This window comes from Vulpes vulpes, chromosome 7 (genome assembly GCF_048418805.1).
Source record: "Vulpes vulpes isolate BD-2025 chromosome 7, VulVul3, whole genome shotgun sequence".
NCBI lineage: Eukaryota > Metazoa > Chordata > Mammalia > Carnivora > Canidae > Vulpes > Vulpes vulpes.
The window spans coordinates 104597035-104725028 of NC_132786.1; the positions used below are offsets into that span (position 1 = coordinate 104597035).

The 127994-nt window shown below is 41.9% G+C and overlaps 2 protein-coding genes across 13 annotated transcripts; one reads left to right on the plus strand and one right to left on the minus strand.

The window, feature by feature from the left end:
* Window positions 1–30611: 30611 nt before the first annotated feature.
* Window positions 30612–105739, plus strand: SNX10 (sorting nexin 10). 12 transcript variants are annotated; one of them, XM_072764593.1, is made up of 9 exons: window positions 31221–31516; window positions 31984–32149; window positions 52487–52550; window positions 74666–74712; window positions 91500–91586; window positions 95580–95680; window positions 96086–96184; window positions 103264–103476; window positions 103932–105739. In XM_072764593.1, exons 4-9 carry the CDS (start codon window positions 74689–74691, stop codon window positions 104011–104013), a joined length of 606 nt encoding a protein of 201 aa, XP_072620694.1. In that variant the 5' UTR covers window positions 31221–31516; window positions 31984–32149; window positions 52487–52550; window positions 74666–74688; the 3' UTR covers window positions 104014–105739. The 12 variants fall into 12 exon arrangements, with proteins under 12 accessions (XP_025848887.1, XP_072620692.1, XP_072620694.1 ...); XM_072764595.1 differs by having other exon boundaries at window positions 31393–31516; window positions 31984–32102; XM_072764591.1 differs by lacking the exons at window positions 31221–31516; window positions 31984–32149 and adding an exon at window positions 30666–30802.
* On the minus strand, window positions 102816–108588 carry LOC140599738 (uncharacterized). The gene is made up of 2 exons (XM_072764588.1): window positions 107934–108588; window positions 102816–107812 (listed from the first exon to the last, which is right to left on the minus strand). The coding sequence occupies exons 1-2, from the start codon at window positions 108387–108389 to the stop codon at window positions 107561–107563; spliced, it is 708 nt and encodes a 235-aa protein (XP_072620689.1). The 5' UTR covers window positions 108390–108588; the 3' UTR covers window positions 102816–107560.
* Window positions 108589–127994: the final 19406 nt, after the last annotated feature.

Genomic DNA, 127994 nt, shown 5'->3' on the forward strand with positions numbered 1-127994 from the left:
GGAAGCTGATGATCCTCCTTCTGATGTATATGGTAGCCTGATGCTACGTCACAGTGCCTGGTCATTCACCTCACTTCACCTCATCACGGAGGCATTTTATCATTTCACATCATCACAAGAAGAGTACGGCCTAATGTTCTGTGAGAAAAACCATATTCACATAACTTAGACCATAGTATTTTACTTGTTCTATTTTATTACTGTGGTTATTAAGCTCTTACTGTGCCTAATTTATAAATTAAACTGTGTCATAGATGTGTATACATAGGAGAAACATAATATATTTAGGGTGCAGGACTACCCATGGTTTCAGGCATCTACTAGGAGTCTTAGAATGTATCTTCCACAGATAAGTGAGGGGGTGTGTGCAGACTACCATATAAATAAACTATCAGCAAATACATAACACCTACTACACTCCCAGTCTAGACTGCATTTTGAAAACTTTTAAATGATTTTTATCTTTTTTTGCAAAGTAGGGGCCAGAGAGGCAAGATGTGAGTTCATGACTATTTTTGAGTTTGGGATTGGATTTGTGATAAGAATAAGAGTAGGAATGCAGCCCCGGTGGCTTAGCGGTTTAGCACCACCGTCAGCCCAGGGTGTGATCCTGGAGTCCCAGGATTGAGTCCTATGTCGGGCTCCCTGCATGGAGCCTGCTTCTCCCTCTGCCTGTGTCTCTGCCTCTCTCTCTCTGTGTGTGTCTCTCTCTGTGACTCTGATGAATAAATAAATACAATCTTTAAAAAAAATTTACACATCATCTTAAAAAAAAAAAAAGAATAGGGGTAGGATACCATAATATGGCACCACCAAGGGTGGCAGAGAAGAATCCTTACCACAAAGCATGTCAGTGAAAAGACGGCCAGGTAGGGTATGGGGTTAGCGCTGTTGGTATTTTGGAAAGTGGGCTCATTTCTTTGGATTATTTAGTAGAATGCATTATGATCTAAAAATAATGTCACTGAACCCAGTAAGATCACTTTGGAGAAATTACTCATAAGGAAATAACTCTCAAAAAGAAAAAGCTTAATGCACCAGATATTTTTTTATACCATAAGATTGAAGAATTGAAAACGATCTGAGTGCCCAACAATAAGGAATTGTTAAATAGTGTTTAAGGGTGATAAACTAGCATACAATTATGAAATATGAAAATTATAAAAAGTAGATGCTAATAAGTTATAATAAACTTATAACAGGAGAGCACCATGTTCAGTAGAACATGAGAGTCTTTATCTCAGGGTGATGAGTTTGAGCCTCATGTTGAGTATTAGAGATTACTTAAAAAACAAATTTATAATAAAAAAGGCAAAACAGTAAGCATGTTGTAACTACATAAGTCATTTATGTTTATAGAAAAGACTTAAAAAGAAAAAATCAGAAAATTTTGTTACAGTGGTGGAATTAAATGACTTGATTTCATGAATTGTCTTTATTGATATAATATGCTTAGTGTAATTTTAAAATGTTAAAAAAATTTAAACTAGAACTTTCTTTTTTAAAGATCTTATTTATTTATTCGCAAGAGACACACAGAGAAGCAGAGACACAGGCAGAGGCAGAAGCAGGCTCCCTGCAGGGAGCCCGACATGGGACTCGATCCCCAGTCTCCAGGATCACACCCTGAACCGAAGGCAGGCTCTAAACCGCTGAGCCACCCGGGCATCCCAAAACTAGAACTTTGATTCAGGCTATTCTATTTCTAGAAATGCCTTCTAAGAATATAATCGAACAGGAAAAATATGTACATATAAGATTATTAAAAAGAAGCATTATTTGTAATAGAGAAAAATTAGAAACAATCTATACTGCTCAAAATAGAGGGCCAGTTACATCATGAGAAATATGTAGTCACATCATGAGAACTGTGTAGTCATTGAAAGGGTGATACAGATTGATGTTTATAAATACAGATCAATGTTGCTGATAGGCTGCTAAGCTAAAGAAAATAAAACAGTATATACAACAACAAAGAGAAAAGTCTGAAAGGATGCATGCCAAAATATTAACCGTAGTCTGAGCAGTGCTGTTTTTTTTTTAAAGGCTTTTTTTTTTTTAAGATTTTATTTATTTATTTATTCATGAGAGACACAGAGACACAGGCAAAGGGGGAAGCAGAAAAAAAAAAAAAAGGGAGAAGCAGACTTCTCTTAGAGAGCCTGATGCGGGACTCGATCCTGGACCTGGGATCACGCCCTGAGCCAAAGGCAGAGGCTCAACCGCTGAGCCACCCAGGCATCCCTGAGCAATGCTGTTTTTATGATTATTTGAATTTTTGGCTAATCTCTATTCCTGATTCTTCTACAATTAAAATGTATAGCTTATGTAATTTTGAAAAGGTGGACGGAATCTTAGACATGCAACTGTGTTGCATATTCTTTTCTTATCTTCTCTCCTTAAATTTAGAATCAGAAGCTAGTTTGATGTCCGGGTGGCATGCAGACAGTTGAACTGAGCCCCCAGTACAAACCCCTGTCAGATGCACAGATGGAAGGTAGCTATGGGAGCCTGTGGCCCAGAGGAATGAGTACCAAAGCCAAAGCTCATCTTAGTTCTGTCCCTACTACTTCATGGCTTTGGACAAACCCCTTAACTGCCACCTAATATTTTTTTGGAAACTGATTGAAAACAAATCACAAGTTAAGTAAAATTAGTTAATTTCTGGGGCACCTGAGTGGCTCAGTCAGTTTAGCATCTGCCTTTGGTTCAGATCATGATCCCAGGGTCCTGGGATCGAGCCCTGTGTTGGACTTCCTGCTCTATGGGGAGCCTACTTATCCCCTCCCTCTGCCCCTCCCCTCAGCCCTCAGCTCATGCTCTTGTGTGCACTAATAAATAAATAAATTTTTAAAAAAAGCTCCTTTTAAAAATAAAAAAATAAATAAAATAAAATTAGTCAATTTCTTAGTCTTATTTCCCTTTATTTACTAAATGAGGAAAACAATGCTGGGCCTCCTACCTTGCAGAAGGGCTCTAAGAATCAAAGTGGAAAAAAAAAAAAGAAGAATCAAAGTGAAAGTAAAAAGAAAATATTTCTACGTCAACATCATCATTTTAAAGTGACAAACATGCACATTATGAAACAACATGGAAAAGTGTTTTCAAAACAGGCAGAAAAGAACCCATCACATAGTTGCATCTGGGTAGGACAATGAGTGGTATTTTTTTACAGTACCTTATTGAGATATACTTTACAGATGAGAAAATGAATAAATCTTAAGCATACAATTCAATGACTTTTTACATACGTATATACCTATAGGACTAGCATCCAGATCCAGATAGAGAACACTTCCTTCTTAAAGAGTTCATCATGCCCATTTCCAGTCAATCCTCACTCCCACCCCAGAGGGAACTGCCATTCTGACTTTCAGTTGATATCATTTTAAGAATAATGTTAATGTTCAGAGGTTTTCCAAAATCCGTTCAAAAACATTTGACATAAAACCCGAAGTCCTAGGTACATACCTGAGATTTGCCCTTCACCAACTATGGCCTATGAGGAAGTCACCAATGGTGACTTTTGGTGCCTTGCATTTATCATCCATTTAATGGCAATAATAATTCTCCCTCAGACTTTCATGGTTGTGGGGAAATTAAGAACCTCATAAAACAAGCACCTGTCAAGATGTCTCGTCACCGGAGGCACTCCACAAACTACTGTGGCTTGTGTATTTGTCCTGTAGTGATGAGTGTCCCAGGGCCTGGAAATTCCGGATTTGGATCTCTATTGTCTCACAACTCACCTGAGTGACTTTGGTCAACTTTTAATCTATCCCCTTGATGTCATCGTCTGTAAATTAAATACTTTACTGTTTTCAGAATATATAATACTCTGAGAAAGACACGAGAAACTGCATGCAAAAGATTTTGAAAGCTGGATTTAGGGCACTATTCTGAACACTGGGAGGCCTTACCAGGTCATTGTTGTAAATCATTCTGGAAGTGGCTCCAAGGGACACAGTAAAAGGGTGACGAGTGACGAAAGTCAGATCAGAATTTACTCTAGGGCTCTGAGTCACCTCCAGGTTTGGCCTTCATCCACCCGACATCTCTCCTCATCGCCATGTGACTGAATAAAGAACAATGAAAGCATAACACATTCTATGGAAATCATTGTCAATTTTTTTTCACTGACGTAATTACAGTATGTTATTAAAAGCAAAACAGGAAAAGTCATGCTCAGAAGCACTTCTAACAGAATTATTTTTTTTTCAAGTCCAAAGATAATTCTTATTCATTCTAGAAAAGAAATAAAATAAAATGGATAATTTTTAAAATTCACTATGTGAATATTTTGATACATATTCTTCAATCTTTTTCATGAATTCTTTTTAAAATCTTAGAATCAGTCATATTAAATACAAACTCAGTTATGCAAGAATTATAACTTTTTAAATTCTTCTATATAATTAAACTTACTATTTTTTTCGAGGCCCTTCCATCTAGGAGTAGAAGTTAAATCTCTCTCTCCTTTCTCTGCAGAGACTCTACACTGCCTCTTTTGTTTTTTGAATCTTTTTGTTTGTTTGTTTGTTTTTTGAATCTTAAAAGTATTTTCCTCTTCTGTTGAAAGAAGTATTTTTCTTGTCTTGTGGTACGTACGTTTTTAAGAATTTTGAAACACAATGTCAACTTAATCTGTGTACAGATAATAGGAATTTATGCTTCTGTCATCTAAATGAAGTCCTATTTATTCATAAATTCCACAAACTATGGTTTTGTTCTTTCACCCCTGAAATAAGTTAAAAATTAATGTACAGTTACTTAAAAGCCATAAGCCGTATCAAAGTCCAATCAGTAGAAAGGGAAAACCTTGTTCTCAGGGCAACAGGCTGGCTCAGCTGGTAGAGCACACAACTCTTGATCTTGGCATCGTGGGTTTGAGCTCAATGTTGGGTATAGAGATTACTTAAAAATAAAATCTTTAGGGACACCTAGGTGGCTCAGTCGGTTAAGTGTCTGCCGTTAGTGCAGGTCATGATCCTGGGGTCCTGGGATTGAGTCCTGCATCAGGCTCCCTGCTCAGTGGGGAGCTTGCTTCTCTCTCTCCCTCTGCCTCTCATCCCCCCATCTCTGCTCATGCTTGTGCTCTATCTCAAATAAATAAAATCTTAAAAAAATAAGAATAAAAAAATAAAATCTTTAAAAACAACAACAACCAAAATCTTTCTCCCGACAATATTCTCCACTGATTTGTCAATATATTTCCAGGGTATTTTCAGTAGTAAGGCCAAGATAGACAGAGATAATAGATGGATAGAAAAGAGAGGCAGATTAATGTATATGTTTAATATAACATAGAGATACACATATTTTTTTAAAAACAAAAAATAGCATGTATATATTTTTTAACCTTTTTTACTTATTATAAACAATCATTCATTCAATAAATATTTGTCAACTATTTACCGTGTGCCACACGTTGTTTTATACACTAGATATTTTTCCAAGTCAAAAAATGTCTGTATAATCATTTTAATGGGTGCATAGTATTCTGTTACATAATACATCATAAATAAGTCACCAATCCTCCTTCATTACCATTTAAAACTACATTCAAGCCTCATACAACTGTCTTTGTGTACTTAAATTATTTTGAGTTATATTCCCAGAAGGGGAGATGCTGAGGCAAAGGACATGCATGTTAAAATGCTGATCCTTATTCCCCAATTTATCCCCAGAAGCGATGGTTAATCTCACTAACAGTGTCCAAGAATTTTTGTTTCTCAATATCAATACCCAAATGGGCACTTTTTTCCTTTTTTAATTCTTACCAGTGCAACAAACAAAAACCCAATTTATTTTATTTTGCTTTTAATTAGTACTTAATTCTATATGCAGTTGAGAAAGCCAATGAAACTTTTGAGTGGAAAGGATTTTGCTCATCAGTGTGAGGGATGGAGTTGAGGAAAGAGGCCTAGAGACAGGGAGACCAGGTGAGAAGTGCTGAGGTCTGAAGCGGGCTGTGAAGATGGGATTGCAGTGTGCAGGGCAGTCAAAATCCAATTAAGATCATCCGGATGAAATCTCCAAACCCTGTGGCCAGATGTAGTTATAACTAAGGTCAAATTTAATCACTTACATTGCACTTTCACACAGAATTTAAAAAAGGAGGTGACACGCAAGATAAATTTGGGTGCGTTTAACCAGTTCTATGGAGGGGAGGGGGAACTTGACCCTAATGCTCAGGAGTGAATGATTTGCCACAGTGAACCTTAGGGTGGAGCTGGGGAGCTAATCTGGATCTACCAGAACTGGATTTTTTCTTTTTTCTTTCTTTCTTTCTTTCTTTCTTTCTTTCTTTCTTTCTTTCTTTCTTTCTTTCTTCTTTCTCTTTCTTTCTTCTTTCTTTCTTTCTTTCTTTCTTTCTTTCTTTCTTTCTTTCTTTCTTTCTTTCTTTCTTTCTTCTTTCTTTCTTTTCTTTCTTTCATCTTAGCAGAACAATTCTTTTTCCCCTGGAGGAAATCATGCTCATGATATATTAACAACAACCATAATAATAAATTACTAGTGTGTATACAGTGAAAAGTAAGTGTCCTTGTCTTAAGATCTTCAGAGTTAAAGAGTGCTTTCCTTTCCTCGCTGGGCCTAACCATACTAGGACAATAGCTCACTTTTTTTTAGTGATTACTGTGTTCCAGAAACTAGATTTCCTAGGTAGATTTACTCACTCAAATCTCCTACAACCCTCTGAATATGTTCTGTTTACAATTTCTAGACAACATTGTATCACAGAGAAGTTCAATAACTTGCCCAAGGTTGCCCAATTTATGAGCAGTGGAGCTGGCATTCAGACCCAGTTTAGCTTCCCACCCTGTTTACTTAATCTAATCATACTGTTCTAAATTCTTTTCATGGTAGTAGGGTGTAATTTTCTGGACACAGAGATATGGGCCAAAGGGCTGTGCATTATTTCTTATCACAGGTGATGCTAAGCAGATTTCATCTACTGGACTCCTGAGCTGGTGTGGTGTATCAGCAGTAAGGGCTGCCCAAGTGGTTTACCCACAGCTGCCCACTATTACCATTTCTTGTATGTCCTTCCTGGGATATACAAGTATAGGGATAGTTTTTCTGTATAACTTTTGAACGAGTGGTTAAAAAATTCACCTTAGAAGTCATTATTTTTTGGTTTATAATGAACTCATTCTTTTTTATCTGCCAATACTCCACTTCTTTCTCTACCAATACCCTGGTAATGGACATCTAGACTCTTTCTAAACAATGCTACAATGAATATCTTTGGATGTAAGTCCTTTGCATAAGTGGAAGCCACATTATATTCCTAGTTGTGAAATTATTATACCAAAGGACATGTGCATCTCAATGTTTAATAGATTTAAAGTTTATTTACCTCCAAGGCATGCCATTCTGCATTCCCACCAAATGTGTGCCTCTACTTCATGTATTAAACAAATACATTTTCAGTCTGACACCCTTCACCCTCACAATCCATCCCGTGATTCCATGTTTCAAGGAATTGAAATTGGCCAGTAATTCTGTTCTCTGGGAAGAAAAGGAACACCGTGCACAGAGGACATGCCTATCATCCCTGAAAAGTTCTGTCCTCTCCATTCTCTGTGAGAAATGACTGATTCCAGGGTTGGGGTAGAGAAACTAGAAATGGGTCAGGAACATGCTATTGCACCAAAAAGCAATGAAGTGCTCAAAGAATTATAGGGGCATGTCAACAGACCATAGAAGCCAGTATTAATAGGCTCCCTAATAGCAAATACGGAATAATTTGTGCTCTAAATTAACTTTGATTTATGTAAGCCATTGCATCAGATGATAACTTATTGAGTAAAATAAAAATCCACGAGTTTACTGTGATACAAATAAATGAACAAACAAATGGGAGAGAAAGTAAAGCTCTGCCTTTTAGCAGTATGCCAACAAATAAATGTGGAAAGAATGCCAGAATTAGAAAATCACCAACTGACAACCACCATAAAAGTAACAAATGATTCAGACAAGAATCATCAATAAATTCTAAAACAGATGGGTCAAAGTGGAATGGAGAACAAGATATTTATATAAAGTATCTCTTCACCGAAATAGGCATTGATTACTCATTACCTGATAGTACAAAATACTTACTAGTTAACTTAACAGTGGGAAAACATGGGAGACATTAGCTTAATAAATGATAAAAGTTAATGTCACCAGTAATGGAACAAATCGACATTATGTTATTTGTTCCGATATGTTATATTGAGAAAAACACAGCATCTGCTTGTGGATGTTTTTCTGCCAACAACACACAGTTTGAATCTAATTATGAAGGATCATCAGGCAAATCCAAATTTCAGCGCAATCTACAAAGTAACTGGACTGTTCTTTTAAAAAGTGTCAAGGTCACGAAAGACAGACAAATTGTTCCAGATTGAAAAAAAATTAAGACATATAACAACTAGGTACAATTCTGAGCTTGGATTGGATTCTGGAGCAATAAAGGACATCATTGGGACTGCCGGTGAAACCTGAATGTGGTCTGTGGATAGATGAAAACACAGCATCTGTTCATTTATGTTGTTGGTTGTATACGATCCTGCAGGAGAATGCTTTTGTTTTTAGGAAATACACGCTCAAATACTAAGAAGTAATAGAACTTCACATCTACAACATATTTTCAAGTTGTCAGAAAAATATGTTTGTACAATAATGAGAATAACAAGGTGAATATGATAGAAAGCTGGGTAGAGAATATATGGGAGCTCTTTGTAGCGTACTTACAACTTTTTTATAACCTGAAATTATTTACAAACAAGAAGTATAGACAATGTTTAAAATATAAAGCAAAGCACCATACCTACACAAAAATTTTACTAAGCTTTCAAGGAATAGAGAATTCAAGTTTAATACAAGACTTCCAAGGAATACAAAAGGTAGAAACACTCCTCAATTCATTCAGCCGTGGTAAATAAACTAGATAGACAGTTCGAGAAGAAAAAAGGCAGCCTTATGCCTGAGCAGAGGTGCAAAATCCCAAACACAAGTAAAGTGAATCCAGCAATGTGTAGAAAAGAGAATACACTGTAAGTTAAGTTCAGTTTCTCCTTGAAATACAAGTTTCATCTAACATTGTTTTATAAATGCAATTCATTACATGAATAGATTCAAAAAGAAAAATCATATATTCTCAAGAATCGTACAAAAAGCATTCGTGAAAAAACCCTTGGCAAACCAGGAATGGAGAGGATTTCTTTAACCAGACAAACAGTATCCACAAAAAAAGAAGCTCTCTTATTGCCTCTGTGCTTAGGGCTTGTAGCCAGCACAGTAAGAGAAGGACGAAGGGAAGGAAGAAGGCAGGGAGAGTAAGGAAGGAGAGAGGACAGTCAGACATTCAGAAAGAAAAGGTAGAAACAAAACTGGTGTTACTCAGAGGATACAAACATGTACTAGAAAACTCAAGATTCTTCAGACAAGTTATAATTAATATATTTAGTAAGACGGCTGGACAACAAGTCAATATGCAAAAGAGTGAATTTGGGACACTTGGGTGGCTCAGCGGTTAAGCATCTGCCTTCAGCTCAGGGTGTGATCTTGGAGTCCTGGGATCGAGTCCCCCACAGGTTTCCTGCATGGAGCCTGCTTCTCCCTCTGCCTGTGTCTCTGCCCCTCTCTCTGTGTATCTCATGAGTAAATAAATTTTTTTTTAAAATTAAATAAATAGAAATGAATTTGAGTTAGATACTCCAGCCACCAAGAAAACTTCATTTCCAAAATGATGCCATTAACCTCAGCAAAATAGATAGCCCAGTAATAGGTTTAATAAAAGACATACAAGGAATTAAAGAAGACTTAAATAAATGCAGAGATAAGCATGTTCCTGGGTAGGAAGATGTTATCTTAAAAATATGGCTTCAAAGCATAAACTTTGGATACAGAATGCCAGCTCGTAGCAGGCAAGTAACTTAACCTCTCCCTATCTCCACGTCCTCCCCTGTAAAACAGAGGGAAAAACAGCTCTTACCTCACAGGATTAAGAGGATTACAGGAAAGAATGCCTCTGAGAGGACAGTGCCTCCGGCAGAAAACCACATGGTGATGTTGAGATTGGAAGCCACGCCTGGTGGAGCAACAAGTAAATCGGGCCCCTTAACCAATACGCAGCCACCGCCTCTCTGTTTTTATGTGTGTGAGAGAGAAATACATTTCTACCTTGTTTAAACCACTGTTGTGGGGGTGCCTGGGTGACTCAGTAGTTGATTGTCTGCCTTTGACTTAGGTCCTGATCCTGGGGTCCTGGGATCAAGTCCCAGACTGCTTCTCCCTCTGCCTATGTCCCTGCCTCTCCCTCTGTGTCTCTCATGAATAAATAAATAAAATCTTAAAAAAGAATAAAAGTAAAAAATAAACCACTGTTGTTTGGAATTTCCAGTTTCTTGTCATTGAGCTGAATCCAAACAGATATATTGGTTAAAGCAACAGCCAAGGCCCAGCCCTGCTGTAATCCCTCATCCACCTTCTACTAGGTGCGGGCTCTGGGACCTCCCAGACAGGGGAGCCCAGGTGACCTACTTGGGGCCAATAGGCATAAGGGGTGTCTGCAGAGGGCTTGGTAGGGGAGGGAGGAATCCCACCTCCCCAGTACCAGGCCAGGGCAGCAGGAAGAGAGAGCTTCAGGTGCTGTCCTCACTCACCTCTTATTCTAGTTTGAACTCCCTCAGAAGCCGACTCCTAAACAAGCATCAGGAGTTTGGGAGACATTCCTAGGAAACATTGGTAGGGGAGTGGGGAAGGGACACTAGGAAAGGCGAGAAACCAATAAAAAATGAAGTTATCAAAGCAAGTTCCCATATGGGTAACTGAGGCATAATCCCACTGGGAAGCAATGTAGAACATGTCTTCAAAGTAAGCCCCCCTTCCCAAGGGCAAAGAGCAGGAATTACTCAGCCGTTCCCATGAGCTATGGCTTGAGAGCCATTCCCAGAGGTTCCAGGGACCAGAGAACCCTCAGCAAGGGGTGTGTAGAGGGTAGGTCGCTAGCAGTTTGAAGCTGGGCCAGCATCCATGAACATAGTACATGCCAAGGGGGTAAGGGCGTGGCACTGACAGAATTTGTTGCACCCAACTTGCTTACCCTGTTGAAATGGTTGTAGGAGGATGGGACATTAGGGGGCCTACTGCTACCACACGGGAAGGCAGAGAAAACTCAGAGCTGAGGAACTCAAAGAGCCACTGAACCCAAAGAACAAACCCCTACCTCGGGACTTCCTGCTGTGTGAGAAAAAAAGAAACTCCACTTTATGAAACCACTGGTTGTTGAGGCAAATGCACTTTTAATAGCCATGCACCTTTTTTTTTTTTGATGTTTCACTCAGGAGTATTTCAATTAATCTTACTGGGGTTAGAGTTTTGGAAACCAAAGCTGGGAGACTTAATGATATTTCTGATTTTTGTTTGAGGGAGAGAGAGAGAGAGAAAGGAAAACATTGGATGGAGAAGGGTGAAGAGAGAGAAAGGAAGAACACAAGTTAATAGCTTTAAAATATTATCTTGTCACCATGGTTCATCATGGCTGGAGCTTAGACCCAGGAAGCCAGCCTGGCATCTAGGTTCATTCCCCAGACCCAGTCCTCACCTAGTGTGTAGTCCTCTTGCCTATTGCAGTTCTTGCTCCCTGACCCTTTCCCCCTTCCCCCACCCCCATCTGGTAGAGGGTAGGCGGTGTGGAGGGGGAGGACCTGACAACCTACCAGAATATCCAGATTTCAAAACAAGTCTGAAAATAATCTTCCTCCCTAACTATACCTTTTGGGTATAAACTGCTGTGGAGCAAACAAATGGCCTAGATGTTGGAGTGTAGGAGGAGACACTTTGGGACACAAGGGAAGAGTGATACACTGGAAGGAAAATACCGGATGTGCCTGTCTTTCTGTCTTTCTTCCTTACCCAACCTTGGCTTCGTGTGTTTCCCTGTTGGGATTAACGCCATGTTGGCCTTGCTGAACTTCCTCTTTCAACAGCTGCTACCTGACCAACTGGTAGACATCAGCCTCAGCCCTAACAAGATCCTGTTCACTTGGTTCTGGTGCTTCTCTCCCACAATACTAGGTCCATGTGGCCATTGTGTTCAGCTGAGGCTGGCAGAGTTAGAATGTCCCCCTGCCCTTCTAGATACTATCTGGAGTGCATTGTTCTGTCTTGAACATGTTGTTGCTGTTTGAAACTGAGCTCCTTTCCAGAATCTTAAGAGAAGGGGAATGACAATGTGGCAGATTTTTAGCTGGATCTGCTCATGTTACCCCAAGAAGGTGTCCTCATTGCGAGATCACATATGGAGACCCTTTGCAGTGTCCCAGAGGGATTGAAAGAAGGAGGTACCTTTGAGATGCCATGTGATGGACAGGAAAGGTTGCCCAGATGACAGGTACGTGGGTCCTCCAAGAAGGACCATCAAAAGTATGTTCTGACTTGTAGAAATAAATGGGGTTTCCCTGAAAGGGTGCATCAGCATAAAATCTTTACAGGACTTCATATTTGGCTCCCAGGCCCTCTTCCAGACTGCAGTCTAGGCAGTTTGTCCTGGTTGCCCACCACCCCTTATCCTGAGCCCTGTCTGAAAGGACTGAGTAGCTGCATTTCATTTTCTGGCTGGCTCAGGGACCCAGGAGGGCTTGGATTAGAGGTACCCTTAGGAAGCTGACCCTTGGAAAATGACCTCTGGACTCTAGCAAAGATACCCTCTCTCCCTACAAGGTATGAAAGTGGCAGATTCCAGACTCTGAAACAATGGATGCCTTGGTGGTAACTAGGATATACTGTCATCTGATGACCTAAGGCCTCCCTGGTGCCTTGATCCTATGTAGCACTCCGAGATTTTGCCCAACCGCAGCAGAGGTAGTCGCAAGAGTAACTAAGATTGAATTTCCACAAGTCGAATGGAATGGGGAACCAGAGCTAGTTGGTTGATTTGAAGAAAGTCAACATATTTCTCACGCACTTTGGTTTTGTAGAGTGACATGAACATGGGTTACTTGTAAACAAATTCAAGAGAGGTTAAATAACAAGTCCAAGCCCACACAGCTAATAAGCAGCAAAGCTAAAAACTGAATATACTTTTCCTTCCACAACCCAGACTTTTCCCATTTTAACTTGCTGCCTCTTGGGCATAATGAGAATGATATTTTTCTTTTCTGAAATTACTGCCAGGCAATCCATGTATAGTTAACCAAGACTGCCAGTGTTGCTTTCTAAATCCTTCTCAAAACTTTCTGTGTTCTCCACACTTACTGCCAACAAGCTAGGCCATTAACTCCTACTTAAACATTTGTAATCCTTTCTTAACTAGTCTCCTTGCATTCACTCTTCTTCCCATTCCAATCCCCATTCTAAATACAATCCAAAGTGATCTCAAAATAGAAAGCTGATCAAGGAGCATCTGGGTGGCTGCCTTCAGCTCAGGTTACCCATCTCAGGGTCCTGGAATCCAGCCCCACATCCAGTTCCCTGCTCAGTGGGGAGTCTGCTTCTCCCTCTGCCCCTACCCCCACTCACATGCTCTCTCTCAAATAAATAAATAAAATCTTTGCAAAAAAAAAAAAAAAAAAAAAAAAAGCTGATCGTATTTACATCCTATCTAAAACCCCTCACTGGTTTTATGATGTTTTAGGATTTGACTCCAGATCCCTAGCCTGGCTACATACCTCTGCAGCTTTGCAGCTTCATCTCCTGTTGTCATTCCCAGCCCTGTGCTTCAGCCACAGGGCCTTTGCATATGCTGTTCCAAACACTTGGAACAATCTCCTGCATTCTTTCCCTTTCCTTCCAGATCTTGTGTCAAATTCCATTTTCTCAGTGAAAGCTTCTGTGATTCCTACAGGTCAGTTCTCTTGGTTTCTGATATTATAATATTTAGTAATTTAGCTTCCCAGCACTTAACACAGGTTATACTTAATTACTAGTTTTTGTTTTTGCTAGATTAACATCTATCACTCTTATTAGATTATTGTTCCATGAGAAAAGGGACAATATCTAGTGAACAAACTAGCTTGTGGACTGACACATAATAAGTGCTCAATAAATACCTGTTCAGTGAATGAACAAACTTTAAGAAGATAAGTAGAAACCAAAGCAGGGGCAAAGGAGAGAGTTATGATCATCTATGGTTCTGAGTTTCTTCTTCTTTTTTTTTTTTGAGATTTTATTTATTTATTCATGACAGACACAGAGAGAAAGGCAGAGACATAGGCAGAGGGAGAAGTAGACTCCCCGCTGAGCAGCGAGCCTGATGTGGGACTCGATCCTAGGACCTTGGGATCACGACCTGAGCCAAAGGCAGACAGACGCTCAACCACTGAGCCACCCAGGTGCCTGGTTCTGGGTTTATTCTGATGGCCCTTCTTACACAGAGGGAATTGTGGAAAATAGAGAAAGGCATTTCAATATTGTTTTAAAAATAAGTGAGTGGGGAGGTGATATTTTATAACTAGGGCATTGATATATAGCTCAAGTATATTAATGTCTGTATTGGAAAAATACTCTAGGACAGCCTGTGACTGGCTTCATCTGGTCCACGCTCACTTCCAGGAAAACTGAATCACAAACTGTGAGACAGAAGAAGGAGAAATATTCCAAATGAGCTACTGGAACAGTACAAACTGTGATTAACTTTGTCTCATTGCTACCTCACACAATTAAATGCTACTTGTACTGATTACAAAAGGAATGAACATTTCTATTGCTAATTTCATTTTCTCCCAACTGGAAACTAAAACAGGCTTGCTGGATAGTAAAGTGGGTTTTTTTTTTTAATTCTAGAAGATAAAATAAAATAAAATTCCAGAATCAAGTTATAACTTCTTTAGGGCCTGACCAAAGTATACCTGAGGAAGAAGAGAAGAGATGCTCTCTTTGAAAGACTCATATCTTTGGCTGGATGCAAAAGATATGGGCTGTTTGTTCTTGTCTCATAAAATTTGTGGGTGTTTTTCTTTCAAGGTTCCCTTTGCTCTATGGAATAGATAATAGAGGAAAAATCTATATATCTTGCCTGTCTTCTCCACACAATTCTGTTATTTAGCTGGAGATATATTTCTATGAAAAAAAAAGGTTACCCTGATGTGTTAAAAATATAGCCAGATTTGTTTTGTTTTAAGATTTTATTTATTTATTCATGAGAGACACACAGAGAGTGGCAGAGATATAGGCAGAGGGAGAAGCAGCCTCCTCACAGGGAGCCTGATGTGGGACTCGATCCCAGGACCCCAGGATCACGACCTGAGCCAAAGGAAGACGCTCAACCGCTGAGCCACCCGGGTGTCCCCAGCCGGATTTGTTTTAATCAGTAGGTCAGCAGGCATGGACATGGCTGTCATGAAGGAAGAAGTTTATACTCACACATCCCTAGAAATAGGAGGCACACCACACCACACAGGACCACATGGGGAAGGGTCAGGGGTGGTCAGGAGTGGGAGAGGGAAGAGCATGGCCCTGAACCTTTATTGGAATTCTCTTAGGAAGGAACCAGCAAAGAAGGGTAAGTACACTGAGGATTGGATGGTCTGAATAATTTGGGTGGACTCTGGGCTATAGGGGTGGTCTCTAGTTGTCCAGTAAGGGGAACTGGGGTGGTTTAAGGCAAGAGGAATACAACTAGGTATGGGAGAGTTTGATAAAGGAGATGGTTGAGGGTGTGGCCTCTGGATTGGTTGATTTATATATCAAGGGCACATTTGCAAGGGAGTCATTCGCTATCTCTAGGATTTGGCTAACCCCAGGAGGAACCGTCTCTCTGGCATCAAGAATACAGAAAATAAGAAAATATTTTATATAGTCAACACACTTTAGGGTCAGCCAACTGGGGCTTTCTTAGGTTTCCTCAGTGTTTCTTCAGCTTGCTTCTTCTTCTCTCTCTTTTCCTCCCTGTCCCCTTGCCCTTTTATCCTAATGACTATTTATTGAGGACCTACTGCTTGTGTGTCAGGCACTGTGTCTGGAACTCCAGAAGCCAACTGTGTACAAGCACAGTTTCTGTCCTCAGCAAGCTCACGGTCTGGTGGCAAAGGTGGACCTCAGACCCGTGGAATTTTAGGGATCTTTTCTGACTCGTTTTTAAAATGTTTTTCTCTCTCCTTTCTGGTATTGTCGTGTCTACTTCTGACTTTCCCTTCTCTTCTGTTTTCTGGGTTACCTTTTACTCGAGAACTGCAGTAAATAAAAGGAAGGGGGGTCCGACTGAGTCTTGCGGGTCTCCTACCTATGAAGTGGTGGGCTTTAGTAATAAGACTTGTACTTCCTTACAATAACCGTGGAGCTTTGTTGCAGATGACCATGCTGGCCACAATCCGCTGGGTGAGAGGGCCCTTACTCTTCCTTATTCCATCTCATCTGGAAAATGTGTAACGCTTTATTCTCCAAGGATGTCAAGCAAAGGAGTTATTACAGAGGGAAAGTAACATATCACAGGGAATACCTATATCTCCCCCTCTTTGACACTCATGTACTTTGGCCACTTGCAAGGCAAGGTTGTTAAAGGATGAAGGAAGATGGTGTACAAGATTGACTGGCACATGGGGACACTGATTAGTGGCAACTGTTTTCAGAACCAGTGCGCTTTCTCAGCAACACCTGATCTATCTTGCTGTGAACCAGAGCCGGTTTGACTCAAGAGCCCTAATATTTTTGTTTGGGGGTAATAAATTCTCTTAGTCTTCGTGTGCCTCAAAGTTTGACCTCACTCTTGAATGACAGTTTAGCTGAATAAAAAATTTTAGGTTGTCATCTGTTTTCCCTAAGCATTTCCAGTGGCCACTGCAGAGAAGCCTATGATCTTCATTGATCATTCCTACAATCTGCATCTTCTCTCTGGTAGCTTAATAGACTTTCTTTTATCCCTGATGTTCTGCAGTATCATTTTTATAAGTTGAAGTGTAGGCTTAGTTTTATTTTTCCTTCTTGTATTATAAAGTACAAAATCTATCTGAATTACCCAACAATGCTGGGTAATTTCCAATTGTCATCACCTTAAACATTGCCTCACTACCATTCCCAATCCAGTGTCTTCTTCTGGAGCAGAACTTGTATGTATTTGGGGGTCTTTTGATCTATTATCCACATCTCTTAACTGTCTCTGGGATGCATCCTGGGCAAAAGATGCAATGATGTTTTCCAGTTTAGGAATCCTCTCTTCACCTGTGTCCAGCCTAGAGTTTATCTTGTATGTTGAGTTTCAAACTTCATTGACTACAGTTTTCCTTCCAAGAGTTTCATTTTTTTTAATTTTATTTTTTTAAAAAAGATTATATTCATTCATGAAAGACACAGAGAGAGAAGCAGAGACACAGGCAGAAGGAGAAGCAGGCCCCATGCAGGGAGCCCGATGTGGGACTTGATCCCAGGACTCCGGGATCACACCCTGGGCCAAAAGCAGGCGCTAAATAAATCACTGAGCCACTCAGGGATCCCCCTTCCAAGAGTTTCAATTGGCAACTTTGTGTGCCTAATTATTCTTGCTTTTCTTCTGCCTGTTTTGGATTTATAATTTTTCCCTTTAATGGATATTTTTCATTTATTTGCTTCTTTTAAAACATCCTAAGTACATACAATATCTTTTCCATAGAGCTTCATCAAATTCCCATGGCACAGAGGTAACACTGAAAGACAACAAGAGTCCAGACAATGGGCGTCTCCGTGGGAACCAGTGGAGACTTTTGAAGACCTGAAGCTTCTTTATTATTTTTTTAAAGATTTTATTTATTTATTCATGATAGACAGAGAAAGAGAGAGAGAGAGAGATAGAGAGAGAGAGAGAGAGAGAGGCAGAGACACAGGAGGAGGGAGAAGCAGGCTCCATGCACCGGGAGCCCGACGTGGGATTCGATCCCAGGTCTCCAGGATCGCGCCCTGGGCCAAAGGCAGGCGCTAAACTGCTGAGCCACCCAGGGATCCCCGTTGAAGCTTCTTTAAGTATTTAGCTCTGAGGAAGACCTCTAGTTCCCTTTTAGCCTGTCATGGAGGCAGGTCTTGGATTGTGAGGAAGGGCATTAAGTGACCTAATGCCTAAAATAGACTTTCTCACTGATCCAGTGCAGTGGAATTTAGAGTCTAATTTATTTTCATAGACAAAATATAGAAGTGGGTCATTTCTTGAAAAAAAGAAAAAACAAGGTTACGGTTGCCACGTTAGACCTACCTACATGTGCCTCCTTTAAGAAAACAAATATGAAAGTATAATTTATGTACATTTTATCACCTGCCTTTTTTTCACTAGACGTTATATTGCGAGCTTCTTTCCACCCTTACATATTGTCTTTTACTTGTGTTAACTTCATCTTGGCTATTCCTCAGATTAATTGCTCCTTCATTTATCCCCCTTTTTTTTATCTGATTGTCTTTGTTTCTTTAGCGAACTTACATATGAGCACCCTAACTTTGTCCTCTGGAGGGAAGCTGGAGCGTGTGCTCCTTCAGGCCTGCCTGTTGCCATAGAGACAGAGCCCAGGTGCTGCTGGGGAAGAGGAAGGTGTAAGACTTAAAAGTCTGTAAGTAAGGAGAGTGCCAGCCAGGGTATGGAGAGGAAACCACGTGTGGGTCAGGAGCTCACAGGAAACCATCCAGAAGCTGTCAAGATGTCTGAGTCCTTGAAATGCTCCTCCAGGCTGGCTTGTATTAAGGAAAGGGCCTTATCCTGTGCGGTGACATAGCAGCAGATGGATTTGATCAGTCTGTCTCATGCAGTGGAAAGCAATGAACATCTGGGCTGGGTCAGGGCTGATGCTCACATGAGAAGAAAGAGACAAGGCTTCTCTTCCAATTTGCCTCCACCACAGCAACGAAGGGGGAACTTCTGAGAAGTGACCTTGTGGCCAGTGGACAGCAGCTCGTGATTGTTGGAGGAGAGAAAGAATTGGTGATTCCAGGTGGACACTAAGGCTGGCAGGTTTACAGTTGCACATAAGGACCCGTTGGGGGCTTCCAGAGACAATCAGGGGACGGATTTGGGAAGAGAGACACTGAAGCTCTGCTCGTGAGTAGGTGACACCTCAAAGTGTTATGATTTGGGCATTAATACAGGTGTACCATTTTTTAGACTTTAGACTATTAGATGGAGCTCATTTGGGGGTTTTCATCAGTGGTTATTTTGAACCCTAGGGCATCTGTAGCACATCTGTACAAAGTAATTATCTCAGCCTTTGGTTGGGATGTTGAGCCTGATTGTGGTACACATACCCCAAAAGGGTATGAAAAGGTTTACTACTCACTGAGGAGAATAGGGTGTCTCCCAAGCAGGTCTCAAAATGGTTTGAGAGAGCAGGGAAAAGAGACTGGCTTGAGGGTATTTTTATTATGTTTGTGGTAAGGCCAGGTAGGGATTCCATGTGTGTGTGTTTGAACTTCCTGCTGGTGCCAAAGTGGGGAGCACCACACTTTCTTATCAGTTTGCCATGATGTGGGATGCAAGGGGAAGAGGAAGATGTAAGACTTAAAAGCTATCAGAATATATATTTTAAAAAAAGAATCAGGCTCTTATTATATAGCATATGACCTTGTTGACATATTTATCTCGACGCAAACTAGTTGAAGCGGATGTTGATGTTTTGACAGAACATACTTTCATGCAGACAAAAGGCAAGCCATTAAAGTTGAGCTTTCTTTTTAAAACAGGATTGAGCCATATGCACAAAATACACTACACTCTAACCCACCCCATCCCTGAGCCTTGCTCCGTCCTACATTCTTTTCTTTTTGATCTGCTCCCAGGATGGGGCTCTTGCTTCTGCTTTCAGTAACAATGATAGTGTTGCCTCCATGGTCTGTAGTACGTTCTCGTTTATGTCCCCCGGTCAGGAGGGCAGGCTGGCTGGGCAGCAGGAAGTTGCATAGAGGGTATATTAAATGAGAAAAAAAATGTATCACTGTGCAGGAATTAATGCAATAGTCACATCTGGTTCGGATCGCAGAACATTTGCTCACAAAAGTCATTTGTTCCGCTTTGATGGATTCAACCAAATAAAATCATGCATTATTGGCTCCAGCATGCTGCACAGGGCTGTAAAGCCAGGCTATGTTAGCCTAGGGAAAATTCTACCTGTGGTAAATGAAGACCTTCACAGAAGTTCTATTGCTCAAGTTCTTATTGTTGCAATTCATGCTTATGTAAACGCTGAGTAGCAAGATTCTTGAAGCTCTATCTGTATCTTCCAATGATGCTTATCAGCACACCTGAGAGGCAGTGAAAAGAAAATTGCCAAACACGGAAGTAATGCAAACAGACTCTCATGAAAGGGAATCCGGGACCTCTGTCAGGTTCAGCAAAACCACAGACTCAACTTCAGTGGTGTTTCTGGGTTTTGATAGGACGTAAGGAAGAGACATCTCACACAGTGGAGCCCTGTTTGGCGTGTGATCCTCTCTGGGGACCCAATCCTGGGGAATTACCAAACTGCTTCACTAGGAGCCAGCTGTCTCCTACTCCCTAGAGGGAATCCTAGGAAGAAACTTTATAAGGAGTATCAAGAGGAGGGAGATTATATAAAACAGTCTCTTGGCTGGGCAGGCACTAAACCTTGATATAGGCAAGGAGAATCATATTAGACCCTTTGTCTCCCTGTATATGGCCATTCTGCATATGCACCTGTGTCAACACTAGCCAGATCAAGAAATAGAATATTATGTCCCTTCCAGTCACAGCTTCCCACTGCTACGACTAATAATGCTGTAGATGACTTCTGACTGATTTTTATACACTCTTTTGTATTTGGCTTCTTTCACAGAACATTATGCTGTAAGAGTCATCCATGCTGTTGGGCATAGCAAGAGTGCATTCGCTCTCAGTATTGTATGGCTACATTGCCATTTACCTCTCCTGATGTGGATGATCATTCGGCTGTTGACAGTTTGGGGATATTATAAATAGTGTTGCTATGAATGTTCCTATACATATGTAGTGAACACATATGTGCGTTTATGTTGGGCAATGTATCAGGAGTGCATTTACTAGGCCATATGGTATGCGTATGTTAGGTTTTACTACGTTATACCAAAGGATTTTCCAAAATGGATCATGAGAGTTGTAGTTGCTTTTCATCCTCAGCAAAATTTAGTATTGTTAGTCTCATTCTAGTTGGTACTTCTAGGGTATATTCCTCTGAAAATTTATGAGGCTGAACACCACATTATATGTATATATGTTCATTGTTTATTTGACTATCTTCTGGGAAGTTCAAGACTTTGCCCATTTTTCTGTTGGGCTGTCTGGCTTTTAAAAAATTGATTTCAAGGGTTATTTATATACTCTTGGATACAAATCCTTTGTCAGATTTCATATATTCAAATAGCTTCTACTCTGGTTAATTTTTCCACTCTTTTAGTGGTATCCTTTGATGAATAGAATTTCTTAATTTTAAGGAAGTCCAATTTATCAAATTGTTCTTGATGATTAATGCTTGTTATGTCCTGTTTTAAGTCCAAAAAATAGTATCCTTAATGTTCAACTAGAAGCTTAGTAGTTTTACCTTTCACATTTAGGTTTATGATGCATCTTGAAATATTTCTGTGTGGTGTGATGTTAATTTTATTATACATTACATATATGTATAATGTAAATATATATATATATCTTATAAATGTGCCTCCAACATTTATGGGTCCCAGGCCAAGCATATAATGGATATATACATATGTCTAAATATTTGTAATTTATAAATTAAGCTGACAAACTGTTACATGAAATATAATTCTTCTACCTCAACAGATCTACTTTTATAATGTCAAACTTGAAAAATATGTTCATAATCATGTTTTTATGTGATTGATATTTGTTAAAATGTCCAAGATGACTAAATTTAATTATTATTGGGCATGTCTGGGGTTCTGTTGATGGACTGGTGATGTTTATATGAGGGATAAAATAAACACAATTCATAAATTATTACATATTTATCCCATAAGGTTATTTTTCTTAACTTTATTTCAACTAAATCATTAATTTTACTACTATAATGAAGATTTTTGACATAATTTGTCTTCTATTGACAGCAACAATCTAAAGAATTAAACATATATTGTAATTGTGGTCAAAAAATAAATAAAAAAGAATAAAAAGAAAAAGAAAGCAAAACAGCAACAAACAAACAAATGTAATTATAGTCAAAATGACCAAAATTAGAACTGAAAGTTTCGGCTGTTTTCCAAAAGTTCTTTTTCTTCTAAAACATTCGCTATCACCTGTTAAAAAGCAAAAAAATAGACCTCGAGAGGCTGGTGGAATCAGTGGCAGGAGTGGCCAGAAATTCCCACCACAGGTTGTGAAGCTGAGCTCCCTGTAATGGGCAGATGGGTCCTGGAGGCAGAGATGCTCACTGACTGCCTTAAGCCCTGCCATTCGCACAACAAGGACAACTTCTCTCTGGGAGACTACATGGTTTCTCCTGGAAATGAGTCCAAGGAGACTCCCTGGGTCCCACATGTACTGTTGGCAACAGAGAGCATCCAAGATGGGAAGAAAGGGAACTAACCTAGAGAGGTCAGTGACTTGAGATCTATACATCAGAGAGGCCAGCCAAGTCACTAGCCAAATACAACCAAGTGAATGGTCCCAGACAACACACATAGAAGAAGAACCACCTAGCTGAGTCCTACTTGAATTTCTGATCCACAAAATCATGGGGAAAAAAACAAAAAACAAGCCCCAAAAACCCAAAAGCAAAAAACACACATGAAAAACCAAAAAAGCCGAAAAAAAGGGGAAAGAAACGAAAAAAGCAAAAATAAAGTGTAGATATTAAACAAAATTTATTAAATTATTTAAGTAAAGGGACACCTTTTGATTTTTTTGAAAATTAATGAAATAGGGATCCCTGGGTGGCGCAGCGGTTTGGCGCCTGCCTTTGGCCCAGGGCGCGATCCTGGAGACCCGGGATCGAATCCCACATCAGGCTCCCGGTGCATGGAGCCTGCTTCTCCCTCTGCCTGTGTCTCTGCCTCTCTCTCTCTCTGTGACTATCATAAATAAATAAAAAATTAAAAAAAAAAGAAAATTAATGAAATATTTAATATTTTCATACAAAGAAAATTCTTCACAATTTCAGTGTTCAATGCCAATTTAACTGCCACTATAAATAATCAGTATCATATTTTTCTCTGGTATATCTAAACCCACATAGAAATTTAACAGCAATTCAAATTGCTTAATACTGCAAAAATATCTAAGCTGCCATGAGCAATTGCTGCAAATACTGCTCCTTCCCGGGGCCTCCAAAACATGGTCTGAAACACAAAGAGAAGCAAGAAAATGGATACCTGGTGCTACTGAGAAGTGATACTTTGTTATGCAGGATTTATTGTGCTCCTATCAACTAAAGGGACAGATTTGAGAGGTTATTAATTTATCTTGTCTGCTACCTAAGGTTGCTGCTGCTCAAATTCTTCCTGCACTTAGAAGCAGTAAGTCTCTCTCTCTTTTAAAGATTTTATTTATTTATTTATTTGAGAGAGAGAGGGAGAGAGTGAGCAAGCAAGGGGGAGAGTCAGAAGATGAGGGAGAAACAGACTCCCCTCTGAGCAGGGAGCCCCATGTGCGAGCTCCATCCCAGGACCCTGGGATTGTGGCCTGAGCTGAAGGCAGACACTTAATTGACTGAGCCACCCAGGTGCTCCAAGCAGTAGGTCTCGGATGTCGGCAATGACATCACCTGCAGACCTCACTGCACTGACACTTAGCTGCCTTCACGCTGAAATGTGTTACATGCTGAATACTAATACATTGAAAACTACCTGATGTTTATCCGTGTGGCCAGGTTAACTGTTAACTTATTTTCTATAGAACTCAGGTTTAAACCTGATCTCAGTCTCACTGCAAAAAGGTTCCATTGTTCCCCGTAAAGGGCTTGTCCTCCAGGGCCACAGAGCAGGATTATGCAGATCGTACCTTTGAGCAACTCTAGGGGGCACACTTCACAGGGTAGTAAGTTTTCACATATTTTAAATGATAGTTTTGCCGCAGATGGCAGTAAAGTGTCTCGATGAAAGAGAGCTCTTAAGAAATCCTCACAAAGGGTTTGCAGTAGGGTTGGGTCATTCTTTTCCCCAGAGGAAAACTTCTATAAATGTTTAAAGCTCTCCTAGACCAACTATTCTCTCTCTCTCTCTCTCTCTCTCTCTCTCTCACACACACACACACACACACACACCAACCAAACAAGTTTTATAAACTTACAACTTCTTTTATGTAAATAGTAGCATACTATATACTATTTTCCACTTTTCTTTTTTCACGTAATATGTCTTAAAGATCTTTCGATGTCAATGCATACAGACATTGCTGTGCATGTACCGTAGATTATTTAAACATTCCCTGATTGGTGGACATCGAATGTGCTTCCAGTCTTTTACTGTTACCAACAATGCTGCGATTCCCATCCTTGTACGTACATATTCTCAGCCACGTGCATAAGGGTTTCTGTAGAAGAGATGCTGAGAAGCGGTACTGCTGGCCTACAGGGTATGTACAACTTGATAGGACACTGCCAAATCACTCTCCAGAACTGTTTTTCCAATTTACACTCTCATGAGTAGAGCATGAGAATATCTATGGTCAACATGTGATACCCTCAATTACAATTTTTAAACTAAGCTGAGTGTTGAAAAATGGATTCTCCTTTTATGGTTTATCAGCTTTTGCTACTTTTGTGGAATTTTCTGTTCATGCCTTTAGAGCTTGCCTCTTACTTTGTCTACATGTTTTTGAATGTGCTCTTTAATATTTAAAAGGTTCAGAAGACTATAGAGGGAGAAGTAATCTTCCTCCCACCTTTGCTCCTCCCATCAACTCCCTATTTCTCCTCACCAAAGTGTATCCTTCTAGAGGTATTTTATACATATACAGTGACTGGTTATTTATTATTTTTTGACTGGTTATTTTTTAAAATGTAGGTGCGTGTATGTCCCTTTACAGAAAACTGTATACATGAATATAAGAGTATCCTCTTCTGCAAGAGTTATCACAATGAGATTTAGATATTAGGCAACCAGTTATTCAGGAAAGTTGAGGTGTGCATTAGAAGCAATAATATGGGGACGCCTGAATGGCTCAACAGTTGAGCATCTGCCTTTGGCTCAGGGCGTGACCCCAGGGTCCAGGGATTGAGTCCCACAACGGGCTCCCTATGAGGAGCCTGCTTCTCTCTCTGTCTATGTCTCTGCCTCTCTCTCTATGTCTCTCATGAATAAAGAAATAAAATCTTAAAAAAAAAAGCAAAAATATGTAAGTAATGCTTATGAAGCTCCATTTTACTCTGTTGCAGTGCCAGGCTAAGTACTTTTAATTTCAACCCTTGGGTAGATACTACTTTATATATAGATAAGAAAATTGAGACTTGGAGAGACGAAGTGATTTGCCAGGTCACATGGCTACTGAGTAAAAGCTTTGGGATAAAAGCAGAGCTTTTGGCTCTGGAACCACTGCACTCTACTACCTCCACATGGCGATTGGCTGTAATGCACCCATAATCTAGAACTAGTACCACGTGGATAAAGTAGAGGCTACCCATTTTGCAGAGCAGGAACCTCTACTAGCTCCTCCATCCAAGAGGGGGGCTTCTCTATTGTCCTCTTGCTCTTTGGTTGACTGTTGGTGCTAATTATACCATGTGACAATTTGTATCAAAGGCCTAGAAATTAGATGTTTTGGGACTGGATTCATGATAAAGATATGCCCTGTCACCCTAAGTTTTGTTGTTTATTTTTGGTCAGTTTTAGCCAACCAATTTATTATTTTTAGTTTGTAATAATAAAGTCTGTTAGTAAAACCAATGGTTTTAAAATGGAGTTCTTGGGGCGTCTGGGTGGCTCAGTCAGTTAAGCATCTGCCTTGGGCTGGGGTCATGATCTCTAGGGGGATCTCTTGGTTGTGAAATAATACAAAAAAGTTTTACACACACACACACACACACACATCTCTGCCTCAGCTTTCTGGCATAGGATTCCTAAGATCTTTGTAATTTCCTAAGTGATAAGAACATTTGGAAATCTGTTCTAATATTTGGTTTCGACCCTGGTTCATGACACAGAGCTCCTAAATCCCTTGGAATTTCCAAGATCCTTTGGAGTGCCTTTTGTTTTAATGAGGCAACTCTGGGTGGGTTCATGGATAGCTTCAAGATGGAGGCTGATCACCAGAAAGACCAGACCATGGTGAGAAGCTTGGAACTTTCCACTCCATCCTTTAGGAAGGGGAAAGGGACTGGTGTTGCAAGAGAAGATCATACCACATACCACTAGCCTGGGAGAAGATAAAAATTCAAAATCTGAAGTACAGTTTCTTCTGGTGAAGATATATCACTTTTGTACCACTGTTAAGTAAAAAAATCCTAAATTGAACCATCATTAGTCAGGAACCATCTGTACAGGTGATAACTTGGAACTTGCACTTGGCACCTGAAGTGCAGGCAGTCTCTCAAGGGACTGAACACTTAACCTATGGCATCTGACACTCCGTGGAAATAGTGTCAGGGCTGAATTGAATTGTAGGACACCCATCTGGTGTTGCAGAATTGCTTGGAAAACCCACACATCTGGTGTCAGAAGTGCTGTGGATGCGGTAGTCACGTGAGAGTAAAGGAGAAACATGGGACAGTTTTTTTTATATGGTTGTGTAAAGACAAGTGACCACATAGCATGTGGTATGGTGATAATTCCCATTATATACGTGTTAGTACCTACTGTAAATACTGGTTTTCTGACCTGCATTTTCTTTTCTTTTCTTTTCTTTTCTTTTTTTTCTTAAAGTTTATTTATTTATTTTTAGTAATCTCTATACCCAATGTGAGGCTTGAACTCACAACCTAGAGATCAAGAGTAACATGCTCTTCTGACCCAGCCAGCCAGGCGCCCCCTGACCTGTGTTTTCTATTCGCAATAAAACACGAGGATGTGTTCTATATTCTTAGTGCTTCATCTTTGAAACAAAAATTTCGATTAGCCCCGTTCAAACTTCTAAATAGATTGAAGAAAATCTTAAATTGTTTACAAACTGACTAAACAGCTAAGTAGATTATGATATTTTCAATATTGAGCCATCAAATACAGAAATAAATTGGATGTTGATCCTGATAGGACATTCCAAAAATCATTCACAAGTCCCTGATTTCAAATGCTGGTGTTCAACAAAGCAGCTTCCAGTGGTCTTGGATTTCTTTGTGATATACAAATGTTACAAAATCAAAATTTTCAAATAAATGTATAGTAATGCAATACTGTTTACACTGGTTTTATAAAGGGGGTTCATTTTTATTTTATTTTTAAGATTAAAAAAAGATTTTATTTGAAAGAGAGTGAGGGACAGAGAGAGCATGAGGTGGGGGAGCGGGAGGGCCAGAGGGAGAAGCAGACTCCCCACTGAGCGGGGATCCCAATGTGGGGCTCCATCTCAGGACCCTGGGATCATGACTTAAGCCAAAGGCAGATGCTTAAAACCACTGAGCCACTCAGGTGCCCCAAGGGGGCTCTATTTTAAAAAGGATCTCTTGCTAAAAACATTTGAGAACCACTAACATGGACCATAGTAAAGAAGATGTTGTAGGATTCTGAGAGAGTAGAGCTGGATAGGAGAATGGAGAGCAGAAGGTGAGGGAACAGCAAGCTCTGACCACAGTGAAATGCATGGGACTTGGGTCTGTGTGGATCGGGGAAGGGAGCAGGTCAAAGGCAGTGCCGATGTTGGTAGGATTGAGGCCTTTAACTGAGAGAAAGGTAGTTCTCTAACAAAAATAAGGAAGATGGAGTGGATGGGTTGATGGGTGAGAAGTCGAAACCCCTTTATCTTACAAATAGGTAATCAGGCTCAAAAGTTTTCTTTAGTCATTGTTTGGCAGGGGTGCATAAGACAGGTATTTGGAAAAAACATGTTAGATTAATGGTCAGAGTCGTTATTTTTATTCATGTTAATCTGTCTTTATACTATTCCAAAAAGATTATGATTGTAAGATCAGAAATAAAAATCCAAATGATTTGCAATTTGTTTACTCTGTTTGCTCACATCCCTTATTGTTTGATGAATGATAAAAACTGTTTTCTGCACATCATATCTACCGTGACAATGTTTTTCAAGAAGGCAGGCAGGACCGTTCATGTCAATTTAAAGATAAAGAGTTTTTAACGTTTATGTATAGTATCAATTAATTAAAATTTCTGAACACTGAGTCCAGGCAACTTCCATTTTTACTGTCTGTGGATTTTGTAATTTTCCCAGGGGTTGGAGGAAGAATTCAGTGTCTTCTTACTGACTTTTGAGCTAGAGGCAGGGTACTGGAGGTGGCTTTCCTTAATATGTCTACTAAGGGCAGCTTGGAGATGGAAGAGATTAGAGAAAGGATCAAATTATAATAACAATTACAATAAAATCATAATAGTGTCATAGTAATAAATATATTAAGTACTTATTATGTACCCAGAAGAGTTCCAAGAATTTTACTTGGATTATTAAATACAAATTTTTTTGAAGTATTTTACCTTTTTTTTTTAAAGATTTTATTTATTTATTCATGAGAGACAGAGAGAGAGAGGCAGAGATACAAGCAGAGGGAGAAGCAGGCTCCATGCAGGGAGCCCGATGCAGGACTTGATCCCAGGATTCCAGGATCACACCCTGGGCAGAAGGCAGGTGCTAAACGGCTGAGCTACCCAGGCGTCCCAACAAAGTCAGAACCTAAAAAGGTGGTAGTCACTTAGCTCCATCCTCTGGATTCAGGTTGCACATTATAATTTTAAGCCAGTAACACCAGTAATACCATCCAGCTGCTACACCCATGGAATGGATTAAAATACTCCATTATTGCTTCATTCTATTCTGAATTCTTTTTGTTTTCTTCTGTTCTGTTAGGGTCATAATTCTTTTTTTTTTTTAAAAGTATTTATTTACTTACTTAAAATTTAATGTGCCAACATATAGTATAATAGCCAGTGCTAATCACAACACTGGCCCTCCTTAATGCCGGTCACCCAGTTACCCCATTCCCACCTCCCCTCCAGCAACCCTCCCTTTGTTTCCCAGAGTCAAGAGTCTCCCATGGTTTATCTTCATCTCTAATTTTTCCCCACTCAGTTTCTCCTCCTTCCCTTATGATCCCTTTCACTACTTCTTATATTCCACGTATGGGTGAAACCATATGATAATTTTCTTTCTCCTATTGAGGGTCACAATTCTAACAGATATTTAAATGACCTCCTATAGACTCCCCAAAGATTTTTTTTGCTACTCTGTCTACGGTTGTAAAGTTGTGCCTTGGAAATGATAATATCCAGAAAGTTTTTAATTTTCCAGAATCTCTTGGGATCTTAGACATACACTGCATTTTGTTTTCCAGTCAATACTTTTGTGGGGCAGAGGAACAAGAATTTGAAACATACACTTTAATTTGATTTTCAAAAGCGATCATGTTTACACTCACTGTGTATTATGACTTGTGTGCGATTTTTAGAAGTTAAATAGCGATGTTAAAAACAAGACACAGACCCCAGATGGAGTCAGTTATGCTAAGCCCCACACCACCAAACTGAGACTTCCTTACAGTTCTGCTGTCTCCCAGAAATGCAATCTTAAACCAGTCAATCAGGAATAATCTGGTTAGCACCGGCTAGGGACTCTGCTTGAGAGGCCCCTGCTAAGCCCTAAAGGGAAATAACCCGTGCACAACCAACCTGCTTTTTGTTCCCATAACTTGTCCTGCTCCCTTCCTCCTACAAAATCTTTCATAGGGTATAGCTCCTCAGAGCTCCTTTCTAGCTGCTAGCTGGGATGCAGCCCGATTCGTGAATCGGTGAATAAAGCCAAGAAAATCTTTTAAAATTTACTCTGTTAAATTTTGTCAACACCGGTGCATGCATGTTCAGGATCCAGGACGTTAATACGCTAACATTGTAGATTTAGAAGTTTTGTTATGCCGAGTCAGTTTAGGTGTGGAGGACAGATATGCACATTTTTCTAGTGGGCCTGAAATGGCCCTGAATGATAATCTGCAGCCGGCTGTGTCGTTCGGGAAAATTCGTGCTTGTAAAAATGATGTATAAAGCTACGTTAGCATTCTGGCCCGTGGTCATCCAGGTGCTGTTTAAGCGATTCTGGGGGTTTCCCAAGCGAACAGGTGGGCCACACTCAGCCCAGGGTGCCATTTGGGAGATGGTTTCCTGATTCGGGCCCCTTTGGCACATCTCATTTCTTGCCCCTAGAAGTTTTATTAACGAAACATTTCAAACATACAGCAAAGCTGAAAGAATTTTACAGCGAACACCCCCATAGGGGCCACCGCCTAGGGTCCACCTTTCTAGTTGGTCCCAGATCTATCCATCCGTCTCTCTCCCCGGGCATCAGGCCTCCGGGTCACTAAGGGGGCGGGGTTAGGGCTCCCGGCGGCTGGCAGGCGGCGAGGCGGAGGATGCCGCTGGCACCTTCAGCCTCGGCGCCCCGGCGAGCGCGGGCGGGTATCGTGGGCTCCCTCGCGGGCTTTGGGGGACGCGCGGAGCGGGGCGCGGAATCCGGGCCCCGGGGCGCCCCCCGGCGGCCGCAGCGCTCGCGGCAGCCCCTGCGGGCCTTCGGCGGCGGGAGGGCGGGGCTCGCGGGCGGCGCGGGGCTGCACCTGCGCTGCGCGGGGCGGTGCGGCGGCGGCCGGGGCGGCGGAAGCGGGCGGCCGGGCGGCCCCACGAGGTCTGCGGGCGCCGAGCGCGGGCGCGGGGCCGCTACGTGCGCGGGGCGCGCGGGGCTGCGCTCGGGGGCGCTCCTGGGCGCTCGTCGCCGCCGCCGCCGCGCCTTTGAGTCAGCAAAGTCCGCCGGCTCGGCCCTGCGCGGAGGAGCGTAAGTGGCTGGAGCCCTGCGGGGTGGGCACCGCGGCGAGCCCGCCGCCCTCGTCTTTCCAGGGGGCCGCTGCGCCCCCATCACACCCCCCGGAGCCGCTGCCTGCGGGCTGGGAAGAGCTTGGGGCGCCCGGGATCGCAGCGGGGAGCTGCCGCCTTCCCGGCAGGGATGTGGGGGGAGGAAGAAATGGTCGGCTCGTTCGCCGGGCGGCCGGGGCTCGGAGAGCGTTACCGGGGACACCGGGAGAGGGTCCAGGGACACCCGAGGAGGGACACCCGGGGAGGGACACCCGGCGAGGGCGGGGCGGAGGTGGGAGCCGGGGTGCCAGAGAAAGTGCTCGGACTCCTTACACCAGGCCGGGTGGGGCGGGTTTGTTTTTCTCTTTTTTAAAACCCACCAGCGGGGTGGCTTTGAGTTTAGAAATCGGGAAGGGTAGGCGGGGGTTTGGGATTGCGGGATTGAGGGAAGAGGCCCGGCAGAAGACCCAGGTTGACTGATGATGGTGATGATGGTGATGGTGATGATGGTGATGATGGTGATGGTGATGATGAGCAGCTTTGGTGCCGCGGGAAAGCAACAGCCTGTTTTTCAGTTCTGATGCATCGTACTTGTGTGAGGCTCCGCGGGTTGTTGTGGGCAGTGGGCACCGGCACGCGGGGCAACCCGTCCCGCCCGAGAGGAAGGGCGTCTGCTCCTTGCAAGACACGTTTACTTGTAAGAATGATGGAATTGGACATTTGCAGCAGGATCGAGGCTTTCACGTGACCTCCTTCAAATCTTCCGTTTTAAGGACGGGGAAACTAAGGCCCGGGGAGGGGTGGGGGGAGACTTTCAGCCCAGATGGAAGCAGAGACAGGCCTAGATTGCAGGGGGGCATCTGACTGCCACCCTGGGGTGGGGGTGGGGGCGGGGGCGCGGGCGCGGGCAGGGGCGGGTCGGAGTGCAGAGCTCGCTGGCCTCCCCGGGGCTGCGCCCGGCAGGGGTGAGGGGGAGGCCGGGGAGAGCCAGCGGGAGCCGCGGGAGGGAGGCGCTGGGCACGGGAGGTGAGGGCGCCTGCCCTTGTGCCAGTCGCTTCCAGTGCTGGCTCTTCCTCGGGCCTCTTTTGTCCCGAGCAGCGGTAGACTTAAGACGGACGACTGGGGATGCTCCGGGTAAAGGTCCAAAAATGAAATCCCCTTTAGAAGTCAGTGTATGAAGAAGGGAAGCAACGTGATGAGCACCGACTTCTATTGAGCTGATCATCCTGTTTCTTCTGCCGCCCATTTCACAAAGTCCCAGTGCCGACCATCCCGGCTCCCCGGTGAGGAAATTGGTGTGGGAAGCCTGGGGACCTACCCACCTGCTCAGGTGAGGCGGCCCCTCACCAGGGGTCCTTGCTTGACACTGCACTTCTCTCCGGGCCACTCTTGGCTGTGGGGAGAACTTCCTCTTATTCTACTTAGGGGAAGGCCTCTTGGAGCTTGATGTCCCCAAAGTAGATATAAACTGTCATTCTCTGCTAAATAAAAATGTATTAGTGCAAGACTGACGTTTGTGTTCTAGAGGGCAGTTTTCACGTAGCTTCGGAGCAGTCTTGATATCTTTTTTTCAGCCTTAGGATCTCTATTTTCGTTTAAAAAGGTTCACTTTGTTAGTGAAGCTGTTGTAGGAAATGGCTTCTTTTTTCCTCTTTTGGTGTCATTGCTGTGGTTTAACAACCACTTGCGAAAAGCTTAGAACTGGCTAAGACTGGGGTCCAGCCTCTGTAGTCTTTCATTTTGGAGAGTGGCAAGAAGGGCTTTTTGTCAAAGTCAGGGTTGACCTCTGTGGAGGATACCCCTAATTTTAGACTGTTACCGCCCACCTTTGTTCTTTCTCTTGGTAAGTAGTAAGTATGAATCAGCATTTATGCTCTCTTAGCCCTGTTCAAATAAGAGATAGTACAGGTTTGGGATTACAAATTGTGGTTTCAGACTCATCAGAGTTGAAGTCTTGACACAGTCATTTGCTAGCTGAGGTACTATATCGGCAGGGCACACTGTCTAACTTAGCCTTTACCAAAAAAAAACAAAAAAAACTTAGCCTTTATTCGGAAATTTAAAAACAGGTAATGATCACCTTTCCCTCCCAGAATTGTTAATAGCAATAGCTGACATTTATTGAGCATTTACTACATGGTAGGCATGGTGAGAGTTTTTATGTGACAGCCTCATTAATCCCCACAAAAAGCTTATGAAGCAGATCCTATTTACATTTGGGGGAAACTAAGGCATCAAGATATTTAAGACTTCCCTAAACTTCACAGCTCACAGTTTTAACCACTCAGCAAATGTGTGCCACCTTTCTGTAATAGCTGATAGTTACTTAGGGCTCACTATAGGCCAGGCTCTGTTTCAATACCCTATGTATATTATTAACAGTCCTTGAGATTGGTACAACCTCTACCCCTCACCCTCCTTTTTTTTTTTTTTTTTTTTTTTTTATTACAGATGAAGAAACTGTGGCACAGAGTCCAGGGCAGACAACTAGTTAGTGATGGGGCCAAGATTTGAACTGGGCAGCCTGGTTCTGGAATGGGTGCTCTCACCCAGTCCCCTGTAAATGTATGTGAAAGGCTGAGTCAGGCTTCAATTAAAGCAAGTCTTTTTTTTTTTTTTTTTTTTAAAGATTTTATTTATTCATGAGAGACACAGAGAGAGAGGCAAAGACATAGGCAGAGGGAGAGGCAGGTTCCCTGCAGGGAGCCCGATGCGGGACTAGATCCAAGGACCCCCGGGATCATGCCCTGAGCCAAAGGCAGACGCTCAACCACTGAGCCACCCAGGCTCCCCAAGGGCATGTCTTAATGGCACTTTGATTTATTTTTCCTTAACTAACTCCTCCTTCCTCCTAGTATCTGCAGAGGAGATGCTCCCAGTTTTGCAAATGATTCAACTTCACTTCAAGTTTTGTGATTCTGTATATATTTGTTGTATTCTCTGTTATTTTTAACAGCTTGTGGTAGGTCTCTGTGATCTTGAGCCTAGGAATACAGATACAGGCTTTAGGGGATCTATGAGTCCCCTGAAAATGTCTGATTTTATACTCAAGTGCAAAGGGGCATTATTCTGGGTGCACAGCTTGCTTCCAATTCTTAAAGGGTCACCTGTGGTGGAAAGCAAGATTAGAAATGATCATTCTATTCCAATAATTTCTTTTTATGAATGAGGCAGCAAAGGCCCTGTGTAGAGGCAGAGTAACTTAATCTGAACTACACAGCTAATTAGAAATGGAAAGGGGGCTAAAACCCAGGTCTGCTGGGCTCTTCTTCCCCTCACACTCACTTGTTTCCCTTTGGAATAAGTAAGTGGTGCCAGGTGAAGAAATTATGAGATGCCAAAAGACTCCCTCCTCTCCTGCTAGGTCGCCGCAGTATGTGAGGCCAGCACATCTTTCTGGAAGTGCCTCTCAAAATACAACATCCTTTGGCATGTCACGTTATTAGCTGAACCACTTTACTGTGACTCAGGAAGGGCATCAGCAGCTCTGAAAGGTATGAGCCGGGAGCATAAAAACCGGGGAGAAAATGGGGCAAGGTTCAGAACACACATTAGTTGAGTCACAAAGAGGCTGTGTGGGCCTCTGGGCCAAATTGTAGTGTCAGAGCATTTTTCTTGCGAGGTTTGTAAATTCAAAATTCCATGAAGTCTGAGATTTCTGTGTAGCGTGTGAGTCACTAGGAAGTAAGGCCATCCTCTGGCCCAAGGCTGATGCTCCAATGACTAAGCAAGACTGAAAGGTCTTGAGATCTTTATTAGTTTAAGCCAACCCTTTAACTTTAATTTTTACAGACTGATGAAGTTTACCTGGAAAAGTAGCTTTGTCCTGGGAGGCAGTACATTCTGAAATGAATTGTTCAGCCAGATTTCAAAATGTAGCCTACAGGACCAGGGATGGGGAGTCCAGAAATGGTTGTGTTGTGAAGACAGGAATTGAAGGTATGTCAGAAATGACTATGGTTAAGTCTGTTAAGACGGTTGCCTTACCCCATTCATAAAAATACATTCCATTTAAAGGTTAAATATCAAAACCGAATTACAGACATTAAAATACATATGTAGATGAGATGGGCCTTTAAAAATATTTTATTTATTTATCCGTGAGAGAGAGAGAGAGAGAGAGAGAGGCAGAGCCACAGTCAGAGGGAGAAGCAGGCTCCCTGCAGGGAGCCCAACATGGGACTCGATCCCGGGTCTCCAGGATCATGCCCTGGGCTGAAGGTGGTGCTAAACCGCTGAGCCACCCGGGCTGCCCCTGAGATGGTTTTTAAAAATAACTTTGGAGTTATTTATTAGAGTTTGACGACTTTAATAAAACTCAGAAACCATAAAGGAAAATATTGATTTAATGTTGTGAAACATTATACTTCTGTAAGAAGAAAGATGTCATAAACAAAGTTGAAAGGCAGATGACAAGTTAGTAAAGCCAATACTTGCAAGACAGATAACAGGCATAGAGTCTTGGAAATCAATAGAAAAAAGAAAATCTGATAGAAATATGGGCAAAGGCTATTAATAGATAATTCATATTTGTATATGAAAATGTTTAAGTTTATTAATAACCAGATAAATGATCTGTGCCCACTGTCCCCTCCATTTGGCAGCTCCTTGGCCCATCCTGGGTCCTCTTTTGTTTCTCCACATTTTCTCCTGAGATCTGCCATTTTCAGATGTTTTTGTGCATAAGAATGATCTGGGAAACTTGTTAAAACAGATTTCTGGGCCATATCTCCAAATAGTCCAGTGGATCTGGAATGAGACCTGAGAATCCGTATCTTGATTCCCATGTGATCCAGATGCAGTGACAAATACTGGACAAGCCAGTTTTATTCATTTCCGTGATTTTAAACCACTAATTCTTGGATGTCTGGCTCTCTTGTGAGCTCCAGGAGCTCCAGGATAATGCAGTTGACATCGAATCTGACTCCTTGGATGTGTCATGCACATTTTAATTAACTTGCCCAGCAGTATTGATCATCCCCTCCCCAGTTTTGTAGGGCCTAACACTTAGGCAGTTTGGCAGTCTCTTTAAGAAGGAGAACGCAGCATTTTGAATGCAAAATGCAGTACAGGACCATGGAGGTGTCTGTGCAGATTGTGACCTCAGAAACTGGAGCTTCTTTAACTTGTTGGTCATCCCTCCTCTGCTCTCCAGTCTCACCCAACCTGTCAGCCTCCTCCCTTGCCCATCTGAAGATACTATTACTGCCATCCGTCCCATTTGTCCGGGCTAGCTCGGGGAGCCATTTCCTCACCCCATCTCTGAGCCAGTTCAGTGGCTGATTTTCCCATCTACCTGTGCTCAGTTCCTTGCCCCAGGTCCCCCTTAGCTCAGGCTGCCGTCATGCACGTTCGTCTCAGCTTCTGATCCCATCTCTTGTTCCACTCTGCTCCCCACACAATCTAGTTTCCCAAATCAGCCAGAGTAGTTTTTTTAAGGTTTTATTTCTTTATTTGAAAGAGAGAGAGCACAAGCAAGGGTAGGGGCAGATGGAGAAGCAGGGTCCCCTCAGCAGGGAGCCTGATGTGGTACTTGATTCCAGGAACCTAGGATCACGACCTGAGCCAAAGGCAGATGCTTAACTGACTGAACCACCCAGGTGCCCCAGCAGTAATCTTTTTTCTTTAAAGATTTATTAGAAGGGGGGTGGTGGTATGGGAAGGGGCAGGGGGAGAGAATATCCAAGCAGACTCTCACTGCGCATGGAGCCCGAGGAGCCATGAGATTGGGACCTGAGCCAAGAGTTGGATGCTTAAATGACAGAGCCACCCAGGTGCCCCCAGAATAATCTTTTTAAGAATATACATTGGAACCTGTAATCCCCTTGATTTGCCCAGCCCCACAGGGTGGACTGGATGGTCCCTGCAAGTGGCTGAGACTGGTGGCAGGGCCATGAGTATAGGGTGGGTGGGAGAGGGTCAGGGTGGGGTCACACTACACGAGCTTGACCTTTTGAGGACTAATTTCAAAGAGGTTGGGGTGCCTCTGGAGAGGCATTGTCCACTCCTGCTTGTTGGGTCTGTCCCAGTTTACCACCTTTCACTGAGAGAAGCTGGGTGCCACATAAGACCTGTGGAGTGCAAGCAAAGTCGGGGTGGATGTCCCTTCATTCTTTGCTTTGGGATGGGTTCCTGTGGTGGTTTGATGTTAAGCAGGATAATCAGGCTGTTTAATTAGTTTTAGGGGAAGAAAGGCACATTCTCTTTTAACTCAAGTGGCATCTGGGGGGGCCTCCTGTTTCTTAGAAAACTAACAAACCTTGGTGAGAACCCACAAGCCCACGGCCCAAGGAGTTCCAAAGTCCTCTCAGGTTTTCTGCAAGTGGGTGCATCCTAGGGTGCGAGTGGGTGAGGGCTCCCCTGCTGTCTCTGCTCTACCTTGGTGTCAGCGCTGATGTACTGATGGAGTGATCTGTGCCACCGGGTACGTTGCTGGCTCAGCAGACTTAACTAGGTTAGGGAGAAGTCAGCCCATGGGGCTCCTAACCTGCCTTCTCTCTGCTCTGAGCCCTGCCCCTCCCTCCTGCCTCACTTACCTCTGAGTTCCAGGCTTTTCCCTCTATGACTATGGCTGCTCCCCAGTTCCTTCCTCAGACTTATGAACCCAGACAGTTCAAAGTGCAGAGCACAATAAGCCGCTTTGTATGTTGGAGACCTGGGCTCCTTAGGAATTAGAAATACAAACACGCAAAGAAAAGTTTTCTATTGCCTGGCAATTTTCTTCCCTTTTCTTACCGCCACAGTAGTTCTCCATATAGTAGAGTAGCATTTGGAAGATCTGGGGAGGAAGGTAAAAAGGGGAGAAGGCAGTTGTCCTTGCAGCAGCCCCAGGTCTCTGGCTGGGTTGGGGGTGGTGTGATCATAGCTCCAGGTTCTGGTATCTCAGAGCAGGAGACACAGAGGCTTATTATCAGCTACCTCTGGATGACCAGACCCCCAGAATCTGGGCTACCTTCTGCTCAAACACACATGTAAGTTCCTATGCCAGGAAATCAATGCAATGATTTACAAGGAAACGCAGACCGGATGCTGTTTTTTTTTTTTGTTTTTTTTTTTTTGTTGTTGTTGTTGGGTTTTTTTTTTTTGTTTTTTTTTTTAGTTAGCTCATTTCCCTCACAGTTGAGAAACCTTGAAAAACTGTGACCTCTGTTTTGAGAACTTTGCTACACTGGTCTATAAACAAACACACATCAGATGCCCTTGGATTGCAGTCAGTGCTTTGACCAATAAGGAATAATAACTTTGGTATTCTATCCACATTAAAAAGGACTCTCTATATGGCTTATCTTCACCTTCTTTGATCAAGGTCAGGCACTGGATATCCGTGGGGAAATGACTGGCTGCAGGCCATGGTCAAGGGATGTATTGCACACATGTGGGCTGAGTTTCAGAGCGTATAGATCTAAAATTTTTTGCCTCTAAAATATTAAAAAAAAAAAAAAAGGGATCCCTAGGTGGCGCAGCGGTTTGGCGCCTGCCTTTGGCCCGGGGCGCGATCCTGGAGACCCGGGATCGAATCCCACATCGGGCTCCCGGTGCATGGAGCCTGCTTCTCCCTCTGCCTGTGTCTCTGCCTCTCTCTCTCTCTCTGTGACTATCATAAAAAAAAAATATATATATTACTGTTCCATCTGACAAAATAGGTACTTGAAGAGAACAGTTTTTATTTCATTATTATTATTTTTAAAGATTTTATTTATTTATTCATGAGAGACAGAGAGAGAGAGAGGCTGAGACACAGGCAGAGGGAGAAGCAGGCTCCCCGTGCGGGACTCGATCCCAGGACCTCAGGATCACACCTTGAGCCAAAGCCAGACACTCAACCACTGAGCCACCCAGGCGTCCCAAGAGAACAGTTTTTAAAGGAGCAAATGCTCTGTGACCCTGAGGAAGAGACCTCAGGAATTTCCCTTGGGGGTCTTGGAAGAGTCCAGGAAGGCCAGTAGTGAACGGTGACAGTGGCTGCCACAGTGAGCCCTAGGCACACACGCCTCCATGTTGGCTCGTTCGGTCTTTGCAGCAGATTCATGAAGTGGGCAGGTGTCCCCCTTTTTACAGGTGAGGGAAGCGAAGTCACCAGAAGGTTAAATACTTTCCCTTGACAAAGGGCAGCACGGGAATTCGCAGCAGCTCTGCTTTCCCATACACCAGGCCCTTCCAACTCCTCTTAGGGGGAGTCCGCAAAGTCTTGCTTAAATGTGAAGTCTCCCTTCTTGCATGGCCCTCACCTTACCTGCCACTTCTTCATACCTGGACTGATGTCACTTTGGGCAGATTTGAACTTGACCAGAAGGTCACAACTCTTCTCACAAGTGACTGAACTGGTGTTGTCAGGCTGCGCTTCTTTGCGCCAGAGGTGGCCAGCGTGAAGACACCAAAACACAGTTTCCAGTGTGTTGCAACGCTTTTCCTTTTCGAAAGGGAATTTGTCACTCGGTTTGAAAGAGGAACATTGAATGCTCACTGTTGGCTCTCATTTGCCTGCCTGCGTCCTTTATTTACCTCTGTCCCTACTGTTCTCCAAAGGCCTGAGGTGGTTTTGTTGTTCTTTGTGGCCGTCCTCCAGCGTGTCAGTGTGGTCCCACCCAACCTCATCTTTCTCTCTCAGCTCTCCCCTTGCTGACTTCTTCTTTTCTGCTGGTGACCAGTCTTTTTCCAGTCACCTGGCTAGTGAGTCATCCTTGACTCTCTTTTCCCTATCATGCTCTTGTCTAAGTTTTTCTCACTAGATACATATTTTTAAATAGACTTTTTTTAAAGAGCAGTTTTAGGTTCACAGCAGAACCGGGGGAGAGCACAGAGAGATCCTATATACTGCCTGCCTCACCTCCCCCATTATCATCCAGAGTCCACACTTTTTTTTTTTTTTTAAAGATTTAATTTATTTATTCATGAGGGACACAGAGAGGGAGAGACAGGCAGAGGGAGAAGCAGGCTTCCTGCAGGGGACCTGATGCGGGACTTGATCCCAGGACCCTGGGATCATGACCTGAGCCACCCAGGTGCCCCCAAAGTCTATGCTTTACATCAAGGTTCGCTCACGGTGTTGTACACTCTGTGGGTTTTGACAAAGGCCTGACGTGTGTCCACCATTCCCGTATCCTACAGAATAGTTTCACTGTTCCCAACACCCTCTGTGTTCTGCTTTTTGTTACTTTCAAGTGCTTTTCCATCGCCCCTGCCCACCTTGAGTCCATGATCTCTCCTGCTGGCTCGAGCATCCTAGCACCCCCCTGATGAAGCTCCCTGCCAGTAATGTCTCTCCCTGTCAATCCATCCTCCACGCCATCCCCAGATGAATCCTAGTGATCATGTCATGGCAATTCATTCCTCTCTGCCTTCCAGCAGGGTCGAAGTTCAAATTCCTCCTCTTATCCTGCAGGGACTTTCCCATCCTAGATGCCCATTGGAGCCCTTCTAGACACTCCCTTGAACTCTTCTACCAACACAGCTTCTCCACTCCTGGGGGGCTGGGGCCTTAGATCTCCAAAAGTGATACTGCTTCTTAATCACCTGGTCCTGTTTTCTGTGCTTGTCCTAATGCAAATATTGAAGCCTCATCAAGCCCTACCTTCTCCACAAAGCCTCTCCCTCTCCATTCTTCCTATAGCCTTGTTCTCAGTACTACTTTTCTTTTTTCACATACAGTGAGCTTTGCATTACAAGTGAACTGTTTCATATCTGTGTCTGGCCATCCTTAGGTCATAGAACTCGGAGAGTGTAACTTAACCATTAAAAAAAAAATACCCCTCACCAGGACCAGACCTAGAAGTATCACACAGTAGGTGCTCAGTGATTACTTATTGAATTGAATTGTCATTGTCCTCTATTCTTAGAGGGTCCTTTATAGCCATGGGCACTAAAGAGCTCTGTCACGGGAATGTACTACCCTTCTCTCAGTATAACTCCTTTCTGAGGATGAGAAAGGCATGTCTAGATGTTTGGTTGCTGGTTTCCCAGGTTCATATACAGACAGAACTCTGCCCCCACCTCACCTCCCTAAAGCATTTGAGACTGGTTGCTATCTTTTTTTTTTTTTTTTTAATTTTTATTCATGAGAGACACAGAGAGAGAGAGAGATAGGCAGAGACACAGGCAGAGGGAGAAGCAGGCTCCATGCAGGGAGCCCGACGTGGGACTCGATCCTGGGTCCCCAGGATCACACCCGGGGCTGAAGGCGACGCTAAACCGCAGAGCCACCCAGACTGTCCTGGTTGCTATCTTTTAAGCATTTATTTCTAAGGATGTAGCAGGGATGCCATGCTGGGCGTAGGGGGTAGTGTGTGGTGAGTTGGAGGGCTGGTTACCTAGGTTTGGATCCCAGCTCCTTCACTTAGTAGCCACATGACCCTGGGCACAGTTTCCTTATTTGTAAAACTGAAGTAATGCTATTTGGCTATCTTGAGGATTAGATCATTCATGTTACAAGCTCCTCACAGTGTCTGGCACATAGTTAGCAATCTGCTGTTGTTACTTTGATTACCATTTCTGATTATTAGTGGCATAACTAATGTTATTCCCCATTTTCATCCTCTGCTGTCCAGTGGAGTTAGGTCAGGAGGAAGACAGAAAACAATAGAGGAAGACATGTGGTCTTGAAGACATTCCCTCTGGGCTGTTGCTGGCTAAAAGCTTTCTTTTCTCCCAAGGTGAATGGTGAACCACGAGTGAGAAGAGGGCTGGCAGGAGAGGCAGGCGCCTTATTCTCGGGGCCCCTCCTCCCAGCCCATTGGCCTGCTTTGAAACCTGATGGCGATGCAGATATGGAGAAAATTAGTTGGGACTAATTCAATCAAATTAATTGACCCAATATTTATTGGGCACTTACTATATGCCAGGCACTCTGCTAAGTACTTGGGTTATAAAGCACTGAATAATTTGGACAAGGTCCCTGCCCTCCTGGGACCTTTGAGAGGACAGATAATAAACAACAGAATAGATTAATAGATAAAATAATACAGACTGTGATAAATTCTAAGGAGAAAATAAAAGAGTAGAGCATTACTGGGGGAGTCTGCTCTAGTGGGTGGTCAGGGGAGGCCCCTCTGAGGAGGTGGCATTTAAATCAAGACCTGCAGGAGGGGAAGGAGCCACCGTGGTGGATTGGAGGGGATGTAGTCGGGGAAGGGGGGCGGGGGGACATTAGAGGGAACAAGAGGCACAAAGGGCCTGAGGTGGGAGTTTCAGAACTGACCTGTAGGGCAGCTAGACACCATGAGTGTGCAGAGGAGCTGAGACGAGGGGTTGGTTGGAGAACCAGAGGAGTGTGCTTTATAGGGGTTGTGCAGATACAGACCCTGTCCTCTGAAACAGTGGTTTTCAAAAACTTTCTATCATCAGTGCACTTGAGGGGGCATGCAGTGACCTTCTGGGGTGGGCCTGTTGGGTTGGTGATGGGGAAGGCTGAGGGGTATGTGAAAGTTGAAAAGAGCGCCCCATGATTGGGATACTCTTCACTTTCTCCCCTTCCCCCAAATGGGAAGTGCTGCTCATTGTGATCCACTCAGAAGCCGTGGAATCTTGGGAGCTTATCTTTTTTCTTTAATTTCTTTTTCTTTCTTTCTTTCTTTCTTTTCTTTCTTTCTTTCTTTCTTTCTTTCTTTCTTTCTTTCTTTCTTTCTTTCTTCTTCCCTTTCCTTCCTTCCTTCCTTCCTTCCTTCCTTCCTTCCTTCCTTCTCTCTTTCTCTCTCTCTTTCTCTCTCTCTCTTTCTCTCTCTTTCTTTTTTCTTTCTTTCTTTCTTTCTTTCTTTCTTTCTTTCTTTCTTCTTTCTTTCTTTCTTTCTTTTTCTCTCTTTTCTTCTCTCTCTCTCTCTCTCTCTCTCTTTCAGATTTCATTTCCTTGAGAGAGAGAGCAAACATGAGCCCGGATGTGGGAGAGGGAGAAGCAGACTCCCCTCTGAGCAGAGAACCCGACCCGGGCTCCATCCTACTGATACGGGAGAGCTTGGTTCTTGTCTCACGCAGCTGAAGAATGAATCTCAGGGACCCCAGAGTGAGCAAAGTGATTGAAGTTTATTAAGCAGAGATACAGAGAAAACTCAAAAATGAGAGGCGTCCCGACAAGGTTACCAACAGGGGCTTTTTATGGTCTATCTTTTATAGGAAACTGACCAGGGTACTTGGCAAATTTCTAAGTGATATCAGGGTGGATATTTGGAAGAAACATGGTGTACTTACAACTATCATAATAACAAACAAGATGTTTTTTTTGTAAATGTCATGAGCCCAAACCAGGTGTTCCCTTCTTTCAGGTTAGTATCTCCTTTATAACATTTCCTACATTGGGGTTTCTGTGATTGCCTAGTAGTCATTAAAAGGATACTCCCTAACATTTTGGAGCTAGGGAGCCAGATTTATTTTTTTGTTTTTATTGTCTTATCTCTGTTTTCTTGGGGTAGGAGCCTGACTCTGGGGCCTTTCCCTTCTCTTTCCCTGCCTAGCCCTGCCTGCCCCTATTTTGTTCCTACATCACTAGGATCCTGAGATCAGGACAGGAGCCGAAGGCAGACGCTTAGCCCACTGAGCCACCAGGCGCCCCTCTTGGGAACTTCTACGTTTCTTTTTTTTTCAATTAAATTTGTGAGGTTATATAGGCACACTATAGAACATGGAATTCTGACAGTTGGTGAGAACATTGGCACGGGCATTTGAGGATGAATCACTGTTTAATTGGATCACTGTGCGACCCACTTAAATAAGCACTTTTTTTAAAATAGGAAGTTTATTATTCACTTACTTTTGCAGTTATTTAGAAATGACTTTGGAGATGTCCTTTAAGATTTTTTTTTAAAGATTTTATTTATTCATGAGAGACACACACGTACACACAGAGACAGAGACACAGGCAGAGGGAGAAGCAGGCTCCATGCAGGGAGCCCGTCGTGGGACCCAATCCCGGGTCTCTAGGATCAGGCCGTGGGCCCAAGGTAGATGCTAAACCGCTGAGCCACCCAGGGATCCCCTATATAAAATAAGATTTTTAATGCATGTAGATGTTGTCCCTTTGTTAAGAGAGGTGGTATAGGGGAGAGGAGAGCACAACTTCTGGCCTTCAGGAGCCCTCTGTTTGAGTCTGGACCACATGGTGTGGCTTTCTGTGGTCATTTATCCTTTCTGGGTGTTGGTATCCTCTTCTGTAAAATGAGACAGATGAGCTGCCTGCCTCACTGGCTGTCAGGGGGACAGTGCTTTACAAACTGAGCACATTAGAAAATAAATGTTACTTTAAAAACCTTAAATTCTGGGGCATCTGGGTGGCTCAGAGTGGTTGAGTGTCTGCCTTTGGCTCAGGGTGTGATCCCGGGGTCCTGGGATCGAGTCCCACATCAGGCTTCCTGCAGGGAGCCTGCTTCTCCCTCTGCTTGTGTCTCTGCCTCCCTCTGTGTATCTGTCATGAATAAATAAATAAAATCTTAAAAAAAAAACAACCCTTAAATTCTATTTGTGTACATTATGGCCACGATGTAATTCATGACCATAGAAGATAACTTTTCACTGCTTATGGATGATTGGTTTCTGGAAACATCCAAAGGAAAATGTTTTTATAACTTTGCAGTAGGCATGGGCTTTCTAAGTATGGTGCAAAACTTAGAAGCCATAAGGAAATGATCAATAAAATTCATTACCTAATAACAGTTGGCATTGTAGAACCCCCAGAAGCAAAAGACAATACATATTAGAAAAATATACTTGCATTTCATGTTATGTATTAAGGATTATTTTCCTAATACATAAAGAAGTCCTACAAATCAGTGAGGAAAATGGTCAAAGGCTGTGAATGAACAATCCATAGAAAATAATTAGTGGCTCCTAAATGTATAAAAAATGCTTGACCTCACGTGTAATTTTTCAAATTCTAATTCGATTGCACTGAAATATTACCACATTTCATTTATTTGGGATTGACAAAGAGAAAAACATTTTGAAAACCATCCATGTTAGGAAGTCTGTGGGAAAACAGAACTCACACATACAGGGTTGGTGAATGTGTATTAGTTTCCGTAGGGGCCACCGAGCCAGTGTCTATCAGAATTAATAATTCACATGGTCTGGCTTGACTCAGATTCCACTTAAAGAAATTTATCCTCCAGATAAATTCAGTGTTCACTCTTTATAATAGCAAGAGTTTCTATAAGTGGAAGCTGGTGGACATGAATTATAGTGCATTTGCACAAGGGAAGAGTACACAGCCACGAAAAGAGACAGGGATGCTCTGTGGATAGCTGTGGAGCAGTCTACATTGTTAAGTAAAGAGTGAGGCATAGAAGGGGCCATATGTGAGTCCACCATTTACAGAAAAGGAAGGGGGGCAATCATAAGTATGTGTATGTGTTGCATATGCATAAAATAGCTCTAGAAGGATACTAAAAAATGACTAAGAGGTAGGAGGAAGAGGGAGAGTTTTTATTTTATACCATTTTGTATTTTTTACTTTTTAAAAAAGATTTATTTATTTATTCCTGAGAGACAGAGAAGGAGGCAGAGACACAGGCAGAGCGAGAAGCAGGCTCCCCACAGGGAGCCCGTGGGACTTGATCCTGGATCCTGGGATCACACCCTGAGCTTAAGGCAGACGCTCGACTGCTGAACTACCCAGGCATCCCTATTTTTTACATTTTGAAGTAAGCTTTATATTTTAAGAGTTAATAAATACCAACTATGAAACAAAAAATAGAAAATAAAATAGTTGAGATAGGGATTGAACCTTCTTGTAGATTCATTAACAGTGTTTTGATCCCCAGATTATTGAACATCTTTATGTGTCTGCCACTGACAGTTTGGGGCTATGATGGGGGGGGACACTTTCAAAGAGCTACTGGTCACTTGGGGGACACAAGACTAACGTATGCTACAATCAGAGGCCAGTGGAAGGACCGTATAACCAAGCATTCAGGTTGGTGCAGCTGAAGTCTGGCGGGGATTCAGTTTCATGTTTGTCAGGGGGACACCGTGTTCAAGACACGTACACAAAGATTGTGGTAGAATAATGGCCCCAAGGATGTCCATGTTCTAATCCCCAGAACCTGTGCATGTTTCCTTACTTTGAAGGATGAATGTTTAGATTAAGTTAAGGGTCTTGAGATAAGATTATCCTAGTTTTCTAGGTGGGCCCAATCTAATCACATGGGACCTTAAAAAGCAGGGAACGTTTCCTGGCTGTGATCAGAGGGAGATGTGCCCACAGAAGAAGGTGATATGTGCCTGGCTTGGCAGATGGAGAAAGGAACTGGGAGCCAAGGAGTGCCGGCAGCCTCTAGAAGCTGGAAAAGGCAAGGGGGACAGGCTCTCCTTTAGAGCCCCACAGATGTCTTGATTTTAGCCAGGAGAGATCACTGTGGGATTTCTGACCTGCGGAGCTGTACTATAATAAATTTGTGTTGTTTTAAGCCACGGAATCGATGGCAATTTGTTACAGCAGCTATAGGAAATGAATACAAAGATGATGTGGAAATTACCCTGAAGCCTCGCTCTCATGGGGTTTCTCATTTAGGAGGGAAGCAATGACAAGAATCTAGTCAATAATCATGCCATGCAAATGTGGAAAGTGCCATGAAGATTTGCAAAGAGCTGTCCACCGAGGGGTCGGGGAAGACTTGGGGAGCATGTGCGGCCTGGATTGTGCTGTGAGAGGCAGTGCGGCTTGCTGGTTGGGAAGAAGGACTCTGGTCCTGACTGTGGGCCCGAGTCTTGTCTCTGCCTCTTCCTAGCTATGGGGCCTGGAGACAGTCCCTTGCTCTGTGCCTCGGTTTTCTAATCTGTAAAGTGGGGATACTAATAATGCCTCTTCCGAGGGCTGCTGCACACCCGTCAGTAAGTTAATGTGTGTCAAGTGCTTGCAGTATAGTCCTGGCCATTCCAAAAGCTGTAGAAGTGTTCACTATTGATGTTTTGCCCTAATGGATGGGGAAGGCAGAGGTAGGCAGAGAGAGAGATGGTGGGCCATCTGAGGACAGCAAGCCCACTGCTTCCAGCTGAGTGGGGAGAAGGAGCAGACAATAAGGCTGTTAAGGAGCATGGAGCGAGATGATGGTGGCCTTGGCACCTGGTCTGAAGAGCAGTTGCTTAGTGCCCTGGAGGATTTGGCATGTGGGATGACAATGAGTACAGCAAGGGTGCTGATCAGATTTCTTTAAGCAGGGAGGTGGGTTTGGTTTCTGAGCCCTAACTCCAGAGCCTTCTTCCCACTTACCTTGTCTTTTCTATCCCCTCACAATGGGCCGTCTGACCTCTAACCAAGATGATTAGTCTTCATTCCCCTCTGTGCTCCCTCTGCCACTCTGCAGGATTTGGATTCAGGGGCTATCTTATCAGTACTAGATCATCAGGGCTCAGAGAACACTAGAGAACACTCCAGTATCTGTCATTGGCTCTCAGGTGTGGATACTCACAGTCAACCTACTTCTTCAAAGCCAGCTTTCAGCCTCTTCTGTGTCCCCATAGACAGAGGAGCAGACACCTGGCCCATATGGCTTCGGCAGGTCCCCACAGGCTAATGATTGGGCCCAGGGGGGAGCCTCGGCCTATCCCTTTAGTCTTTCAGAAGTCAGCTCCCTTCTGGCCATTTGGGGTCTGTGTCCTCTCAACATGTAGAGCTGGTTCTTGAGCAGGTGAGCCACCAGAACTGTCAGAGTTCTTGGGGAGAATGATCCTGAGGTAGGGCATTTCCCTTAAGCAGAAATGTGAATCTGAATTTTCCCGACCAGCTGCTTGGTCCTGTGTGGTCTCAGCTTTTTGGAAATCTCTCTTTCCTCACAGCTCAGGTTCCTCTCACTGACTCTGGGATGCCCTGGGCTTCTCAGGGAGCTGTCCCTGAAACAGGGGATCCTCAGCATGTCCTTCCAAACCATCCCCCCAGACCTCCATGCTTTTGACTCCTCCTGCCCCTCCCACTTTTGCTTTAACCCCCTCAAAATTTAGATGCTAGAGTGTTGGTCTTTCAAGGCCTCTTCTCTGCTACATTATCTGGTAGGTGAACTTGTGCAAAGGGACAGGTAGATGCTTGTGAATGGATTTATTATGATCATGTAAGGAAATGCCCACGCCTCTCTATCCTTGGATAAGTCATCACCTCCATTAGGCATCTCTTCTCACTTGAGAAACAGAGACCGTAATACCTTCCCCGCCTCACAGGATTGTTTTGACTAGGATATCACTCATTCGTTTATTTGTTCACTCATCCGTCACATAGTCCTTGAGTACCTGGTTAGTGGCTGGTACTATGCCAAGTAGCCGGTATAGACTCATGATAAAACACAGTGCCTGCCCTACTCTTGTGGAGACAGATCACAAACAAGAGACAAAAACATATGTGGCTTATGGGTACGTCGTAATGTCTGTGACAGGGCCAAGTTGTCACTGGAAATGACGGCCTTCAGTTTACCCAAAGGCCTTCTGGTGAAGCAGGGGTCAGGGCTCAGGGTCTCCTGCGTTTCTGGGTGGCGGGTGAGGAAACACCTGTGAGTGTTTTGCTTTTCCTTTTGCTTAATCACACAGTGGAGGTCCTCTCTGCCTCTGCCAGGGCTTTCAGCAGGCGCGTGAGTGGTGTTTGGACAGGCGCCTGGCCTTTCCCATCACTGTCTTCTCAGAATGAGATCGGGGAGCATTGTCCTCCCGACAGGTGAGTGCACAGGTGTGCTCCCTGGACACAGGGCTACTTCCTTTGCGGTTCTATGTGCAGGAAAGGAGAGAGGAACTTGGCTTTTGCAGCAAACAGAAGCAAGCTTTGGTCCCTGTTGACCTTATCAAAGTTGCCAGGAGGAGTAACTGGAGATTTAGGGCCATTGTGATAAAGCAGTTTGAGTTGCTTAAAATTATATTCAGAGGAGGCTCAAGATGCTAACACTTGTGCATAGGTCTGGCTGTGGGTTACTTCATTCGAAGCAAGGCTACACGTAGTTCTTAAAGCTTTCATATGAGGGCTCGTGTGGGGCCCTTGAGATCATGATTTTAGCTTCACATCCTTTCCTCTTCTTAGGGAACAGGCTTGGGGTGACTCCACCCCAAGTGGTAGCAGATGTGGGAAACAGAACCTCTTTCTCTTTTACGCACGGTGCTGCCTCTCAGGGAAGAGTGAGGTATTTCTGTGAAGAAGATGCATGAAGCACACCTGGGAATCAAGATGTAGAAGTTAACTGGCAGAAGGTGGAAAAAACTAGTTGTGTGTGGGTGCACACGTGTGTGTGCAGGTTCACAAAAGAGGCATGAAGGGACATCTTTGTTTGCAACCTTTTTTTTTTTTTAAGATTTTATTTATTTATTCATGAGAGAGAGAGAGAGAGAGAGAGAGACAGAAACACAGGCAGAGGGAGAAGCAGGATCCATGCAGGGAGCCTGACATGGGACTCGATCCCCAGTCTCCAGGATCACACCCTGGGCTGAAGGCGGCGCTAAACTGCTGAGCTACCGGGGCTGCCCCATGTTTGCAACCTTTTGGGAATCTTGCAGTTTCTCTTTCTCAGTCCTTCCTGTATGGCTAGCTGAAAACCATTTCGCAGATATCTGATCATTAAAAAAAAGGTTTTTTTTTTTTTTAATTATATAGTAAGAACACTTAGTATGAGATCTACCCTTTTAACAGTTTTTTTTTTCCCATTTACTTATTTATTTATTTATTTATTTATTTATTTATTTATTTATTTATTTATTTATTTTAAATGGGTTCCATGGCCAGCATGGAGCTCAGGATGGGGTTTGAACTCATAACCCTGAGATCAAGACCTGAGCTGAGACTAAGAGTCAGAAGTTTAACTGACTGAGCCATGAGCCACCCAAGTGCGCCTTAACAAATTTTTAAGTTTGTGATGTGCTATTAGGATGGTATTAACGATGAGTACTGTATCGAACAGCAGTGCTTTAGATTGGTTCTTCGAGCATATACTTGATGGTGTTAGAACCTGTAAGCTGATGTCTTTCCTCCCCAGGGCTGCTGTTTCACTCACCTGCAGTACTTTTCTTGGCTAAGAGGTTGCCTAGCTGGTATCTCCAAGATTGTTTTGCCAGGCCGGGAAGATCTGCTGTACCTATGACCCTCTGAAAAGAATTTTCAGAAGAATTCTATACCTATAAAGATTGCATATTTAAAAAGGGTTAAGTTGTGTAGGGCTTTCATGAATTTGGGGCTTTGCCAACACAATGTGGCTAAGTTTGTTTTCTCCCCTCTTTTTCCTGAGCATTTCTGTAACAAAACTCCCCTCTCCGGATTGTTTCCACCTCCTCTCTCCTCATAGAGCTCAGTGTTCACCTGTGGTATAAAAATAAAAAACATTGCAAAGTTTGAGCTGTCATCAGACTAATAATTAGGCCCTGAGCCCTTTATAAAACCTGATTTTTTGACAAGTAGCAATTTTTTTTTTAAAGTTACTCCTTTTTTTATCTTGTTGGACTAAAATCACTTGTGGATGTGTTTTCAAAATATAGTCCCTTCTCAAATACTATCTTTTTTTTTCTTTTTTTAAGTAGGCCCTACGCCCAACATGGGGCTTGAACTCATGACCTTGGAATCAGGAGTTGGATGATGCTCTACTGACTGAGCCAGCCAGGCACCTCAAAATATAGTCCACTCTTGTTAAGGACTTAATACTCCTACTGTTTTACGTTTTAATATTATGAGTGACTATAATATGGAATGGTGCTATATGGTTTGCTTACAAGATTTTGCTTAGGGGCGCCTGGCTGGCTCAGTCGGTAAAGCATGTCTCTTGATATCAGGGGTGTGAGTTCAAGCCCCACATTGGGTGTAGCGATTACTTCAAACATTAAAAAAAAAAAAATCAGGATACTTGGCTGGCTCGGTTGGTGCAGCATGCAACTCTTGATCTCGGGGTTGTAAGTTTGGGCCCCATGTTGGGCGTGGAGCCTACTTAAATAAAGACAAAAAAATTTTGCTCTGAAACCCTTGGGATTTTCCTTGTGACAGTGACTTGCGAAGATGTGCCGAGATTTAATAACTATTTTTTGTTGTGAATATAACTTCCTTTATTACCAGTTGCTTTCACTTTCGTAGCTGAGTGTTAAGAAAATAGCCTGTGAACACCATGTGATTCTGCTTCAAGTGTTTTGAGAAAACAGATAAGGAAGGGACTGGAAAGCAGATTAAAATAGTAGGAAAAATAATCAAAAGGTGGTGGTGGGGGGGAGGCGCCTGGCTGGCTCAGACGGTGGAGCGTGTGACTCTTGATCTTGGGCTTGTGAGTTCAAGCCCTACCCTGGGTGTAGAGATTACTTAAAAATAAAATCTTAATAAAAATTGTTTAGTTAAAAGAATCAAAACAGAAATAAGCCATATGTAGGGAAAAGAATCCACCAGAATGAATCAGAAACATGATTTATTGTTAATGATGTATTAATGATGATTAATGAGAGTTGATGAAGAGTCCAGCTCTTGTACTGCCCTCTTTCAAATGGGGAGATGGTGCTGTGTCTCACCATTGGGAGGTTTTATGCTTGAGATTCTTTTCCACTTCTGTCTGATTGTTATCTTGGTTCTCAAAATGGACAGATAGTGTTGTGGATGGATGTCCACTGGGCTACCTGTGCTTGGTACAGTACCCAAGTGGCTGGCTGATTTCTGAGTACTGGTTTTCCCCATTTATTCATGCAATCAGTGTAAATGTGTATGGAGAACCCATTATGTGCCTGGTACTATGGTAAGAGGTCAGGGATTTTAAGTAAACAAGCACAGTGAGGAGCTGTGCTATCCTCAAGCTTACAGTTTGATGTGGAGACGGACATTAAATCAATATTGACGCAGATAGGGATAAAAATGTCACTGTGACCAGAACTACAGAGGAAGACAGTGGTGCAAGGGAAGTGTACCTAGGGGGATTTGACTTTGCTGGAGGGAGTTAGGGAAGCTGCTCTGGGTTGGTGTGATTGGAACCCAGATCAGAAAAGTGAATAGAGGTTAACTAGACAGGTGGGTTTGAATTCCAGCATTGCCCTTGGACAAATTGGTGACCTTGTGATGACCTTGAGCAAACTACTTCACCTCTCTAAGCCTTAGTGTCTTCATCTATATGGGTGGTTGTAGGAATGAAATGAGGCAGCGCACATAATATACTCCACACAATACCAGCGCATAGCTGACACTCATAAACAGTAGCAATATTTATTAATGTGGTGTTTTCTATTCATTTGGAAACTTGAAAAAAATACCTGCTTAAATTTATTCTGGTTAGCGAGAGCTACTAAATACCTGAGGATGGAAAATGGAAGCCTCAAGGGAGGTTTATTGATGGTCTTCAACTAGGCCAAGTGTTCTTGGTGCCTAAAACCTGGGAAAAGCTCATACAGAGCCAAGGTGTGTGAAAACACATTCAGAATGGGGCTGCCTTGGAGGTCATTGTAATGTACTAGGATTTTAAGGCACAATATTGTTAGATCACATCACCTACGTTTCTATTTCTCTTGATAGTCAATTGTGAATAGCTAGGCTAATGTGTATTTTCTATACCAATAGCATATTCTATTTGCCCAGTGATTTATGCTGCAGTGTTTGTAGTTTTGCACAGATATTTCTTAGAGCTAAAGGTGTATTGGTCCCTGTGTGTGTGCTTTGAGAATGGCAAGTTTTGCTTTTCTCTCTCTGCTCTGGGACATACACGTGTATATGTATACAGTCCAGCTTCTTACTGAAATAATGAGTTTTTGCATCCTTTATTGTTCTTAGATTTTGAAGAAAAAGGTATCAAGGATTCAGCCAGTGGTCACACTTAATTTTTATTGTACACTTGGTAAGTACTTTAAGTACATTATATTACCTGACTTAATCCTCACCCTATGAAACAAGCACTATGAAGAATCCTTCTTCCCCCCCTCCCTTCCCCACCCTCTGCAAGAAAATGGGGACCAGAGAAGTTAGATACTTGCCCAGGTTCTCACAGCCATGAGTGGCATAATTGGGATTTGAACCTGGATGTGAATGGCTCCAAATCTGAGCTCTAAATGCTTCCATGCTGCCTTTTGAGCTACTTACTGAAAATCATCAACCCACTGTGCCAACATGGTAGATATATGTCAGAAGATTAATTAGACTTATATGGTCATGAAAAAGACTAATGAAACATATCAGTGGCCTCTGAAGAGCATGGGGAAGCTTATTGAATTTAGATTTATTCACTGAGTCAGTGGAAGTGGATATTGTAGTGATGTTCTTCTGGATTATTTTCCTGATTGTTATTAACCTTGGTCTTATAGTATGGATCTTAAGGAGCACTAATGTATATCAACCAAAAATTACATATGCTTATGAGTATTAGGAGTTTATACTGAAAATAACATTTTTACTTCTTCCTCATTCTTACCATATCTGTATGACAATTCCTGTGTTAACTAATAGCTTTACTGTCTTAAGGTTAACTATTGTTTGCTGCCTTAAAGCTCTTTGGGAACTGCTTCCCATCCATTTGGAAGCAAGGGAAGGATGAATTAGAGATAAATAATATATTCAGAAATGGGTATAGACAAGATGGATGGAGTTGGAAAGACATATCATTGAGACCTTTGGCCAATAAAGCCGCTGGCCCTCAGTGCCTTATACCGTCCCAGGCTTTGATGGAGCCTGCTTGGGCCTGGCTGACCTGGCTTCCTAACTGGCTGGATTTGCTCCACGGTTCCTGTTTTGTTTTTCTGCTAATGCAAATCCTGCTTCAAAAAAGTGTTGTTGACGGATCAGAACCAAATACAAGTACAGCCTCGTGTGTCAGCTATGGGAGAGAGAAATATCAAACTCTGGGAGGGAGGGAGGGAGGAAGTGGAGTGGTCTCTTCTCCAGGCTTTGTTTACTTTCCTAGTAATTGATTTTTCCTGATTGAGCAAAGGAGAAATAAAGATGCCTGGGGCCCCCAGTTTGTTTTATGTATTTACATATGCTTTATGCATTTACACCTTTATTTTATCTGTATTTTCAAATCACCAAAGTACTGTATTTTAAAAAGTAAGAGTTGTTGACAATTCCAGGAGTATAAAAAGTAGAAAAAAGGAAGTGGTCCCCCTGCAATACACCCCAGTTGCATTCACTTTGGCAATATATGCTCTGGAATTTTCTTCAGTGCATATAAGAGTATACACATGTATGTTGTTAAAAAAAACAAAACTCAACGGTCAGCATCCCACCCAGCAGGTAGAGAGATGGTCTGAGGAACTGTACAAAATGGAAGGTTTTTATAGGAAGGAGGATGGGGGAGAAAAGTTATTAGCAAAAAACAAAGAATTGCTTCAGCCAAGGTCATTTTGTTCCCCTTGGGAAGAGTAGGGGGTATTACTGCACAGAATACCTTACCTTTATTTTAGACAGGAAGCAGGGGAGTGGGATGAAGAGGGCCCATGTGATGGATTATTTTATTGGTGCTGACCAAAAATTTTCTGACTGACCCGTTAAGACTACATTTCTGGCATGGGGGTGGAGGTGTTTAAACTGCATTTAGGTTAGGTAGTAAGGCCTGGTTTGGTGATGTGGTCTAACGGAAGTGACTCCATTTTGGGCCTTTGGTTTTCTTTTCAACACACTTAAGCAGTGGAGTCACACTACATATTGCTCTGCAATCTGTTGTTCTCACCCTGTGCATCATGGCTGATCCCACATCTCAGCATTTACAGGTTCCGCCCCCCACCTTCTTTGAACAACTGTGAGGTATTCTATGAGTGTGTCTTACTTTATTTAATCGTTCCTTCACTAATGGGCATGCAGGGTGTCTCAGTCTCCAGTTAGAAACACGGCTGCAGGTGAGCAGCCTCACGGATGTGGCTTTGCACCTGGGTGCTCGTCTTTCTCAGGGATCCCTTCTTAGAAGTGGGGATGCTGGGTTGAAGGAAGTATGAGCCCTAGACTTTGCTTTTTTTTTTTTTTTAAGATTTTATTCATCTATTCATGACAGACACAGAGAGAGGGGTAGAGACACAGGCAGAGGGAAAAGCAGGCTCCCTGTGGGGAGATCGATGCGGGACTCCATCCCAGGACCCTGGGATCACAACTCGAGCTGAAGGCCGACACTCAGCCACTAAGCGATGTAGGTGCCCTATTTATCCTTTCATGGGAGACACACAGAGAGAGGCAGAGACACAGGCAGAGGGGGAAGCAGGCTCCCTGCTAGGAGCCTGATGCAGGACTCGATCCCAGGACCCAAGCCAAAAGCAGATGCTCAGCCCACTGAGCCATCCAGGGGCCCCGAGCCCTAGACTTTGGAGCCGGTAACCCTGTGTTCAGGTCAGGGTCCAGGGTGAACACTGCTCTGACTCACACAGAGTCATGTCTTCCGTGCCCACGAGGCAGGCAGAGCAGTACCCAGCCCAGAGCCACGAGACAGAGCTAGGTAATGGGCATGATGATTCTCCCAGCTAGCTCACCCTTTGCAAATTTACGAAGGTAACAATTTAGCAATGGTTAAACCTTGACTTTTGTTTCCATCCGGGTATTCTCAGAGAACTTGAATCTGCCAGGTCTGCTCCTGGAGCAGAGCCAGTCTGGGTTTTCTTTCCCACTCCCCAACCACCTACATTTGTTTGCTCTCCTGGTATTTTGTTAATCTTTGGACTTTAAATAGCTGACAAGATCACAAGATTAGTGTGGTTTCAAAAACACTCCCTCTGGCTTTAATTTGGTCAGTTCGGTGAGGCCTTGTCCCAGAGCCCTTTCCTAGGCAGAGCGCCTGGGCCCAGGCTCCTTTCTAGGTGTACCGGAGACCCATGACGTCCCGGATCCCGCGGTGACCACCTGTCCGGGTTATGCTGGGGCAGGAAATGATTCACGTACCAGGAGTGAGCCAGGCCAGCAGGTCCCTGGGTGCCCTAGCGACCTCACTTTCTCTACTCCCGGGTTCCCCCACAGCTTATGCTACGGGCCTGAACAGGTCACTTTAATTTTTTACTTATAATTTACCAGGTTTTAAAGTGGGGCTCTGATGAGGCTTAGGGCAGGGGTTATTTCTGTCAGACGCATTGCTCACGTCACTGTGCCTCTGCTTTATCTCCCATCTCCTCCCTGCCTGGCCCCCACCATGGGAGAGGGCAATGGGTGATCTGATCCTGCCTCTTTCCCAGGGGGCCTGATGAACCCTGTAGAGTATTTACTTTCAGAGGTCAGAGGACATTTCTTTGGGTTCTTTCACTTCGTCCTTAGGTCTCTCCCCTTGACCATGAGGAATGACCCTGTTGGACTCTTACAAGTTGGGAGGCCTTGGAGCTGAAGTGATTATTGTTTGGCCTCTCTAGAGTCTCAGGAAGAAAGGAATGAAAGAAGCACTTAGAGATTCCAAGGTGATCTTTTCCAGTGATGAGATTAGGAATCTGAATCAGAATGACCCAAGGGGTTGCTTAGACAACTCGTGAGGCCTCTTCTCCTTTTCCTTCCCAAAGCAGTGTTAGAGCAAGTGGTTAGTTTTGGGATCTGCCTTTCAATTTGTTTCTACAAAAGTTTTCCTAAGATAGACTTGTGTATAACCTCACAGCAGTGGGGCGTCAAGATGGCAATTTATTGGCTCAGATTCGAAGTACTGTGAAACAAAATCAGAGATTTCTGGGCACCTGGGTGGCTCAGTCTTAAGTGTTGACTCTTAATTTTGGCTTGGGTCATGATCTCCGTCCTGAGATGAGCCCCACATTTGACTGGTGCTGGGGGTGGAGCCTGCTTCAGTTTCTCTCTCCCCTTCTGCCCCTCCATCCCTCTCCTGGCCCCTAAAAAAAAGTAAAATAAGGTAAGATAAAATAAATTTTAAAAAATACATGTAATCTTTTTGGACTAATACTGTATCACAAATAAGTACCAGCGGGTTAGGGTGCTGATACATTTTTTTTTTAAGATTTTATTTATTTATTCATGAGAGACGCACACAGAGAGAGAGGCAGAGACACAGGCAGAGGGAGAAGCAGGCTCCCTGCGGGGAGCCCAATGCGGGACTCTGATCCTGGGACCCCGGGGTCACGCCCTGGGCTGAAGGCAGTGCAAAACCACTGAGCCACCAGGCTGCCCTAGGGTGCTGATACTTAACTCCATGGACTGTGGGGGAGGTTATACCATCTAGTTCACAGTAAGACCTTGAATGAATCAGCGATTCCTTTGCCTTTAAGCTTTTCCACCTTCAAATTCAAAAGAACTACCTATGTTGGTTAAGAAAACAGAGTGAACATGCTCCTCTAACTGTTCACTATCTTGTGAAAGATGGAGGCACTTTACCTACCAAACGAGACTGGCCAGTGGCCCTGGACCAGGTAACAGGAAGCTGCATGTCTGGCCCCATCTCTTCTCTGGGACCTTACTTTCTATCACCCCCTCAATCCCAGCCACAGTGGACCACTTCCTGTTCCCACCTTCAGGCCTCACTGCCTGTAATTGTGCATTCCCTCTACCTGGAACCACCCTCTGCCATCTTACCCCCATCATGAAGGCAGTGTGACAGAGGTTAATGGGACCAGCAACACGGACACTGGAGCCAGACTGCCTGGGTTCAGATCCCAGTTCTGTCACTTGGTAGCTTTACGACCTTTGACAAATTACTTGTTAACTTCTTGGTGTCTCTGTTTCCTTAACTGTAAAATGGGGATCACATTCATGCCTACCTCAGGATTTTTTTTTTAAAGATTTTATTTATTTAAGAGAGAGGGAGTGAGTGAGAGAGAGAGAGCAGGAGCCAGGGGAGGGGCAGAGAGAGAGGGAGAAGCAGACTCCCTGTGACCAAGGAGCCTGGATGGACATGGGGCTCGATTCCAGGACTCCAGGATCATGAGCTGAACAGATGCTTAACCAACTGAGCCATGTCGGTGCCCCTCATAGGATTTTTTTGAGGATATAGGCAAAGTTCTTAGAATGGTGACTGTGTCAGAAGCACTCTCTGTGTGTTGGCTATTATTATTATCATCTTTTGAGGTCCAGCCTGTCCTGTAAGCCTATGACCATTAATCATGATAGGATTTGGGGCCTGCAGACCTGGGTTTGAATCTGAACCCTCCCATGTATGAGTTGGATGACCTTAGATGGTTACTTAACTCCTTTGAATGTCATTTTCCCCATCAGAAGCACAGTATATCATGTAGTTGCTGGGTGAGTCATGTGTGTGTGAAAAGCCTGGTTTAGTACTTGACAACTGAACAAGTGTTAGTTTTCATCCCCACCTCCCCCTGCCACAACCACCCCCAACACTCTATCACCTGATACCCTGTGCTTGCTTGGTTCCATCTCCTCCATTAAACTGTGTATTCCTTAGTCCTCTTTGCACATAGAATGCATTTATTCTTTTATCTATTCATTGATTTTTCTCACTCATTTGTTCATGCAGTCATTTCATTCATTCATTCATGCTCCCTCTTTTGTTTATTCGAAAATCATTTACTGAGTATCTGCAAAGTGTGTTGGATGCTGAGAATCTACATTATTCCAGCTAGAATTCAGGAAAGAAATGACAAGATCCTGAATTAGTCCAGTGATACTGGAGGCCAAGAGAGGGGACTAGACTAAGGCAGCATTTCAGAGAGACGCTTGCCAGGGCTTACTGACCAATTGGATTTGGAAAGTAAGGGAAGGGAAGGAATCAAAGACAGTTTCTGGGATTCCCATTTGAGGCACTGTGTGGATGGTGACACGATTATCATTAAAATCATTAAATGGGCTAGGCCACAGAAGTGCACAGGGAAAGGTATCCTGTGACAGCCAGCCTGGATTGGACAGAGTAAGTTAGAGGTGCCTACCAGATGTCTGGATGGAAGTGTCTACTAGGAGGTGGCCAGGCTGTCCCCTCAAAGGCGGTTCTGATTCTGGACTCTGTTGCATGTGTGATAGGGGAGTGGTAGCCAAAACAGAATGAGGGTAGAGTGGGAGAAGAAAGGGCTGCCCATGGCCCCTTGGAGAATTGTCCTGCTTAAAGTGGAAGGTGACAGTAAGTCTGTGGCTTCCGCTGAGAAGCCACGTGTGTGCCTCACCAGGGAAACTACTCATGTCTCCCACCAGGAACATACTATTCACTATATATTCAAGGACAGCCCTGGGGGTGTCAGTGCAGAAGTAGGGAGAAGAAGGCCTATTGCCCCGTTGTGAGCCTCCGTGGAATGTACTTTCACAGGACTGCCTTGTCTCTGGCTCCCTCTTGCCTTTCAGATTTCAGTTCAAATATCACTTATTCAGAGAAGCCTTCCCTGATCACCTGAATGTGAAGTAGTCCCCACCAAATACCCATAGTCGACCTCTATTACATCATTCTGTTGTTTTCTTCATTAAGCTCGCTCATTACCTTGTCCATTTATTTGCTCACATGTTTGCTTTCTGTCTTCCCATTATGAGGTCAGTAAGACCAGGGACCTGCTGTCTTGTTCATTGCCTTATCTCTGATGTCTGCAGCAGGGCCTGGACCTTACTAGGTTGAATGAACTAACCAGGATTGCCCATCTACACTGAGATGAGAAAAAGTTGCACTTGTTTGTTGGGGAAGGAAGCAGTTGGAGTTAGTAAGGGTGAGGGGCAATTGAACCAATGTCTTAGAGGAGGGAGGAGAAATAAGATCATGAAGACAGGGGAGAATATGATCCTTTTCTTTGAGACTGAGGGAACTGGGTGAATATATGGGTAGATTTCAAGGGAGCAGAGAATAAGATGAAGAATGTATACCTGGTGGTCTTACTGTTTTTGATGAAGTAGGACATAAGAGTTATCAGATGACAGAGGGGTGGCAGACTGGGAGGAGGTAGGAGGCTGGAGGTGAGACGTGAAGGTCCGAAGATACTGGCATGAGTGGAAGACTCCTCCCTGGAGAACTTCACCGAAGTTGGAATTTATAACCTAGTAATGGAACCAATCACAGAAATGATGGGATTTTTCTTCAGTGGTAGATGGGAGAGAAGAAAAAAATGAAGTGACAGCTTAAGTTGGTCCATTTTTGGAGGTTGATAAATAGAAGTGTGTCTGTGGAACAGGAAATGAGGAATGCTGGAGGGAGAGTATTTGAAAGGTTCAGGGAAGTGAAGTTGGGAGGGAAGTCTAGGAAGGGAAGGATCAAAATTCTAGAGGTTTTTCATTCAAGTGGAAGAGCAAATTGGATAAGAATGAGGAAGTGAGAAAAGGAAGGGTGGGCTGTGTGGTAATCAGAGGAGACTTTAAATTTGCATTTTAAAAAGCAGTTCCTGGTCTGGGTCTGGTTACATGGTAAGCACTTGTTGGTAAGAGGTTAGGGTACAAGAGCAAATAGCCTAAGGCAAGGCCATGTTAGGTCATGACTCATGAATGAGGTCCTCCTTGGAGAAATCAGGAAAAAGTGTGAAAGAATACAGAGGTTCCTAAAAATGTAGAAAGGAGAAACAGGACACTGGAGAGAAGGAAGTCACTCCAGGAAGTGAGGAGGAGGGAGTTGGTCACATTCTTAGGTTCCAGGTACTTGTTGGTAGGTTATTGTCTGGAGACTGTAGTGACCAGGGGAATTTGGTTTTCTCTTGGTCCTTAGAAGTGGGAGTGCTGAGGACATGAGCAGCTTTGATTGTAAGGGTCACAAGGGAAGGGGAGAGTGGAGAAGCCAGGGCCCCGCCGAGGTAGAGCTGTTGAGATAGGTGGAAATTTGGGGCACTTGTTGGCTCTAGGAGGAGTGTTCCCGAGGGATAGTGGGAGGAAGGGTTGCAAGAGGGGATGGCAGAGCAAGGCTGGGGTCAGAGCCAAGTAGGGACAGGGATGAGAGAACCCTAGAGGTGGATGATGCCTGGAGGGCCTTCAGCTTGGCAGACATTGTGGTTTGCAGGATGAGGGATGCTGGGGCCATGAATAAAATGAGTCAAGCTCAGAGTTTCAGGTAACACTTAAAAAAAAAAAAAAGACAGCTTTATTGAAATATCTACATACTGTACAACTTACCCAATTAAGTGTTCTATTCACTGGTTTTAGTATATTGGCAGATATATACAGCTGTCACCACAGCCAATTTTAGAAAGTTTTTATCATCTCATTTCATTGCCCTTTAGCTGTCACTTCCCTGAACCCCTAAACTCCACCCCTCTACTCTCCACCCACCACCCCACCCAGTTATCTTAAGCAACCTACTTAGTAATCTATTTTCTGTTTTAATAAAAGAGTTCCCAATTTTGGACTTTCATATGAATGGAATGTGTAATATGTGAAATTTTGTGGATCTTTCTAACTTGATGTTTTCAAGGTTCATCCAAGTTGTAGTGTGTATCAATACTTCATTCCTTTTTATTGTCAAATAACATTCCATTATATGGATGTACCACAGTTTATCCATTCATCCGTTGTTGAACATTTGGGTTATTTCCACCTTTTGGCTATGAATAATGCTGATATTTATATACTAGTTTCTCTATGGACATACATTTTCATTTCTTTTGGGTATAATTTAGGAGAATTGCTGGGTCAAATGATGAGTCTGTGTAGTGTATTTGAGAAACTGCTGGATTGTTTTCTGAGATGGCCATACCACTTTATAAATCCACCCACAGTGTTTGAGGGTTCCAATTTCTCTGTTTCCTTGCCCAAATTTATTATTGGACTTTTTGATTCTAGCCAGCCTAGTGGGAGTGAAGTGGGGTCTCATTGTGGTTTTGATTTGCTTTCCTCTGATGACTAATGATATTGAACATCTTTTCATGTGTTCATTGGCCATTTTTCTATTTTCCTTGGAGGAATGTCTGTTGAGGATCCTTTGCCTGTTTTGGAAATGAATTATTGGGCAGCCTGGTTGGCTCAGCGGTTTAGCGCTGCCTTCATCCCAGGGCGTGATCCTGGAGACCCGGGATCAAGTCCCACATTAGGCTCCTGGCATGGAGCCTGCTTCTCCCTCTGCCTGTGTCTCTGCCTCTCTCTCTGTCTGTATCTCTCATGAACAAATAAAATCCTTAAAATAAAATAAAATTAAAAAAAAAGAAAAAGGAAATGAGTTATCTGTTATCTTTATTGTCAGGGATCTTTTTATTACTATATTTATATATGTAATGTGTAATATATATTTTATTATTTTTCTAGTTTTATTGAGGTATAATTGACAGACAAAATTGTAAGAAATCTAAAATGTATGATGTGAAGATTTGATAATACACATCCATTGTGGAAGGATTCTCTTATCAAGTTACTTAACACATCCATCACCTCACTTTTTACCTTTTTTTTTTTTTTGGCAAGGATATTTAAGCTTTACTCTTTTAGAAAATTTCAATTATATAATATAGTGTTATCAACTCTTGTCATCATGTTATACATTAGGTCCTTAAGGGTTTTTTTATTATTGAATTGGACAAGCTCTTTATGTATTCTAGCCATAAGTCCCTTATCAAATACATGATTTGCAGATATTTTCTCCCATCCCATGCATTGTCTTTTCACTTTCTTGATGGTATGCTTTGAAGCACAGAAAGTTTTAATTTTCACGAAGTCTAACTTACCTGTTTTATCCTTTTGTTGCTTACGCGTTTGGTATATCTGAGAATTCTTTGCTAAATCTCAGGCCATGAAGATTTACCTCTGTGTTTTCTTCTAAGAGTTTCATAGTTTTTGCTTTTACCTTTAGGTCTTTGATCCATTTCAAGTTAATTTCTATAGATGGTATAAAGTAAGTAGACTTCTAGCTTTATTCTTTTGCTTTTGGCTATTCACTTGACCCAGCACCATTTGTTGAAAAGACTGTTGTTTTTTCCCCCTCGTTGAATTATTTTGGCACCCTCTTGAAAATCAGTTGACCATAAAGGTATAGATTTATTTCTGGACTGTTAATTCTATTCTTTTAATCTATTTGTTTATCCTTGTGCCAGTTGCACACTGTCTTAAGTACTGCTGCTCTGTAGTAAGTCTTGAAATCAGGAAGTGGGAGTCTTAGCTTACTATGTTCTTCTTTTTCAGGGTTGTTTTGACTAATTTAGGTCCCTTGCAATTAGGAGTTTTAGAATCAGCTTGTCAGTTTGTACAAAGAAGTCAGCTGAGATTCTGATAAAGATTGCATTGCATCTGTAGATCATTTTGAGCAGAATTGCTGCCCTAACAATGTTAATTAAGTCTTCCAGTTCATGAGTATGGTGTGTTTTTTAATTTATTTAGATATTCTTTACTTTTTATTTTATTTATTCATGAGAGAGAGAGAGAGAGAGAGAGAGAGAGAGAGAGAGAGAGAGAGGCAGAGACACAGGCAGAGGGATAAGCAGGCTCAATGCAGGGAGCCCGATGTGGGACTCTATCCTGGGACCCCAGGATCATACCCCAGGCTGAAGGCAGCGCCAAACCGCTGGGCCACCAGGGCTGCCCCTTAGATATTCTTTAATTTCTTTTAATGATCTTTGGTAATTTTCAGAGTATACACTTTGTACTTCTTTTGTTAATTTAATCATAGGTATTTTATCCTTTCAATGCTGTTTTTCAGGCAGTATGTTGATGAGAAGTTGTGATCGTACTTGTGCAAAGCCCCCTTACCAGGTGAAGGGCTAGAGTAAGTTGAAAAAATGACCTCCCAATTGTTGGCAGGAAAGAAGAACAGGGCATTTTCTGCTGTTCTTCAGGTGGCTGTGTTCTCAGGTCTTTCATGATTCTGTGGCAGGGCACTAAGGGGATACATCAACCTCCAAAGAACTCCACACCCCTAAGTACCAATGGTTTCCCCTCTTTTCCATCCTAATCCAAACTGCGTGGTGATGGGGTAGTGGGGTAGGGGAGGGGAGTGAATAGCTGTAGATAGCTTCTGGCTAATAGGAGTGCAATCTGATTGGACGAATTCACACTAATATTTAAATTACTAATACCCCTTCCCCCAACCTCAAGACTTATCTGCGTTTTTTAGAAGAGAAGTCCTTAACTGTAACTTTAGAAGAGGAAAAGGAGTAGCCCAGGAACATTACTAGTTAGGAGAACATTAGTAGCATATAAAAGGAAAGGTACCATTTGGGAAATGTGAAAAATATTCTTGAGTTTGATCTGGGGGGGGGTTGTTTTGGGGGAGAGAAGATGTCACAAGTTAGGGTGTAGTATTACCTGTGTGTCTGCTCTAGTGTCAACTTCTCTCTCCTACATCTGCTTTTTATGGCTTCTTTTCAATTCTGTTTCTTCTGGTCATGGTTTTTATTTTATTTTTTGTCCCTTCCCTACCTCCCCCCACCCCGTTATCCCCCAGGTGGCTGTCCTTGGTGTGTATATAATGGGAGGTAAAGGTCAGGCCCGCAACATCCATGCCTATATGTCCAGAGTGGCTAAATCTAAGGTAGTACTTTTCCTAAATACACCAAAATAGTTGTGAGGTTAAAATTAGATGTATTTTGGGCAGCTTGGGTGGCTCAGCAGTTTAGCGCTGCCTTCAGCCCGGGGTGTGATCTTGGAGACCCGGGATTGAGTCCCACGTCGGGCTCCCTGCATGGAGCCTGCATCTCCCTTTGCCTGTCTCTCTCTCTCTCTCTCTCTCTCTGTGTGTGTATCTCTCATGAATAAATAAATAAAATCTTTAAAAAAAAATTAGATGTATTTTTTCTTCTCCCTGGATTTCAACCCCCAAATTTAGCCTAGCATCATCCTCATGACCATTAATGGAACCCCTGTGTTGTCGAGATTAGCAAGTTAGTGGTTTCATTGTTTTTTTGGTACTATGAACCAGTATTTTTTGGCTGCTAACAAACCTTAAAAAGAAATGCCTTATCCTCTTTAACTTTTTTCTTTTGTGATAAATGGTGGAAAACTTAAAGGGTAAGTTTATTTGTGCTTCTAACTTTGACTGAACTTCAGATTTCGGCTTGTTTTCCCATATTTTTTTAAAAGTAGGCTCTATACCCAGCGAGGGGCACAATGTGGGGCTTGGACTCATGACCCTGAGATCAAGAGTTGGACGCTTAACTGACTGACGCACCCAGGCACCCCTTAGTTTGTCTTTTTTAAGTTCTAAGATCGGAGTGAGGAAGAACTTGGTGGGCTTGGGAAGAACGATAGTGGTTCTGCACAAGCTGTACCAAACCCATAAACTGGACTAAAGTGGAGCAGCCATGCTCTTTCACGGAGAGTACAGCTGATGTGGATGAGCTCTTTTGATTGCCCAAGTTGGGATCTACCTCAAACTACCTTAAGTAAAGGGTGCATGGGGAACCCAGGAGACGCTGCAGCCTTAAGTCACTGGGCACCCTGGGCGCTGCAGCTCTGTGGATGTCAGCCGCTGAAGCCTGCACTGTAATTCAGCTCTTCTGGTGGCCAGCTTCTTTCATATCTCATGAGAATTTTGATCTTCACCATGGCTTCTGTTGTGTTCAGAACTCCAGCTGTGACGTCATTACCCTCCCTTTCTCTTTCATCCTTTCCCAGGGAACTGGCAAGGCTCCCTGTGTTTCCTGGGCCAAATATGGGAAGGAATGGGTGCCCACCCCTTCTTTTGGTGCCAGGTGGTGCCTCAGGCACCTGACTAACCTGTGGACTGGCTTCACTGGAGTCTGATGCTTATCATTGATGCTGTTGCCTGTATCTAGGTATGGGGTGCTCCTGCGCCACCTCCACCATGATACAGAGCAGGGCTGCCCCTGTAGAGCTGCTCCTGCAGCAGGAGCTTGGCTGACACTTTCCCCCCAGAGAAGATTTTGGGGAGACCATGGTCCTACCCCCAGACCTGCCCAATGCAGCACGAAGGACATAAGGTGGTGGTACTGAGAACAGGTATGAGAAACATTGGTATGGAGTTAAACTGTGAATCTAAAACAACCTCACTGATGGCATATCTTTATGAGATGAAGGTAATTTTTCATTTATATAGAAAAATTGATGAACATCATAGAAGGAAGTAAAACCCAGTGAAATTAATGTAGTTGTTTGTTTCCTTGGAAAGGGGAATATAAAAGTAACTGAGCACATAAAGTTTTACTTTTAAAAAATGTATTATTTTTTGTGTTATTTTAAAAGTATTTTAAAATATTTTTTCAGACTTAACAGTAAGGCATTGTAAACTTTTGGAAAAATAACAGAAAAAAATGGGTTAGAATCCTACCGTTCAGAAATGACAACTGTTAACTTCTCATGTGTAAGCTCCGGTTCTCAAATAAATAAGTAAAGAAATAGAAACATTGGGGCAGCCCGGGTGGCTCAGGGGTTTAGTGCCGCCTTCAGCCCAGGGCTTGATCCTGGGGCCCTGGGATCGAGTCCCACGTCAGGCTCCCTGCATGGAGCCTGCTTCTCCCTCTGCCTGCATCTCCGCCTCCTCTCTCTCTCTCTCTCTCTCTCTCCCTCTCTCTCCCTCTCTCTCTCCCCGTCTCCCTCTCTCTCTCTTTGTGTGTTTCTCATGAATAAATAAGTAAAATCTTAAAAAAAAAAAGAAATAGAAACATAATTAAAAACATCATTTGACAATACTTCTTGAACAGTCCCTATCATTTAATATTCTTCTCTAACATAATTTGTAGTGGTACAAGCTGGTCTGTTAGGCAGCTCTACCATAATTCATTTTTTCCTAATCTACTGATGGACATTTAGGTTTCCATTTTTTGATATATTTTTAAAAAACATTGCGTTGCAAACATTCTTTCATACAGAATTTTTTTTTTTGCACATATCTGATTGGTTTTTGAGGTTGAGTTCCCAGATGTGGAATAATTTAGTCAAAGAACGTGAGCAATTTAAAAATTCTTTTGAAACATATGGCCACATCATCTTTAAGGAATATTGAAATAGCTCATGTTCCTACCAGCAGCGATTGGTCCATTTTGCAGGATCTTTGCCAGTGGGGATATTATCATTTAAAAATTCTAATTTAGGGGATCCCTGGGTGGCGCAGCGGTTTGGCGCCTGCCTTTGGCCCAGGGCGCGATCCTGGAGACCCGGGATCGAATCCCACATCGGGCTCCCGGTGCATGGAGCTTGCTTCTCCCTCTGCCTGTGTCTCTGCCTCTTTCTCTCTCTCTCTCTCTCTGTGACTATCATAAATAAATAAAAATTAAAAAAAAGAATTTAAAAAAATAAAATAAAAATTCTAATTTAATAGACACAAATATGGTATTTTACTTTTTATTTGCATTTTGGTTTATAGCAAGGTTAAACATTTTAAATAGATCATTGACCTTTTTCCCAAAACTTTTAATGGTGGTAAGAACATACAAAATTTACCATCCTGCCCATGTTAAGTGTACAGTTCAGTTGTAGGTATATTCACATTGGTGTGTAACATTTCCAGATCCGCTTCCTTCATCCGTTTCTCTGGCCAAACTGAAACTCTGTACCCATTAAACAAGAGTTCTCCATTTCCCCTTCCCCTCAGCCGCTGGCAACCACCCTTCTACTTTCTGTATCTATGAATTTGGGTGGTTTAGAAACCTCAAGTAAGTAGAATCATAAAGTACCTGGTTTTTGTGTACGTGACTGATCATTTCATTTAGATTAATGTCCTCAGGGTTCATCCATGTTGTAGAATGTGTCAGAATTTCCTTCCCTTTAAAACCTGAGTAGTATTCAATTGTGTAGATGTACCATACCACATCTTGCTGATGCATTTGTCCATGGACACTTGAGTTGGTTACCCTTCTTGGCTTTAGGAATAATGCCTCTATGAACACAGGTGCACAAATATCTCTTTGAGATCCTGCTTTCAGTTCTTTTGGAGGTATACTTGGAAGTAGAATTGCTGGGCTATATAATAGTACTAGTTTTAGTTTTTAAAAGTTTGTTGGTTGGTTTATTTATTTATTTATTTATTTAAGTAATCACTGCCCCCATTATGGGGTTCAAACTCATGACTCTGAGATCAAGAGTCTCGTGTTCTTCCAACTGAGCCAGTCAGATGCCCCTATTTTTTTTTAAAGATTTTATTTATTTATTCATGAGAGATGACACACAGAGAGAGGCAGAGACATAGGCAGAAGGAGAAGCAGGCCTGATGTGGGAGGGATCCTGAGCCCGATGTGGGACTCGATCCTGAGACTCCAGGATCATACCCTGAGCCAAAGGCAGATGCTCAACCACTGAGCCACCCAGATGTCCCAGATCCTCCTATTTTTAATTTTTTAAGTAACTTCCGTACTGTTTTTAACAGAAGCAACACCATTTTACATTCCCATCGGCACAAAGGTTCCAATTTCTCTATATTCTTGCCAATACTTGTTTTCTGTTTTTTTTTTTTTTTATAGTAGTCTTCTTAATGGATGTGAGGTGATATCTCATTGTGGTTTTTGTTTTTGTGGTTTTTTTTTAAATTTTTTATTTATTTATGATAGTCACAGAGAGAGAGAGAGAGAGGCAGAGACACAGGCAGAGGGAGAAGCAGGCTCCATGCACCGGGAGCCCGACGTGGGACTCGATCCCGGGTCTCCAGGATGGCGCCCTGGGCCAAAGGCAGGCGCTAAACCTCTGCGCCACCCAGGGATCCCTCTCATTGTGGTTTTGATTTGCATCTCCCTAATGATTGGTGATACTATCTTTTCATATGCTTTTTGGCTATTTTGTATATCATCTTTGGGGAAATGTCTAAAGTCCTTTGCCCAGTTTTTAATCATGTTGTTTGTTTATTGTTGAGGTGACCTTTGTTGTTTTTGTTTTGTGAATTATTGATAATGTTTGCTTATTTTTCTACAGAGATATTCTTTGGTATGGATTTATAAGAGATTTTCATATATTAGGAAATATTAATCCTTTGGCATATGTATTATAAATATTATTATTATATAACATTTGTCTTTATATTCCTTGTGAGTGTACAGCAGGTTGAAATTTTTATATGGTCATATCTATCACTGTTTTCTCAAAATTTTTTCTTTTAAAAAAATAAGTAAAAAAATAAAAAGAAATTTTTAAAGATTTTATTTATTCATTCATGAGAGACACACAGAGAGAGATTGAGAGAGAGAGAGAGAGAGAGACAGAGACACAGGCAGAGGGAAAAGCAGGCTCCATGCAGGGAGCCCGACATAGGACTCGATCCCGGGTCCCCAGGATCAACATCCTGGGCTGAAGGCAGCGCTAAACCACTGAGCCACCTGGGCTGCCGCAATTTTTTCTATTCTTATGTGTTCATGAGGGTGGAGGGGTATTTCCTAACTGTAATGCTAGGGGGTCCTAGAGAACTCCTTGGGGCCTTCAGCACCCTAGGGCATTTCCCAGGGCAGCACAGTGGTCACAGCATAAATCCCCTGGCATGGTGAACCTTTCCCCTGCAAGGCAGGGAGCTGGCCAGCCAGGTGTAGACAGAACACCACTCCCTCCTCTGCGCACACTGCAGGGGCCATAGGTACCAGACTGTGCATAGGTGGACCGAGGTTCTCCTCTGGAAGGGTGGGCAATAAGCTTTTTAGCAGCCCAAAACAGCATAGTTCCTGGGTGTCCTGAAAGCAGCCATCCTTCCCCCTCTTCTGAAACTGGCCCAGCTATTGAGCTAACTCCTCACGTGGGCCCCCCAGTGCTCAGCAGGGTTCCTACCCTTACATCCCTTCAGTACCAAGGCTTTTGTCTGACGTTTTTACAAAAAGCTCTGTCTGGAGGCAGAATTGTAACAGGAAAGGAAATGGGGACTGATGCCTTTTTCCTTAAGCACTGCTGTCCCAGAGCGGATTCTCTTCAACATTAAAGTGGTAGTGTGTTGTTGTGAAGACTCTAAGACTAGGGTGAAAATGCATCAGAAGAAGCTGTGTCCAGGTGAGATGGTGAGACACGGCAATACCTAGTGGAAAGGTGGTATCTTTTTTACTTATTGCTTCCTCCACACCCAGCTTGCAGGCCTGTCTCCAGCTCCAGCTCCTGGAACCTGGCCACATCTCCAGAAGGGAGAAGAGGTTAAGTGTATTTTGTTTGAGGGTTGACTACTCCTTCTAATATAGCAAATAAATAAATAAATAAATAAATAAGAAGGCAAGAAAGCTGTAGCAGTTGTTTCCTAATAAAAATACACTCCTGCCCCCATATAAAAGCTCTGCCCACTGTGAGGTTAGTTAAAAATCTTCCTGCACGTTCCTCTAGGAGCACATGAGATTTCTCTAGGCTTTGGTGTGGGAAATCCGGAAAAATATATCCATTTGGTCTATGAAATTGTATATTGTTACAGCGAGTCAATAACTGTAGATCCTCAATAAAACCAATTTTGTTCTGTTTAGGATATCCTTACAGCTTTGAAAATTCCAGTCTAGTTCATGATTAAACAAGTTTGTTGGGTTAATCAGCCTTTGATACAGGATGGTAAAGGAAACCCAAAACTACGCTCCTGAAAGCTCACCTCACCCCCGTTTTCATTTTAGAGAATGATGTAAGCCATACTTTCATTCCTTATTTCACCTTTGTAAAAGTACGTAATCCCCCTCTCATTCACGTATATAGTCCACAGACTCTCAGTCAGGAGTTTGCTTATCAGAGAGGAGATTGCCTTATAGGCATATAGACCAAGTTTAACATTGTGACATTTTTTTTCCCTATTGATCTAAGAGAGAGCTTTATTAAGGTATAGAATTGAAAACACACCACGTGATTGCTCCATAGGAAGGCTCTGTGAACTATTGCCGACTGTTTTTGTAGATAAAGTTTTGCTGGAACATAGCCATGTGCATTCAATTACTTAGCATCTGTGTGCTTTCTCACTGCAAATTGTAGAATTGAGTTTGCAACAGAGACTATTTGACCTGCAAACCCTCAAATAATATACTATCTAGGCCCTTTACAGAAAAAAATTGCCAAGCCCTGCTCTACAGAACTCTTTGTTTCACAGACATTTTGTATTTTATAGAAGAAATATTCCAAGATGGAAAACGAAGGCAGTTTTCTCCTGAAGTTTCCAGCTTGGCAAACCATACTCTCAAGGCAGTGACAGAGTTGTAAAGATACATGATGAGTCTCTCAGATGACTCTCCATGGCCACCATGTTTCCCAGTAGGGGGACAACCCATGTATCTGCCATCTCCCTGTACTCAATCCTAACCTGAACAACAGGTTTGAGAAGTCATCCCTGTTGTTTGGAATGATGGTGACATTTAATAATAATTTTTTTTAAAGATTTTACTTCTTTATTTATTAGAGAGAGGGGAAGGGAGGGGGAAGGGGATGGAGCATGAATTCAGGGTGGAGGAGCAGAGGGAGAAAGATAAACAGACTCTGTTCAGCGTGATGCCTGATGCAGGGCTCAATGCCACGATCCTGAGATCATGACCTGAGCTAAAGTCAAGTTGGTTGCACAACCAACTGAGCCACCCAGGCACCCCGAGGTTTAATAATAATCCTTTCTAGGAAGGTAAGTAGGAAGGATAATGGGTCTCAGTAAGTGAGTATTTAGGTGTGCTGTGGTTCCCCATTGGTGGTGGGGAGACAATGTGCTCCAAAGACAGCCTTGTTGATGGTTACCTGGAAGTAGAATTCCATAATTGTTGGAATGAAAATATTCTGGGCAGGCAAGAGTTCCCTATGAACAGCATAATGACAGACACATGGGCTAGTTTAGGGCATTTGGAAATCTAAACAAATCTAATACTACAACCCACCAGGAGGGCATTGGTTTTTCAGAGGACGGTTTCTGATTAGCATCTTTGGTTTGCTTAATTATAGACAACTGACCTCTTATCTGAAACCATACTAATGTACAATCATTTAATTTCCTTCCCTCTATTAAGAAATGCCATGGCAAGGTCTAGTACCAGATAACATTTTCTGTTATAAAGGTAGCATCTCTTTGTAATTTGAATCTGCTGTTTATTTTACGTGAAATAAAAAGCTTCCATAATTTATGTTAGAGTCCCTGTTCCTGATAGAGTTCTGGTGTTTAATTTACTTTAAACAGTTGTTACTTCAAAAAGTATAAAACGAATTTGTGTTAACTAGAAAAATTCGAACATTGTGGAAGTCTGTAAACAGCCTTTCTCCCTGTGGATTAAAATGTTAAAGGTTGGGACGCCTGGGTGGCTCAAGCGGTTGAGCGTCTGTCTTCAGCTCGGATGTGATCCTGGGGTCCAGGATCGAGTCCCGCCTCGGGCTCCTGGTGGGAAGTGGGCTTCTCCCTCTGCCTGTGTGTCTGCCTCTCTCTCTCTCTCTCTTTCTGTGTCTCTCTGTCTCTCATGAATAAATAGAATATTTGAAAAAAAATGTTAAAGGTGGACTGTGTGGTTCTCAGTGATGTTTTGGAACTGGTTTAAATGTTCTGTTTCCTACTTCTGTGCTACTTGGTTTATAACATCTTGGGGTGGCCAGCACCCCACTGAGATTACTGAGTCTTTCCGCCTGGGTGGGAAAAGCTCCAACCCTTTAAGGAGGCTTAAGATCCAGACTTGGACCCATTGGCTCATATGACATAGTCATGGATGTAGCCTCAGGCAATGGAAAGAACAGCATGGGGAAGGAGACTGAATTGCAGGGTTGAAAGTGGACTGGAGTTGTCTCACTAGCTTGGGCCGCCTGATCCGTCTGTTTTCTTACCCATAAAGTGAGGATGCTCACATCTCCCTCCCAGGATGGTTGCGAAGTTTAATTATCCAGGAAAACACAGATAATGCTGTGTTGGAGAAATTGAAACGGTTGGGGAGACCGAATATACAAGTATTATGGTGTGAGTGAAGTTGAGGATGGCAGAAACCGGGTGAGGGGCCGAGAGCTGGGGCAGGAGAGGGGGAGTGATTTCTGAGCAGAATCATGGGGAGGAGTGGGGGTTTGCAGGGGGACGTGGAAGGGGTGAAGGCAGCGGCTCAGCTGTGTGGAGCAGGGGAGCGTGGGTAGGGAATCATGACCAGTCCTGAGACGGATGCAGCCCTCGGTCTAAGGTTTATCCAATACAGGAATCCCTTCAAGAGCCCGTCTCTCAAGCTACTCCTCCCTCCAGCCTCTGCCCCTTTGCACATGCCAGTCCCTCTGCTTAGAATATATTTTTCTCTTTACATTCCTGGCTAAGTCACCCCAACCTTTGGGCTTCAGCTCAAGTGCCACATTCTCAGTAAAGCCTTCCCAGTCCCCCCACCCCCATATTGTCTCTCCATTCTTGCAACAGCTGTCCTTTCCTTTCCTGTTGCTTCTGCATTATAGTTCTGAGGTCCTCTTTAGGAGCTCCGGGTGTAGGCCATACTCCACTGCATGCCCATTCCCAGCCCAGCACGTGGCACGTACTAGGAGCGCCGTATTCATTGCGTGCTGCACAAATGAACGAATTCTCATCGCTTCCACAGCTGTGACCCTGGCCTTGCTCTCCTATCTGATCCCTGCAGACTCTTTCTGTATTAGTTTCCAGTGGCTGCCAAAAGAAGTTACCACCAAGTTGGTGGCTTAAAACAAGACAAATTTATTCTTTAATCGTCCTGGAGGCCAGATGCCTGAAATCAAGGTGTTGGCAGGATGGTGTTCCCTCTGGAGGCTAGAGGAAAAATCTAGGGGATTTTTCCTTGCCTCTGGTGACCAGGTGTCCTTGGCTTGTGTCTGCAACTCAACAATCTCTGCTTCCATCTTCACGTGGCCTTCTCCCCTGTGTGTAGATTTTTCTCCTCTTCTGTCTCTCATAAGGACATTTGCCATTGCATTCAGGGCCCACACTGGTATTTCAGGATGATGAAATGTGAGAGTCTTACTTATGTCTGCAAAGACCCTTTTATCAAATAGGTTCTAGAGGTTAGGATGCGGATATATCTTTTTGGCAGCAACAATTCAACAAAACCCACCCTCCACTGTCCCTTTCCCTCAATTGAACTGGCCTGTCCACCATCTCTTGTCTATCCATCACGCTTTTCTCCATCCTTGTGGACACCGTTGCCACCTCTGTTTCCTTGGAAATCTCTCTTCCTTCCATGAATGCTGATATTCCTGCATTCTCTGTGGGTTCTCCTGCGCTCCAGGTGACAGGAGCTGTCTTCCCCTTGGAAATCCGCCAGCCTCTCCCTACAGTCCATTCTTCCTGCAGGAGGTCCTTCCCCCCTGCCTGCCATGAGGCATCTGATCAGCAGCATCATGCAGGTCTGGAGGCTGAGGCTAGTGTGCTTACTTCTTCATATTCCCTATAGTGCCAAGGATGTTAGTAGAGACTCGGGAAATATTTCTGGTTGGTAAAAAGTGTCCCAAAATAAAGACAAATAGTGACCATGCAGTCATAGCCACCTTTCAGTTGTAAGAATACATATGCATGGATATAGTCAGGGGATTTTAATTTTCTTTAACAGGGACCAGGCATCAATTCCAGTGAGTTTATGTAAGGGGTTTATTTTTATTTTTATTTTTTTAAATAAATTAATTTTTATTGGTGTTCAATTTACCAACATACAGAATAACACCCAGTGCTCATCCCGTCAAGTGTCCCCCTCAGTGCCCGTCACCCATTCCCCCCCACCCCCCCCCCGCCCTCCTCCCCTTCCACCACCCCTAGTTCGTTTCATGTAAGGGGTTTAACATGCAGTAGACAACCCCAGGGACATTCAGGGCCTGGAATCAACCTTCAGTTTGGTTGTACTGACTGGAATCAAGGTGCTGACCTTCATCCTTCTTGGCACTGCATCATTTCTTGTCTGAACTCTAGAGTGGTTTAGCTATCACAGGAATGACTTATTTCTTGAAGGTCTAGTTGCTGGGAAAGGGATCAGAACTGTTCTCAGTGGTGAATCTCTCTGGGCATCTCCATTCTCTCCATCTCACTGCCAATCAGTGTCCCCTGCCGGCCCCTCGTGGCCACTCTGCTTCCCCACCTCCAGCCTCTGACTCACCAGGGCTCCAGATCCAACCGGACTCTGTGTGGCCTTCCAGTGTGAGTGCTTGTTATCACCTAACTGCCCTGGACTTGCCGTGTTGCAAACTCCCAATCCCTAGTGCAGACTGCTGTTCACCTTGGTCTGGGCAGCAGTGGACAGGAGGTCGGACAGAGCAGGGGTTCATCGTTCAGAGACTGTGGATATGCAGAGATGGTTCCTTAGAGCTTTTGGGTGGGAGGCCATGAGAGGCATGTCTGCTCCAGTATGGAACCTCCAAATCACTGAGTGTTGGTATCTTATTTTTCAGATTGATTGTGTCCTGTGTTGAAGATGTTTCCAGAACAACAGAAAGAGGTATGTCATCACAAATTCGAAAATAAATAATCCATGCATTTTGCTTCACTGAAGGTTAGTTCTTCATTCATCAACCATCAGTCTGTGGTGGAGAGTCAAGATACTTCCAGGGCATCCCAGAGGAGGGCTAACGAAAAAATAAAACACCTGCCCTCCTGCTCCCACTCCCCCCCACTCCCCAGCATTGGCACATTCTTGGCTCTCATTCCTTGGTTCCAGTGACTGAGCCGGCTCTTAGCTCACTCCCACCCATTGCTTATAAAAGTATCTTGTTCCATGACTCAGATTTCTCCCAGGCTCTGACTCCCACCCTTTGCTTTGAACAGCCTTCCTCTGGCTTTCTTGGATTTCTACTCGGTTGCCTCATACGTGAATCTCCCCACCTTGAGTAACAACCCAGGGGAGCTGTCTGCCATTAGTTTCAGTTTTGCCTTACGTATTGCCTAGTAGATCTCTTGGCTTGGTTTCACACAATTCAGAGAACACTGTCCCTTCCTGAACCAAGCCTGATTGATCTCCCAGGCCTCTAATCCCAGCTTCCAGAGCTTCGTCTGACTAGAAGGCAGGTAGGACAGCCACCACACCAACCTTTTGCTGAGTGGCTCTCTCTTGAAAGTTGTTTTTTGTTTTTGTTTTTGTTTTTTTTTGTTTTAGAGGGACAGAGAGAGGCAGAGGGAGGGGCAGAGGGAGAGAGAGACGGAGAATCTTAAGCAGGTTCCATGACTAGCACACAGTTCCATGAGGGGCTCGATCTCACAACCCTGAGATCATCCCTGAGTAGAAATCAAGAGTCAGATGCTTGACCAACTGAGCCACCCTGGCGCCCCTTGAAAGTACCCATTTGTCCTACCCTGCCTACCATTGTACCACATACATTGTCACTAATGAAACTGAATAGTGGCAGAAGGGCTTTTTAGGGAATATACAAGCACACGCGCACACGCGTGCACACACACACACACACACACACACAAACACAGCCAAGTGGCCCTTTGTCTTGTCCAAGTTTAAAGCACTATACAATCCAAAAAATGCATTTCAGAGAATCCTTCTCGAAGCTTCTTTGCTAGATCTCACATCCTTTCTTTCAGCCCTGTCTTTGGGTTCAGACTGTCCTCATTAATCTAGCCCACTTCGACCCTTTAATTCCAGGTTGGGCTCCCCCATTTTCTTTTTTAATTTTTCTTCTTCTTATCTATTTTTTGGCTCCTCCATTTTCAAAGACTGTTTTGGTTTGTTTTTTAACTTTCTGAGTATAGCATGTATACTGTAAAACGCATCAAATGCCCTAATCTTATACGTACAGCTCAGCAGATTATCTCTTATGTGTACACCTGCGTAACCACACTCAGGTCGAGGTGTGGATGTTTCCAGCACCCCAGAAGGTACTGTGTGTCCCTTTCCAGTCAGTCCCTCTATTTTCTCTACAAGGTAACCCCATACAGGACCAAGACTCTTCTCCTGTCTCTCTATTAAATAATATTGAGATCAGGGTGTTTGTTTCGAGAAATACCGTCTCTGTGTAGTTGGCCAAACTGCAAGTCCCCACCTGACTTCTCTCACTTCACACACCAATTACAATTTCAGGGTTTCCCCAAACCATCCTCAGTTTTGATAATTTACAAGAAAGATTCACAGAATTCCCTGAGACAGCTGTTATACTCATAGTTGTGGTTATTACAGGGAAGACACAAATTGGAAATAATCAAAAGAAGGGATGCAGAGGCACCTGGGTGGCTCAGTGGTTGAGTGCCTGCCTTCTGCTCAAGGCGTGATCCCAGGGTCCTGGGATTGAGTCCCGCATCAGGTCCCTGTGGGGAGCCTGCTTCTCCCTCTGCCTGAGTCTCTGCCTCTCTCTCTCTATGTCTCTCATGAATAAGTAAATAAAATCTTAAAAAACAAAAAACAACAGAAAGGAAGGGATGCAGAGGACAGAGTTGGGGAGAGGTCCAAATGTGGAGCTCTCACTTGTCTTCTCCTTATGGAGTTGCTGGAATTATGCTGCCCCTATTGATGTGTGATGATATGCACAGGGGAGCTCAACAGGGCCTTTGGTGGCCAGTTACTGGGGCTCGGTCATATACTGTGGCTGACTTTTTAGTCTTCATTCCTCCTTGGGTCATGCTAATACCTCCTGGGGTCATGCTAATATCATTAGTCTCTGGTTCCTCCAAAGGTTGCAGTTGGTACAATGTAGTCCTAAACCCCCACTGTATATTCACATTATTGGACTGTCTAGTGGCCAAAGCCCGGGCTAGCAGGTACTTTTGTTAGGCAGGACATTCTAGGGGCCTAGAGATTACCTCCTAGTAGCTGAGGGCAGAGGCCAGACCTCCCCCTGAATGAGATGAATTCTTCACTATATACAGGCATTAGTCTGACCACTGGGCAGGCAGTGCCAAGGGAGTGGGAATGTGTGCTCACTGGTACATCTCAAAGGCACATTTTATTTATTTTTTTAAAAGATTTTATTTATTTATTTACAAGAGGCACAGAGAGAGAGAGAGAGAGAGGCAGAGACATAGGCAGAGGAAAAAGCAGGCTCTGTGCAAGAAGCCTGATGCAGGGACTCGATCCTGGGACTCCAGGATCATGACCTGAGCCAAAGGCAAACGCTCAATCACTGAGCCACCCAGGCATCCCACAAAGGCATATTTTAAAAGTTGTTCTCATAGGGGGAAAAAACTGCCAATGAAAGCAACAAAGACTTTCTTTTTTTTTTTAATTTTTATTTATTTATGATAGTCACAGAGAGAGAGAGAGAGAGGCAGAGACACAGGCAGAGGGAGAAGCAGGCTCCATGTACCGGGAGCCCGACGTGGGATTCGATCCCGGGTCTCCAGGATCGCGCCCTGGGCCAAAGGCAGGCACCAAACCGCTGCGCCACCCGGGGATCCCCAAGACTTTCTTTTTAATTAGAAGAAGATTTATTTTAAATTAAAAAATTTTTTAACTTTCTAAATTTTTTGCTTAATAATTTAATCACTTGATTTTTATTATAAACTCACTTCAATTGATAAAAGCCACACAGATTTTAACCAACTACATAAAGTATTTTATTGATCTTGCATAAGTCCTTTAAAGATTTTATTTATTGATTTGAGGAGTGGGGAGGGGCAGAGGAAAAGGGAGAGAGAATGTTAAGCAGACTGTGCTTAGTGTGGAACCTGACCTGGGGCTCGAATTCATGACCCTGAGATCATGACCTGAGCCGAAATCAAGAGTCAGATGCTCAACTGACTGAGCCACCAAGCACCCCCCAAAGTCTTGTAGTATAAATAATTAAATAATAATATAACATTAAGAAATTTTAAACTAGAAAGTCCTTCAACTGAAGAGGAAAAAAATACAGTAAGAAGAAAGAGGTTTAATATTTGGAAGTTTAGCCTCTGTCAGCAAGGACCTAAGCATAGTCAGGCTAGGTTCTGGATGTATTGTAATTTAGTGCTTTTCATCACATATCAGTCCATTGTCTACCCGTGGCTGGAATGATCTCCTGGTTTCTAACGCATTGCTCTTAGAGCAAAGTCAAAACTCCTAAATGTGGTTTCTAAAGCCCTGTATGATCGGTCCCTGCTTCTTTCCCTGGCCTCATTTTCTGCCTCTCTCTCTACCCGGATGCACTTCTCACTTCTTATTTTGGAGCTTATTTTGCAGACTTGAATGTTCTGTGCACTCTGGGCCCCTGAGCTTTCACAGATGTTTTCCCCACTGCTTGGAATAATCTCTCTTCCTCTAGACTTCACTCCATGTTGACTGGCTAACTCCTCCTTATCCTCAGGCTTCCACTTAGAAGTCAAGAAGAGGCTTTTCTAAAGCCTCAATTACAAAATGTATTTTCATCTCACCACCTACCCTGTAGTCAATGTAGTTAGAAGTGGAGGAGATTTTGGTTGAGCCTTTAAATCTTCTGGTGCCTGGTTGTTGTTTAGTGGAAATAATTCAGGTCCCACCTGACTGCATATGTAAAGGCTGAATGCAATATCACTGATTGTTCTAGTATCTAGACTCAGGAGGCAATGTGTGTAAAGCACTTTCCACTCGGTGCCCATAGCAGACTTTACTAATTAATCTTGACATTGGCACATGGATTGAGACCTATTTACCATCCTTGTTTAAAACTGAGACAGCCAGGAGTGATATGTTGGTTCTACCTAACTGGTAGCTCTAGCCTAGAAGTTTGGTAAATTTTTTTATAGATGGTGGGGGGTGGATAACCAAATGTAGTCTCTCTCGTTAAAATAGCTTTATTATTGTAATAAATCTATAGAGAGAGGAGAACAGGGAACGAGAGTCTCCCTTGTTAGTTAAACATGTTCCATTTGCACATTGGTTTGGATTCCCAGGAGAGCAGTATCCAAGCTGATGGATCTTTCCCATAAAAAGGCCTTGGCATTGGGCCATTGTAAAATTAAAATGAATTCAGATTCATTCATGCGTGCAACTTTAATTTACAATTAAAATATTATGGTTACATATTTTAATAAGAATAATTAGATGGGCCCAACTGAATCAACTCTTCTGTTTAATGAGATAGAACCCAGAATCCTAATGAAAAGGCAGGTGACTGTGTCAGAAAACATGTTTCAGACTGTCTTTCCATGGAATCAGGCATTTTCATTCTTTTTATATTCCAGTGTCCAGAGCAAGCAGTTGAGTTTTTCTGCATTATTAAAGACCCTCGCTTCCTGCCATGTTGAGCTCCTCTGTGTGATGTGTCGATAAACAGTTCCTTCCTGCTGGATGATGTTTTATAAGGTCCCACATTCTGGTCCCTCCAAGGCACTGGGTTTGTCCCTCTGCCCCTGGTGTGAATGTGATGGTTCTGCCTATGTGATATGACCAGAAGGGTGGGCTGAAACCCCTTCTGTGTATGTGGGTGTCGGGGTGGATGTATATCTCCCCTGCTGCCCTGGATCACCATGGCCAGATTCTCCCTTGAGAAATTTATATCTTTAGGGCAAGGGTTTTTCTTCAAAATGTACATACTTCATACTGGACAGCAACTATCGGTCATTGGCACCTTAGTGGCAATAAATCCTGCAGCTTTATGGCAGCAGATATCCTGAATGGAGCAGACCCAGGTGGACCCAGGAGAATTCCAGGTGCCACGAGGACCCTGCCAGCGAGGGAGGAGACAGGGCCTGCAGGGAGGGATATGAGGGATGTGCTGCTATTTTGTTTGTGTTGCCTCAAAACGTAACATTTACATATTTGGGATATGTTTGTACTGACTGATGGTACCCTTTTGGGCTTCCTCTAGGAAAGCATGCTTTTGTTACTGGGAAGCTGGAAACTGGGCTGGAACCAATGACTATCATTAAAGAATATCCCATAAGCACGCCTTCCCCCTAGGTCCTGTGATCCTGGGGACCTTGAAGGGAAGTGACAAGACAGAAATCTCTCCTACTCCCCCAAATGAATTTTTTGGTAATTTCTTTCTCCTTCCTTCCTTGCTATTGTGATGTGATATTATAATAGGGGAAACTAGATGTAGGATATATGGAGATATTTCTTTATATCTAAAACTGTTCTAAAATTAACACTTTTAAAACAAACTACACTGAGGGGCACCTGGGTGGCTCAGTGGTGGAGTGTCTGCCTTAGGCTCAGGTTGTGACCCCGGGGTCCTGGGATCGAGTCCTGCATCAGGCTCCCTGTGGAGACCCAAGCCAAGGCAGACGCTCTACCACTAAGCCACCCAGGTACCCCAATGAATAAAATCTTTAAAAGAAATAAAATTACACTGAATTATATATGCTCACATATAGAGGTTTCTAAAAGATTGTGCAGTAAATAAAGCAAGGTATAAAACAATATTTATATTATACTCCCATTTGTGTTAAAAAGTATAAATATGATATATAACATATGTGCCAATGACATTTAATATATGTAATAATGTATATATAATATAAAAATATATATTACATAATATATAACAAAAATACATAAAAGCCCTTGTTTAGTTGGACAAAAACCTGGGAGTCTAGTAAGGAGGGGGGCTTCATTTTCATGGTGTACTCATCTGCTTTTGAAGTTTTATATATATCCTTCTTTAATTACATACATGTTTTATCCTTACAGTAATGAAATAATTCTATTTTTAAAGATAGATAAGTTTTAGACTGTCATTATGATAATGGCATCAATAAATGTTGAACAATGGTTAACATTTCAGATCGATTTCTGACTTGCTTTCACCTTCGAGCGCCACATTTGTTCCTTTTCATCAAGCACTTTGCCTGGGTTGACCCCCCCGCCCCTCTTCCCGCTCTTCTTTCCTTTTACTTTCTCTGGTTTTAACTTTTCATTATGAAATTTTAAACATACACAAAGCAGAAAGAATAATATAATGAACCCTTATGTACCTAAGCATTCAACAATTAATACATTATTAATTAATGACCAAACTATGCCCCCACCCCTATCTGTTTCCTCCTATCAGACAGTGAATTATTTTGAAACAAATTCTAGACATTGTGTATTTTCATCTGTAAATATTTCCATATTCATGTCTAACAAATGACCCTTCTTAGGAACCAACCATATTATCACACCTTAAATAATTAACATTAATTCTTTCATACCATCAAATATTCAGTCAGTGTTCAAGTTTTTCTGATTCTGTTGGTGGGGTGGAAAATATATATTGGTTGTTCTAATCATGATCCAAATAGGGACCACACATGGCATTTGGTTCATATATTTACTAAAGTCTGTTATTCTGCACTTTTTTCCCTTTTGCAATTTATTTGTTGAAGAAACTGCATCTTTTGTTTATAGAGGTTTTCACAAACTGAGTTTTGCCTATTGTGTCCTTGTGGTGTGGTTTAACACAGGTTGGCAATTCTTATTGCAAAAGATGAGTTTTTTCCACTGCACTTTTCTTAATGTGTTATGAGATATAAAGATAACTCCTTAATTTGGGACACTGCTTGTGTAAAGAAGTTTGCAACATCAGGAATCCTTCATTACTGTAAGGATAAAACATGTATGTTAATTAAAGAAAGATATATATAAAACTTCAAAAGCAGATGAGTACACCATGAAAATGAAGCCCCCCTCCTTACTAGATTCCCAGGTTTTTATCCAACTAAACAAGGGCTTTTATGTATTTTTTGTTATATATTATGTAATATATATTTTTATATTATATATACATTATTACATATATTAAATGTCATTGGCACATATGTTATATATCATATTTATACTTTTTATAAATATTGTTTTATACCTTGCTTTATTTACTGCACAATCTTTTAGAAACCTCTATATGTGAGCATATATAATTCAGTGTAATTTTATTTCTTTTAAAGATTTTATTCATTGGGGTACCTGGGTGGCTTAGTGGTAGAGCGTCTGCCTTTGGCTTGGGTCTCCGTTGTATGTCCTATAAAAGGCAAGCCTAAGTGAATCTCATCCAAGTTATTTCTCCTGAAGTAATAAAAGCTTTCTTAAAAAAATCATCATTCAGAACTGCCAGAGCATGGCATTTACACACCCCAAGCTATAAAATGGCAAGTAGCATCCCTTGTACTGTATCTTTTAGGTGATTTGTCATAACTATTATTAGGAAATACGAAGCTTACTTGATACATTCCTTCTGCCTTTCAAGCTTGTTATTTGTAAAGAATGCAGTGTATAAAATGGGCTAAATTTTAGTTTAGGATTTGTTATGTGGGAGTCCTGAACAGAACCCTGGTCAATAAGATATTGGTTAAATTCTGCAATTTAGAACAGTGCCTAGCACAGAGTCAGTGCTCTTTAATTGAATGAATGAATGAGTCCTCAGTTTAAATGCATAACCATGTAAAACATACTTTGGAATAGGGGAAAAAGAAATGTCCTGAGAAAGTGAACACAAAATGAAACAAGTTTTTTGTTTTTGTGAAAGAAAATTTTCATTAAACCTTTAAACAATGAATACTTAGTAATACCTAGAGGTCTTGATTTATTAGCATTTGTCCCCCCTACTCATCTTTTTGTAATCTGAGTAAATACTCTTACAGTTAGCACATAGTTATGTTTACTGTGCTATAAATATAAAGCAGGGCTACAGTGAAAATTTAAAAAAGACACACACACCTATCAAAATGGCTAACATAAACTGTAGCAATACCACCACCAGTAACAGGTGGTGGTGCAGTGATACTGCACTGTGTGGCCACCCCCATTTCCCTGATAGCTAATGACCTGGCACCCCTTTTCCCGTGCTTGCTTGCCCTCTGTGTGTCCTCCTTGGTGAAATAGCTCTTTGGGTGCTTTGCCTATTTTCTAATGGGATCCTTTCTTCAGATGTTGAGTTTTGGGAGTTCTTTACGGGTTCTGGGTACAAGCCCTTTGAAGGATGTGTGATTCATAAGTATTTTCTTCCATCTGTCATTTGTCTTTACAGCTTCTTTGCAAGATCTTTTGCAGGGGAAAGATTTTAGTTTTGGTGAGGTCCCATACATCACCATTTCCTTACGTGGGTTATCCTTTTGGATCAAGTCTTAGAACTCTTTGTCTAGGCCTAGGTCCCAAAGATTTTTTTCCTAATCACTTTATGTTTACATTTAAATCTGTGATCCATTTTGAGTTAACTTTTGTAAAAGGTATGAGGGTCAGGTCGAAGTTCATCTTGGGCCTGTAGATGTTAAATTGGTGCAGAACCACTTGTTGAAAGGTTATCTGTCCTTCATTGAATTGTTTTTACATGTTTGTCAGTAATCAGGCATATTTGTATGGGTCTATTTCTGGGTTTTCTGTTCTATTTCATTGATCTGTGTACCTCTTCCAGTACCATATGGTCTTGATTACTGTAGCTATCTAGTAAGCCTTGATGTCAGGAAGAGGTATTCTTTTCACTTAGTTCTTTTTCAGAATTATTTTGGCTATTCTAGGGTCTGTCCCTTTCCATGAAAATTTTAGAATAAGTTCATCTATGTCTTCAGAACATCTTACTGGGATCTATACAAGAATTGCATTAAACCTATAGATCAATTTGCAGAGAATTGATCTCCTTACTGTGTTGAGTCTTTCAGCTCTTGAACACAGTATAGACATATACTTACATGGATATATACAAAGAAGTATAAACCTCTTTGATTTGATTGCTTTCAACTGCATTGTGTAATTTTCAGCATATGGCATTTGTACATCTTTTGTTTTTGAATCATCTTTGTAATCAATTGGTTGGTTAATTCTCAAACATTTCATGAGGACTTATGTGCTAATGCTGTGCTTGGGGCTAGAAATATAAAGGTAGAATAGAAAGCCTTGGAAAAATGCATGTTTTTTGAACTGGTATTTTAGCTGATAACAAAGATGATAATTTTCCCCCCCTCCACAATAATATGATTACAGTGAAAATGGAGGTTATCTGAGATTTATCATTGCTAAAAGAACCACTAGACAGAACATGTTTGAGAGCACAGGCTTTGGAGCAGGGTTTGAGTTTGAAACCTAGCTCAGCTTATTGGCCATTTGGTTTTGGGCCAGTTGCTTAAGCTTTAGAAGCTTTACTTTCCTTATATGTATAATGGGATGTTAATATTATTGACCTGTTAGGATTGTTGTAAAGATGAAAGAGAAACATATATAAAACACTTCTCACAGTACCCTATGCAGTATGGTTATTTTTATTGTTAATTTCATCTCCTGTCCAGGCTAAGGAAAAGAAAAAAGACCAGGTAGACAGATAAATGGACAAAGGTTGAACCTGCGATGTTGGGGGCTACGGGGGACAGGGTGTATTGAAATCAAAGAGTGATTATTGTAAGAGAACACAGGAATTAGATTTTTCAGAGTCTAGCAGTCTTTCTTTCTTCAGAAGCCTTTTCCCACATGGAGAACAGTAGGGATCAGTTAGTTTAAATTTTTAATTCTACTCTGCCTGGCTTCTTCCTTCATACTAGATATAGTCATTAGGCCCAAGAAGTCATTAAAGTGTTTAATAAGGTTATTAAATTGACTAACTGCTGCTGCTGAAGCAATTTTCATAGGAAATCCATATGATTCTAGGTATGGAACTCGGAGCTGTCCTCTGTGGCTGACAGGCTGTCAACATTCCTTTGAAGGATGGTGGGCAGCATCGTGAGGGATGCGTCTAATTAAGAGATTATAGGTGAACCTTGGCTTCCTGGGTGTGCTATTCATAGCTGGAAGCATGGTGAAACTTCACTAATTCCTACTAATTGCAAGGTGGGGGAGGGGAGGCCCATCTGAATCATAGAATATTTTAAAATAAATGTACTTTTATTACTTTCAAGTACATATTTTAACTCCAACTAGGCAAACAAATTGTTGTCTGGTACAGGTCTTAGGGGACCCAAGTTATTGAAGCTATCAGAATGATTTTCAATTATTTCTATGTAAATAGGTGCTTCTGGAGTTCTTTAGGGTGCTCAAAAACAGTTTGTTCTCATAGATCTTAAACATTGCTCCTGTAGCCATATGCTGTTAATTGGCACACCCTTAGAGGAAGGGGTTTGTTAAATTAAGATAAACTTTAGACCAGCTGCTAAATAACTTATCATTAATTCACGGACTCCAAGAACCCAAGTGGATGAGGATTTTATTTCAATTGAAGTTTGATCTCATTTTTTCCCCTAAAGGCAGTTCATTCATTCCTGCAGGCATTCATTTATTTATTAAGTGATATTAATGGAGTACATTGGCTGTGCACTTATGTCCTACATGAGAGCCTGCACTCCCCTGAAGGAGCTCAGCATCCGGTAGAGGAGACCTTCGGGCATGGGTAGCCCAGTAAGCTGTGGTGAGCAGAGACAGGGCCCAGAGGCATTAGCGGCTTAGAGAAGGATCAGCTTAATCAGACTAGGTGAATCAAAGGATTTCCAGACACTGAATTGCATTTTGAAAAATGAATTTGCGTTAGCAGAAAATGAAGGCAAGAGACAGATGATGGCAAAAAAGAAAGAGGAAAGGGGGGGTAGGGACAGCAGTCCAGGACGCGGGAATAGTATATTCAAAGGTATGGAGGTGCAAACTGGCATGTCCTGTAGGGGGACCTTTGTTAAGCTTTTGCAAATGAGTAGAGTGAAAATCATGAAAGACTGTTGGGCTAGCTAGGGAGCCTGAACTTGATCTTGAAGATTTTGGGGCAGGTTTTGAAGGGGCATGTTTTAAGCAGGACAATGTGACATCACTAGATGTGTGCTTTGGGGCCATTCTTCTCTTAGTGTGGGGGATGAATTGGGTACAGGCCCAGAGATCAATTAGCCACCTATGCACTGATGTTGGGCAAGTGGTTCTTGAACCAAAGCAGTAGCAGGGGGAATAGAGTTGTGGGTGGTTCAGAGGAGGGTGAATCTTGAGAACTTGGGGGATGCCCAGGTAGCTCAGCAGTTTAGTGCCTGCCTTCGGCCCAGGGCATGACCCTGGAGTCCCAGGATCCAGTCCCACATCCGGCTCCCTGCATGGAGCCTGCTTCTCTCTCTGCCTGTGTCTCTGCCTCTCTCTCTCTCTCTCTGTGTCTCTCTTGAATAAACAAATAAAATCTTAAAAAAAAAAAAAGAATCTTGAGAACTTGGTCAGTGTGGATTTGGGAGGTGAGTCAAAGAGAGAAGTCTAGGGTAACTGGGTTTCTGGTGGGTTGGCTGGAAATGAGGTGGAGAGCAAGAGGGTGTGGCAAGAGTGTGGCCTCTGTGCTCATGGGACCACTAGGCAAGAAGCTGGATATGTATGTGGAGAGATGCCTGGGCTGGGATGGAGATGGAATCATCAGCTCATGCTGGGTGCTTGAAGCCATATGTTTGGATGAGATCATCCTGGAAGTGCAGCAGGGTGTGAGGAACAGCAGCTGGGGATGACACTCAGGGGGCCACAGCAGTGTTTAAGAGAGTGAGAAGGGAAAAGCTCACCATCCGCAAAAGAATAGTGATATTTAGCACTCCAAGTTAAAGATTTTCAAGATTGAAAAAATATTTAGAATCTTAGCACCATAGCTAATTTTGTGCATTTATTTTTTTTTTTTTAATTTTATTTATTCAGGAGAGACACAGAGAGGGAGGCAGAGACATAGGCAGAGGGAGATCCCAGGATCTGGGATCATGACCTAAAAGCCAAATGCAATTGCTAAACCACTGAGTCACCCAGGCATCCCCAAACTTGTGCATTTAAAATGCATCGCTGTTCTTTTTTTTTTAAGGTTTTATTATTTTTTATTTATTCATGATAGACACACACAGAGAGAGAGAGAGAGGCAGAGACACAGGCAGAGGGAGAAGCAGGCTCCATGCAGGGAGCCGGATGTGGGACTCTATCCCAGGACTCCAGGATCCCGCCCTGGGCCAAAAGCAGGTGCTAAACCGATGCGCCACCCAGGGATCCCCTGCATTGCTGTTCTTAGAAGACTGTTCCCCATCCCCCTGCCCGGCATAGTTTTAGAATATGTATTCAGCATACCCTCCCCTATGTAAAGATTAGACTTAATGAGTGATAATAATAGTAGAGTCTGAGAATTCCAACCCACGGAGATGAAGAAAGGATTTTTTTACTGTAATTTGTCATTATGCTGTCCATTCCTTCTACAAATATTATGAGGGACTTGCTCTGAGCAAGTACTGTGAAGTATTTAGGTCAGTGTTTTACTGAAAAATTACAGTGTTAAAGTGTTTGCTGCTGGGTTCTTAAATTAATAGTTTGTACTTTAAAAAATATATACAGTTGGTTTAGCTTAATTGCTTCTTGCCTGTGTCTGTGGGAAGGTCTCAGTGCTTTGGGTTATAAGCATTTTCCTTTCTATGTAATAATACTTTACATTCACATAGCACTGAAACATTTTGTTTTTTGTTTTTTTTTGTTTTTAGGAAGGGTATGAGCAGGGGTGGTGGGAGAGGCAAAGGGAGAGGGGGAGAGAGAGAGAGAAGCTTAAACAGGTTAAACAGGTTCCACCTCTACCACGGAGCCTGACATGGGCTCGATCTTGTGACCCTGAGACCTGAGCAGAAATCAAGAGTCTGACACTTAACCAACTGAGCCACTGGGGCACCCCTATATTCACATAGTGCTAAATGAAAAATTTCGTAGCATTTTCACCAGTGTTTTATAATTTGATACTCCTAACAAACAGCTGAGATAAGTTGGAACAAGCGTTATTCCCATTTTCCAAATGTGGAAACAGGCTCAGTGAGTAAGTTAATAATTTAGAAAGTGGATAAATCAAAATTTATTCCTAGTCTTGTGACCATAATCACTGCTCTTTCCATGAAAAGGGATATGTTACTCACAGCTTACATGTTAACAGTTGGACAGTAGCAAGCAAATAGGGGAAAAGAGCCCTGATTTTTTTTCAGAACTGTTTGTCATTGCTACCATCGTTAATTAATAGTATGTCGAGTGGTTAGGGGGTTTGTGACACTGTAGTAGCTGTGGGTTTTATAGTTTTAGTTCAGAATCTTTTTAAAAAAATTTATTTATTTATTTTTTTTATTTTTATTTTTTTAATTAATTTTTATTGGTGTTCAATTTACCAACATACAGAAAAACACCCAGTGCTCATCCCGTCAAGTGTCCACCTCAGTGCCCGTCACCCATTCCCCTCCAACACCCGCCCTCCTCCCCCCTTCCACCACCCCTAGTTCGTTTCCCCGAGTTAGGAGTCTTTATGTTCTGTCTCCCTTCCTGATATTTCCCAACATTTCTTCTCCCTTCCTTTATATTCCCTTTCACTATTATTTATATTCCCCAAATGAATGAGAACATACACTGCTTGTCCTTCTCCGATTGACTTATTTCACTCAGCATAATACCCTCCAGTTCCATCCACGTTGAAGCAAATGGTGGGTAAAAAAAAGAAAAAATTTTTTTAAATCATAAGTTTGCAGCACATTGACAAATGGGTTTCCTTTCTTTTCATTTTTTTTAAAAAAAGCCCACTATTTCAGTAACAGGTACATGGCTTCTGCTGTTAATATAGAACATTCTGCTATTGGAAATTTTTAATTTCCCTTTTGGTAAATTCAAGAACTCCTGCCTCTCCAAGTGGAAAAGTGGAGCTGCCAGCACCCTGTGAGGGCACATGGCTTACATGTGACCTGATGACTAGGTGCCTTCTGGCTTGAAGAGCCAGAAGGGGTGGCACAGAGTAACCTTGGCTGCTGTTACCCGTGTTGTGCCTTTGTTCAGTGTGGGCTCCACTGGCTTCTCATTAGGCATAGTGGTGACCAGGGCCCAAGAAAATGTTTTTATTTATTTATTTTTTTAAAGATTTTACTTATTTGAGAGAGAGAGTAAGCAGGGGGAGGGGCAGAGGGAGAGGGGGAAGCAGACTCCCTGCTGAGCAGGGAGCCTGATGTGGGGGCTCATCCTAGGCCCCTGAGATCATGACCTGAGCCAAAGGCAGACACTTAACTGACTGAGCCACCCAGGCGCCTCTGTTTTGATTTCTTTTAAAATCAGAAAAATAAAATGTACTTTTAGATGAAAGTAAAGGTTTTAATATATAATATTGATATATTCATCTTTATGTCAGTATAGTCATAAAGTATGATTTCTTAATATATATATATTTTTTTGTGGCAGAAAGTACCCAGGACCAGGAAAGTGAGAAGGCAGCCCTGAGTGTATGTGTGGATGGGGGATTTGGAAAAGTAAATGTCTGCCCTGGATGCCGGTCTTCTTTTCCTAACCTATTTGCCCTCTGTTCATTGATTCATTGATGACCGGTTCATTCCTTCTAAGAATGCTGGGTATGTGAAAAATACTCCAGGGAAATGAGTTAAAAACACACACACCCACAGACAGGAGATCAAGGTGAAATGTGCACGGACTCAGGCATCGTGCCTGGGTTTCGTTCCAGTTTCCATCTCTGGGCAGCTTCTCTTATAATTTAATGTGCTTTTGGGAAATAAAGGCCAAAAATGTGTAGAGCATCACTGTATGGTCATCTTGTTTTTATTGTCTGTCTTCTAAATGACCTTAAAAATACATAATGAAGAGATTTTAAAGTAAGGCTTGGAAAGATGAACTCCTAATCCCCTTATACTGAGGGGAGGCAGTGAGGCAGAAATCTTAAATTCAAGAACAAAGTATTATGTTGCCTTAGAAGGTGACACTTGATAGGTGGCAAGAGGGGATACGAACTATTTTTTTCACCTTAAAAAAAATCCTCTGTACTGAGTCTCATTTTACAATCTGTGTAACAGAATGGAGGTGCTTTGTCCAGAAAACACCATAATCTCTCTTCTGCTTCTGCTCTAGAGTGTTCCTAGCCTGTCCTTCCGATGTACCAAAACAAAGCAGTAACAAATGCCTAAAATTTCAGCTTTGATACCCCATTCTTTAGACAAAAGGTTAAAATATTTAAAATTAGATTCAATTAGGGGTGCCTGGCTGGCTCAGTTGGTAAAGCATGCAGCTCTTAATCTTGGATTTGTGAGTTTAAGCCCATATAGAGTATAGTCATTATTTAAAAATAAAATCTTTAGGGCACTTGGGTGGCTCAGCGGTTGAGCATCTGCCTCTGGCTCAGGTCGTGACCCCGGGATCCTGGGATCGAGTCCCACGTCAGGCTCCCTGCGTGGAGCCTGCTCCTCCCTCTGCCTGTGTCTCTGCCTCTCTCTCTCTGTGTCTCTCATGAATAAATAAATAAAATCTTTAAAAAAAATAAAAATAAAATCTTAAAAAAAAAAATTCAGGGTGCCTGGCCAGTTCAGTCAGTGGAGCGTGGAATTTTCGATCTTGGGGTGTTGGGTTTGAGCCCCATGCTGGGTGTAGAGATTACTGAAAGGTAAAATCTTTAGGCATGCCTGGGTGGTTCATTTGGTTTAGTGTCCAACTCTTGATTTCGTAGGTCATGACCTCAGGCTCATGGGATTGAGCCCCACTGGGGCTCTGCATTCAGCTGGGAAATTTTCTGTCCCTCTCCCTGTGTTCTTTCCCCCACTCATGCTTACTTTCTCTCTCACTCTCTGTCTCAAATAAATAAATAAAATCTTTAAAATAATAATAAAATAATAAAATAATTCATTTAGCAAATTTATGATCACCAAGTGGGTATAACTTACTTTAAAATTTATTGTGCCAAACATAATAATTGCTTGTTGTACGTGATTTCATATTTTTAAACTAAGCTTATGTAGTAAAGGGCACTTTTTGGAAAGTATGTGTTTTAAATTTTATTTCCAATTCTTACTATATTTAAAAAGGAACAAGATTACCTACCGTGTATTTTTTTAACATTGCTAACTTTTATCTATAACATGAGGTTATGAAGACGAAATGATTCACCAAATGGAAAAATATATTTTAAAAATAAAAAAGTATTGAGTAAAAGGTGTTTATCTTTTTTATTAATTAGTTATTGCTGCTTAATCTCATGAAGCTGGGCTGCATACATGAAGTCATTTTCATCTTCCATTGCTTACTTCACATGATCTTCACTAGTTTTTTATATTTTATTCTAGGGAGTGACTTAGTTTTAATGTAGAGGGATGAAGAAAGTAAGAAATGGCCGCTTTTATGATTTGAGAAAACCCTGAACATACTTTTCATGATTAAAAATGAAAAATCAGTTTTCGAGTATATTTTCTTGTCATTATATAACCTGTAAGACTATAAGGACACCCAGCTTGGTTTTGCATCATTTTGAAAATTCCATTTGTGGCAGAAGTACTTTTGGACTTCCTGTGGTGCTTGATTCATTAACCTTACTTCTTGTTTTTTTAAGAATTAACGACCACGGCTCATTTCAGTTTTGTTTTGGTAGCATCACTTCCCTCTGCTCTTTCCAGACCTCCTTGCGATTCTGAAACATCTCTTTTTTTATGATGCCTTTACAGGAGTTTGTAAGCGTCTGGGTTCGAGATCCTCGGATTCAGAAAGAGGACTTTTGGCATTCTTATATTGACTATGAGATATGTATTCATGTAAGTATGCAGTCAAGAGTCTACAGAGATCATAGTAATTTTTAGGTATACATCTTAAGGGGCACTGTTGTACTAAAAATTGAAATCTGTAAAAATTTTCCTAACTCAAAGAGTGGAATTTGAATGATGACAAGTAATGCCTGTATCTCCAACAGGGTAGTCAGATGGCTCCTAAAGCTGGGAAATTACTCCTTTGAGTTCCTTATTGTATCTTTACTAATATTAATATTTTGATGTTTATTGCCTACATGTATGAATATGTGAATACATCTAAAATTCACCATTAAAGAGTATTTATAGCTCATTAATGGTATTTCTTTAAGATTTGTTATAGCATATTTCTGTGTAATACATTACCTGATAAATCTTAGGTTTTGAGAGATATAGAGTTCTCTGAAAAACTTATGTGCTGTGGTTTTATATGTAGAATAAGGAAGAGGAAATGAATACGTGCAATTATTTTGCCTTAATCTAGATTCTGAGTAATTAACATAAGTAAATAACTAGAAATGATGTATTTTATTTGGAAATAATACTTTATTATAATCTCTTGGATAATGTTGTGTGGTGTGTGGCCTTCTACGATCATCTTCAACAGCTAACTTTTTTTGTAGAGAGCCAGGTAGCAAATGTTTTCAGCTTTGTGGGCCAAACATTCTCTGTTGAATCTACTCAATTCCGCTCTTGAGGTGAAAGCAGCCATGCACAGTATGTAAATGAGTACCTGTAATTGTGTTCCAATAAAAATTTGCAAAGACAAGTGGCAGGCTGGATATGGCCCACAGGTTATAGTTTATTGGCCCTTATCATGGAGATGTCACTTTCCCCATCAGATTTAGTCCAGAATTCTCTTGGGAACATAGAAACAGGCTCAGATTTTATCTGTGACTATATAGTTCAAATGAAGTAAAATTTAGCCACCTTTAATTTTCCCATTGTAAATAATTAACCTGGTATATTGGACACCCAAGCATCAGCCATAAAACTTTTTTTCCCCTCCTTTCTTCCCTTTTTTTTTCTTCCCAAGTTCCCCAACTTAGAAAATATAGTAAAAACTCAGAACTGGTTTTTTTTTTTTTTTTTTTTAAGTTTTTGGTGGTGGTGGTTGTTGTTTTGTGTTTTTTTAGAACTACTTTTTATTGATTGTGTTGAAGGTCACTGCCAGGGTATGCCTTGTATTTTGATTTTGTTTTGGTTTTACTCCTAAAGTCACACCAGATATGGATTCTGTGTAGAAAACTATAACATGAGTATGTAAGACTAAGCATTTGAAAATGAAATGAAATTCTCTAGTTACCTTTTTAAATTCCTCTAAAAAATATGTGGATCCTTATCACTCTTTATGGTAGACATGAAATTTAATTATCCTCAGAGAGTAAATGAAAGCATAGATTTTTCTCTGCTACATAAATAGCTTGAGGGGAATTCAGAAATGTCTGTCTCAAGCCAGAAATGATAGGTTCCACAAGTATTATTTGATGGTTTTCTGGCATTCTGCTGAAATGCTAATAAATTGACATTGTATAAATCTTGGCTTGGTAGATAGCAGAAATAAGCAAATAGATTTAGAGGAGCTTAATAAATAAGTGATCTCAACATATTCTGGTCTGAACTGTCCATACTTGTTTATGATTAGGAATGGGTGGGAGGGCCTGGAGGGCTCTTGTCAGCCTCCCTCAGATGCTATACCCATAGAGTTTTGCAGGTAGAGAAGCTGGTGGTTAACCCTTTTAAATTAACCTCAAAGGATACCAGGTGACTCTGGCATCTTAGCATTTATTTGGAATTTTAAACTAGTGGACTATATATATTCTCCTGACCTTGCCCTGCAAATGAAGGATTTATGAGTGGACCTCTGTCTGGTATAGGTACCAGATGGATCTTCAGTCAACATCCATGACATTGACGTCCATAGTAATTCAGAACAGAGAAATGAAAGGGAGTTGAAATTGACTCAGTTGTAGGTGAGGCATCAGGAGTCCCTGCAGTGGCCTGGTCCTCTCTGGGGAGGGAGCACTGAGAAGATATCTGCCCAGGCCTTGTGAGGGCCTCGTTCTGGTGTAAATGGTCTGCTGTCACTTGATCACTTTATAGAGTGAGGCCCTGGTGTGCTTTGAAATCCACGCACAGATTGTGCCACAAACTCCATCTGGTATGTTTTGCTGCCATATTGTCAAAAGTGATGGGGTTTAGACCAGTAGTTACTTTGGGGACAGATGTCTTAACCCCTCTGCCTTTTGAGGCTTTCCGAACTTTATCAAGTTCAGGAGTATGAGGAACCATGCCATACATTTCATAGGAACAGTTTAAGAACTCAGGCACATAATCACTTACGTTTGCCAAGGAAAACAAGTGCTGGGTGCTTATTAAGTGGTAGAATGATAATAATCTTGAGAGAATATAAATCTTTGGGGCAAACAGTTTTTTCATTTGGCAATGTAAAGATTATGAAATAGAATTTTGAAATAAATACAGAGAATAGAGATCTTACAACACCAATAGACAGATATTTGCCAGTCTCTTGTTTATAGAAAGGAGAAAGGAGAAACACTTGTATTTACCAGTCTTGGGTTTACCTGAAGGAGAAGCATTGCTGTTTTGCTTAGGATGGGGATTCCATGGGTCACTTTTTCGAAGTCTACTTTACGGTAGCTGGAAGGACACCCAACATGTATTATCTATTAATAATATTTATAGATAACATTTGCCAGGTACTTATCTCACTCCTTACAACCACCCTGTGAAATAGGTACGTACTACTTGGTCCCCATTTTACCATTTGGTAAACTGGAGTTGAAGTGATTTGTCCCATGGCAGAGTGGGACTGGTTTGCAGGTTCCCCACGTAGATGTTTGTCCCCATGCACTGAATGCCTCACTCTACCTTGCATGTCTAGTAGAGGAGACTGCTGTTTTAAAAGCAATTTCAGTATAGCCCAGGGACCCTCTACACCTGGGGGTCACAGGACGAAGAGCTCCCCACTGTCTAGACAGGCAGCCCAGCTCTGACTTCCCCCGGGGCTGTGTAGACCCCACCCACAGGGGCCAGTACAGATGCTATGGTGAACACAAACTCTCCTCCACATGATCAGCCCCAGGTACCCCCCGTCCCAAGACATCCTGATCACAGCCACAAACAACCAAGATTACACAGTGGAGAATCCCATCCGGGTGGGCATGCCTACCTTGATCCTCCTGATGGTTCTCAGGGGGCTGCTGCTTCAAGCTCAGTAGTCAGAGAAGACCCCAAGATGCAGACATGAGATAAACATAAGGGAGAGAAGACCCACCATTCAGCAAGTTAGAACATTGGAAGTAAAATTCATGATACCAATAGGTTCTGGAAGAAAATCGGCATAAGTTGGGGAAACAGTTTGTTGAGGATGTTCAGAGTATAAACCGTTTGGGTGCAGGGAAATGTCTGGATTGGTGCTGTAGCAGCTCTTTTGTGATTAAACTATGGTAATTTCAGCCCCCCCCCCCCAATGATTTCAGGATGCCTGGTGATTTGTGTGATCTGTACCGATGGCCATATCAAGGATATGACGGCTTCTTGCATCATGTCAAGGGCTGTAAGAATGTGTCTCTCATTCCCAAAGGTCTTTTGCAGCTACACACACGGATGGATGGATGGTGTTAAAATGAAAGGATGACCCTGAGTTTTTATTGGTCACTTAGACTTCAGGATTTGTTTAATTTTTATGATTCATCTTTGATAGCAGTGCTAATAGGTGAGCAAGAGGCTGCCTCAGGACTCAGGGAGTTGGTGGGGTCATGCCTCGCCCCAGGATGACACTGTCATCCCAGCTGTCTTCAACAATGTTATATTGGTGGGTTTTGTGCAAGATGGGAGTCTAGCATAAATGCCAATGTATTTTTGGTTTTAAAAAATCCTATTAAAAATGTATATGGGTGCATATAGTAAGTTAGAGATGCAAGAAAAAACTTTTTTTTTCCTTAAGGAAAGCTTATATGTGTCTTTTTCTTGAAACAGACCAATAGCATGTGTTTTACAATGAAAACATCCTGTGTGCGAAGAAGATACAGAGAATTTGTGTGGCTGAGGCAGAGACTCCAAAGTAATGCACTGCTAGTGTAAGTGATTTAAATAAGTGATATTGAGGAGACTTTATTATTACATTCAATATTTTAAAATTTGTTGTGCAGTAGGCGACATAGTACGTAGGCTTTTTTCTTGCTTGCAGTATATTAGCTTTAGCTAGTTCTGTGGTTACTGCATCTGAATTCAAAATTTACCACTTAAATTTCCTCAACTTGATAAGTACTGGCCATGGAAGGCCTCAGAAATGTTTAAAAATGGGGTTTTCTTTAACTTAATTAATTTTCTCATACCCTTATTATAGAACTATAATAACATATGTGACATAAGATACATATACAACTATATGATAGTTACATGATAATTATCACATATAATTTGCTTTCACCAAACCACCTTGATTTGATGATTAAAAACTTTTTTTTTTTCTTTCTCGTAAGACAACTGCCAGAACTTCCATCTAAAAACCTATTTTTCAACATGAATAATCGCCAGCATGTAGATCAGCGGCGTCAGGGTTTGGAGGATTTCCTCAGAAAGTAAGTGCACAGAAACTCTTGTGGCCAGATGGGAGTTGTGAGCAAAGTGCTTTGCAACAGTCAAGTGTCCTATAATTATGTGGGGGGGAAATATGACTCTTCTGAAATGCTAATGATAATAATCTAGGGCCAGGCTCAGTAGTTCATTTCCTATATTAGAGCTCCATCTTGTGGCTCCCAACATATGGTACACATCCCAGACCACATCTTCCAGAAGGAAAACAATGGCTAATTGAGTCACATAATAAATCTGTGGTCCCTGCAGCTGTAAAGCAGAGCCAAATTACTTGGGGAGTTTAGCTGGCAAAAGGAAAATTTGCCAAGAGGCAAAAGTGCTTTATTAAAAAGGTATTTCTTAAAAACTGTCTTTATTTACATTTTATTTATTTATTTATTTATTTATTTATTTATTTATTTATTTATTTATTTATATTTATTTGTTATTTACAACATATTAGGATTGACCAAAAAGCAGCTCCATGATGGGCTGCTAATTAATCGTTTCTGGGCTCTTCTAAAGAAAGGGTTTAACTGTATTCTTTTGGAGAGAATGTTTATTAGGGAGTATTTATTGGTGTTTGAATAATCTTGGTTACTAACCCTGGGCTCTTTGGTGATGGTAGTTACTGCAGTTAAAGTGACTTGAATTTGCATTACTGTAATTTAGTTTCTCTTTTTTTCCCCATTCTGGAATGCTAGAATGCCCATCCCGTGAAACAGCACATTGATTTATACTCAGACACTGAGGCCAGACTCCCTGGGTTCAAATCTTGGCCCTGCTACTTATTAGCCAGGGATGTGGACAAGTCTTTTACCTCCTCTGTGCTTGTGTTTTTCCATCTATAAAACGGGGTTAATAATAGTATGTACTTTGTAAAGTTGTCGAGAGGATTAGGTGAGTTAATGAACGTAAAGCGCTCACAACAGTTCTACATGTAATGTGTGGTATTGGTCGTTATTATTTTAATCCACTTAGACATGAAATTAGCTTTGAGCTAATTTTTCTAACTTCCTATTTTATAGATAAGGAAATAGGCTGAGTCCTATGACTATTAGTGGCAGGGCCTAGTTTCCTAAGCTCCCTCTCTTTTTCCATTGACTTCAGGATCTGAACTAATCTCCTTTGGAGTTCACTACACAATACCTTAGAGCTAGCCTGAAATAACATACTGCCTTCTCCCCATATGGCTCACTCATAAAGGGTTTGGATATTAAGTATGCACATGAATATTAATATTTATTTCAATTAGGTTGATATAGTGTCTTTCTTTGGAAGGGGTCATGGAGACATATAGAAACGTGCGAGATTATAAATTGAGGGAGGGCCAGAAAGGAAAAGGAAGCCAGAGGAATAAAAATGACAAGACACCAGAAGAACCCATTAAGTGAGCCAAGTCCTCAGGAGCCATTACGGGGGTATTCTTTTGGGTATCACAGGCATGGAGAACAAAGACCTGGTCAAGTCTTTTCTGCCCATTCCCTTGGGGGGAGACAGCTCTGATTTTAATTGCTGCCTCTATGAGACCCAGGACCCAGGTGGCTGATGGCGTCTCCCTTAAGATGTGGCTTCAGTGGTTCAAGTTTGCCGAGTGGGCTGTCAGTGCAGACGCTGCTCGGGGAGCTGCAGACTGGCGGTCGGCAGTGAGGCCTGGACAGGGACAGGCAAATCCTGTGGTCCCTGTCAGCGCTGGGAAGCTGCTTGTCTTCTGTAGAGGAGTCTCCTGATTGGAGGTCAAAGGACAGCATGTGTCCCGGTATTTATATTGTGAGTTCAGCACAGGGCATGTGTTTCTGACCAGGAATCACTTCACTATTTTGACTACGACCTTTCCTTCCCCAGTTGATCTACCAAATTGATGCCTGAGTGAGTGTGACTTGGCTGCAGAGGAGTTAATGCTCGTGCCTGGTGGTTTTTGCATCCTGTGTCATTTGGCTGCTTGCTGATTGAATGTGATGCAGTCCTCCTAGCAGGGGGTGTCCTGGAGCAAGAGCATGGGAAGCTGGGTTCCATGTCTCCCATGAATTGCAGCTTCTCAATTTTTTCTGGCTCTCCAACCTTGGAAAAATCAGTTAATTCTCATGTGCCCTGGTTTGCTCTAAAGGGTGTGATAATGTAGCACAAAACACTGCTTGACCTCATTGGTTGTGTCATTAGGATGATGCATTTTGGAAAGGCCTCTGATAACCTGTTCGTCAAGTGTCTACTTTGGGCCAGCCTGGGTACTGGGCAGATGGGACAACAATCCTTCTCCTCTTGAAGCACCCATTCCGGTGGGAAAGTGCTGTGTACCTATCAGGGGATCACTAGGTTCCTTAAAATTGGATCCGGATTATCATCCAGAAGTCTAGTCATAGAACAGACACCACGTTCTCTTGTGTTATTTGTTCCACAATTAGTATGTGAATATTAGTCTCCAAGCTGATGAGTTTCACATTAAAAATGAAAGCCGGTGCTTCTACATGGTATGAACCTGAAGGAAGCAAGGAGTCGATGATAACACACGGTTGGATTCAAGCCTGACCTAGGTGTCCTTGACACTGGGGCTCCTCTTGATCCTCCTCACCCTCAGATTCTGATGCAGAGCTCTCCTGTCTCTGTCTGGTTTGTGTAGAAGTAGTAGCCTTCCAGGTCCTGGCCCCTGGAATCCCCTCAGCCCAGGCCCACTCTGGGAAACCTTTTCCGCACTGTGTCCTGACCCCAGCTGGACATCCCCTGGGGCCCCACTGGCTACCCGTTTAAGTAAGGCCACTGTCAATAGCCTGCACTTTGTGTGTGTGTGTGTTTTTTTTTTGTAGAGTGCTTTTAGGAACTTGAGAGGGAAGACACCAGAGCAATATAATGTGAAATATGCTTGTGTTGTAGATTTTTACTTTATTATTATTATTATTTTTTATGTTGTAGATTTTTAGCATGTATTTTAATTTTTATTATTTTCAAAAAGATTTTATTTGTTTGACACAGAGCAGGTGCACCAGTAGGGGGAGGGGTAGAGGGAGCAGGAGAAGCAGACTACCCCCTGAGCTGGGAGCCTGATGTGGGGCTCCATCCCAGGACCCTGGGATCATGACCTGAGCCGAAGGTGAACACTTAACTGACTGAGCCACCCAGGCGCCTCTAGCATGTATTTTTAAAATCTGGTTTTTATGGAGGTTTTGAAGTTATAAACCAAGAACACTATATATGTTCACACCCTTTGAAACCAAAATGCTGCTGTCTTTGTGCATATGTGCACATATAAGTATATATATATGTTTTTTCATCTTGAGGTGAAATCATACATCTTTAATAACAAAGTACGTATCCAGGCTAGCCTTTATGAAGGAACTGGGAAGTTGTTTCTTTGACTAGGTGCCAAATAATAATAAGTTGTACCATTTATTGAACACTTGCTCTGTGTTTAGCTTTACATGTTTTATCTCAGTTCTTACAATAATATTAGGAATTGGGTGTCATCTCAATTTTATAGACAAGGAAATTATAGGAATGGTGGAGACATCATATGAATTCCAGGAACTGGCAAGTTTATAATTAGTGGAACTCTTAAATGCTGGCTAAATTTGGCCAGTATAATTGTGACATATTTCAGATATATTTATTTTCTCTCAATCTTGGGTATCATCTTCTTTTTTGGACTCCTCCCCACCCCTCTGGCTAATTATAAATTGTAAGTCACTTCTATTAATAGTCATAGAAAAAGAAAGTTATAGACTAAAATTATAAACTGTTGGTAAGTAACCAACTATAAACATGGCAGTCCTAGTAATTTTTTATGTTTGCTTCATACCACGAATGGGAGCCAGCTTTCCTTCTTTATTGAATTAATCTCATTAATATAACTACATGTCCCTTACAGTGTAAACTTCTGTATTAGAATTTTATATTTCTTAAAAATTTAAGGAATATTAGAGTTTTTACAAAAGGATACCATGGAAAGACTAGTTTTACACACACACACACATACACACACACACTTTTTATAAATCTTTGTGTTCAATAGAGGGCACCATAGCACAGATCATGAATGTCTTCAGTGAGGATTTGTAGGTTTTATTTATTTTTTCTCCTGGTAAGAGGTAAACAGGCTGAATTAATTTTTTCCCCTTACATCCCACTGCTAACCTTCCATACTCTATACACATGTGTATATATCATTATATTGGGTTCAGTAGACAGGGCATCCTTAGTTAGGATTAAGTGGTTTTGCATAGCTATATATTGTTCCCAGCTGGACCAGTATATAATACACCTAATAAAATCATGCTGAAGAAAACCAGATTTTCAACTGTGTCCAGTTCAAGGGAAAAACAGGATTTGCTTTGTTTAGTTTAAAGTTGTTTTGGGGAAAGGAATAACTTTTGACTCATGTTGTAAATATCTTTTCAGAAATTTCTTTAAAATTTCAGAGACTTTTTTTTTGCTGCTTTTATAAAGGCTTGAAAATTATATACATTTATTTTTATGGAAGCTTATAAAGATGACATTTTATTGACGGTTTTACAAAGTACTCTTTGTATTAAGTTTGAAGTTGATTTTCTGCTATTAGATTTGTTTGTGGAAAATGTGGCACAAATATGACTACAGTAAAAATAGGATTTAATATTATGATGGTGGCAGTCACAACATTCTCTGAAATACCAGATACTACTTAAAATGAATGAGCTACGCTCACCAAACCAGATGGGAAAATATTTACAAAATCTGGTATTTTTAATTGTGAAATGAAATACCTGAGAGTAAAAATCATAAATATGTTCAAAATTTCTTTTGCTTATTTAAAACCCATACCCACGGAGCACGGCCACGTAAATTTAGCCAGCCAGGCAGAGGGCATTCCAATAACCAAACTGTGCCTAGTGGGTGTCCTGTTTTGTGAGTCCAGGGCCATGTAGTGTTCAGATCCTGCCTCCCTGGGAGCGGGGGTCACGTCTCCCACTTCAGAATCATGAGCTGGGTGTGTGCAGGCTCCCTCTTGCTTTTCACCAGCATGCCCTCCAGATGGCAGTAATAAGCAGAAAAGAAAACACTGGGAAATAATGAGTCTAATGTACAGTAAAATTGGAAATTGAATTATAGCTCAAGAAAAAGGACAGTAGCCTTGAGGTCCCGATCAACCTGGACTCTGATCACTTTTGTTTGCTGCACCCATGTGTTAGGTTACTAGCAAGTTAATAACCGCGCGTGAGCAGTTCAAGGCTCAGTAGAATTGCTTTAGACATGAAATAAAGCTAAAATGAATTTGTGTCCAATATCATTGGCATTAGTGCTCATTACTTTTGTGGTGTAATGCCTCGAACCATCTAAAATCAATTTTAAAGATTACCTATTATTTTATAAAGAAAATAAAACACATTTCCAACAGAAATAAAGCAGTGAGTATAATCCTATGAGCAGTTCCTTGTACCGTGGCTGGCAGGAAGACCACTGACAGGCAGACACAGGAAACTCTGTGCAAACGGCGAGCACAAGTTAATATTAATGGGTCGTTGCCATATAAATCCTCTCTTGAAGTATTTAAAACAAGAGTGGTAAACATTTGTAAATGTAGAAAATAAATCTCAAAAAGTAGTAAAAGGGATTTACTACTTTACTACTTGTACTTGGTAAATTAATCTTCATCATGTGATATGGTCATCTTCTGGGAGAAGCCAGGGCAGAGGACACGGAGGGGAGGGGAAGTACTTAGCTGCTTTGCTTGAGATTTTGCCCTTTTAAAAGGCACAAAGGTTTTACTTTTCCTTTTAGTAGGCCTGTAAAAATATTTTCCCAAGCTACATTGGTAAGCCTGTTGAAGCTAGATTTTTGGTTTTCATACTCTACGTGTTTAGACTTTTGCCTTCTTGAAGAAAAGGACTCTGTTTTATTTTGGAGGAAAGGAAATCTTCTAATGACCTTGAGTTTTAAGCACATTGACACAAATGTCCAAAAAAGATATGCTTTCCTAATTATTTGTGTAAAAATGCAGAAGATAAGGTAAGGTTCATTTGGTCTGACATACATGATCTGGTTTTCATAGAGCTCTCTATGCAAAATCCTGTGTTGGGCAAAATTATACTCCGGTTTTAGTGTTTTAGTTTTGTCCCCTCTATCTGGTCTGAGTGCCCGGTATTATATAATTATTGAACTATTTATAGAGACTAAATTATTGTATATCAAGTTCTTTCCTAAAATGGTAAAACCAGTTTTAGTTTAAAAATAAGGGTGTACTTTGACTTAATTTCCTGTTCGAAGACATGCAGGTCAGAAAAAAAAAATACCACATTCGGTGATAATATGATTTTGAGCCGGTACAGATTTGTTGGACTTGTTTTTAGCTTTCCCTGGAGTTCTGATGCACTCACTGGTTGAAATCTGTACTCTCTGTAAACTTTGACCTTGAATGTGGGAAGGCTAATAAGTACTTATCACAAAATTATCATATTTTAAGTATATATATGGTAAAATTGGCTGGGAGTAATTTTATTTGGTGGCTTATTTTAACGACATAGAAACACAGTGCCACCGAAGATTATGGAGAAATTTTTAGTTAGTCTTAGGTATTCAAAAAAAAGCCACTTCTCAGCTTAGCCCTTGTAAACATGTACCTAAGCATACTTGTAAAGTTTTAAAATATAAGACATGCTGAGAAATATATTGACTTTTTAATACAATTTTTAATAGTCGTTGAAAGTTTTGATGTTTCATGACAGCCTAGCCCATAAAGATCACAGAATAGACGTACTGGTTGGCAGTAAATTTTTTTTTTTAAGGAAAATAAATTTCTAGGAGTATAAGCAAAATCTTTCCATAATTAATCCACATGGTCATAACAGATGGTTAAATTGAAGAAATGTCCTTGAAGTTATTCTTTTAACAGATGTTCTTAACTATTAGCTTCATGTTTTTACCCACCTAAATTTCCAAATAATTGAATAAAAGTTAACATATGCTTTCATCCTTTTAATAGGCAGTGTCTTTAATTGATGCAAAGTTTGCCATAGTGAAGAGATTACTTCAGTGGCACATTTTTAGCGTTTCTCTCTGTCCTACCCTCTGTCCATCCCTGGTCACCGATCATTTCTCCTTTTTCCCTTTTACATAGAGTCCTACAGAACGCACTCCTGCTCTCGGATAGCTGCCTTCACCTCTTCTTGCAGAGCCACTTGAATTCAGAAGACATTGAGGCTTGCGTTTCTGGGCAGACCAAGTACTCTGTAGAAGACGCGATTCACAAGTTTGCCTTGATGAACAGACGTTTCCCTGAAGAAGATGAAGAAGGAAAAAAAGAAAACGATATAGATTATGATTCAGAAAGGTATTTCCTTGCATTTCTATGTAATGTATATGTGTTTGCATAATACAGAGTGCACATATGCATGTGTATAGATATATCTACACACTTCACTTTTTTGTTGATGTAATACTAAGATAATGAAAAAATTAATTGACTGAGATTTTATTGAGCTGTGACAGCTCATCATAGTAGTCTTCACACACACCTCCACACTGAATTAATGAATGCAGTAGAAATTCAATTATCTGCATTCTGATTATGTGACTTTCATTTAGTCAGACTTGAATTATTCGCGTTTAAATTATCTAGCTAAAAAAATATCCAACTGCACTCCAAATGGCTAATTAAAAGTCCAAATTTCCTGTCTCTCTTTGTGACTGGAGATAATTAAAGTTCTCCTCTGTTACTCAGGCTTTGAGTGTGTTGTGAAAACCAATTTCCTCTTTTTATTATTTTCCCCCTCTCTTCTTTTCCAGTTCATCCTCTGGGTTTGGACACAGTAGTGATGACAGCAGTTCACATGGATGTACGATGAGCACAGCTCCACAGGAATCCTGAAAAATAATTCTAATGTTACCATCTTAGGAATAGCAAATTATGTCCACTCCTGGAGAAGAAAGCTTGCTAATATATCCTTACCTAGAGCTCACTGTCATGATATTAGGAATTTAAATTCTTAAAGACGCTGGGTTGTTTATTAGTGGTATTTTTATGTTGTGTCTTATTTTGGCTAAGCTCCTGTAAAAAGCTAAAGGCCTGTGAATGCAGTCTCTTATAGGCAAACATTATTGGTAAAATAAGATCCTGCCCTGGAATGAAATGATATATGCATTTAGAAAAATCTCCTTGGTTTTTACTGAATTTTAAAAGATAGGTATATAGGTAGCCTGCATTTAAATTCCAGACAGCACATTCCTTCTTGCATCAGTGGGACAGTGTTAGCATCAATACAGCCTGTATGATCTTAACCACGATGGAAATTGACAGCATAGACCAGGCCGCCTCTCTCAGACATGTGGCTGATATTTTGTGGGCACCCACCCCCTGCACTGGAGAAAAACACTTAGCTTTGCGCTGTTTGATTGGAATATTTTAAGAAGTTTCACCTTTCCAGTATTTTATTTCACATTTAGATGGAAAGTGTATCTTATGCATAGAGACATGTTAAAATAATGTTGATGTCTTACACAAAAACAGAAATAGTGTTAGTCATTTTGCTTATATTTGCAATATATGGATTCAGAAATACATTTTCATTATCCAGATTCACACATGGTTTCCGGAAACAAGTAGTTTGTTTTCATTATTGTTGTGCGATTAGAATTTACGGGTTAACTATTTATTTTCTGACTAAATGTGCAATTTCTTACCACTAGGTAACTTTCAGTGTCAGTGGTGGCTACTTGTCACTTATTTTTACGTTAGAAGTGGGATCTTATAAAAATTAGTAAATTTATCAGTAAATATTCCTGTGATTTAGAAAAGAATATCAACTTGCTAATTTAATTTTTTTTTTCATTTTTAAAAAGCCCCTTCTTTTAAAGCATCTACCTGAGGACTGGTATCATTTAATAAAATGTTGCCTTTTTTAGTGACTCAAAGAGAAAAGGTCTGAGATAAACTACAGTGAACTTCAAATTTCAGACGAGGCAGCATTTTCTTGAGATAAATATCCAAGTTTCTTTTTTGTTGAATGGTATGAAATATCTCTGAAACTACCGGGAAGATGTTTTTACAACACTGGAATAACTTGTTGCCTTTAATTAAATGTTACCTCACCTCATTTTATTTTAACTGGGAGTTTAAAAGTTACCATGTTATTAAAAAGTCTTTGAAATGCCGGTAACAAAGAACAGAAAAAAAATTAAATTTAGAATAAGAATGATCTCCTTAATTCTTCCTTCTTGTTTTTATTTGGTCTAAAACATTGAGCTTCTGTAAATATTGATTTAATGTATCTTGGATCTCATTACTTTATTCATCTAAGACTTATTATTTCAATACAGAGGAAAAAAAAGATTTAGCAACTTCTTTTTATCTTGCTAACATGTAAAGTTGGCCATCAAGTCATTTAAGAGCGATCCTTAGCTTGCTGGCAATATGTATTTGAATTCACATTATTTGTTTAAACAGCAGTTTTGAAAAGCATGTCAAGTGCCACCGATTGTCGTATTATTTTTAGATGATGTAACATAGCCATCAAAATTGATATTAAGTATGCCTAATACTGTGGTATGTAAACTTCACAAGATCATTGTTTTCACATTAAACGTGAAAAAATCAAGTTCAGTTTGTTGGATCACTTATTTTTATACAAGAGAATATATTTCTTCTAACACCTAAATAGGGGTGTTTCTGAATGAGCAGTAAATTTTAATGAGAAACTTTGGTAAGATTTGGTTTAATAGTCCCTATAGCTGTGCACAAGTGAAGCTTTTAGCCTCGGTTTGATGGTTGTGATATCTAAGCACTGGCTTCTTAAAACTCATTTTCTGCAGCTGAGATATTTAGGTGAACTTCAGCCCCCTGTGGCTTCCTTGCTTTGTTCTGGTCTCTTACTTTTCTCTGGCATATTTTTACAAAGCTTTCTTTAGGAAAAGAAAATAATTACTAAGTAACTAAATTAAATAGATGTTTATTTAAAACTATTTTTAGTGTAACTTAAATTTAAGGAATTCTAATCTTGGATGCTTTATGATTTACACGCAGCGACACTGTATTTCCCTGGCTAATTCTGAAAGGGTAAATGATTCACCTATAAAGCCAGTTTATGTGTATTGTTTGAGAACTGACTTTATGTATAACCCAGAGGTGTCAACAATGAAAATCAACAACCTGTTACTTAGGGCTTCTTTAAAGTCTCACTTGGAAGAAAGTGATTTAGATCGCAGTTAAAATTTCAAGTTTTAAAAATTACTAAGGAAAACCAGAAATGTTTGTCTTTAAGTAGTTATATCCCTTAAAATATTAAATATCTTGCAGGAGCTTTTCAAGCCTAATGCACATTTTATTGAATAATTAAATACAAGTGATATGCAATAACCTTACTGTAGTAAGGTAAAAGAATAAAATTTCTTTTATGGCTATTCAGAACATAAACAAATTCACTTAGTCTAGTCACAATTACTGTTATAGCCAACAGTAAATTGAATGTCATTGTGAACTCAGTTTGTTTTTTTGATGCCTTAAGGATTCATCGCTATTGAGCTGCTGTGGCACAAATAAGGTTTTCAGTATTTCAGCTAAAAAGGAGAAGACCCTTTTTCCACGAAGGGCCTCTACAGTTTTAAGACAAAAATAACAAGACAAAGGCTTATTCCGTTTCTAAAAAGTTTTCCTCCTAATATTTAAATCGCTTAGTCGATGTCCTGTGAATTCAATGTAGCATCTTTTCAATGGATAGAACCATTTATTTCAACATAATTCTGTTTTTGTTTGGAATACAGACCTTTTCCTACTTTATTATATATACACACACTTTCAAAAGGAAATGCCGTCTGAAATTAATTACTGCAACTTGACATTCAAAGCATAGACACAATGTCCTTTGCAAATAAAGGTCATAAGACATTAATACACTGTTAACAGGAAGTTCAAAAATTGTCGAAGAGTGTAAGCAACAATTTCTCTAAAACCTGAAACGTTTACAAAGGATCTCGCCTCTGCTCTTTGCCATATGCATCTCACAAACGAGTCCCCATTGTCCCTGTAAGTCAGACCCGATTGCTCTCCGCTCTTGTTGCAAACTTTTCCTACATCGTTACTATGAACAGCGCATTGGACACTAATTTATTTTAGCTGCGCAAACTCTTGGTAGTTAATGATCCCTTTTCTCTATCTCCAAAATCCCAAAGACTTCAAAAGGTCCAGAAGAGAAGAGGGGAGAAAAAAAAAAAAAAATTCAGCTACAATTTTCTGCTGCAAGGCAACTCTTAAAGACACTGTGCAAATGGCTTATGCTAAAGAGGAAAGTAGCCTTTCGCGCCCCCACCGAAGTGCAGCCTCATCCCAAACCCACGCCGCCGGCCTGGGGCGCCGCGGAGGCACAGCGCGGGCGGCGCTTGCGGTCGCGTGTGTCGCGCCGCTTCTTACCTCGGGGTCTTCTTTATAGCTGCGCCCCCTCCCCACCGGCGGCCGCGCTCCCGCCGCTGCAGCCTCGGCCGCCCGTTGGCTGCGGCGCCCCGGCGGCTCGCGCACACTCCCCCGCGCCGCGTCCCGCACACGCGCGCTCCCGCCTCCTCCCGCCCGGGCGCTCGGCCGGCGGCGGCTGCGGCGGCGACTGGCTGGCAGGTAGCGAGCCAGCCGGCCTCGGTCCGGTAACCCATGGCAACCGCCCTGGTAACCCATAGCAACTGCGCTGCGGAAAGAAAGAAGGGAAAAAAATAAAAAAAATAAAAAAAAAACCCGGGTGGAGGGGGGGGGGGGAAGCGGTGAGTGGGAACAACCACCGCAAAATGACAGCGATTTACAGCACAAACCTGCAGCGCCCTGTCCCCTGCCCCACCTGCTGCCAACGTGGGCAGCGCGAGGCCCCCTTCCCAAGGTGACAATGACAGCTCTGGCGGCCTGAAAAGTAGTAATACAACGGGAAGGCAGAGGGACCTCGCTGGGGCGGTGGGGATGGAGGTTGGTGTGGGAGGGAGCTTTGCCGAGCGGAGCCCTCCGCCACCCCCACTCCCGGGCCTCCGGGCGCAGTCGTCTCCTGGGGCCCCGCTGGGCCTGCGAGCCGCTCCGGTGGGCTCGGGGTCGGCCGCGCGGGAGCCCCGGGGAGGCGGCGGCGGCGGCGGCGGCGATGCTCGGTCTCGACCCGAGGCTTTGTTCTGCAGATGCTCGCGGCGCTGCGGCCCCCCGGCCCCGCCGGCCGGCGCGGGAGAGGCGGCGAGGCCTGGCGGGGGCGCCCCTGGGGCGCAGCCCGTGCGCCCCACATGGGTCATCTGCGCACGCACCGCGCCCAGTACTTAACCCCTTTTCCTCTCCAGTCTCCCCAGGACCTTAAAACCTGCGGGGCGGACGCGCCGTCGCCGGAGTTCGCCTCCTCCCGCGTGGAGAGGGAGGGGACAGTCGCGCTTGGCGGCGGGACGGGGCCTCGGGGTCGAAGCGCGTGCCTCCGGGTCCAGAAACGGGCCTGGGTCAGAGTTTAATGCCTGTGTGTGCCGGGGGGTGGAGACACAAATCCTCCCCGGCTTCGGGCCGCGGGCCCAGGAGCGCCGCTCGGTTCTCCGCCTGGGAAAAAAGGAGGCGCGCGGCGGGCGGCAAACCCGGTGCAAGGCCGCGGGAGGACAGCGGGGGGCGCTGCCGGGCCGGCGCTGCAAGGGCCGCTGCCGCCCGAGAAGGCGCCGCCGGGGGTGGGGGGTGGCTAGCGGTCCGCGGGGTGGAGTGGTGTTCGGGGCTCCCGGTGGAAGGAACCTGCGCCTCGCATAGATTAGGGGAGCGTCGCCTGCTCGCTCGTGTGTTCGCGGAACCTCCCAGCCCTCCACTCGAAGACGATGCGGGAACCAACCTGGGACTGGTTCCACTGGGTGCAGAGCACCTAAGCACACGCAAGTCCAACCCACCAGGACATGTCCTGGGGTGAAGACCGGCTGCCCCAGCTAGGAAGCTGCAAGTCCGCAGACCCAGGTCTAGTTCAAATGAACTGGGATTCCAAGCCCATTTTGATGTTTTAAGAAGGAAAACGTTTGACCTGGATGATTTTTGAACTCCTTTGAGATCTTAATCCTCAATGAGTTTCCCTCTGTAGATGTGGACCAGTTACAAATCCAAGTAGCAGAGCCATCAGCCACATCTTTTTTGGGGAGGCAAAGACGCACACGAGTATAACACCCCCTCATTCGTACAATGTATGTTCCTGGACAGGTGATTAGATCCACAGCGTTTTATCTAACTTTTGCTGGTAGACAAAAGGGAATCTGGTTGTGTAAAGACTGCTGTTTTAAATCCTTTCATAAAGAAAAGAATCTTCCAAACATGTATTTTTGCGGGCACAGATCCTAGGGAACCTTGGTTGATATTCACAAGTATGCACGTTCTGGGCTCCACTGTCTCCTGGGCAGCTGGGGCCGAGAGACTGTACGAGCCTTTAAAGGTAAAGGGGAGCTACTTGCGTGCCTGGGGATCCATTCAGTACCATCCCAGCCCTCTGGTCGTGGTGTACTGGGAGACCTGTGCTTTAATTTAATTTTTTTTTTTAACAAAAGCAATTACAGAAAAGTGCAAATTTAACGTGTGACATTTAACATTTTGCCGTGGCAGGCAGCCTCCACTTAAATGGGGTCTTTCTGCAGAACAACAGGAGCCGAAAGGCCTTGTGTCATGGAGTAATGTAAGACACAATCTAGGCTGCAAACGCACAATGAATCGGGAAGGATTTATGTAATTAATTGACCAGTCTTAACCTGTTATCGTGATGTAAGGAATTTGGAACTCATTAATTTGGGCTCTGACAGATTTCATATTAGAGCTGGCAAATATGGATTGAACCTCTTATTCTTGTAGCAGCTGGAATTTCCATGACAGTGAGGATTAGTGAAGAAGACCTATTGCTGGAGTCAAACTGCCTCTTTGTAATCAGTAGCCCTGCTCTGCATTAAAGGGATAATGAAAAAAAAAAAGAAAAAGAAAAAAAAAAAAAAGAAAAAAAGAAAAAAAAAGAAAAAAAGGAAGAGGCGTTATTACCTGGCTGAAGAAGCCGAAGGGGCTTGTGTTCACTCTGCTGGTATGTGTGTTGAGCTCCAGCATTTGCAGGCGAATGAAAACATTAATTTCAATCATAAAGTTAGGTGGTTTCCCAAGCACCTTGAGAGAATGAGAAGGTAGAGGGGTCTCAGGGTCGGGTTTGGTATTGTTGTCAAACTTAAAAGGGATGAAAAGATGGAGCCTTTGAATTTCCTCTATGTGAACACAGAGAGTGTATGGAGAAGGATATAGAAGTCCTCTGAGGGGCAAATGGTATTTCTTGTAATGTCATATCCACACATGAGCAATTGAGAGCCTTGAAGGAGAGCCTGGCTTTCTTAGGAGCCACTCACTGTCTCCTGCTCAGAGCTCTTTCATGGACCTCACGAAACCCAGGACTCACATAATGAGCCTTTCATTGATCATCTAATCTCTGTCCTCTTCACAGGATACGATGTCTAGTAAATCACTCCTTTGGAAATGTCTAATTTCTTTTTTGAGATTTTAAGAAAACCCAGTAAAGACCTAACTTTCATTTTTCCCCCTTGACAATCAGAAAATTGCTAGGTTGAAAAAAGGGTCTCGAGATTAAACTAAATGTCTTTTCTTTTCCTTCCTTTCATAACACTTTCCCCCTATTGCTGTGCTATGTGATAAGGTTAATATAACAACTGCCGTAGGGATCATTAATACAGGAAGATAAGCAAAGTTGCACGTTTAAAACATTTTCAGGGTATCATTTGCCTCCTTCTACTGATAAAGAAGCCTTTGGTAACAAATGCAGAACGCGGGCACTGAATATTTAACTTTTTAGACAGGAAGCCCCATTGACCTTTCCTAATACAATATTATTCATAAATACTCTTGAAAGTTGGGTACTGATTGCCCTTGAAATGTGTTTTTTTCATTTGTATATTATCTTTTAAAAACTTTCATTCGAGCATGACTTAAATTTTAATATGACAAATATTATTATAATATAAATCTTTGCAAAACAGAAAGATTTCCAGCCCTCCTCCCCACCTCCCTTTTCTGTGCTGTCAGGTTCCAACTGAATTCCAAAGTAAAGAATTTTCTTTTTAGTTACTGATAATGGGATTTGATCTAGCAACGGAGTACTTGGTACAAAGATTTGTTTTGTGATTATCTTGTTAACGACTGATTTCTTCAGCTTTGGTTCCATTTAAATGAATGCATAAAGATAAACACTAGAAATTGGCATCAGTATATTAATGTTATCCTTCACATTGAGAGAGCTAGTAGTTGTTATTGGTATTATTATTTCAGTGGGAAGGCTGTGAAGATAAACAGTTGATATCAGCCAGACTTGGATAACTAATATAAACCATGACAAGGGCGATTAATAGTGTATATAAACACACTTCAAACTTGTATACATGATCTCAGCTCTCACCTACGGATTTCTTTGTATTTTTTTTAAGGGTAATTTGTAAGTTGACGATTACAAGGTTATCAACTCATGTGCTGTGTGTACTGTTTATATATTGGAAGTATGGAATGGACATATTGAAGCATGATTTGTCAGAGAGAGTGTTGACTGAAAGGAAGTCTGATGAATTGAGTTCTGGCTCTGCCCCCAGCACATACCCAAAGGTAGCTCCCAACTCCTCTGGACTGCAGTTTCCTCATCACTGCAATAAGAAGATTGAATACAGAATGCAGAATGTCTTTAAACATGTAATTTTAAAAGGTGTTATTTAAAAAATAAGAGAAAATTAGGTTGAAGTTTCCATGGTCAGTTACATTTTTGACATATCGCATTAAACAAAATTTAACATTAATTTTTCTGCAGGACTTGTTGGAGCTTTTTATATGTTAATATACACTGTGAATCTCTATGTGTGTGTGGGAGGGGGCAGGGAGGTCTTCTTTATGCGGTTTCCTTAAACTGATTTGAAGAAGAGAATCTAAAATTCTATGATTTTTCAATCTGTAATATTTTGGATCTCTTCCCAGAATGAATAAGGGACACTTGCTTTCATCCTAGATGTTCTTGAGGTGGGGTGTGGGCATCACTAAGTAAGAAGGATTCCCCTTTAGAGAGCAAGTTCTATACAGAGACAGGGCGTGTGGTACTAAGTTTAAATCTTAGTTTCAATGCTTACAAGATAAGTGACCTGGGAATGGGTGACTCAACCTCATGGCATTTTTTTCTTTGTTTATAGCATGAGGACAATAATACAACGTGAGGCTAGGTTGGGAGTGCTGATGAAGTCACTGCATGTTCCCTCTGCTTGGATGGGTCTTTTCTTTTTCCCTCCCAATGCCTTATTGTTTGGCTCATTCCTACTACTTATTTGGCACTCATGTCATGTCTCCTATGCGCTGATGACTGATGTCAATTCTGACCACACCCACTACAGGTCAGGTACCCTCCCCGTGGTGTTTCTGTAGTAAGATCCATGACCAACCTCATATCCCCATGTGCCTTTCTGCCCTCCTCTCCTCTGCATGATTGGTCACCCGTCTGTCTGTCCCTCTGTTTAGGCAGAAGCTCCTGGAGGGTGAGGATGGCATTTCATCTCTGCCTCCCACCCCTCACTACCCAGCACCAGCCTATAGTTTAAAACAGAGCACATTCTACAGTCAATGATGAAGTAACTACTGCCATGTGGTGGGTGAAAGGCCTGCAGACCCTCCTAAGGCCCCTTTCCTGCGGCAGAACCAACAAAAGTAGTAGTAGAAGAGCTCAAAGAGCAGGAGCAGGTAATTCAGAGATGTTTACCTCCTTGAACTTGGAAACTTTGGTCACCCTGGGGGTGCCTGAGAGAGAACCCTCTGTTGCAAGTGCCTTGTTTCTTATTTCTCGTCTGTAGTAGGCCTGGAGATGATAAGTAATGTAACTGTCCCTTCGTGACGTCTGCATGGCAGTCAATAAATGCTTTGCTGGAGATTACTGTTTTCGTTGATCAATGAGACCATTCAGTGAAACATTTTGATAAAATATTTCTTTTGGTCAACTTGTTTCTGATAAGACACTGTGCCTTGTGCAGTGTGTATACAGTAGAGTGACATCTGAAAAACTGGGGGTGGTGGTGATTTCAAGTTGAAAGATTTGACTGTGTGGACAGGTTAGCAGTTTCTCCAAATGTCTGCTGCTCTGTCATATATAACCCTATATAAAGCTGAAGCCTAGACTGGCTTTTATTTATTTTTTCTTATTATTTTAAAAATATTCTATTTATTTATTCATGAGAGACACAGAGAGAGGCAGAGGCATAGGCAGAGGGAGAAGCAGGCTCCCCGCAGGGACCTCAGTGCGGAACTCGATCTTGGACCCTGAGATCACGGCCTGAGCCAAAGGCAGAAGCTCAACCGCTGAGCCACCCAGGCATCCCCAAGACTGGCTTTTAAAGAGGAACTGAAAAGTAATTTAGGGTTTTACTAACATCTCCTAAAAAGCACCAAAGGAATCTAATTTTAACACCCAACTTTCTGTCTCTGTCTCTCTCTACACACACACACACACACACACACACACCTCTCATTTTCCTTGTCAGTTTTTTTTAAACTTTTGACAACTTCAGGGACTGTCCAAGCTTCCAAATCCCAGCCCACACTGGCTCTTGTCTTTCTCCCCCTCTTCTCTATTCTGTCCTACCCATCCCTTGCTCTTCTCTCATGGAAATTGGTGACAGTAATCGCCAATCCTCTTGGTTTCTGGCCACGTTAATTCCAACCAGAGTTCCTGCAGTCTGGCAAAGACAGACTTCTGTGGGGTGGGGGGCAGAGGGCCGGGGTGCGGGCAAGGGGGGGTGGGAGCGTGGATGTGGGTATGCTGGGCGCAGAGGGTGGGAGCCGGCTGGCTCTACTCACAAGGTATTTTTCCCCCAACACAGAAGCGAGCAGAGCAAACCCGCAGTCTAAACCCTGCCAATGCAGCTTCCTTCTATGTCTTTTGCTAATCCCCAAAAGGATTAACAACTTTTTTTAGAAAATTATTTTAAATCCATGTGCCTTGGGGCGCCTGGGTGGCTCAGCGGTTGAGCGTCTGCCTTTGGCTCAGGTCATGATCCTGGGGTCCTGGGATTGAGTCCCATATCAGGCTCCCTGCTTCTCCCTCTGTCTCTGTCTCTCTTTCTGGGTCTCTCATGAATCAATACATAAAATCTTTTTTTTTTTTTTAAAGATTTTATTTTTTATTTATTCATGAGAGACACAGAGAGGGAGAGAGAGAGAGATGCAGAGACACAGGCAGAGGAGAAGCAGGCTCCATGCAGGGAGCCCGATGTTGGACTCGATCCTGGGTCTCCAGGATCAGGCCCTGGGCTGAAGGCGGTGCTAAACTGCTGAGCCACCGGGGGTGGGGTGTGTGTGTGCTAAATAGATAAAATTAAAAAATATATATCCACATGCCTCATGCTGCCTGTGAGGCCCAGTCTATGGCTGGATCACTTGAGCTCAGGGTAAATTTGTAAGAAGCATGGGTGATGCCAAGGAAGGGCAGACACTGTGTCTGTCCCTGGAATGGGTATCCCCTCCATGCACAGAAATTCCAAAATCCTGCAAGCAGGGATGGACTGTGCAGGATCTAGGGAGGGAAAGGCTGCATGTGTCCATGGGTTGGATGCAGCCAACGGAGGTTTAGAATACAGCCATATTTTATGTGGGGAAAAAAATTAAATGTTTTTCTTAACCTTTTATTTTCTAGTTGAAATGTTCCCAACATTGCTATTTCATCCTAAATTTTGCTGGAATACTTGATGGTTCTTTTCTGAATCGAGCTTGTCTGTAACTGTAGTAAATAGGGGGCCTCCAAACTCACACATGACATTTTGGTAAGGGTTTCAACAGTGAGTGGTATCATGAGCAATTTGATTTAAGGTTAGTTTTCGTGCAGTCTAGGGACTCCTGGAGCTTGTGGAGCCGGACCTCCAGAGGAGCAAAAACCATAGCCAGGAGTAAACATGGATTGAATTGTGCTGCTCTTCCGACCCCGAAGAGGACCAGAAGAAAAGTAAGAGAATGGTGGAAGCAGGTGTATGATACTGTCTGTTAGAGGGAAGGAGGCAGTTTTGAAATAGAATGTAAGTAAATTAGGAGCTGGAATTATGTAAAGAACACACTGTCATTATAATAAAGAGAGCACAAGGAGCAGCCTGGCTCCGGGGAGCGAGAAATCTATTTCTCTTTCAATAACTCTCCGCCACAGGTAGGCAAGGCCCGCTCCAGGAAATCATCTGGGGACACAGGCTGCCAGGTGGGCCTGCTGTCCCCGACAGGAGCTTTCCAACGTTGCCCCACTCCCTCCTATGTCTAGCTCATGAGATGGAAAGGCGAGAACAACTGGGTCAAAGCACTTTTTAATTAATTAATTAAATTAATTTCTTTGACTTTATTTCGGTTTGTCAATAGAATTCTCAAGCATACACACATGTAAAGACAATGGAGTATGATACACTCCCCCACCCCATGTGCCCATCACTGAAAGTTACCTTCATGTTGTAGAACTTGTACCATTTACGTGCCCCAAATATGCCTTCCCCCTCTGCTGGATTATTTTAAATAAAATCTCAGACCCCTTCAAGCAGCTATCTGAAAGTTGCAGACATCCTTGTCTTGCTTGGTAAGAACTCTGTCACCTGGCCACATCTAGCGGTGAGCAAGGCTGGGCAGAGTGTCCCAGGGGCAGCTGTGTGCCCAGGACAGAGGAGAAAAGGCTGCACTTGAGATCACAGGATTTGGGGGGAGGGGTGCTTGAGAGAGGCCACAGAGATTGAAGTGAAAATGCACAGGGAACACTAAGGACATTTCTAGACGGTAGTAAAATCCGAACGATGACAACTATATCAAGGCTATAGTGAGTCTTGTGCTCTTGAATTTTTAGCGAATGCAACATTTGCTGAGAAAAAACAGAACAGCAAGATGAAGTGGCTTAGAAAGGCATCACAGAATCTTGCTTTTTTTCTCACCTGTGTAAAATTAGCTGAGAAAATGATTTTAGAGGAGAGTCAATATATACTCTTATGTATTATGAAGAGTCAATATATACTCTCATGAATTATGAAGATGGTTTGTTTGCTGCTACTGTTGTAATCCTGTCTTTGTAAGGTGTTAAAAGGTGTAGGTTTGTTTGAGACCTTGTGTATCTTCGTGTAATAGAGAGAGAATGAGACACCAGAGAACTTAAAAGGAGCAAAAGAAGAACGAGTTTAAACTAGTGTAATGAATCAATTCATGCCAAGAAATATTTATTGAGCTTGTGCTATATCCAAGGATTGTCCTGGGCCTCAGGGATACAAGGATAACAAATGGATAGTCCTTGTTCTCAGGGGCTCTCAATCTGAGGGCAGATACACATGGAAGCATGACCATAGTACGAGACAGAGTGAATTGGGTGCGACAGCTGAGAGTAGTGGGCATGCATCACTCTACCTGCCCACCGTCCATTCTTTTCCTGCAAGTGTCTTGATTTTTCCTCAGGGGCAACAGCTCTTTGCTCTCAGTTCATAGTGGAGCTGATTCAACCTCCATGCTTGGCCAATCAGAACAATGCTATTTCCCTGGCCCAGGTCTTTGGTTCAGGAAAGGGTGCAAGACTCCAATGGTTTCTGTGCAGTTATAGAGAAAAGAAGATCTCTTTTATCTTCTGGAGTGATGAGGGTGCAAGCCTGGAACCCTGGGACACCAGCTTGCCACTGTAAAGGGAGCCTGCCTGAGAATAAAGCCACAAGAAAGAGAACAGAGCTGAGAGAGAAGAGAGTGGGCCTTGATGACATCACTGTAAATCTCTTAAATACTTCCCACCTCAAGCCCTGCAGGAAGCACACCACTCACCGATTTATTCACTCATTCATTCACTCACTTGCTCACTTTTCTGGCATTCGCTGCATTTAATCCCTGTAGCATTAATACGAATAGGTACCATGATCCCCAGTATATAAATGAACCTACTGCTAATTAATGGAAGAGTTGGAATTTAACACAGGTCTGTTTATAAATCCTAATTCATTGCCCTATATGATTTCCCTAGACACAGCTCTTAAGAAAATAGCTCTTATTGACCAGTGGATTCTCTAAGCACCTAGCATAGTGCACTTGCTTCGAAGGAGCCCCTTACACATTTATTGACTGTATATTTGTGATATAAGGGGGGTGGTGGTGCTGTTAATCAGAGTAGGGAGCACATAGGAGGTGAAGGAGGAAGAGGGGGAGAGGATGAATTCAAGTATGGCAGTGATGACTTTGGGGTGGGGATACAGGAAGAGATGGTGTGTTTCGAAGCTCCAGTGTGGGGTTGAGATCAGCAGAGAGGTCAAAGATGGAAATTCAAAAATCGTCTGAGAGGAGAATTGACAGAGGTCATCTCTGCACAAATGTCTAGTCAGTGAGACCTGCTGTGACCCCAAAATTGCAATGTCCTCTCAACTCCCTTACCCTGTCCCTCTCTATCCCTCTTCTCTTCTTTATAGTCTCCACAGCACTCACCACCTATATCCATGTTACTTACCAATTCATTTTTCTCTGTCTCCTCTGCACCCACCCAACAATATAAACTTTTTCTTGTGCAGAGAGATGACTGTTATTCCCTGTCTTATCCCATGTGGCCAGACGAGTGCGTGGCACATAGGAGGTGCCTAAAAAAGATACTTGTTAAATGAATAAATGAAAAAAGAGAAGTGGATGAGGTTGCTCACTGATGGCAGACCTTGAGGGAAAGGGACAGAAGGCCAAGAAGAGGAAATCTGGGAAAAGACTGAGAAAGTCTATGAGGCAATACGCAAATCAATAAAGAGCAATTTCCAAGAATAAAGAAAGCAGAGGGTTTCAAGACGGCAGGAATGGGCTGGCAGCAGGGCCCAACGTTGCTGAGAGGTAAAAAAAAAAAAAAAAAAAAAAAAAAATCCGCTTCCATTATATTTGGGATAAATTTTCGTTGGTAATGTTCAGCAGCAGAATGTGGTAGCACCTGGGCTCAGTATATCATGAGAATATGAGTTCCAGTCCGGTCATTTATTAGTGATGAAAATCTCTGAACATCTGAGCCTTGCTTTCTTTACCTGTACAATGAGTATAATACCGATCCTATCTCAGAGCATGATTGTGAAGGTGAGCTGAATTACTGCATGTGAAATGCAGGTGTACTTTGAATTATCACTATTATTACTGACTTGCAGTGAGTAGAATAAATATACAAGAAAAAGAGAGTCACCAAGATTTCTATAACCATTGTTTTTTTGGGATTCACCGATTTCAAGACAGAACAAAATACAGGATGAGTCTTGCTGTCATTTTTCAATCACGACGCATACTCATTTGAAAGGGAGTACACTGTACTTATGAATTCGAATTTGGGGCTTTTTCTTCATCATGCCTAATTCAGGCTTTCCACGCCCCTTCTTGCTCAGGCTGCTTATGCAAATACACAACTCCAAGCCGAGAGGCAACATTTCAGTTCCCTGTCAATTGGGCTGAAGAGCTGCATGCAACCATTCTCTTCCCCTGCCCCCTCCCAGGGCATATTGTTTCTCACCCTTTGTAGCCAGGAGGTTGCATTTCTCCTGCCTTTCTAGAAAATCACTGATTATATTTATGCCTTTTATATTTAGCCTTTTATATAGTAGGCTTTGAGTTAGATTTAGTCCCAGTGGTTGAAAGTTCAACGTTTTCTCAATATTTTCCTCCAAAACCACAACCGTATTTGGCAGCAAGGAAGATGAGGGATGAATAGGCTTCCATGTTGCTTGGTTATAGATATGGAGATGCTGGCAGAAATTTGCAAGCATTTGCATATATACAATTGTCTGTCTGATGTTTGCTTCCATGCTTGCTCTCCTCCTCTGCCCTCTGTTCTCTTTGTGCAGTGAATTACTAATACAAATACAGATAATGAAATTTCTGATCCCAGCCTGCAAAGCAGACGCACATTTTGGAAGGTATCTGGGGAAAATGGATGGGCTCTCTGATCTTGTTGCTTTATCCGGACAAGGAAACGAAGGGGAGAAAGTAATTACAGGGACTTGTCTTTGAAGGTAGAATGAGTGGCACTGACAGGATTTCTTTTCAGAGAATCTTGTAGAGATGCTATTTTCTTGTTAATACCAATAGGTATTTCCCGGGAAATCGAGTTTACTTATTAAAATGTGTGTTCAGCAGATGGGGCGCTGTTCACAAGAAGCAGAACAAGTTCTTGTTCTTGGGGCTTCAGAACAGGGGGGTCTAGGGACAGGTGATGTTGGTCCTCAGGATAGGGCAAATCTTGAAGGCTGGGGGAGGTAAATTTACCCCCGAAACCATCTTTTGGTAAATCACTGCTTCTGCAGATTCAGGGGCTGCCACTCTCTTAAAGCAGATGTGTGACTTTGTTGGGTAAGTGGAGGTGGTATGGCTCAAGGGGCCCTGGGTAGGTGACAGGAATAACTGGAAGGCTCAGCCTGCCTGACTTCAGAATATGTTCCCATTAGCTATTAGAAAGACTGCTGGAGGAGAGAGCTGAAAAGAAACTCTAATTGGAAATATTTTAAGGCAACAAATAACATTTTCTTATACCTTTCCCTGCAAGGGGACCCAAAGTTGATACGCTGGAAAGCGAGCCACTAAAATCAAACCTATGTTTTCTTAAACAATCAAATGAATGAATAATGAAGTTCTCGTTGTCAATGGACTATATAATTTATGGCATAACACGATCACCTTCTGTTCCAAATACGCGTGTCAACTCTTCTTTTTAAATAATCTTTGATTTTTCCTATTGTTGCCCTTTTATCATATGTCACGTATTAAACACCAGTTCTGTTTGTATGGACAGGTTTTTAAACAACCCGAGTTTGTGCTGACAGCTGTACGAAAAGAACAAATATGTGCTTTTTATTTCATGTAAATATGTATTTGCTGTCAAATAAGACAGGGTTAAGGACACTAAGATTTTGTCTTTCATAGCTCACTAAGGGACAGCTAATCTATATCAGAAATAATTTTAGATGTAGAACTGCAGTGTGGGAAATACGGACCTCCCACTGGTTGAAATGGCATTAGTAGAAAAAGAAATTCGCTGGGAAGGGTTATAAAATGTTTACTTTGTCATACAACTTAAAATATGTTAGGAATAGAATTTTAAAAAGAGAGAAATGAAAGAAAAATTAAAATAAAAGAGAAATGGCTTAGAAAACTGTACTAACAACTATTACTGTCTTGGAAATTAGTTCAGTGGTATCATAACACTTTAAATAGACGTATATGAAAAAAAATAGACACATATGAAATTATAACTTTCCAGTGACATGAGGTTAAGTAAAAAACATCGCTAGTATTATTTTAGATCAAGTAGATTCATTCCTTGAAATTGTTGGTGTTAAAGAACTCATGGGGCACCAGCTAGGTGCTTTGCTTTCTTTCTGTTCTTGGATAGCAAAGCCTTTAGAGCCCATAATGGGGTAAGTAGGGGTACACTCTTACCACTGCTGTTTTGTGAAGAGAGTAAATGAAAGAAAATTTAGCTTAAAAATGCAAACAGTGCTCACCCTAATGTGCTGTTGGACTATACACAGTGGAGATTTCAGCTAGTATGTGGAATTCATTTGCAGATATAATGGATATGAATTCGAGTATGAAATATTAATTATGTACCATATTGCTTCTGTTGGGATGCGTGCTGTCTGCCATTTTCGGTGGCACTGTGGGCTCATTTCCCCCTGACTCGTTTCTTGTTTCTTGATGTCCAGTATTGCTGTGATGTGTCAGCCAAGGAGCTACCTTACTGGAATGACTGTTGTCCTCACTTTCCTTTACACAATGAAGAATTAACTGTTCAGGTATAGCCCTCTGCCTCCTACAATGTATCTTATGACACAGAAGGAGAATTTTAATAAGACTTCCAAGGGGTCTGCTGCCATTTTTTAGAGGAGGGAAGGTGTCCTGCAAAGGAAGTGCATGGAAACTCTCAAGAGGAAGCTGTTGAAAACACCCCCAGTGGGAGGAACGGGTGTCATCCCATTTTATTGTCTACCTGTCACCACAGCCCTTGCATGATTCTGACAGGCTGCTCTTTTCTCTTGTAGCCATTGCTGCTTTATGTCATTTTCTTGGTTGAACATCTTTATTTCTGACTTGTTACAAACCATTAACTAGTTTCCAGGTTTCAGTGTCCTGGATACTTTTGACTAGTAAGTCATTTGGCATAACAAGGTTTCCCTTTATCTTCTTGCGAAAGAAAATCTCTACATGAAATGATCAATGTTCCAATTTTTATGAATCCTAGCAGATAGGAAGTGCCTGTCATCGGATGCAAGGCATCTTTTCTGAAAGCATATTCTACTTCATATAATGGAACTTGACAGACACACTAGGTAACCGTTACGCTGTTTGCAGAGAAGCTTTGAACAATTCAGGGGGAAAGCAGAGAACTTTACAAATATATTTAGCTTGTAGTGGTTGCAAATAAACACAATACTGTTTTTAACCAGATTTCGTGGATGAAATGTTTTTAAACGTAAACTTATTTGAATATATTTTTTTAAAAAAATTCAGTCATTTAACAGTTGTCAATCTGTATAAACACACTTTAAAAGTGGTCCCGAGGGACACCTGGGTGGCTCAGTGGTTGAGTATCTGCCTTCAGCTCAGGTTGTGATCCTAGGGTCCTGGGATCGAGTCCCACATGGGGTTCCCCCTGGGGAGCCTGCTTCTCTCTCTGCCTATGTCTCTGCCTCTGTCTCCCTCATGACTAAATAAAATCTTTAAAAAAATAAAAATAAAAGTGGTCATTATATGTAGTAGCGATAAAATGAAGACTGGCTGCTTTGGGTGCTGATATTGAAAATAATACAGACAGATGTGTGGCTTGATGACATATTGCTAAAACATGAGGAACAACTTAGATTTTAGCTTGCTTTTTCATAAAGCTACTCACACATGAAATTGATGTAATTAAAAGTTTAGATGATCTTTTCCCAAATTACTTTGTATTATTAAAGTTTTAAAACTATACTTGTAAGACAATGCACTTCCATGTTATGTACAAAGCTATTCATGCAATGTTGTTGTATTTAAATCCTAAATAGAAATATTAATTTATCCTGCCCAATTAATGGATGAAGGAGCTTTTATTTTTATTTTTATTTATTTATTTTTAAGGATTTTATTTATTTATTTATGATACAGGCAGAGGGAGAAGCAGGCTCCATGCAGGGAGCCCGACCTGGAATCCTGGGATCCTGGGTCTCCAGGATCAAGCCCTGGGCTGAAGGTGGCACTAAACTGCTGAGCCACCCGGGCTGCCCTATTTTTATTTTTAAGTAAGCTCTACACACAATGCAAGGCTGGAACTCATGACCCTGCTATGCAGAGTCACATGCTCTACTGACTGAGCTGGCTGGGGACTCTGGATCAAGGAGATTTTAAAAATCAGTTAGTGACCTGGCAATTCCACTTTCGGTGCTCTCTCTTAGTGAAATAGTTGAGCAAGTGCATGAGTATGTAAGTTCAGTGTATGTGGCACTGTCTTTTAATCGTGAAAAATTGGAGACAGCTTAACAATCTGTTAATGAGGGAAGGGATAAATGGACCATAGCACCTCTATAAAATGGAGCATTATACTGTTGTTTAAAATATGAACTACAAATGCATGTGCTGATTCAGGGGCTGTTGAGTAAAAAAAGCAAATTGTGGCACAGTATGCAGAGTGTGATACCACTTTTGATGGTAGGGGGACTCTTCTTCCCCACCTTCTCTATCTTTAAATGAGCATGGAACAGTCCGGAAGAATGCTCAGCAGACAACCTCTGGCTGTGAAAGCATGGGAGAAATAAGAAGAAAGCCCTGATCTTTTTATTTTATATACCTCCATATTCCTCGAATTTAGATCCTCTAATGTTTTTAGACATTATGAACTCACTTGACAATCTAATTAAATAATTTAAAAAGGAAATCTAATGTCATAGAAAGGACAGGATGAAAAGAGATAAATGTAGCTACTTGAAATTTCTAACAAAGAAGCATGGCTTCCTTTCATTCAGTCAGCTCTGGCACTTAGAGCATTTGTGTCTCTTTGTGTATTTTAACAGAACCTCAAAATCTGGGTATACATGCTGTCAACCCTGGGTGTGTGTCATTCTAGGCACTGGCAGTGGTCCTCACTTGGTTCCTTGGTGCTGTATTTCAAATCAGCTCATAAATTATTAATAGTACATGTGTAGGTCAGAGACACACTAACCCTGACAATCATTCCATAATATTCTCTCTTTAGCATCAGAAGAGAAGAGAAGGGAGTAATCAATATGCAACATCAGAGGTACATTTCACATAGATATGGTATATGCACTTAGAAAAAAAAGAGTCAGATCTTTACAAAAACCTGTCAGCCTGGCATTAATCTTGTATTATGAATAATGTGGCTATCTATGAATCTTTAATATTTTTTAAATGATGAAATTGTATGGTATGCTCTACCAAAGCAAATTTGATAAAATGTGAGAATAGTTTGATCAATGAAGATGCTGATATACTTGAATAAAAAAACTTTAAACCTAGCTCATTAAAGCAGAAAAAGCAACAGCTATCCTTTGACCTAAGGGTAAATTTTGAGCCCCAATAAATTAAGTTCTCCTGTTATCCAGAATGGCTGGATATTATTCTTTAAACAAGTTATAAAAATAACTGTTTAGTTAAAACCATCCTCCCACTAGACAAGAAGCTCTGGTAATATACTACCAGCAACCAATATGGTGCTGTCTCCTGGCTTATAATAAAACCCGTATTTGAAAATTCCTAACAAACACACAGATTAATGTTTCATAAAAAGATACAGCCATGCTTGAGAAATATTACAAATCAAATGGCTTGTTTGAAATACAGTTATATTCATTTTTCCCCATAAAGTAATCCTGGAATAATTTTTTCCAGGTTTAATTTTCAGTGAAAGTAAGAAAAGTAGATCAAGAACTTTGCTTACGAAATTTGCCTAATGAAGAAATTTTAATCAGTGCTTGTTGAACTGAAGATAAAAATATAGTTTGTTTCTCCAGATTTGAGGAGAATTAACACGTATCTGATTGTTAATATTTGATTCTTGTTTAATTATTTATGATATCAAGGAATGAATCTGTCAAGTAAATAATGAAATGCGTACATGCAGCATATGTAATTAGGTTAGGTGCATAAATCCAAAGTGTTCACTTTATAGTTGTCAGTGTAAAATTTATTAATAATGAGAAATGTTAAGTGAAGAAAATTCTTAACACAGTCTACCTCATTAGTGTGGATTATAGCAATTGTTGGTCAAAGAAGAGGAGGCAAGGGATGAAGAGGAGAAATTAGGCTTCATTTTCTTAGTTGTGCTTGAATTGTTTAAAAATCTTCGTGTATTGGAGCACATTTTCCTTTCTGCTGTTTAGAAATGTATGATTTGAACAAACGAGTTGTGGGTTTGAGTGAATGCCGCAAATGGAATAATTCTAGATTGAAAAAAATAGAGGCCCAGGGTTTCTAAATCCAAACAATATTGAAGGGGGAAAATTCAACTAACATTGAGAAGTAAATACCCACTTTTATGATTGAACTGAAAACATCTATTCTTAAAATTTGTCTTTAATTTCATGGTGATGGTAATATGATGGCAAGGAACGGATTACAGCTGTGTTCTTCCGTTTGTCCCTTTCATCTCACACTGAAAGGGAGTAGAGGAAAGAAGCACCTTGTCAAGGACATTTCTTGGACCTTGGGTTTCCCTGGGCTGCTGGGACAGGTAATGAAACAGGGACCTGAGGAGACTTTAGATACCTGTGGGTGGGGATGTAGGTAGTACCAGGCTGGGGTTGAGAGTACACCGGAGGATATAATCTAGATCCTGCCCCTGATGGGACCTGGCTGAATGGATGCCACCTACCCTTTCCTTCAAGATTTGTTTATTTATTAATTTGAGTAGGGGATGGAGAGAGAGTGTGTGTTTCCATGCGCAGGAGGGGAGGGGGCTGGGGCAGAGGGAGAGGGCTAGGGAGGAGAGAAGCAGACTCCCTGTTGAGCGCAGAGCCCCATGTGGGGCTAGATCCCTCAACTCTGAGATCAGATCATGACCTGAACCGAAATCAAGAATTGGAGTCTTAACCCAAGGTGCTGTTCATGCACTCCAGAGCCTACTCTTATTCAGGACTTTGACTTGATAACCTGAGTAGAGTTAGTTCTGTCCTTAAACGTTAATCATTAATAGAATCATTAATAGGGGATCCCTGGGTGGCGCAGCGGTTTGGCGCCTGCCTTTGGCCCAGGGCGCGATCCTGGAGACCCGGGATCGAATCCCACATCGGGCTCCCGGTGCATGGAGCCTGCTTCTCCCTCTGCCTGTGTCTCTGCCTCTCTCTCTCTCTCTCTCTGTGACTATCATAAATAAATAAAAAAAAATTAAAAAAAAAAAAGAATCATTAATAGCATGGGGTCGTGTAGAGGACAATCAACCAGAAAAACAAGATGATGAGGTCCTACTCTGCCACTGATGGCCTGACAACTTCCAGAAAGTTCTCTGAACTCTAGGGCTCACTTTCTTCACTTAATCATATTAGAAGGCTGTGATTCCAGCTCTCATGGTCTACGATTCACAGAGATGATACTGAAATACATCTGATTTTGTGCAAGCAGTTCCATGAGCTTCTTGAACAAAAATGGGGGAGAGAGGTAGTATTATTATACGGACATTCATCATCTGACTGGGTATTGTTATAGAGGCAGTTATACATTTATTAGAAGATGGAAGATACCATCACAAAAGAAGTCCATGTATTATTTTAGTAAATGATATGAATCTAACTATAGCTGCCACCAAAGAATTTCTTGCCTCATACATATGAAAGTTAAAAGAGAATTGGAAGCCTATTTAGGGCAAAGAAGTGACTTTACAAAATAAAGAATGTTATGTTGCGATTTCCTGCCTGCCCTGATTAAAAGGGGGGAATGCTTGTTTAATAATTTTATCCTCAAAAGCTTCTGTGATTTACAGGCTTTCAAAATGGTAATATTCTGATGGTGAATAATCCAGTTATCAAATTATTTGCTCAATCAAAGGAATTATTTGCTATCCTTCTGACCTTAATTCTCAGATGTCTACAGCCTAAAGAATTTAGGGCAGAAATGGCTTAATACAGTCAAGCATTAGTGTTATTAAAGGCAAACTCCTATGTGGAGTCTGTAACATGGAAATATTTAGGAAAAAAAAAAAGGAAAAGAGCAAACATGATTTTTACCACTCACTAAGAAAATTATCAGTTGAATTAGCCAATTTGCTACTGACTAAACTAATATATACCATCTTACCACAGATTTTGTAGAAAGAATGAACTACAAGAATAATCTCAATGACTATTTCTGACTTTCAAATAAACCATCATAAGTTGCATGGAAGAGATACTTTCAGCTGCCTACCCACCAACCCTCCCTTCTCCCTTGGGAATCAGCCCTTTCCTCATCCAGTCCAGTATCTTGAGAAAAGTAGATTTTTTAAGCCAGTAAGCTTTCAGATGGTTTATATGCATAACAGATGCTTGAGGGACTAGCTAAAACTTACCTTTTGTTTTGATATTGCCTGTCCTATCCCCTGTCTTCCCCCTCCCAGTCCCCCAATATAACTCAGGGATAAATCCTGGTTAGTCATCAATGATGATAGTTTCATCTCCCTTGCCAGTAAAAGTTTAGAGATAGGCATATAATCCAACTCTGGCTAAGGGCATATGAAAAAAGATCTTCTGAGGTAATTTTCTGGTATAATTTTCCTACTCTTCAGAAGAAATTAAAGGTAAGAACAGTTCCACTTTTTTGGCTGGTTGTTAGCATGTCTTGAGGTGATGCCTGGAACTACAGTAGCCATTTTGAGACCCTGAGGAGAACTAGCTAACGACAAGGCCAACAAGCTGAGGATGGCTTGGGTCCCTGAGAACACTAAACATTATGGAGCCATTAAATTAATCAGCCTCAGCACCTGCCACCTTGAGACTTCCTACATGAGATACTACATTTTCCTTGTTGCTTGAACTAGTAGGGGCAAGTTTTCTATTCCTTACATCAGAATTGTCCTAAAGAAAACAAGAGGTGCAAGAAACTTTATCACATCTAAGAGACCATCCTTAAGTTGGGAATGAGGTTTATATATTCTGCTGATAATATTTAGGCCTATGCTATTTGGGCATGTACACTATTTTAAGAGTATTGAGTGTACACTCAAAACATATGCTAAATATTACTAAGAACAAACACTAAGTAACAACATTTTGTGTTACTAAATATGAGGAATGGGAAAGGATTTTTGGAAGAGGTGGTATTTAATCTGGACCTGGAAAGAGCAGTTGTATTTGAATAGTTGGATATAGGGTTCAAGGGCATTCTAGACAGTGTGGGCAATGAACGTACTAAGGAAGATGAAATGCAAGAGCATGATTTAGGGTTTATGATGGTAGACAGATAAGGCTGGAGCTGGTTGGGTACAGATCATGGCAGGTGTTGAATGTCTTGCTAATGGGTCAGGGCTTTTTTTCCTCAGCAGTGGGAAATGTTAGAGATATTGGAGCCAGTCACCATACTGATTCTGGATGGATTGTTAAAGCACATAGCATGTATTTTGTATATTTTTGTGCATATTTCAGTGAAGAGTGTGCATGGTTTTAATGAAACAGAAACAATAAAAATCAACTTTCCATTCTAATTTGAATTCTATGTTTTAAAGCAGCTGACAAAGGAAATGACTAAGTGACTGGTTAAGTAGCCATTGTTTCTGAAAATGTCCAAAACCAGACACAAATTCTCTAAAGAGACTGCCTGAATGCCAGCAAAGAACATTTCAAAGGTCAGACACCTGCATGTGCGCGTGCAGGACAGTTAAATGGAAGGTCTGATGCTCCGGGAGGGAAGAGATGCTTTGCCTGTGT

Excerpts from the sequence above, each read along its gene's own strand:
- LOC140599738 (XM_072764588.1), bottom strand. The coding sequence starts at position 108,389 with ATGACCCATGTGGGGCGCACGGGCTGCGCCCCAGGGGCGCCCCCGCCA. Across the intron at positions 107,813-107,933 it reads CAGGGGACAGGGCGCTGCAG|CGCAGTTGCTATGGGTTACC; the intron begins GTTTGTGCTGTA and ends TTCTTTCCGCAG.
- SNX10 (XM_025993102.2), top strand. The coding sequence starts at position 74,689 with ATGTTTCCAGAACAACAGAAAGAG. Across the intron at positions 91,587-95,579 it reads ACTATGAGATATGTATTCAT|ACCAATAGCATGTGTTTTAC; the intron begins GTAAGTATGCAG and ends TTCTTGAAACAG. Across the intron at positions 95,681-96,085 it reads CAAAGTAATGCACTGCTAGT|ACAACTGCCAGAACTTCCAT; the intron begins GTAAGTGATTTA and ends CTTTCTCGTAAG.